Source organism: Lynx canadensis, chromosome E1 (assembly GCF_007474595.2).
Source record: "Lynx canadensis isolate LIC74 chromosome E1, mLynCan4.pri.v2, whole genome shotgun sequence".
Classification (NCBI taxonomy): Eukaryota; Metazoa; Chordata; class Mammalia; order Carnivora; family Felidae; genus Lynx; species Lynx canadensis.
In genome coordinates, this window is record NC_044316.2 from 41,366,741 (window position 1) to 41,499,112 (window position 132,372).

Consider the following 132,372-nt stretch of genomic DNA (forward strand, 5'->3'; position numbering starts at 1 on the left):
AATCAATAAGATGGAAAAAAGGGGCACCTGGGTAGCTCAGTCGGTTAAGCAGCTGACTGGTTTTGGCTCTGGTCATGATCTCACAGTTCGTGAGTTCAAGCCCCATGTCGGGCTCCGTGCTGACAGTACGGAGCCTGCTTGGGATTCTCTCTCTCTCTCCCTCTCTCTCTGCCCCTCTCACTCTGTCTCTCTCTCTCTCAAAAATAAATAAAATTTTTTTAAAAATTTAAAAAATAAGGGGCGCCTGGGTGGCACGGTCGGTTAAGCATCCGACTTCAGCCAGGTCGCGATCTCGCGGTCCGTGAGTTCGAGCCCCGCGTCAGGCTCTGGGCTGATGGCTTGGAGCCTGGAGGCTGTTTCTGATTCTGTGTCTCCCTCTCTCTCTGCCCCTCCCCCGTTCATGCTCTGTCTCTCTCTGTCCCAAAAAAAAAAAAAAAAAAAAAAAAAAAATTAAAAAATAAGATGGAAAAAGGAAAACTGGCTAAAAAAAGTAGTTTGCTACAAAAGAAATAGATACAGTCAATAAACATACAAAAAGATGCACAACTCATAATCACAGAATTCTAAACCAAAATAAAAAGCGATGTCCCTTTTCACCTACTAAGGCAAAAATGCTTAAGTTTGTTGACATCCAATGCGGTCAAGGACCATACATGGAAATAAACAGCTTATACTGGAAGGGGCGTTGGTGCACGCCTTCTGGAAGATGATTTAGCATATTAGTTACTAAAATGTTCATATGTCCCTGTCCTTTAGCCCAGGGGATATTTGGGCCAGCAAGTTGGAAGGAAAAATATGCAGAGAAAGACAGGGATGCTTGGGTGGATGAGAGTCTGGATTGGAGAGCTAGGGAGAGGCCTGCACCCCAGGACAGAGATGACTCAGGGCAGAGTGGGCCAGGATGGCTAGGGGCCCAGGCAGGGCTGGTGTCAAGGGCCAGGTCGGGGATGCTCTGGGCGGGTCAGCTGCACACGGAACGGGAAGAGGAGCTTGGTGGCAGAGAAATGAGTGGCTTGGGCTCCGTCCTTACAGGGAGAGGAGGGTAAAGGAAGCAATTCTGAAAAAGACAGACTGTCAGCGATCCTCAGAGAGGTGACGCAAAGAATCCTTGAGGCTACAGGTCTGCCTCGTTTGGTTTGGCACTTGGCCCAGACACCGAAGGGAACGGGGAATAATTCCAAGAGGAGAAATGGGCTCCCTCCCAGACACACATCAGGAGGGTGAGTCAGAAGGGTCTGAAGAAAGGGCGGGTTCAGCCCATTTACATCTCACTGAGAACAAAGGAAAGTACTTGTAACTACTTTTTTTTCTTTTCTGGTAACATTTCCCATTTGTTGCTATTGTTATCCCATCTCAAAAAAAAAAAAAAAAAAAAAAACACGGTTTAGGGGCTCCTGGGTGGCTCAGTCGGTTAAGCTTCCGACTTCAGCCCAGGTCGTGATCTCACAGTCCGTGGGTTCGAGCCTCCGTGTCAGGCTCTGTGCTGACAGCTTGGAGCCTGCTTTGGATTCTGTGTCTCCCTCTCTCTCTCTGCCCCTCCCCTGCTCATGCTCTCTCTCTGTCTCAAAAATAAATTAAAAACATTAAACAAAAACTAAAAAAAAAAAAAAGGTTTAGATCGTGGATAGAATGCGCACACAGGAAAGGGCACAAAACAAGACAATTTCACAAATCAGTGAAAAGTGAACACCTGTGGAGCCACCGCCTGGGCTGGGGGGAATCAACTGGGGGCCCCAGAAGCCCGGGGGTGCGCCCTCCCTGCAGATTACAAATTCAACCACTACCCTGACACAGAATCCAAAGCAGGCTCCAGGCTCCGAGCTGTCAACACAGAGCATGATGTGGAGTTCGAACCCACGAGAACCGCGAGATCATGACCTGAGCCGAAGTCGGAGGCTTAGATGACTGAGCCACCCAGGCACCTCTGCCCTGACTTCTATAGTCATTATTCCTGCTTTCTGGTTTTACCATCTAAGTGTATGCACGATGTGTCTGGTCTGTTTTTAAACTTTTCTAAATGGAATCCTACAGTATGTCTTTCGTATGCCTGGCTTCCTTCACTCAGCATAATCTTCTTTTATGATTTATCCAATTTATCCGCGTTGACTGAGATGTATGGCCAATGTTTCTCCCCCATGTGGGGACCTAAGTGTCCAAACACTACTTAATGAAAAGACCACGCTTCCCTCACTACTCTGTTGTGCCACCTGTCACCACTGGGTGTCTATACTGTGCCTCCCTGAGACCCAGGCAAGAGGGTCCCCTGCCCCGGGCAGCAGGTGCTAGCACCCCGGTTCTCTATTATCATCTCAACTGTGTCTGATCTGAACCCCGTCCGTTGGATTCTTCATCATAATGATCACACTTTTTTCAGTTCTGGAATTTTATGTCATCCTTTTTCGAGTCTGCTATGTAATTTTTTATAGTTTCCACTTCTCTGCCCAGCATTTCAAATTTGACCTGGATCTCCTCGAACATAGTAAGAATGGTTGTGTTCAGGCTGCGGCTGCTGTTTTCAACATCTGGAGTCTCCACGGGTCTGTTTCTATGCTCAGCTGTCTCTGCACGTTCTCGCTTATGGAGTCTTGTCTCCTCATACAGCTGGTTATCTTTGATGGTTTATTAGATGGTATTTACTTTTTTTTTTATTTTTTTTTAACGTTTATTTATTTTTGAGACAGAGAGACAGAGCATGAACAGGGGAGGAGCAGAGAGAGAGGGAGACACAGAATCTGAAACAGGCTCCAGGCTCTGAGCTGTCAGCACAGAGCCTGACGCCGGGCTCAAACTCACGGACCATGAGGTCATGACCTGAGGCGAAGTCGGACGCTTAACCAACCAAGCCACCCAAGCGCCCCCTAGATAGTATTTTCAAAAACAATTTTTAAAATAACTTGAGACTCAGGCTGATGCTATTTTCCTCCAGAAAGGGTTTTTTCATTGGTATCTTTAAGGTATCTTACCTGGGGGTAAGGGTAGGGTCTGATACCAGACCAGGAACATTTTAAATACAGTTTAAAGCCTGAAATTTCCTTTTTTTTTTTTTTAACTAAAATTTTTAATGTTTATTTTTGAGAGAGAGAGAGAGAGGAGAGAGCAGGGGAGGGGCAGACACACACGCACACACACACACACACACAGACACACACACACGATCCAAAGCAGGCTCAAGGCTCTGAGCTGTCAGCACAGAGCCCTACTCGGGGCTCAAACCCACCACCTGAGAGATCATGACCTGAAGCCAAAGTCAGATGCCCAACTGGCTGAGCCATCCAGGTGCCCCAAAGCTTGAAGATTCCTGAGATAGAAGCTGAGTGAAAGTCCATGGTGGCCTCATTTATTTGCAGTTCACCCTTCTCCCAAAATGCAGCCCTTAGGAGTTCTAGCCTAATGTGATATTATGTATAGCTATGTATGATACCTAAGGGTGGGCAATCTGGTGGATACATATTGAGAGAGAGGGCCACAGACTCCTAGCTCACCTTCTTAGCTGCTTCTTCTAAATCAGTACATACTCTCAAGGACAAAAGCACCTTGAACACTCAGCTCATCTTTCTGGGTTTCGACTTGTAGACCTCGGCATAGTAACCCCTCACACTCTTATTAGCTCTTCCCCGCTTGCTCTAAAACAAAAAACAAACAAACAAACAAAACTTGTATTGTGAAACAATCTTAGATTTACAGAAAAGTTGCAAAGATAGCCCAGAAAGTGCCTGGATATCCCTCACTCCGCTTCCCCTCATGTTAACATCTTACATAACCTGGTACATTTGTCACAACGAAGCAATTAACATGGGTACGTTACTATTAGCGGAACTCTAGACTCTATTAGCATTTCACTAATTTTCTTCCACTAATAGCCTTTCTCTGTTCTGGGATCCAATCCAAGCGACCACACTACTGCATTTAACTTCCAAAGTTTTTTGAGATTTTAAAATCTATGTCTGTTTCATCCAGCTTCTGAGGGAGGATGGCCCTCAGCAGCTCATGTGCTTTGCTGCCCTCCTCCCCAGGATTTCACAGCTACTCCTGGAAGTCAGATGTGTTTCAGAGGTGTTTCAGTGGAAGGGATTGAAAACTTCAGTTTGCGACTGGCTGGGGATGGGGGAGCCACAGGCGGGCTAGAGAATGGGATGTGTGTGAAGGAAGCAGACTTTGTGGTGGTTTAGGCTATGTAGCCTCTCTTTGTTGTAGCAAAAAACAAATTGAAGGGCTCAGTGGCTAAACACATCAAAGCCTGCCTCTTGCTCACACCTAGTCCGCTGCAGGCTTGGAAACTGTGGGGGGGGGGGGGCAGCTTTCTTCCAAGCGGTGACTCAGGGATGCAGACTTTTTCCAGCCTGTGGCTCATCCATCTTAGTTGGGGGACACTTCTTCCCTCTTCCTGATGTTTCTTTCCTTCCAAGAGGAGAGACCCCCAGTGGTGTTAACACCCTTGGTCTCTCTCCACGCCTTTATTTATTTGATTTGAATTTGGAAGGAGAAACAAGGCGTGTATCAGGCAGCCTGCTTTTCTACTCTTTCTCCTGGGAGCTGCCTCGCCTGCGGGAGGGTGTGTTAGGCGCTGCCACTCCCCGGCTAGGGTGTGACAGGGACGGCCCGGCCCTCGGTGGGGGGAGGGCTGCAGTTTTCTAGCACGGTCTAGGACGGTAGAAAGTCGGTCTGATTCTGGGGTTCAGATGAGGAAGCCCACTCTGCTCTACCGAAAGCCTTGTGTGTGCACCTGTGCAAACACAACTTACACAATTTACACTTTTTTTGAAGAATTTCCTCTTTTTTTTAATTTTTAACGTTTTTATTTATTATTTCTGAGAGAGAGAGAGAGAGAGAGAGAAGGGCAAAGAGAGAGGGAGACAGAATCTAAAGCAGGCTCCGGGCTCTGAGCTGTCAGCCTAGAGCCCGACGTGGGGCTCCAACTCATGAACCGTGAGATTGTGACCCAAGCTGAAGTCGGACGATTGACCCACTGAGCCACCCAGGCACCCCACGCTTTTTTTTTTTTTTTCATCGATTCAGTCATCATCCAAGGCGGTGGCTCTCCACCTAGAGTAGTTTTTCCTCCCAGGGGGGCATTTGACAATGTCTAGAGACATTTTTGATTGTCACGACTTGGGGGGCAGGGAGGACACTACTGGCATCTAGTGGGTAGAGGCCAGATATGCTGCTAAACATCCTATAATGGCACAGGACAGCCCCTCATAACATAGAATTCTCTAGTCCAAAATGTCAATAGTTGTGATGTCCAGAAACCCTGATCTAAGAGGAAAAAATCTCTGTCTTAGATCAGCAGAAGCGGCTTATTCCAGCCACGTCCAATCCAGAGGGGCACCAGACCCGGTGACTGTCAAGCTGGGCTCTTTTCTGGCCAGATGTTGTCTGCCCTGCTCACAAGCCTTTCTAAACCCTGCTCCACAGCTGGAACTTCGGTTTCAATGAAGGTTTTCTCAGATGGCTCAGAGTAAACTTGAGAGTATCTGCCCCATTCTCCTTTCTCCCTAAGGTGGTTCTAAGTCCTGGAGGTCATTAATTACCATTAGGAACTAGAAAAGTAGGGGGCAGCCTTGACCATTACCTACCTGTGTCAGCATCCGCTGGGCTCTCCACTTCCTGGGGGGCTGTTCCTTCCTCCCCTGGTCTGCCGCCCACCCCATCACCCCAGCCATGGCACCTCCAGGCTCACGGATGTCATAAGGATGCGATGAGGCTGCCACAGAGCCACAGATCCAGGAGCCCCTTTTCCCCACTGCTCTCCCATCCTGTGATGGCTGGGCACCTCCCAGCACTCTGGTAGGAAGCAGGACACAAGGGCTGCTCTCAGATCTCCAAACCCATCGGGGGCATCTATCTGATGCTCCTCACATCCCCCATGGGATAGGACTAGCCACAGAGCCCACACCAATCTTCACTCTAGGCCCTTCTCCCCAACTCACGCACTACTTTTGGGCCTGAGGATCTATTTCTAATGGAATCCTCAAGCCTAGCTCCTGGCTAGGGGTGGGGCTGGGAGGGCAGAGGGAAGGACTTCACAATACGCATGCCTGGAGCAGGGACGATGCATATTGGACCCAAGACCATTTTCATAAAACATAAATTTTTGTTAATGCCTCCTTACTCTCCATAAATGACACCATAATAGTATGCCTTCTCATACACTTAATTTTTAAAAAATCATAATACCGTATCTGTACCATAACAGGGACGGGGGAAGGAAAACAACTTGTAACCATATAACACATATTTCAAAATGTCAGTGCTCACGCCCCATGACACTGGAAAACATAATAAAGTGTCAGATGCTTGCCTCTGCTTATAATAAGTAAGTTCGGATTTAAGAAAAGTAAGAAGATCAGAATTTACTCTGTATAAGGACAAAACAGGAAAGAGAGAGATAAAGATCAAAGGCTAGAATAAATATTATTTTAACCCGTGTTTTTATTTATTTATTTATTTTGAGAGCGACAGAGAAGAGCAGGGGAGGGGCAGAGATGAGAGAGAGAGAAGGATCCTAAGCAGGCTCCAATGGGGGGGCTTAAACCCAAGAACCGTGAGATCATGACCTGAGCTGAAATCAGGAGTCCAACGCTTAACCGACTGAGCCACCCAGGCGCCCAGCCTGTGTTTTTAAAAACTGCAAAAATTGATTACATTTTGTAGTCTGTACATGTGCTGGGAGTCAGGTTCCCAGGTCCCTGCTCATTCAATGCCAGCCATGCCTCCTGGTCATTGTGAAATTAAGACTGTCTCCCCACATTGCCAGAATCACACGCACATACAGTCGCGGTTCCTTGAACCACTGAGTTAATGCTTCAAATAAATATTAACCCACCAAGTGAGAAAAATTCCAACTGTATATGTGGCAGCATATATCCCAAATGTTAACCGTCGTTTTCCAGAGGGAAGGGGAATTACAGGAAACATGCCCATTCTTTTTTACTTTATTTAACATTTCCCAATAAAATGTTGCTTGCAACCGCTATGAAGTTTTGCGACCAAGAAACCCCCGACAGAGCTATCTTGAAGAACGATGTGCCAGGGCTCCCTCTAGTGGGCATGTTTGTTTTTGCTCCTTTAAAGGCGGATTCAATTCTGTGATGAGACATTGTCAATTCACTTTGTTTTTTAATGTTTATTTTCTTTTTGAGACAGAGAGAGACAGAGCACTGGCGGGGGAGGGGCAGAGAGAGAGGGAGACACAGAATCCGAAGCAGGCTCCAGGCTCCGAGCTGTCAGCACAGAGCCCGACACGGAGCTCAAACTCACGGACCGTGAGATCATGACCTGAGCTGAAGTCGGACGTTTAACCGACTGAGCCACCCAAGCGCCCCATTAACTCACTTTTTTTTTAATGCCAAGATAACGCGGACGGGGAGCCCCGCCTCACAGCGCGGTCTGCAGGTGGTTCCAGGTATCCCCCTCCTCCCAGTCCTTCTGCTTCCCTCAGCCCCATCCGCATCGCCGCCCGGTGGCCAAAAGCAGTACTGCGTCCTCGGGAGGCGACGCAGAGGGAGGGGCAGTGGGCGCTGCCACCAGGACCCCTAACCTCGGTACCGTTGACCACTTAGTCTGGTAAAGCTTATGGACCTCCTCTCAGAAGAACCGTCTTTTAAACATGTAAGATCACATCCATATGCCTAAAAGAAAGCCAATAATATTGAAGTGATTATCAAAGTACTTATAATTGTGTAATACAGTAATAAATGTGTTCCATCAGCGCTTTCAAAAATCAGCTCTGGTGGCAGGCCTAGTAACTCTTTTCCAAGTCCTGAGGGACACATACGGTATTTGGAGCTGTCGGCGACAACTTGATGTGCTCTATCTAGTGTCTGCCTTTTTTTCTTTTCTTTTTTTTTTTTTTTTTTTTTTTTTTTGGTGACAGAGTCACAGGCACTGCTAACACTCACACTAGAAAGAAAAGATAAATCCTTAAAGGTTAGTAAAAGTCAATGTGCAAGTTTTTCCCATCCAAATTCTTGGACTCCCTGAACGCTACGCTCAGACCTTCTGGGGTGCACGGCGGCGGGCATGGTTAAGACCCCTTCCCCCCCCCTCCCCCCCAGGGGCACGGGTTTGGGTGAAGCGCCCCGGGGCGGGGGGGGGGGGGGCTGGGGAGGGAGGGGGACGGTAACCCGCGGGGCTGGCGCTGCACTGAGAGTCAGTAAAGGCAATGGCAGAGGCGCCTCCCCCTGGGCGCGGAGGGGGTGACCGACACGGCCCCTCCCCCCCTTCCGTGTCCTGATCTCGTGCCTCTGGAGGAAGTTAAAGCCCCGCGTGGCCCCGAGAGGAGCTCCCAGTTCCCGCGTGTGCTCCTGCACGTCTAGCGCCCACCATGTGGCCCCTCGTCCTGGTCCTGCTGTGGGGCTGCCTCTTGTTCCCAGGTGAGGGGCGGGGGGCGGGGAGGGAGTATGGTGGAGGGATGCGGGGCTCAGGCCCCAGCTGGCAGAGAGAGGACCCCTTGATCCCACCGTCCCTTTTTGTGACCCGGCCTAGCCGCCTGATCCTTCCAGGTTCAGTCCACCGCACTAGCCCTCAGCCCGCAGAGGTTTGGGGGGGGGGGGGAACGGGGGGGGGTGCTGTTTCTTAGAGCCGGGTTTTCTCCCTGCCCTATCCGTTCCAAACCCTCCCTGGTCAGGTGGCCATAAGGGAGGTTTTACCTCTCTCATCTTTAATTTCCTACTCCACACTCAGCCTGGAGGGAGACTGGATGCCCCCTATGTGGTTGCCATGGTAAACTCTGCAAATATGTCTAGAGCCTCCGCTGGTGAGACATAAAGAAGTATCCGGTCTCATCACTTCACGGCCCGTCTTTTTTTTTTTTTTTTTTAACTTTTTAACATCAAGTTTCAGGATGCATCTTGTCCCCGATGACATCCAGTGACGATGCTTTTTCTTAGTGGTATATAAAATTATGGTGTCTCTTCCATGCGACAGCGTCTTAATTTCAATGAAATAGGACGGTATCATCATCATCATCTGTAGATGAGAAAACCCAGATGGCCAGGGAGGTCAAGCAACTTCCCCCAAGGTCGCACAGCTACTAAATGGCAGTGCCGGGATTCAGACTCTGGGCTGTGTGAATCTAGAACTTCCCCCATCACCATCCTTCAGTACCCCCAGTTTAGGGGACCAGCAACAGCCCTGTCCTAATATCCCTTGGCGGGGAAGGGACTACCAGCTCTTAGAGGGCAGCCGCAGGAGAGAGTGAGAGAGGAGGCGTCTTGTGGTCTTGACCCTGGTACTTGCATCCAAGGGATTCCGACCTCCGTCCCTGCTCTGGTTGCAGGTTGTGGAGCCCTGGTGGGCCCCAAGGAGATCAGCGGATTTGAAGGTGACACCGTGTCCCTGCAGTGCACCTACAGGGAGGAGCTGAGGAAGCACAAGAAATACTGGTGCAAGGAGAGTGGGTTCTTTATCTCCCGCTGCTCCAGCACCGTCTACACGGGGGACGACGGCCAGGAGAGGACGGAGGGTAGGGTGTCCCTCCAAGACAACCCCCAGGAGCTCACACTCAAAGTGACCCTGAGGAACCTCACCCTGCGGGATGCCGGGAAGTACTTCTGTGGGGTCTCAAAACTGGGCCGAGATGAATTTTTCCGGGTCTCTCTGCTTGTCTTTCCAGGTAACAAATGTCTCTCCTTCCCCGGATGGGGCATGGGTGATATGGAGGGGAAGAGGGACAGGTGGGCAGCTGATCGGTGCTGGACCCGGTTCTCCATCACCAAAGGGTGGAGCGCTCACATAACCTCATCAGGGCGGGGCGCGGGCTGGGGGGGGGGGGATGAGGGGGGTCTCAGGGACTCGGTGAGGTGACACCAGGGTGGCGTGAGCCTCAGCGGCTGTTTCACAAGGTCACATCTCGCAGATCCGTCAAACTCTGTGCTTGGTGCCTTTCCTTTTTGCTCATATGTGGGAGAGAGATTGCCATGGGCTGGGGTGGGGGGAAGGTGGGGGACAAGGTGAACGTCCCACAGAATAAAAAAGCCTCCCTCCTCAGAGTCAGAGATATTCCTGAGGATTCCGCAGGCAGGACCCACCATCGTGCATCCCAGACGCACTCCACCTCACTGCCAAGCCATGGCCACACGGGCCTCGCCTGGCTTGTGGCCCCAGCTCTTCCTTCTTGCTTCTCTTCCCCAGATCTTGAAGTCCCAAAGTCAAGTGTGAGGAGGGCCTGGGAACCAGCCTAGGAGGAGGAGCTCGTTGAGCGCAGGGACACTAGGGGACTGAGGCTGGAGTCATGGGGCTCTGGCTGGGGACTGAGCATCTCTCTGGATGCCCAGAATCCTACCTGGCTCTGCAGAGCTGAGAAGAAAGAAGTCAGAGAGGACCCAGGGAGGTGGGCAGCCCCCGTCCACTAGCCAGCGAGGGTGAGGCAGGTCTTTGCATCTTGTTTGACACATCGGGGGGGCCGAGACTGCAGAGATGGAGTGATTTGCCCAAGGTCTCATGGCAGGGAGTGGTGGAACCAGGATTCCAATCCAGATTTTTGCCGGCTTTGGTGTCTCCTCTTGCCCTGTCCTGGCCCCATAGCTGAGCCCCATCCCACCCCCGGCCCCATCCCCACTGCCAGATCCCCGACATCCATGGGTCTTCATTTTCATTCAAGGAAATAGAAATGCGCTCACGAAATAATAACAGCAGCACCAAAACCACATTGAACCTGTTCTCCATGATTTACAAGATTCTCTGATTTCTTCTGATTTTCATCGGTATTCAGACCTCATTCTTACCTAGTGGTGGTCAATTTTATCTGTATTTGGGCTCTCTATTTTCAATTTTTACCTCACTTGTAAATATTCATTTGTGTATGATGTATGCATTATTATGTTACCCAGTGTCAGACGTGGTTAACCTTTCTCTGGTAACATTTGGGATATAGAACATAAAGAAGATTGACGGCCGTGGCATGCTGGTGAATGACAACCGGCTGCAGAAGCTCTGATTTGCAATGTTTGCCAGTTTCTGTGGTTTAAATGCCCCTGCCCTTGCCAATTTCCAGCCACCGATAGTTTAACAACCAGCTCACAAAATTCCTGAAAAGGTGGACAGTCCGCTCTCCCGGGTCAGTGTGAGCTGTCTCCAGTGCACCACCGAGTACGGTAAAAGATTAGAATTTCTAGAAAGGTCAGAACAAGACAAGAACCCGCTCTCATTTCTTTTGTTCACCATTGCCTGGAGGCTCGAGGCAATGAAATGCAACAAGATAAAGAAGTATAAATATTGGAAAGGAAGAGATAAATACTCTCTATTTGCGGAAGGTCGGAGAAAGCTTGACCTTGTGTTAGAATAGAGGATGGTGGGGAAAGGGAGTGAGTGAGTCCGGGATGGCTTTCCAGCACAGAGGTGACTGAGGGGCACTGGGGAGTCAGGGAGCTCGGCGGCTCCCGGGGTATCGGCCACACCACGTTTCTGCCCACTGTGCTGGCAGAAGCTAGGCATTTTGTTCTTGAGGGGTCCTAGCCTCGCAGGGAGTCCCAGGAAACAACGTGTTGCAACATAATTGGGCGCAGGGTACTGTGGCTACGCAGGAAGAAGGGACTTGCTCCTTCTGGGGAAGGCGTGGTGGAGGAGGGGAGGACAGAAAGAAGGTGGTTTAGGCCAAGATGGAGAGGAGAGGCAGGGGACACGCAAGGCATAGAGGCGGGCGGGACACCTTAATTAGGCACAGAGGGCAAATAGTGGTGTGGCTCGTACACCGGATGGCAAAGACGTAAAGCCAACATAGCGAGCGGAGGTCTGAGTTTTAATGCTTATTTATTTTTTTGAGAGAGAGCGCAGGCAGGGGAGGGGCAGAGAGAGAGGGGGACAGAGGATCTGAAAGGGGCTCTGTGCTGACCACAGAGAGCCCCCAGTGGGGCTTGAACTCCTAAACCATGAGGTCATGACCTGAGCCAAAGTCAGCCGATCAGCTGATCAACCCACTGAGCCACCCAGGCGCCCCAGGGTCTGAGTTTCAAAGACTTTGAAAGGCATGTTGCAAAGCGTGAGCTTCCGCTTATAGGCAACGAGGGGGCCATTAACTGCTCTAAAGCAAGAAGTGATGGGATCCGGTATATTTTTAGAGACGAAACCCGTATTGGTGCAAAGCGTGCCTTGGAAAGGGCAGGCTGGTGGGCAGCTGGGGACAAGGGAAGCCGAGGGTCTGAGCTGAGTGGGAGGCCAGCCGTCAGCTAGCATCTACCAACCATGGCTCCCAAGCGGCTGAGGGGAGACTGCGAAGGCTCTGAACAGAGGTGGGGGCGGGAAAGCCACTGGCTGCAACCCAGGCAGGAAATCTGGCCCGGAGCAGTGATCCTGGGCTCCCCTGAGACCAGCCTCTCCCTTTCCCTAGGTCCCTGCTGCCCTCCCTCCCCCACTCCCTCCTTCCAGCCTCTTGCTACAAGGAGCCTCCAGCCCCAGGCAAAAGCTTGGCAAACTCCGCTCCCAGAATTGAGTGAGTGAATGGTTTTTCTGTCTCTCCTCCATTCCTCTCTAAAGAAACACCCCGGGAGTGCCTGACCTGGTGCCAGGCACTGCCCTATATGGGCCCCCAGAGCCTGGGAGCTGTACTGTCCGTGGAGGAATCAGGGACTCAGCGGGGTTAGTTCAGGCGAAAAGCAGTACAGCCTGACCCCTGGACCCGTCCCTGTCGCCCTGCCCTGTGGACCCCGTGGCTGCTGAGGGAGGTCAAGGCCTGCAGAGGCATACGTGGTGAGGGTGGGCCTGTGATGGTGACACGAGGTGAGGGCAGAGGTGATAACTGTCCAGGACCGTAGCGGGGGGTGTGATCACACAGGCACCAAAAGGGGCTGAAAACCACACACACGGGTGTGGGGTGTGCCTGAGATAAGGCCTGCTTGCTCAGATGGCTTCGTCTAGGACACCCGGGGTGTCCTTTAGCTGGGATTGTTCTGAGAAGTTGGTCCTGCGTCCAGGGATCGAGGGTCAGAGGTCTGGGAAACGCTGGGATTCGAGGATCAGAGGAGGTGCTGAGGCATTGCTTTTGGACTTGTAGCTTCTCCTGGTCTCCACCAAATAGTCACCACAGCCACGCGGGGGAAGACAGGGGCCGAGGCCTCTCCGTTCCCAGGGACCACTCCGTCCGGGCCCACAGGAACCACCCCGTACGCAGGAACTTCTCCATATGCAGGCACCTCTCCTCACGAAGCAACCTCTCCTCATGCAGGGACCCTCCGCCCATCCACACAGCCGGAGCCCGCCTCGACGGAGGACACTCGTCTGGCCCCCAGCAGGACCTCCCTGTCCAGGTGAGACCCAGGCGACCAAGGTCACCTTTCAGGCCATCCTCAAAGCATAAGGTGTCTTTGAGCGAGTGAGGTCCTAGCACTTCCCCCAGGCCAACACAGCCTCCTGTCACAGTGCGGAGGGCAGACGCGGTCCCCAGCCCCCTCAAGAGGGCCCTTGAGCAGTGAACGACCTACACGGCCAAACCAGCAGCCCTGGTGCTGTGGACACACAGATCCCCCCCCCCCCCAGGTGAAGGGTCCACCGTGGCCCCAGTCCCCACCTCTCTCCCTGCCCCAGCCTAACAGGCAGCCACCCCAGTTTTGCCTGCATACTTTGCACTGGGCCCTGGGCCAAGCATGAAAATATGGAACCCTACCCCCCCAAATTGGTTTTTTTTCTCACCCAAATGGAGTCCCAGCCTGAAGGATTGGTTCTTGGGGGTTATATATCATCACGTTCAGTGACTGACTGAGGCTTCCTGCCTGACTGTTGCCAAGTCCAGACCTAGCTGAAAGTGTTTCCTGGGGTTGGTAGTGGGGGCGGGGGTCCCTTCCACTGGGACCAGACGCTGCGGTCCCTGGTGCCCTCTGATCTCCTCGGGAAAGTCAAAGGACATGGCTGGGAAGCAGACTAAGAATGCCACGGTGCACGGCATGCCACTGACATCTGGTGACAGCTGCTGGGCTCCTCCCGCCTCACCCACAGGGTCTCCATCCCAATGGTCCGCATCTTGGCCCCTGTCCTGGTGCTGCTGTCCCTTCTTCTGGCTGCGGGCCTGGCTGCCCTCGGCAGCTATCTTCTCCGCTGGAGGAAGGAAGGTGAGCAAAAGTAGGGAGGAGAGGATGGGAGGCCAAGGACCTCACTGAGACCTGCAGTCCCCCCGCCATTGCAGGGACACCTTATGGGTCAGTGTGTCCCTCTGAGATATGGGCATCAGGAGCCCCGCCCTTCCCTTCAGAGGGAGCCCCAGGTCAGTCAACACTAGGAAAAAGCAATTCAGATGTGGGAATGGGAGAATGGGAGCTCTTGGCTTGCTCCCATCTGTCCGAACTCATCAGTCACTTCTGTCCCTACCGATCCCAGCAAACCCACGTCCAGCCTCCGCAGATCTAGCTCCCTGTGTGACTGCTGTGGGAGCGGGGCGGGGCGCAGGAGGGCTAAGAGACTAAGCACTTGACCAGGATGGACCCTGCCTGGGGGGGGGGGGGGTCTTGAGATGTGCTCAGCTCCCGTCAAGGCGTGGCTTCAAATCCCAGCTCTGCTACTTTTTATCTGTGTGACCTTGGGGAAGTCACCTAACTTCCCTGAGCCACAGCTTTTTCAGATCACAGATAGAGAATACAACAGAAATAGAATACAAGCCACACATGAAGTCTAAACTTCTCGAATCGTTAACATGAAAAAAAGTAAAAAGAAACCGGAGCTGTTAATTTTAATCATATACTTTATAAACGTGATATTTTCAAAACGTTACCCTTTCAACGTGGAATCAGTATAAAAAGCTTAGTGATACATATTCCACATTCTACATTTTTTTCATATGGAGTCTTCAAAACTCGGAATAATTCAGAGTAGTCATGCCTGCATGACTGCAGCCGTCGCGGCTCGTGGCTCCTTTGATGAACAGCACAGTGTAAGAGGGTTGGCTGAAATGACGGTCACAGGAGCTGCTATGTGCCTTATGTCGCTTCTGTTGCTTCTGTTGCTTTTATCCCCTTTAATGCTCTCAATACTGTGGCATTAGAAACTTACTACAAGTGCCCCCGTTTTACAGGGGAAGAAACTAACGCCGGGTGGTTACTCAGCTTGCCCTGAGTTTGCACAGCCAGGAAACGGTGGAGCCAGGAAGAAGGGTGCCAGAGCCCTTTGCAAATGAGCAATGTTGTCCTAGTGCAGGTGGCCATGGGGGGGGATCCTGGCCATGGGAGGGGGAGGGGGGGATCCTGGGCCTGCCTCCGACTTCTTCCTGTGTGGCCCCCAGGAAGAAATGTCGGCTTTGCCCATGTCCCCAGGTCACCGCAGAGGAGTCAGGGAGAGCACACAGAGTGGGAGCATTCCTGATCAAGACCTCAGAACTTCTTAGCACCTTGCCTCTCAAATTGTGGTCCCCAGCTAGCAGCAGTGACATCCCCTGAAAGCCTGTTAAAAGATTCTCAGGCCCCGAGGCGCCTGAGTGGCTCAGTCGGTTGAGCGTCCGACTTCGGCTCAGGTCATGATCTCACAGTCTGTGAGTTTGAGCCCCGCGTCGGGCTCAGAGCTTGGAGCCTGCCTCAGATTCTGTGTCTCCCTCTCTCTGCCCCTCCCCTGCTCATGCTCTGTCTCTCTCTGTGTCAAAACATTAAAAAAAACCTTTTTTTTTTTTTTTTAATAAAAAAAGACTCTCAGGCCCCACCTCCAACCTGCTGAATGGGAGTGGGCATTTTTATAAAATGTCCCGGGATCCTGTATGCACACTGAGGTTTAAAAGCAATGACCTTAGCCCATGGAATTACTTCCCCAGCCAGTTTCCGGCCCACACAAGGGGATGTCCATGGACTGATCCCAAAAGGCTGGATCCGTGCTGAGGCACCGAGCTGGAAGGAGCTTCTCTGCACAGCCTGTCTGCCTGTTTCCTGTAGGGAAGGCCCTGCTCTAAAGTACAGGGGGGGTCAGTCCACCTCTGTGGCAGCCGGTGCAGGCTTCAGGGTATTCCTGCTGGTCTCTTTCAGCTCAACTGGCCACAGAGACACAGAGGAACGAGAAGGTCCACCTCTCACACTTGGTAAGGAAGGCAGCTGGCCCAAACTCGGATCCCTGTGGGGCAGGACATCAGGATTCCCGGCCCTGCCTCTGCGTCTCCCTACCTGGTTGCCCATGACCGTCCTCCAGGCAAGGCTTGCCTTCCATCTCTGGGGAGTGTGAGTGAGCCCCAAAACCAGGTGCAAGCCACAGAGTGCCCCTCCTCACCCTGGCTTCCCAGCGGGTACCAGGCAGGGGTCTTTCCCGGGGACCCAGCGCCCTCTTCCCCTCCCCCTCCTAGAACCTGACATTGTCAGCGCAGGATCCAGAGGAGTCTTTGGGAGGGCTGCAGAACCACGGGCTCAGGACACAGAGGCCACACCTGCCTCACCCAGCCCCCCACCCCTCCCTGGGCTGTTTACTGAGATGCCTCCTCTCCATTCTCTTAAACATGGGGGCAGGAAAGGGGGGCCGCCATTGCCTTCTTTCCTGGCGCCAGCAAGGACAAAAGACTCAGGCCTGATCCCCCCGGGGAGGGGCTGGGGCAGGAATGGGGTACTGGGCTTTGGCTTAGGAAGCAGCTGCTGTTGTCTCAGGAAGCTCGACAAGGCCAGAGATGGCAGACAGAAGTGAGAGAAAGGTCACGGACAAGGATGGGAGGGGGGCTGCCAGAGCCCCGCCTCCTGGCTATGCCTCCTGGGGTGCACCTTGCCTTCTAGAAGAGGGGCGGGGCAGGAGGGAGAACTGCTGGGGAGGCCAGAGTGCCTGCACCAGCCCCCTGTGCCCACACTGGGGAAGGGCTGCATGGGACTCTTCCGGCTCAGGTGGGAGGAGACAGGAAAGGGCACAGGGCCGAGAGGCTGGTGGGTGGCTGGGGGACCCTTGTCGAGGGAAGGATGAAACAAGGTCTCCCGAGAGGGTCCGAGGCAAGAACCTGTGAACATGACCAATTGAGAGCTTTTGGTTTTCTTTGGTTTATTTCCCTTTTGGCTTCTTTGCAGTTTTTCTAGCAGAGTCTGCAGGTGGAATTTAAAGGGCTTGGGGTTTTCTTCACCCACATTCAGGTCAAAGAGGGAAGGGGACGCTCTGCCGGCTCTGCCAGAGAGCCCCAGGGGTGTGTAAAACTCAGAGGGAAGTATGAGGGGTCAGACCAGCATTTCCGCTGCCCAGAGAGCTATTGCAAGAAGTTCTCATCCTAGAGGGCAGTGCTGGGCTCCTCAGGACTTGACTCCCACTTCCCAAGGCTTCCCTGATTCCCTGCTATTTTTCTAGCGCCTGGACCAGGAGGCTGTCCTATGTAGCTTGTATGTTCAACCACACAGAAAATGTCTCCACACTTGCTGGAGCGGGCCTGTGGCCCATGGCATGGGCAGAGGGACCAACGAGGGACCCGCCCTGGACGTCAGGTGGTGGTCCTGGCCACTGCCTGCATGCATCCATGAGGCTCTTTCCTCAAATTCAGTCACCCTTGAATAGGTGACACTGACGTGGCTGCTGGTGGTCAGCGGTCAGCAGTGGCTGGGTTTGGGCCAAATCACAAAGCTATAAATATGGGGTTAATGGAGAATGGATATGACAACGGGAGTCCTCTGATCGAGCCCCAGCTATGCCGGGTCCTCACCGTAGGCAGGGCCGGGAGAGACCAGGGCCATGAGTGACAGGATTTGTGACTTCTCCTTCCCCTTCCCCTGTTCCCTTGTCCCCTCGTGTCCCCAGTCCTAGCCTGCCTGAGAAATTGTGCTCTGATTTTCATCTTGTCCTGTGAGCCTGGATGTGTCACCAGAGACGGCTCAGATGTCCGCCTCTGTCTCCATCCCCTGCTGCTAGGGAGGTGATAGCAACCGGGGGAAGGGGGCAGTTAGGAGACAAGGGACATGGAAACAAGAAGTGTGAGTCACGCCCTGCCAGGTCGGCAGGCGGGCAGCGTGGTATAGGAAAAGAACTGGGGTCTGAGGTCACATGGTCGTGAGTACAATTCCCAGCTCAGCTACTCAGCAGCTGTGTGACATCTGGCAAGTTACATCACCTCTCTGAGCCTCAGTGTCATTGGGTTGTGGTGAGGCACAAGTGAAGTGAGACACTCAGAAAATGGGGGTTTCTTTCTTTGTCTTTAGTGCCCACTGGGCCATGGGACTTACTGGCTGGGACACCTAAGGGCAGCTATGCCCTTGGGAGACTTGGCTGGGGGAAATGGGGGAGGGGCTGGCATTCCCGACCTGGGGACCTGTGGGGACCGCCAGGCCTGGTCACAGGATGACTCCTACTCACTCGGCCTTGGTTTCCTTATCTGATCAAGGAGGGGGTGCTCAGACTTAACGATTTGTAAAGAACTTTTCCTTTGCGGTTTGTTAATCGGTGAACCTTTGAGGTATTCACATTTGCTCCCCCCCGCCCCCCCCACCAGGGCCTGCGGAGAACCTTGAGCCTGTACATTCTTTCTGCCTCAAGGATAGAAATAACAATAATAAAAACAAAATCGTTCCAGGAGTTCCCAGGTGTTGAGCTGTAAAACACTACCATGAATAGTCATTACAACCCCGAGGGAAGAAAAATTCTTATCCCCATTTTACAGCTGAGGAAACTGAGCCTCAGAGAGGTTAGGAGGCTTGCCCAAGGTCACTCTGAGATGTAGGAAACAGGACGGAAGGACTCTGACTCCACAGCCTGTGTTCTCCACCACCCCCCCCTTGTTTCCCTCCCCTCGCTGTGGTGGGGGAACATCACCCCTGCCAAGAATGGACTGTTCTGAGTCTCTGTTTCAGTCGCTGGACTACGCCGTGATCAACCTTGCAGGGCCCCCTGGGCCTCGAGCCAGCCCAGAGCCCTCCGTCAACCCCTGCACAGAAATCCGGGGCCTCAGCCAGGTGTGAACAGAGGGCACTGGGGGTCTGGAGCCGCCCAGTCGGGCTCCTCTCTGACAATGCGGGGAAATCGGTGGGTGGAGGGGGGACGCTTTCTTCGGCATCCGCTCCCTGAACACTGCCCCCTGCATCCACCCACCTACCCCATCATAACTCAGGACTTTTCATTCAGAACTCAGGATTCTTGACCTTACATCCTCTTTTCCCCCCTATCCAGAAAGTTCTTGAATAGCTTGTTGGTAGTCACAGTTGCAAGAGCTCTGGGTTGCCAGAGGCTATGAAGATGCTCCCGAGGGGTGGATGTTTGGGAGGAGGTGAGGGGCATGAATCAAAGCCTGAGAGGTCTGGGGAGAACTTGTCGGTCTCTGCCCCTTAGATAGAGGCCCAGAACTGTGGAAAAGGCTAGGGTCGACCCCGCAGGCACCTGGGCCACCCCCCGCCCTGCCCCAGCTGGACTCTGCTTTTCATTGCCTGACCGTTGTCTTTACAGACTTCAGAGGAAGAAGAAGTCTATTTCCAGGACCAGGAGGGGGACCTGATCCCAGGGCCTCCCCTCCACATGTCTGGGGAGGAGCTCGGCTTCTCGAAGTTCATCTCAGTGTAGCGGCGAAAATGCTTACAGGGGATCTGAATGGCTGGCTATGCGCTAACCCGGATAAGTTTCCTGCTACAGCTTTCAGAGTTCACCTGCCAGGCTCTGGGGCTGTCCCCTGACCCTTTCCAGGCTCTCCTCCTTCGTGCCCCAGCCCGACTGGAAGCTTTTGTCAGCCCCGGAGCCTGCAGTGGGGGTCTCACAGTCCCAGCGGGAGCCTGGGACCTGCCCAGTATGTTCACATGCTGGCCTAGTCGTGCAGCCAAGGAACTTATGGCCCGTGGAGCTCGCCAGAGCCGGGCCCAGCTCCGGAGATCTGGTCTGACTTTGTATCTGTTGCAAGAAATCCCCTGGGCCTGGGCACCCAACAACAGCCACCCCCTCCAGACCTCACCATCTTCTCTCTTCCTTCCTGACTCAGCACCACTGTCTCCTGCATAAGTGAGTGAGAAAGAAATCTTGCTGGGGACAGACGGGGTTCTGATTTTCGAAATGTGCCTGTAAACCACCTGCACCGCAGTCCTTCAGGAGGCTGGTGAAACATGTGATTCCCTGGGGGTGCCTGGGTGGCTCAGGCGGTTGAGCATCTGACTCTTGATTTCAGCTCAGGTCATGATCCCAGGGTGGTGGGGGCGTTGAACGTGGAGCCTGCTTGGGATTCTCTCTCTCTCTCTCTCTCTCTCTCCCCCTCTGCCCCCCCAATAAAATTTTTAATTTAATTTAATTTAATTTAATTTAAAAATATGATTCCGGGGACCTACTATGGGCTGGGCTCACAACCCTGCCTTTCTAACAAATGTCTGGTGACTCTAATACTTGAGTTTGAGAACCAGTGGGCCTGTTAAATTTTCGGGTTCATCCAGCTTAGAGCCTACATTCGGTGTCTGGGGACTCCCGCCTGCCCCCCCCCACACACACACACAGAGGCTGCTATGTCCACGAGAGGTGAGTTCAGGGCTGGCAGGGACGGTTGCCTTTCCCAGATCCCCACCCAGACATGCATCCCAGGCTTTGGAAGTAGGATGGAGAAAAGCTTGGCTCCTTCCTTGTCTGGAAAGGGTTAATTGCCTATGGATTGGGGCTGGGGGGGGGGGGGGGGGCGGGTGGAGGTAGGAAACCACAGGGTGCAGGTGGGCTTCTGAAAGGCAGGAAGGAGAGGACTGGACAGGAACCTTAGAGGAACCTGAACGTGACCCTGAGTCTGGATCCCTGGGGAGGGGACAGGGGTGGGGGTAGAATACCAGAACTGCTATATTTTCTTTTTCCACTTTCTTTAAAAAATGAAATGAGGGATTGGGGCACCTGGGTGGCGCAGTCGGTTAAGCGTCCGACTTCAGCCAGGTCACGATCTCGCAGTCCGTGAGTTCGAGCCCCGCGTCGGGCTCTGGGCTGATGGCTCGGAGCCTGGAGCCTGTTTCCGATTCTGTGTCTCCCTCTCTCTCTGCCCCTCCCCCGTTCATGCTCTGTCTCTCTCTGTCCCCAAAAAAAAAATAAATAAAAACGTTGAAAAAAAAAATGAAATGAGGGATTGCTCAGTATAGATAAGTTAGAAAGACAGAAGGGGAGGAGAAAAAAACAGGTCGCCCAGATTCATTACTGCCGGAGACTATCATTGCTGCATTTTGTTGGATTTCCTTCCAGTTTTTTTTTTTTCTCCACATCATTTGCTGTTGTTCTCTTACAGGCTCTTTTGGATATACAACTTTATAGCCTGCTTGTCATGTCCCACTTAATTCTTTTTTTAAAAAGATTTTTATTTTTACATAATCTCGACACCCAACCTGGAGCTCGAACTCACAACCCCGAGATCAAGAGTCGCAGGCTCCAATGACTGAACCGGCCAAGGCACCCCAGGAAAGATTTTTCTAAGTTCCTCCAGGAGGCGGTGGCTCATAGGCTAAGAGAAAACAGAAGCAGAGAAGGTAGAAGGGGTCATGATGAGCTTTCAGGCACCTCCAGAGCAGGAGACACGTGCTCTCCACATGCAGCACTTTGCAGAAGTGACAGGTACCCAGCGCTACAGCAGGGGGAGGCATCATGGGACTCGATCTGAGTGTGAGGCCCCCGAGCCTAGCGCCAGAGCAGGAGGTCTACTCCTCTTGAATGGATCACATGGGTTTATCCCTTTTTTATTAAGTTTATTTATTTATTTATTTTGAGAGAGAGAGAGAGGGGGAGAGAGAGAAACCTAAGCAGGGTCTGCAATGTCAGCGCAGAGCTTGATGAAGGGCTCGAATCCACGAACCGCAAGATCATGACCTGAGCCGAAGTCGGACGCTTAACCGACTGAGCCACCCAGGTGCCCCCCGAAACAAATTTTTTTCATAAAAATAAAAAGAGATGTTGAAAGCAGACATTCTTGCCTTGTCCCTGATCTTAAGGGGAAGGTACTCGGTCTCACCAAAAGTATGATATTGTCTATAGGGTTTTCATCTTTTATCAGGTTGGGAAGGTTCCCTTCTGTTTCTAGTTTACTGAGAATTTTGTTTGCTTTTTTTTTTAATGAAAAATGAATATTAATTTTGTCAATGATTTTTCTGCAGCTATTGAGATGATCATATGTTCTTTTAGTCAAAAAACAGAGTCAAAGACTCTGTTCTTTGACTTTCTAATGTTAAACCAGCATTGTGTCCTTGGTGTTACTTTAGCCATGAAGAATGTTGGCTGGTAGTTTTATTTTGTTGTTAAGCACTCTGTCTGGGTTTGGTATCAGTGTAATCTGGAAAATATTACCTCCTTTTCAAGTCTCTGGCAGAATTTGTGTAAGTAACTAATCGTTCTTCTTTATACACTTGGTAGAATTCAGCAGGAAGGCATGTGAGCCTAGAGTTTTCTTTGTGAAATGGCACAAACTAGACATTGTTGTTGTTGTTTTAAATGTTTATCTATTTTTGAGAGAGAGAGAGAGAGAGAGAGAAGGGATGGGGCAGAGAGAGGGGGACAGAGGATCTGAAGCGGGCTCTCTGCTGTCAGCACAGAGCCCAATTTGGGGCTCAAACCCATGAACTGCAAGATCATGACCTAAGCCAAAGTCGGACACTTAACTGAGCCACTCAGGCGCCCCTAAACATGTTGTTAATTGCTATTTTACATGGGTGACACTGGCTTAGATTCTTGCCTTTCAATTTTTCTTTTTTTTTTTTTTTTATGTTTATTTACTTTTGAGAGAGAGAGACACAGAGCACCAGCGGGAGAGGGACAGAGAGAGAGGGAGACACAGAATCTGAAGCAGGTTCCAGGCTCTGAGCTGTCAGCACAGAGCCCAACGCGGGGCTCGAACCCACCAACCGCGAGATCATAACCTGAGCCGAAGTCAGACGCTCAACCAACTAAGCTACCCAGGCGCCCCTTGAAAATATATTTAAAAAAACAAAACAAACAAACAAACAAACAAACAAAAACCACACTGATGCTTTGTTCACCACTCTGCCTGAACTAGGTTCCAATTCCCATTTTCCAGGCACTGTGTAAGTCCTTTCGATCTTTGTAGGACTCCGGGGAAGGGAGGAGGCCCTCCAAAACAGGAATGAGATTTCATTTCTTTCTACTCTGATGAGCAGAGACTCAGGGAAAAATAAGATTCAAGTTAGAAAGAAAAGGAAGTATTTCTTACGTTGGCACATAAGATAAAATTCACAATCACCGCGTCGGAATAAAATAGAATTCTTAAACTTAGATCTGTTCGGCTTAATCGTAAACTCTCTGCTTTGTTCTGAATTTCCTCGTATTGTCACAGATGAGATGGTCCGCAGACCAGTGCCTGGGCGCCTCTGCCGCACGTTATGAGGGCAGGTTTCTGGGGAGCTACAGAAAGGGGAAGATGTGTTTCTGGAAGGAAGACGAAGCCCCGAAAAAGATGGGTGGGGTGGGGGCTTTAAACGCTTAGGTAATTTGTGAAATTGACCGGCACCGCGCCAACGTGCGCGGAGATGAAAAAAGAGGGAAAGAAATCGAAGCGACCTCCAGATGCTGCCGACACCGCCCTTCCTCCTTCCTGGGCAGGGATGATGGTCAGAGGGGCACATTCACGCCTCACACCTGCCACATCTGGTCCCCACGGTGCACCGTGGCTCCAGCATGGTCTTTCCCAAAGACGTGTGGCTGCTCCCGTGAATGGACTCCCGCCACGAAAGAGATGTCCTTGGGTAAGCAGGTTCAGAGGACTGCTGTAATCATCAGTTTTGTCTTCTGGCAACCCTCCAGAAGGTTGACCCCTCGGGGTCAGCCTCGTTTTCCGACAGCTTTTCTCCCTGGGCCTTAGCATACAATAATTTTCTGATTTACCGGGCCGAGAGTCCTGGAAATGGCTATCCACCTGTGGATTTCATGACTATTACAGTCATTATTGAAATTACTAAGTACTTCGAAACGTCCCTGTAGCGGACGGGGCCCATCCCACGGGTGCAGCTGTAGCTAAGGGTGTCTGTGTTTAAAGTTTCATACTATTTGCCTAATTGGGGCCAAATTTACCTTTATCCTTTTGTATTGTCCCAGAAAGGTCATGCTTCAAGATGCTTCTAGGTCCTTCGTCATGAATGCATGCTGCAGGCTGACTAATGGTGACAAAGAGAATTAAGCTCCTGTTCAGAACTTATACAGGGCGCACCCACCTCCTCCATGTAAAATCGGGAGTCACGCTGTATCTTATAAGGCCCTTTCCTATGCAGAAGTTCAGAGATCACCGCCCAACTCATACATTTTTTAAGTTATTTATGTATTTTGAGAGAGAGAGAAAGTGCGCGCTCGTGAGCGAGTGCATGTGAGTGGGGGAAGGGCGGAGAGGGAGAGACAGAGAGAGAGAGAGAGAGAGAGAGAGAGAGAATCCCAATCCGGCTTCACATTCAGCATGGAGCCTGATGAGGGGCTCCATCTTCCAAACCGGGAGATCATGACCTGAGCCGAAATCATCAGTGCTTAACTGACTGAGCCACCCAGGTGCCCCTACAACGCGTACGTTTTTAACGGAAGAAAATCTCAGCAAGTGTACCTCGGATGGTTGTATTCACTTGTTCAAAAGATGATTTGGGGTTCATTATAATTGTACTAAGATTCGTGCCAAAGTATAGGAAAGCCGTTTTATAAAAAGGAGACCCTTTTGGCCCCTAAGAGTAGGGTAGAGGAGAGAGAATCTTAGGGTCAAGGGCAGTCCTTTCAAAGGAACGAATTTTGTTTTACAAGTCACGGGGTCTCCTTGGTATCAGTCTGCTGCCGACTGGAGAGCACGCCAGTCAGACCAGTGCTGCTTGGAGGGCAGGTTGGTGGGTGTGGCCTGGGCTGGAAGGAGACCTGAGTGAAAGGGAGACAGACCAGGGTCTTGCAGGAAAAGACTGCAGAGTGAAAACCCTTCTCATGAGTGGCCCATTGCATGCAATTCCAATTAGTATCCCCACGGGGAAAAGGGCGTACGCCGACAAAATGATCCTGGAGTTCACTTTCTAGAAAAAATAATTACTGAGAAAAATAACACTGATCAAGAGAGTAGTTGAAACTTTACCTTACTAGATAAGTAAACATAGAAGTTTCTAAATAATTAAAACCTTGATCATAACGACTAGATTAGATACCAGATGAATGGAATAAGCTAGAAGTTCTCCCTGCTCCCTTGCACATCCTGCTCAGTCCCTCCCAGGGCTGTGGGGTCACCACTACACCCAGTTCTGAGGGAGGGGGGGCCGGGGCTGGGCGAGCTTTAGACCGGGCACCCTCAACCACCTGGCATGCCTGGATCTCTTGAAGAGTTGAATCTGGGGATGGCAAGGTAGCCCACACTTATGCTCAATGGTCCCCTTAGTCTTATCCCATGTTCCTCCCTCCACCAAGAGCACCCCACCCTGACTCTGCCAATCTGCCTCAATCTTTGGGAAGCAGCACTGGAAGGAAAGCCCCCAGCCTGAGAACCAGGAATCCAGGGGTCTGCTTCAGCTCCGCCAACGGCTTTCTGTGTGACATTGGACAAAGCTCATCACCTCTCTAGGTCAGTTTCCCAACTATAATATGATAAGAATCCATTCTGCCCTACTAACCATATGCTACTGTGCCAGGAGGGAAAAAGAATTTTTAAAATGGTGGCAGAATTCCTTTTAGAAATTCAACTATCTTGGGGCGCTAAGGGGGTCAGTTGATTGAGCGTCCCGACTTCAGCTCAGGTCACGATCCTCACGGTTGGAGAATTCGAGCCCCTCATCCGGCTCTGTGCTGGCAGCTCAGAGCCTGGAGCCTGCTTCGGATTCTGTGTCTCCCTCTCTCTCTGGCCCCCCCCCCCCCCCCCAAAATAAATAAACATTTAAAAACGAAATTCAACTATCTTTATCGGGAAAATAGCTTGAGGCCAATTCGGGGCTAAAAGGAGATTTCCTCCACCCCCAAAGTTATGGCGAAAATAGGTGAGCGGTGGTTGGCAATCTTGGCTACAGATTAGAATCACTTGGGGAGCTTTTAAAACACAGGGCTTCCCAGACTCCACTCCCAGCCTGGCGGAGACTGCCTAGATCCCAGTTCCTCTTCCTGAGTACCAAGGAAAACTACATTTCCCAGGCTCCTTTGCAACAATCCAGGGCAACATGATGAGATTCTGGCCAATGGATGTGGCAGGCTGACCTAGCCATAAAATCCCGGAGTAATACGCTACACTTTTTTCCCTCTTCCGTGACCTCTGTGGGAGCCTGTTTGTTAAAGACGGTTAAAAATGGAAAGAGGCTGGATCCCTGAGTCACCGCTAGGAGTGACACCCAATTCCTACCAGATGTGATGTGAGCAAGACATTAATGTGAGCGAGAAATTAATGATAAAGCAGTCAGCCTTTGCAGACCTTCCGATTTAAACTGACCTGGAGTATGGTCCAGGCATTGGTTTTTTGTTTTGTGTTGTGTTTTGTTTGTTTGGTGTTTTGTTTTCCACACTTCTGGCGATTCTAATGTGCAGCCGGAATGAGACCACTGGATTAGTACAAAAATACAAGCGTGGGGTTGCTAGGTATGGCAATGAAATATCCCATTTTCCAAGGACGCCCGGAGATGGGGAAGAAGGTTGTTCAACATGAGAGGAAGAGGGTCCAGCAACACGGAGGGAGGCGGGGGAGCCCAAAGGGAAAGGTTGACCAGAAAATATTCTATGTGCTGGGAATGATCAGGGAACATTCAGAGTTGGGGTATTAACATTCAATTCTAAATTCTCATCAGAGCCTTTAGGTAGAAGACGTAAGCCCCTATGGTTGCCTCCAAATCACCGGTAAGTCAGCCCCCACGCTTGTCCTTGTGCGAGTGGATGCTTTGGGGGAAATGGAAGGAAGAAAGCCAGTTCCACATTTGGTTGTTACAGGGAGAAGGGAACAGCTAGAGCCCCCTGCCGAGAATCCCCAGTGAACATTCCAGGCTCCCCTGAAGAATGCAAGGTGGGAAGGAAGGCTGATGCCTTCACCCTGAAGGATCTGACACACACACACACACCCATGGTGACATGTGTGTGACATTTCAACCAGCTCTCTATGGCATGTATGGTTGAGCACCTAGAACCAATCCTAGCATTAGCGCTGGGAGAGTCCATGATACCTTTTACAGAGAACGAACCTAAGAGGTACAGGGGCCTGCTCCACACAGCAAGTTCTGGGTAAAGTGATTAGCCATGGAGTCGCTGGGTCCCCTGGCCCCCATAAATGTTCGCAGACCCCCGGCTCCGAGCATTTTAGAACAAGCATTTTCTGGGGACGGGGCATGTGGAATGGTGGAATGCGAAATCTTAGAAGACATCACAGGACACAAGACGATTCACTCCAACTCCCATTCCAGAATCACTTGTGCTGGGTTCCCCCCTCTCACCCTGTCCAGAAGCCATCCACCGGGCCCCAACCAAAGACAAACAGAGCCCAGAAGCCTTTGTTTTCACATTTAATCAAAGGAAAAGAAAGAAAACTAGTCAGAGCAAAAGCTCAAGAATTGACTGAGGGAGGAGAGAAGAGGGGACAGGGCCACCAGGCTGGCACTGAGTGTGGACAGTGGGGGGCAGAGTCCTCATTATCCTGAGGTGCCTCAAATACAAGCGTCTGGGGCGAGGTGGCGGGGTGGGGGGGGGGAGATGTAACATGGTGAGCACACACCTGTTCCAACCCAGCCCTGGGCCAGGGTGGGGGGGGTGGAGGGGGGTTGGGCAGGGGAGGTAGGATGAAGTTCAGGGAGGGATGAAGACAGGAGAGGAGGGACCCAGCCCAGCCACCCAGGCATCGCTAGAGGTGGCAGAAAAGCGTCAACACAGGAGATCTGCCCTAAAAGGCCAGGTGCCAATGCTCCAGCAAGGTGCCCAGCCTCCTATGCTAACCTCCCTCCACCCCCGTCGGAGGATGGTCTGTCCATCAGGGCACTTTGGAGGTTAACCAAGGGCAGGGGGTTGCACCAGCAGATCCTCGGGTGCCTCTACTCCCAAGTCCTCCAGCGGAGGCGGGAACTGGCAAAGGATACCGCTGATTGCCTCGGCTGTTTGCCTCCCACTCCTGGTCCCCTTGGGCTGTGGGTAAGGGTGATGCAAGGAAGAGCTGACCTGAGGATGAAAAGAACACTGGCCAAAGGGAAAAGGGGAGTGTAAAGGCGACTGCATAGTGGAGGCAGAGCTACGCAAACGAGATGGGAGCAGGCTTGACCTTTACATCTCATTTGTATACCCTCTGCGAATGCAAATGGGATCCCTACTATAATAAATATATTTCTAACTTTGTAATAAATATTCTGTCTCTTCTCCCTCCCCTTCCCTACGAAATGGGCACACAGTGGTTCAGGGGCCAGCTTGGGCTGAACCTGCAGCGAAGACAGATTAGACACTCAGCAGAACTGGGAAGTCACGGGGGGGGGGGGGAACGGGGGGGGGCCGGTGGGGGTGATGGGGTGGTCCCGGCAAGGACAGGCTGACCCCAGGCAGGATCACAAAGAAGGACGAGGGACAGATGCCTGGGGAAGTCTAGGACGGCATTATTTTCTTAAAAGGGATTCTTCTATTTTACACAATTGCCTTCCCCAAGGACTCGGGGGGGTGTCTTTTAGGATAAGGGAACAGCAGGAGAGGGGGAGGAAGACATCTGGGGAGGGCCAAGGCTCTGCAATCTGGGATAAGAGTCTCATAAGAAATGGGGGCTGATGGGGAACCCCCAAAAAGTGACCTCCAAAGCAAAACCACCCTTTGCTTCTTTTCTCCAAAAAACCAACACTGATACACACACACCGATGGCACACACACAGACCGGGTGCCGCAGCATGAGGAACAGAGGCTGCGCTGAAACCGTGTGGATAGCGCCCCCTGGAGTTGCTCGACAAGAAGCTGGCTAGAGCACAAATGTCCTCCGCCCGAGCCCAGGCCCCATGGCCTGCTCACAAGGTCCCCTCTGCGCCCCATCCCCAGCGCCACCCCCCAGCAGATCTGATGCAAGTGGGCCACCTGGACCCCCCCAGAGAGACCACAATGGACAATGGTCATGAACAGGGAGCCCAGATATGCCCCACCGTCGGCCACGATCAGTAGGAGCAGGCTCCCTGTCACTTGGCTCGGTCTTCAGCCCACCCCTACCCCTGTTGAGCCCACTCACCCCTGCTGGCCTTGCCCTGCGGGGGAGCAGAGCTGACCTGTCAAGGGCACGTTGGAGAAGTCTGTGGAAAGACTTCGGCAGTGAAAAGCTGTGGATGAGGGAAGGACAGGGCGGGGTCCGCTTGTGGGACTCCGCCCGATTCCACGGGAGCTGGGACGGCCCTGCTCCCCCCGCCATGGGAGCTGGTTCAAGCTCGGGTTCCTCCAGCCTTCAGGACGGCACCAGGCTGCCACCACCGCCCAGGACTGCCTGGCTGCTGGGACCTGCACTCCCCGGTCTGGAAACAGCCCAAGGCCCACTCCTAGGCCACAGGTGGGAGAGGTGGGAGGAGCCCAGGAATTGGGTGGGCGTGGCTAGCCCAAGGAGAAAAGGTAACTGCAGAGAGGTGCCCTGGGGGCAGTGTACCTACTGACCACAGGGTCCCAAAGCAGCTTTTCTCTTCTCTGGACTGAGCACTATGGAGGTGACTCTGACACTCCTGGGCACAGCCTGGCCCTCAGAGAGGGACATCTGGTGGCCAGTGGGCATGGGGAGTGGGCAGCACCTGGGCACAGAGGTACCCCATGAACACCCCATCTCCTTGGCAGTGCATGCCTCTGTGCTGAAGCCAGATTAGGGCCCCCTAGGAGCCATCACCCAGGGAGAGCCAGACCACCAGGGATGAGAGCTAAGGATCATGGCTGGGGGTCATGGCTGGGGAAGGGGATGGGTCGCAACCCAGAGGGGTGAGGTCCACATGAACAGGCTCAGTACACCCAGCTGACAGGCACCCACTGGGGCTCTGTCCGCAGCTTTTCCATGGCAGCCTGGAGCTCACGAAAGGTCCTCTCCAGGTTGGTGTTGACCAGGCTGAGGTCAAAGTAGTGCCCGTAGCCTCTCTGGATGCGGCTGCTCTCTTCCACTGTCCTCCTCAGGTCTGCCTCCTGCTGGCACAAGGGGACCTCGCGGCCATCAGTGTCCCCCAGTCACCCCCATCATCACGGGGAATCTACAGCCTCCCCCATCTATCCCCCTGCCCAGAGCCCAGCCATATCAGGTACAGACTCCCTGGCTAGGGAGGCAGGAGCCATCGCACGTCTCCGGGCGGCTCTCCTGCAACCAGGGACAGACAGATGGGTGAAAAGAAGGAAGGAAGGAAGGAAATAACCTTTAGTCAGTGCCGAGCATGGCACTAACTGCTTTGCAACCCACGTGATCTTCGCGATAGCTCTGCTAGGCAGGACTAATGATTCCCCATTTCCAGCAGAGAAAATTGAGGTTCAAAGAGGTCACCCAGCCAGCCAGTGGCTGCAGAAGGTCTGTCTGACCCCAAGGTCAGTGCTCCCTCCAGTGTGACCAGGCGCCTGAGATGCACCTCCCAAGCACGCCACTACTAAGGCAATCCACGGGTGCCCCAGGCCACCACTACCCCACGCCTAATCAAAGCTGGCCAGCTGGCTGAGCAGGGGTAGGAAGGACACTTTGAATGCTGACTTAAATGAGCAGAGGTGGAAGCTCTAGGGCTGGCCCAGCTTTGTCCCAGTGGCCCCAGTTGGCTATGTTTGTGGCCAGGGGACTTCAGAGGGGAGCCCAGCCCAGATAGCCTCTGACCAGGGGCCTGAGAACTGCAGTACCAGGCATGGCCAGCAGATGGACCCCTGAGCTCAGAGTTCTGCAAACCCTACATCCCGAGAAGGCGGCTCCAAGGGGTACCTGGGGGGGGGGGGGAGGTAGGCGCCCTGGTGTCCTGTAACCAGTGACTTGAAGCTTCTCCTCCCAGCCTCCCCCCTGATGCTAACTCATCCCTCCAGCCATCCTTCCAGGCTCCAGCCCCCTCCTTCCCTTCAGCTTTTCCCTCCAGCTGTAAATGCCTGGCCCACTTCTGCCCAGAGATCACCCACTGGCCCTCCGGGCTCCCTTAAGCACTCTATCCCCCCACAGTGGACGGAGTGGCAGGCCTTTCAAAACCTCCTGCACCCCAGGCTAGCTGTATCCCTGACTCTATGAGACTCTGGGCACTTTACTTCCTTGCTCAGATCTCCGTTTCCAAAACGATAAAGTGGGAGTCAGGAGTCCAACCTCACTGATACCTTGGGTGGTGCCCTCTCTCCCTTCCCCAATGCCACCTTCTTCTCCTCATCAGCTCCAGCCTACCTTCTCCCCGGGCAGCCATCAGACCCCTCCCACCGCACCTCAGAGTCCTCACCGTAAGCTGCTTGGTGGACAACCCACTCTCCAATGCAGCCCGGTTCATGGCCCGGAGGGTCTCGTAGTCAGGGGCCTCGATGAACACCACATAAGGGACAAACTCAGCTGTTCTCAGCACTTTCACTGCCTGCGGGAGAAGAAGCGGGTGGGGGAGTATATCCCCACGGACATCCTGGAAGGGGGAGGAGGGATAGCTGGGGGCTACCTGGGAGGGTGGGAAAATGGAACCTGGGGATGAATGGGAGAGGAACAGCTGGCAGGTGGCCGGGGACTGGGAAACCGGAAGAGGCTAGAGAAGGAGGGGGCTTGGGAGGGCAAGAAAGAGATTCCAGGTGGGTTGGGTCCCTAGCAGTAGTTGGGGGATATATGAGGGTGCTTGGGAGACCAGTGCCTGGAAGCATATGGGGAGTGCTGGGGGTGGGCCAGCAGAGTACCCAGCGGGGATCTCAGACCGGCTGGGACTTTACCTGGGGGTTGACATCCAGCACGCACACTTTGCCGGCGGCGACCACGCCCCGGATGGAGTCGATGCGCGTGCCATACAGGTTGCCCTCGTACTCGCCATGTTCCAGGTAGCGCCCAGCGCGGATGTCCGCCTCCATCTCCCCACGGGACACAAAGCTGTAGCCCTGACCTTCCCGTTCGGAGTCCTTGGGCCGCCGGGACGTGTCTGGGGGGAAGGAGGGGCTGAGTGAGCACAAGCAGGCTGTACCATCTCAGACGCGCACGGTCGTGCAGCCTGGGAGGGGCGGCCTCCTTCCGCCTTCAAAACGCTGCCGCCTCCCCACACCCAAACCCTCACCCTCACCCCTGCCACACACGCTTTCGAGACTCCCACATTGACAGGACCTTCAGAGTTCACTGCGCCAACCTAGTGCTCACAGATGGGGGGCTGAGGCCCAGAGGGGGCGATGTGCACCCCAAAGCCACACACCAAGGTCAAGGAGATCTGGGGTCAGCACTCAGGTTCCCGCCTCCAGGAACCAGGGGCTCTCACCACCCCAGCTGGTTCTGTCACCAAGAAGCCCCGTCTTCCACAAGGCCACACGCAGCCCTGTTTCACAGGGGTTCCCAGCGGGGCTTCTCGTAAGTGAAACTTGAGAGGAGGAAAGGCGAGGCCTGCCCGCAGCCCACCCAGGCCACCCAGGTTCAAAGGACAGCTTCCCCACCCCTCTCCAGCCTGCAGTTCCCCCTACCACCTACAGAGGGCGCACTCCCCCCCCCCACGCCTCACTCAAAAGTACCCCTTGACTTGGGAGTCCATGCAGATGCCTGCTCAGTGGACCCAGCCCCAGCCCCTGCTCCCAGTCGCCTGCCCACCAAGGCCCGGCTCCCACTCACAGGGCACGGTGGTGCCATAGCGATCTGGATCCCACATGATGAGTTTGTTCTTCAGGCTGCGCCGGCCCACACCCTGGGCTCCGATGAGCACCAGGGTTTTCCGGCGGAAGGGGGGCATGCGGGCCACCTCCTCATAAATGAGCAGCTCATGCCGGTCAAACTCTGAACACAGGAGATGGCGCTCATCAGGCTAAGCGGGAGGCGTGGGTGGGGCCGGGCCTCAGGGAGGCCAAGGATAAGAAGGCTGCGGCGGTGGGTGGGGGGAGGGTAGCAGAGAGAGACTGGGCAGTTCTGGGGATGGGACTGGCAGCGTCAGCACCAACAAGTCACTGGCGGGGGCGGGAGGGCGCATGCCATATCAGAGGAGGACAGGGAAGGGGGCCCCCAACACCCACCTGCATTCTTCGTAGTCAAATACATCATTCGCTTCTTTTTCTTTCCTGAAAGGCTGCCACATAGGGTCCCTGGCCACAGGGAGATGGGCGAGTGAGGCCAGGCAGGCTTGTGTCACATCCCAGATTAGGGGTCATGAGGCGGGGGGGTGGGGGGAACCCTCATACCTGAGGTGGGTGTCAGCTCCAGATCCCGTTTGACAAAGGCTTTCCGCTTCTCCTCCAGCAGCTGGCTGGGGATGAGCCCAGCACTGCCCCCTTCGACGTGGCATGCCTGAAAACGGACAAGGGAGAAAGATCGGCCTGAGTGAGAAGACACCTCCCTGGGCGCTCACCTCCCCCACACACCACGCCTGGAGAGACAGACACCGAGGGCTCACCTGCCACCAGTTAGCATCGTCCTGGTTTACAATCTGCAGTAAGTCCCCAGCACTGAAGCGCAGGCCGGCTTCCTTGCAGGGGATAAGGCTGTCTCTTGCAGGGTCGTAGTCGAAGTGGCATTTCACAAATACCTGGATGGGGGATCAGAGAAGGGTCAAGGGAGGAGGGTAAGGCTGGAGGTCAGAACCCTTCTCAGACCAGCCCCCTACCCCACTTCCCCTCTGAGGGTGGGGGGACCGTCACCGGGTCCACTGTCTTCCCCAGGCCCTCACAAAGGTGAAAGAGGCTAAGGCGTGGCCCCCCTAGTAGGGGCATGGTGCCCCCAGGCCCCCCTGGTAGCGGCCTCCCTTTGCATCTAGAACAAAAGGACTCAGACTGACGGGGCCTGTGGTCAGGCCTGGGGCCTGAGGCGGCCACCCGCTGAGGAGGAGGCAGATCACTGGGTAAGGGACACAATCCTGGCTCTGGATCCCTCAGTCCACCCACAGCCGCCTCTTGGAACAGGGGGCTCTGGCAGATGGCTACAGAGCCAGTAGGAGAAAGTGGACAGAACGGCCAGACCCCCACCTTCCACCAACCAGGAGGCAGCTGTACAGGGCACCTGGCAACTCAGCATGGCGCATGCGCGCACACGGTACACATAGGCCGGGGGCTGCATCGATACAGGTTGCCTACGCGGGTACAGACGCGCGCACGTCCCTTGCACATGCGTACGAGTGCCCAAGACTCAGGCCAATGCACGTGTATGTGGGCCTGTGACCCTGGCGGCTGGGAGTCCCGGCTGCCCCTTGGGCCTTGGGCTGGGTGGGGAGGTAGGTGGAGGGACCCACCTGGCGGGGCAGATGGGGCTCCTGGTAGCTGGGCAGGATCTTGAGGATGACGCTGCCGCTGGCACTGCGCAAGAGCTCCTGCAGCGCGCGGGGGTCGCTGCCCACTGGCTGCCCGTTCACCTCCTTGATGATGTCGCCCACGTGCAGCAGGCCTTGCTGAGCCACCATGCCGCCGTGCAGAATGCGCGCGATCACCAACTCGCCGCCCTCCACACGGAACGTCACTCCCTGGGGGGTGGAGGGCGGGTGTGACAAGGCCCCAGCTGCTCCAAGGCAGACTCTTCAAGTGGGTTTCCTAACGGCCCCTCCGTTCCCACCCTCACCCCTTCCACCCCGGACTCACAGAGTCCCCCTCTTCCATTTTTCTGCCCCAATCCTTCACTTACAGGGCCGCTCATGGAGGGAAGGGGGGCAGAGTGGGGAGGGTCCTGGCACGCGGACGTGTGCAGCTCAGATGCACGGTGTCTGCGGTCTCCTGGGGCTGCATGGGCCTGGCCCGGGGGCAAATCTGGAACCATCTTCCCCTTCAGCCCTCTCCGGGCCAGATCCGGCCTCCACTGCTTACTCTCCACCCCGCCCCCCTCCGGATCCCACCCCCAGCCCTGCCCCGTGGCCTCACCAGATGCTCTCCAGCGGTCTTGCGGATGCCCACCATGCGGACCGCGTCGGGAGGCACCGGCTGGTTGCTGAAGGTGGGGTCCAGGCCAGGGCTGGGCGGGGGAGTCTCATAGGTCTTCGAGGCCACAGAGTCGTGTGTCTCCAGGAGGGACTGGGGAGGTGGTGGAAACAGGAGGGACCGTGGGACAGTGCCCCGTGGCTCTAACTCCCCGCCAGCCTCTCTCCCAGGGGCCGCCCCAGCCACCACCCCAACTCCCCCCCCCCCCCCCCCCCCCCCACCCCTCCGGGCTGGAACCTGGAAGTGAGGCTCTTGGAGGATGCGGGCCAGCTCCGCGGCTGTGCTGCTCTGCTCTGCCAGCTGCGCCAGATCCCGAAGGATCTCCTGCACCAGCTCCAGGTTGTTGTCCCGCACGGCCTCCAGCTTGGTCTCCTCCAGCCGCTCGTGGGCCTGGTGGGTGAGGGCGGGGCAGGTAACACCTGAGGCTCCCCAAGAACCCTGAGCTACCAAACACTTCCCCCCCCCCCCCCCCCGCCCCAGCTCAAATCCTGACTTCAGACCACGCCCTTGGCACCGCTTCTGACATCAGCTTCAGACCCTCACTCACCCAGCAGCGAGCACACTCCCACCTGCGCAGGCACACCTTGCCTTCTCCTTTCACCCCCAAAATGGTGATTAGGACCCAATTCAGGGAAGGGAGAGTACAAAGGATAAACCTTCATCCTGTTGCCACAGAGGGCCATGAAACTTATCACGCTGTCTCCAGCCCCCCGGGGACCCTATAAGCATGTGAGTTCAAGGACAACTTATTCCACCCAACATCATGGTCTTGGACATCCTGTAGCCCAGGATGAAGAAGCCGGGGAGGTGGAGTAACTTGCTCAAGGTCACAGGGACCCAAACTTGGGTCTCCAGGCCTTCAGCCTAGTGCTCCCAGTGAGGGAGGGGACGAGAAACCGGTGCAGTTGACCTTGAACGACACGAGGGTTTGCCACACCAACCCCGGCACAGTCAAAAATCCACATATAACTTTTTACTCCACAAAGACTTAATTACTGATAGGCTACTGGTGACTGGAAGCCTTATGGGTAGCAAAGAGTTGGTTGGGGTGCCTGAGTGGCTCAGTTGGTTGAGTGCCCAACTCTTGATTTCAGCTCAGATCGTGACCTCAAGGTCGTGGGATTGAGCCCCTATGTCAGGCTCCGCACTGGATGTGGGGCCTTCTTGGGATTCTCTCTCTCCCTCTCCCTCTGCCCCTTCCCTTCTCACATGAGTGTTCCCCGCGTCTCTCTCTCTCTCAAAAAAAAAAAAAAACAAAAACAAAAACAAAAACAAAAAGTTGGTTAACACATATTTTCTACTTTATATTATTATATACTGTACTCTACAATAAAGTAAGCTAGGGAAAAGAAAATGTTAAGAGAGTCACAAGGAAGAGAAAACATTTATAGTGCTGTGCTTTATTTATTGAGAAAAGTCCACAGACGAGTGAACTCGCACAGCTCAAACCCATGTTGCTCAAGGGTCAAATGCACATGGCGCCAGGAGAGGACCTTGCACCTGCTTGTTGATTTATGGACTCTGGGCTCCATGTGCTCTGAAAAGGGGGAAGGGAGGTTTTACCAGTGACCAGTCCAGCAAGAAGAGTTATATTAGTTGGGTCAGGAAGTAAGGAGTCTTATTTTAGGGATATAAATGAAGACTTTTTTCTTTCTTTTTTTTTTTTTTTAATTTTTTTTTCAACGTTTATTTATTTTTGGGACAGAGAGAGACAGAGCATGAACGGGGGAGGGGCAGAGAGAGAGGGAGACACAGAATCGGCAACAGGCTCCAGGCTCTGAGCCATCAGCCCAGAGCCCGACGCGGGGCTCGAACTCGCGGACCGCGAGATCATGATCTGGCTGAAGTCGGACGCTTAACCGACTGCGCCACCCAGGCGCCCCAAATGAAGACTTTTTTCTCTCTGAACCATTTGAAAAATAGACCTAAGTCACTTCACCCCAGACCACTTCAGCGTACATCACCTAAGAACAAGTAGGAGACCAGCTACATAAACTATAATACCACCACCACTTGGAAGAAGTTCAACGTTGACACATTGATGTAATATCTAATAGACAGTCTCTATTTAAATACTGGTTAGTGTCCCCAAAGTATCCCTTATAGTTCTGGGGGGTTGTTTTTGTTTTTTTCTGGTCAACAATCTCATCAAGGACCATGTGTTACATTTGGTTACACAAAGGCCACATCTTTTTATTCCCCTTTAGACCAGATCCCAGTAACTTCTGGTCTTTCGGGACATTTTTAAGTTCAGGCAAGTAGTTTGTAAAATGCCCCACAACTGGATTTCTCTGATTGTTTTGCCATGATTAGACTCAGGTTAATCATTTTTGGCCAGAGTTCCACATAAGCAATCTTGTGTCTTTCCCACATCTTGAGACTGTGACTATTCTGTTCCCCAACAATCTTTCATTGATGTATTTAGCATCCATTTATGACCCCTGCCTAAATCAATTCTTTTTTTTTTATATATATGAAATTTATTGACAAATTGGTTTCCATACAACACCCAGTGCTCATCCCAAAAGGTGCCCTCCTCAATACCCATCACCCACCCTCCCCTCCCTCCCACCCCCCATGCCTAAATCAATTCTTTTTTTAAATTTTTTTTCAACGTTTTTTATTTATTTTTGGGACAGAGAGAGACAGAGCATGAACGGGGGAGGGGCAGAGAGAGAGGGAGACACAGAATCGGAAACAGGCTCCAGGCTCTGAGCCATCAGCCCAGAGCCTGAGCCTAAATCAATTCTTAAGTTGGGGGTTGCAAAATAGTGATTTTCTAACTCCATTATTCCTTCTACATTTATTAGTTGGCATTCTCCTGTAAGAAAGAGCTAGTCCTTTTTCCCTCCCACCCCACCTCCCTCTCACCTAAACTCCCCTCTCTGTATGACTATGGATTCTTTTTTATTCTGCGTTATGCTCCACCACCATCGCTATCTTCGTGGTCTCAATTTATCCCAAATTTTGTTCATTGGGAGCTCCAAACACACCCGTGTCCTTTGCACACGGTTCCCATCAGTCCTCGAGCACCTTCTTCCCTCTGCCACAGGCTCATCTCGTACTTTCCCTACCCCACGTCTGGGCTCAGCAATTTCTCCAAGGAACTTGGATTCCTTTTGGCAGGGAATGGTACTTAGAAACCAAGATCTGGGGTACTCAGTGCTCATTACTTCTGGCATGTCACTTCTTTAGTAACCCTTAGTTGACCGTGATAGTTCCAATTAAAATCTAACGCTGCAAAATTTTCCTCCTCTGCTCCCGTTCCGTATTTGTACCTCCCTTCTCCCTCAGTGAGAACTTATTTCCCCAAAATATGAATATATCTGCTTATCTGTTCCATCCTTCAAAATTCAAAAGGATTTCAAAATTGCTAAACTACTGTGGCCACCTATCACAAACTTAAGTAAAAGTCAAGATTTATCTGCAGTCCCTTTTGTCCTCAGAATAGTCTAAAAGCACTTACAGCATTAGGAAGATGCTCTGTATCTGTGCTGTCCAACATGGCAGCCATATGTGGCCATGAAGCAACGGGACTAGTATGACTGAAAAACTGGATTTTTAATTCTACATCAGCAGTGCAGTTTATTTAAGTGTTTTCATTTTAATTTCAGCATTTAAATAAATACTCACATGTGGCTAGTGGCTACTGTATCAAATAGTACAGCCTTAGACTGTATCTCACTTAGGGTATACAGTCAGAATACTGTGAGCAAAAGTACTGGAATTAATTCCCTTTTCTGTATAGTTATGCTAACGATTTAATATGTGGACAGATTCACTTATCTGCACTTAATCTCAGAGTTTGCTTTTTTCATTCTTTTCAAGTCATTTGTATTTTTTGAATATTTACAACACTTACATGGTTCAAATTTTAAATCTAGGGGCACCTGGGTGGCTCATCCGTTGAGCATCCAACTCTTGATTTCGGTTCAGGTCATGATCTCATGGTCCTGGGATGGAACCCCACATCAGGCTCCATGCCAAGTGTGGAGCCTGCTCGGGATTCTCTCTCTCTCTCTCTCTCTCTCTCTCTCTCTCTCTCTCTTTCTCTTTCCCTCTGCCCCTCCCTCCCTCTCTCTCTGCTAAAAAGATAATTTAAATCTATATAAAAAGTAAACCGAGGGACACCTGGGTGACTCGGTTGGTTGAGTGTCCAACTTCAGCTTAGGTCATGGTCAGGGTTCGTGAGTTCGAGCCCTGTATTGGCCTCCCTGCTCTCAGCACAGGGCCTGCTTTGGATCCTCTGTCCTCCTCTCTCTCTGCCCCTCCCTTATTTGCACTCTCTCTCTCTCAAAAAGAGATTTTAGGGGCGTCTGGGTGGCTCAGTTGGTTAAGCGTACGACTTCAGCTCAGGTCATGATCTCCTGGTTCACAGGTTCGAGCCCCTTCTTTCTTTTCACAACAGTAAGTAAATATTTCTCTTTCTTTTTTACATACAACGTAGAACACTATACACACATACTCTTTGCTTCCTTTTTGTTTGTTTGTTTGTTTTTTAATTGGCTTGGTTTTCTGCTTGGCTTTTTACTTAACAGTATGCCCTGGAAATCACTCTATGCTGCTACATGGAGATCTTCCTTTATTATTATTATATCTTTTTTTAATTACTGCGTTTGAGTCACTGCGCGACCGGAGTACCATAATTCATTCGACCATTCTCAGGGGTATTTAGGTTGTTTCTAATCTCTTACTATTGCAAACTAAGCTAGAGTGAATAACCTGGCATAGCTGTTGTCTATCTGTAGAGAAGCCTTCCATGTCAATTCCTGGATCAAGCAGTAGATACACTGTGGTTTTGTTAGATAGTGACAACCCCCCTCTCCATGGGGCTCAGGCCGCTTTGTCCTCTCACCAGCTTTGGATGAGAGACTTCCCTGAAGCCTTGCCACCGGAGCGTGTGATCAGACCTTTGCGTGTCTGCCAATCACGTGGATGAGAAACAATTTCTCAGTGGGTCTTGATTTGCATTTTGCTTCTGGAGTGAAGCTGAGCATCTCCTCATATGTTTAAAGGCCATCTCTTCATCCTTCCCTGCAAATTGCCTGTTCACGTCTTCTGCCAATTTTTCTATCAGGTCTTGGTTTTTTTCTTTGTCCCATTTTTCAAATGTGCTCTGTGTTGGAAAGATAAGCCCTTTATCTGTGCTATCTCTTGCAAATATTTTCCCCCAGTTTGTCATTGTCTTTTGATGCTGCTTACGGTTTTCTGTCAATGCAAAGTTTATTAATACATGCATCTGATTTTTAAGGCATAGTTTAAAAGGGGGGCTTTCCCAACACACAGATCCATGTTTTCATCTAGGATATGTATGGTTTATTTTTCACATTTACATCTCCGATCTGCTTTGAGTTTATTCTGGTGTACGGTGTAAGTACGGATCTGCTTTGATATCTTTCCAAAGGACAACCCAGGTATCCCAATGCCATTTATTAAAAATCTATAGGAAATTTTTTGTTTAATTTTCTACGTGTGACAATGGTAGTGTGAATATATTTTTAAGAATCTTTATCTTTTAGCTATATATGCTGAACTACAGATAAAATTATATCTGAGATTTGCTTCAAAATAATTCAGGAGAGGGGTGCCTGGGTGGCTCAGTCGGTTAAGCGGCCGACTTCAGCTCAGGTCACGATCTCGCGGTCCGTGAGTTCGAGCCCCGCATCGGGCTCTGGGCTGATGGCTCAGAGCCTGGAGCCTGCTTCTGATTCTGTGTCTCCCTCTCTCTCTGCCCCTCCCCCGTTCATGCTCTGTCTCTCTGTCTCAAAAATAAATTAAAAAAAACGTTAAAAAAATAATTCAGGAGAGAGGGATGTAGGTGGAGGTATGGATAAAGCAAGATTATTCATGGGTTGTTACATGTCAATGTGCAGCAATGAATGACGCAGGTTCAGGAGACATGTTTTTCAAGCCCAAGAGAAGAGATTTTAATAACACCTCATAGGGATACCCTGAGGATTCGGGGAGATGCACACAGGGCCTGGCACACAGTAGGTGCTCAGTAAAGGCTAGCTCTTTCTATCTTCTCTTCCCCAAACAGGCCAGGGGAACAGCACCCGCAGGGGGAGGCACGTTAGCCCCACAGTCACTTAAACCAGCCTCTGGCAGGTGAGAAGCATTTCAGACAGACGCCCACAGCCTGGCAGGGCAGAATGTTCCTGCGTGGGAGAAGCAGACAATTGAAGGGGCAAAGGAGTAGCACTCAGAAACCACTTATGCCTTGGGGCACCCAGGTATCCTAGTCGGTTAAGCTATGGACTCTGGATTTCAGCCTCAAGTCATAATCTCACGGTCATGAGTTCAAGCCCCAACATGGGGCTCCTCACTGAGCATGAAGGCTGCTTGGGATTCTCTCCCTCCCTCCCTCTGCCTTCCCTACCTCCCTGTGCATTCTGTCTCCCTCCCCCCCCCAAAATAAATAAACATTTAAAAAAAGAAAGAAAGAAAACAGTTATGCCTTGATGTTCCTTGATGTTCCCCAGGCGCTAACTGAGGCACGTCTCTGAAGGTTCCACCAAAACGTATGTGCTCTTGTCATTTAGCTCAGCACAGCACGCCAAGCTTTCCGGGCCCTGTTACCAGCGACTAGAACAATGCCTGGAGTTCAGGGCCCAGGAACTGTATTTCAAGAATGAACAGTGGCACTGGGGCATGGAACCATCTCACAATGGCCACTTTAGCCGGTCTGTCTCTTCAGCTTAGCAGGGGAGAACAAATTTCCCCAGGAGCCCTCACTAACTGAGCCGGAAGCCAGGGCCCCTCCCAAGCTGCCCACCTCCCATCCCTCCCTTAATGACACCTCCCTGCAGGCTGGTCCATTCGTCCTCCTGTGGCTGCCCTGGGCGTCTCACCCACTGATATAAAAGCACAGCTCTCCAAGCTGGACCTTCACGGCCCAGCTTGGGCTGGGTTGAATCCAACCCAGAATTGGATTCATCCTATCCTTGCTCTGTGATATGTTCTCGTCATTGGTTTGGTTTGTGCATGGCTCCCTTTCAGTTTGGTTGGCATTGAGTTAGACATTTTTATAGTAATATAACAAGGATCGAAGAACCCACCATTCAAACCATAAATGAGGATCTTGACAATATCCTACATCTAACCACATGGCCCAGCCACCCATCCACTCCCAGAAACCGCCATCTTGATTCCCTGTCATCATCCTGCCCCGGCTTCCATTTACGGTTTCATTGTCTCTATGCATTATACATATTTCTAGAATTAATATCATTTTTAATTATTCTTACCTTTTTTAAAAAAGGGCGAATTATGCTATATATAATTCCTGGGGGCCTGATTCTTTTCACTTAACATTATTAAGTGAAAAATTATTTTACCTACTATTTTTTTACCCACCATTATCTTGCTAAAATTTACTCTCACTTTCCATATTAAGAGATAACATTTTACTTTGTTTCACTTATTATTTTTCACTTAACATTATTCTTCTATGATTCATTCGTCCCCCCCCCCCCATATCACAGTTGTTCATTTTAACCATATTATATTCCATTGTGTGAATATGCCACATTTGATTCATGCCCTCTCCTTGGGAAGCACCTGGGTCATTTCAGGATTTGGGCATCGTGAACAGCACTGCTATGAACATTCCAGTCTGTATCTCCTGGTGCACATGCAAGAGTTTCTCCCAGAAACAAAATTGCTGGGCCATGGGGTATACGTACGTTCAATGGTAAAGCAGCACATTTACAAAATATCTCATTTAAATGTCATACCAGATGGGTGCACCTGGGTGGCTCAGTTGGTTAAGCGACTGACTTCGGCCCCGGTCGTGATCTCACGGTTCGTGGGTTCGAACCCTGCGTCAGGGCTCTGTGCTGACAGCTCGGAGCCTGGAGCCTGCTTCGGATTCTGTGTCTCCCTCTCTCTCTCTGCCCCTGGCCCACTCATGCTCTGTCTCTCTCTCTCTCTCTCTCTCTCAAAAATAAATAAAATTAAAAAAAATAATAAATGTCATAATGACCCTGTGAGATCAGTAGTCCCAAGGCCATTATCTGAGACTTGAGTGGGTGAAACGAATTCCTTCGGAGCCCAGAACTCATCTGTGTACATCAGGGACTCCAGTCAGTTTCCTGGGCTCCTCCACGGCTGTGGTGCCACCATCTGGGCACCTGTTTTGAGAATGCATACAGTTGAGAGGCACTAGGCCCCACTACCAGGAAAGTTTTGAGTTTATGTGGTAACCATTTGTTGAATTCTGCTCTGACAATCATCTTCGGCACAGCAGGGGCTCAAGCTTATTACAGACCAGAAGCCTGGGCCAAGTATACAGTTAGCTAATGGCGCAGCTGGTACTTGAACCCTGATCTGTCAGCTGCTGGTCCGGAAGCAGACTGCAAAAGCAGAAACGTCACACAGCCATTTCTCTGTGAGTTTTTCCCTCTCTGCCCTCACACTCCGACATCTCTGATTGTGGCAAGAGACAGGGAATTCTCACTTGACGCCTATGCTCATAATTAAATAGCTCAAAAACTGAAAGAAGTCCCAGAGGGTGGTGTGCTAGAAGGTAAAGTGACTCTTCAATCGTGATTCAATGATGTGATTTGCTTTGGTTGGGGGACATTAGCAAATATGATGCAAAAAGAGGCTTCGAGGCTTGTCCTCCCTTGCTGCTGAGACCGCCATGTGAAGAAACCTGGGCTCTCTCTTAGAAGGTGAGGGACCACACCATCCTAGACACTGCAGCCTTCTCAGCTGAGACACCAGATGTGTGAATGAAAACATCCTAGACCACCCTGCTGAGCAGCCCAGACCAGAAAAACCACCCAAACCATCCAAAAATCATGAGAAATGAATCATGGTTGTTTAAAGCCACTACATTGTGGGATGGTTTGTTACACAGCAGAAACCGACTGATACACTGAGCTCCCCACCACCGTAGCTTCCACTTGTCATGTCCCTTGGTCAGAGTCTCTATTTCAGTGACACACCCCCCCCCCCCCGACTCCTTCATTCTTCTAGGACTCTCTCACCCCAGCCTTATTATAGGAGTGGAGTCTCCCAGTGAACTCTAGTCAATGGACAAGACTGCATTGTAACAACTCTTTATGGTTTGAAATGCACTTCTACATCCATGACTTTCCCCATCCCTACTACAACTCTGAAAGAGAGACATCATCATCCCCACTTTTCCAAAGAAATAACTAAAGCTCAGAGAGGTTGTCAGACATACTAAAATCACACAGCCAACCAAGGACTCTTCTGACTCCAAACCCCATGTTCTGTCTACCTCGTCTCATGTGGATAGGGCACAGGCCCCCCAGCTGGCAGATGTCTCCACTGGTAACAGTTTGCCAGAATTTCTGAATGTCAGCTGACTCGGATTCCTCACCTTCGACTTGCCTGTTGTTGGAACACCTGCTGAGGGATCCAAGTCGGCCCTCCCCTATGTCACCCGCCTGCTAAGGCTGCCACCTGTTGTCTGCAGCCAACCCCCAGGATTTATGACCTGTCGGCCAGATTTGATTTCCCTCCAGAGCCTTTACTCTCTGGGTTTGTCCCCTCAGGCCCGCCCCTCTGTCCTAGATCTACTCAGCCCAGCCCCTCCCAGGCTGTCTGCCACATCCCCAGAGGGGACAGGCAAGCCCCACCCCATAGGGGAAGGGGCGGGGGCTTAATAGCTACCTCCCGAAGTTCCAGCTTGTTTATGGGCCACTTTGCCAAGAGAACCAAGTTTTTACAACTGGATCTTTGATCCGAGCCCTTTTGTCTGGTAAGTTGGAAATGTATCTCTGTATGCAAGGCCATTAAAATTGTGAGAAGGAATAAGAAATAGGTCCTGTTGTCCAAAGCAGGTCATGGGGTCAAGCCCAGACTGAAGAATGGAGAAACTCTGCCACTCGATGAGACAAGTGACAAAGTTCCATTGCAAAGGGTCACACGTACAGGGATGGGAAGGATTCTTACTGAGCTCAGACAGGCCTTTATGGAGATGCACTTCTTGTCTGTCTCACAGCTCAGTGGAGAGAAGTCACAGGGTCCTCTTGGCCCGTCAGCCTCGTACTGGGGGGTCTCAGAGTTGAAGAAAGGTCCACCCTATTCTCTGTTGTGCTTTATGCATCTGGAACCATCCTGGGAATCTCTTGGGAGGAAATTCTGACCAGCTTATCCCCCAAGAACAAGTCTGGAGAAGGGAGTTTATGTTTCCAGTCTGATACGGTTCGTCGGTAACTTCTCAGGTAGGCTGTACCGTGACACCCCAGGGCGACAGACTTGGTTGGACTCCATCCGGAGAACAAACTATCTGACCGCTCACTCCCATAGCCTTAGCACTGTGCCTGGTACTCGGTAAGCACGCAATGGATATTCGCTGTATCAGTGATGGCTGACCGGGTGAGTGATGGGAAATCATACAGCCAGCAATCCCCTCACTGGAGGGCCGTCTCGTGGATCAAAGACACCGAAGAAGGACGCTAGCAAGGGCAATCATGCTTCAGAGGGACCTTCTAACCCCGAGATTCTCCTATCCTAAAAGCTCTCTATTTCATTGGCTGTCTCACTGTAGAAGCAACAGCTAACGTGACCCAGAGGGGACAACGGTCTAAAAAATCCAACTCTGAAATTGGCTTTGGCAGGTTACAGGTGTTGAGGGTCAAAATGTGCATATTCAGCAATGCCACTGCCAAGTGTCCACCCTAGAGAGACTCACACACGTGCAGAAGCAGCTGAACGTGAGGACACTCACCGCAGCGCTGTCCTTAGTAGAAGAAAGTCAACAACATCACACCTTTTCTCAGTAGAACCGATAAACAAATACACCAGGCTCTATCTCATAAACTGGAACACCACACAACAGAGAGGGAGACACAGAATCTGAAGCAGGATCCAGGCTCTCAGCTGTCTGCACAGAGCCCACACGGCAGCGCTTGAACTCACGAGCTGTGAGATCATGACCTGAGTCGGACACTTAACCGACTGAGCCACCCAGGGGCCCCTACGACAACATCTTATTTCTTGCAAAGAAACAAGCACTAAAGAAAACAGGGCCAGCACTCACGACCTGGAGATAGGTACTTAACACAGCTGTTGGGTTTAACTCCTACACCCTTTGTATTCATTCATTCAGCAAATATTTAGTGACCACCTACTGTATGCTAAGGGCTGTCCTGGGCTCTGGGGATGCAAACAGAAGGACACCCCTGCCCTCCGGGACCTCACATTCTCTTTGTTGCAAACATGCGTGATGCCTTGTTTTTATTTTTTTCAATGCTCATTTATTTGTTTATTTATTTAATGGGGGGGGGGGAGGGCAGAGAGAGACGGAGAGAATCCCAAGCAGGCTCTGCGCTGTCAGCACAGAGCCCGACAAGGGCTCAGTCTCACGAACCATGAGATCATGACCTGAGTCGACATCAAGAGTTGGACGCTTCACTGACTGAGCCACCCAGAAGCCCCTTCCTGTTTTTACTTTTAATACACGAATACAGTCCTTGACCATTGAACGAAAAGCAACCGGCCTTTTCTCCAGTTCCCCCCAGTCTGCTCACTTTTCTCCTCCCCAGAACATCCCACTACTGACCATTTCAGCCCTTGCCCCCTCTGTGGTTAGCAACCTCCCCAGGTCTTCATATGGAACGTTCCACATCACCAGGCTCTGTCCCCGGGGCACAGTGTCCCCTGAGTAGCTCTCTCCCTCCAGTGGGGCCTGGTCCCTCCCACACCCCATGCTGGAGCCAGCCACGGCTGTCCTGTGCCAGAGTCCCCATCCCTACCCTGAGGAAAAGCCACCACCTGGCTGTACCGCCCTCTACCGCTGTCTCAACAGCATCATTGCCATACTCCTGGTCACTCCATCGCCATTCCTTGAAACCCTGGGCCTGCCTCGGTCTTCTCCCACCCCAATGCCTCTCGTACCCTAGATTCCCACCCCACCCCCACACAAACCTTTCCTTTCTGAGCCTCTTTAACATCAATGACCTCCCCATCCACCGCAGCCACATCCTAAATTGTCGTGTTACCCCCTGGAGCTGTGCTCCTTGGAAATCTTTCACCTCCCGCCTCCCTCTCTCTAATCTCTGCCTTCTCTTCCAGTTACGCACTCTCTCTCCAAACACTCTATGACCTCAGAGAGCCCCCAGGCCTCCATCTTTTCCCTCCCTCCCCGCTCTCCCAGTCTGGGCCCCAGAAGTGATGCTCTGAGTCCCTCCCTCTCACTGGTCCCCTTCACACTGCCCCCCTGCATCCCAGCCTCCACAGCCCACAAGACCTGGACCAAAGCCACCCCCTTTCCTCCTGGCATCCCGGGACTGAGCCCACCCCCACCCCGAAAGTCCGGCATCCGCCACGGGCAGTCTGGGGCCCTGTCAATCCTGCTCCCTGGCTTTAGTGGGGACCCCTTGCCCTCCCTTCAGCGATTAGCCAAATCTTCATCTCCAAATCCCCCTGCTCCATCCGGATCCCTAATTTCCAGCAGACCACTGCCCCCCGCTTCTCTGAAAACCCTGAGCAATCACACATGATTCTCTGCAACTCCGCTACCTCTTCCCCAGGAGACGGGGCGCCCTTCTACCCCCCCGCACCTCAGCTGAGGGCACCACCAGCCTCTTACTTCCCTTATGCAGAATCCTGGGTGCCTTGCAACCTCCACCCCTCACCTTCCACACCCAAACACCAAACGCTGTCAATTCACTTCCTCAATAATTCTTTCCTCTTTCCCTCCCTCAAGCCCTGTTACTAGAGGTCTAGTTCACGGCCATCTCCAACTCAGGTCTTTCCAGCTCCAGCCTTGACCCTCCAACCATCCTCCACATGGCTGCCAGAGGGATGCTCCTAAAATGACCATGTGCCATCAAAACGCCCTTGCTTAAAACCCACAAAAGGCCCCATGTCACTCACAGGACATCACAGGACGAGGCCCAAGTCCCCAGCACAGCCCCCGGGGCCTGCCACAACCTGTCAGCATCTCGGCAGCTTATCCTCTCTGTCTTGCACCCGAAGCTCAAGCCTCACACCGACACTCACAGTCCCCCGCATACTTCTGGCTTTTTCTCACTTCTGTTTCTGCTCAAGTTCTTCCCTTGTCCCCAAATGCCCTCTCCCTCCTCTTTGTTCTTCCAGACTCAGCTCAAGTGGCCCTTCTTCCAGGAAGCCTTCACTGACTATATCGGGCCAGGTTAGGCATCTGTCCTTATATTCCCCAAACACCTAGTGCATCTGCCTCTATCACGGCCATTACCAACGCGTTTCATGACTTTCTCTCTTAGTGACTTTCTCCCCCGCCTGATGTGTGGCAGGTGGCTTTAAAAAAGACACCTGCACAAAATGCTCGAAGGCAGGGAGAGACAGGCAGGATGAACTCTGGAGATTCCAATGCACAGACGTGCCCACCCCTCGGCAGACGCACCCTCCACAAGCTGGCGGTCACATCTGCCCACATGGGCCTGTCCACGCTCTCACCAGCCAGGCACGACACAGCCCCCTCACCTGCAGTCATGCAGATCCATCACCTGGGCACCATCATCATACAGAGCCCCTCCCAGGGTCTTCTAAGCGCCACATGCCCCATTCCCAGGCACCCTGTGGCCAACACCCCACAACCTCCCCAGACACCGTGCTCTTAGGCCCACCTCCCTGAAGCGCTATACCTTGGCCAGGGATCTTACTATGGGACTTTCCATAATGCCTCGAAGGAAGATCAGGTCCAGCTCCGCGGCCCCCGTGGCATTGGGGAGGGATCCCAGGTTGTCCAGGACTTGCTGCATGGCTGGGAAGAAGGGACGGGCAGTGAGACACAGGTACCAGCTGGGCACAGGAGGCCAAAACACACCACAGCAATCCCACCCTCCTGCTCTGTGCGCCACAGAAGACAGCCCCTCTCCAGTAGCAATTCCCTCAATGCCCAGCACCGACACTCCAGGCCCCTGAATGCCTGGGGAAGGGAGGTGGGGGGACGGGGGCAGTTTGCTTGGCCTGTTCTCTAGGTCCTAGGTAATGCCAGCCGGGGCAGGTGGGAGGCTCCTGGAAGCAGAAAATGGACTCGAGGTGCGTGGGGGGAGAAACGGAAGCAGTTGTCAGGTTCCAGGTTCTGTCCTAAACCAGAGAACCACAGATTCCTCACTCAAGCTCTGGATGGGCTGGTCCCAGGACTCAGCCACCTGCACCTAGAGGGTTCAAGGATAAGACAGACAGTACTTGGGGGTGTCCCTGAGCGCAGGCCCAGAGTCAAGCAGGCAGCCATGCAGGCGGCCAGAGCCTCTACAGTACCCAGTACAAACAGTATCACTAATTCAGTGTGATTTTTCAAAAGTCACGGTCCCTCACCGGCCTCGATCTTTCCCTCCTGCAAAACGGGTGGGTGCAACTGTGTCTACAGGCCCTTCAGTTCTGGCGGAGAGTGATCTATTACCATTGAGAGGTTAACATAGAACACAGAGAGCCAAAGCTGAGGCCCAGAACATTGGCAGGAGCTGGGGAAACGGGCACCCAAGGGCAGAGGTTAGACCAAATCAGCCCAGAGATCAGCAAACCCGCAGCCTGGCATGGGACATAACAAGGACGCGAGAACACCTGACACTGGGCCACCACAGTGGCTGCTGAGATCTGAGGTAGGGGCCGTCTTCACCCACCCACAGAGGTGGGAGCTCCTGGCTGTGGCAGGTTCTAGGGGGAGGACGGGGGAAGCAGAATGTGCCCAGCTGGGGGCAGAGATGGGCAGGGGGTATCATTACTCTGCCACCCAGCCACCCACGCCTGCATCTACGTAACAGCACTCAAGCTATGGAGGAGGGGTGGATACAGTCCCTGCCTCCTCTCACCACTCCCATCAGCGCCCCCTCCTCCAGGCAGGAATGGGGACGAGGAGGAGGGGGCTCTGAACTGGAGAAGCAGTCATGGCTCAAGGACCCCCTCTTTCCCCCCCCCCCCCCCCCACCTTCTCCAGAAACAGCATCCAAGCCAGCCCTCTAGACCCCTCCTACTCAGGCCCGGGCTTGGCATTGATCAGAGACCTGCAAGGCCTTTAGTGGCCTCGGAAAGAAGCCAGGGTAGGGACTCTGCCCGCTCTGCGAGGGCATCCTGGGATCCACCCTCCCCGGCCATCCTCACGTACAGGCTCACAAGCCTGTCAGCCTTGGAGGAGGACAGAGGCAGGGGAGTTAATGCCCTCTGCCCAGGCCAGCTCTCCTGGCAGGCTGTGCCCCCAGACCCTTAGGCTCCTGAGAGCCCGCTCCCAGGACACGCTCTCCAGATGCCCAAACCCCTAGGGAGGAGAGTAGATTAAGGGTCCAGCTTTCCCCCCAGCCTCCCGCCCCGCCTTTCCCTACCTTCCCTCTGGAGATCGGCTTCCTCAGAAGAGCCCAGGGATATACCCTCCAAGGAGGCCCCGCTGCCCGGACTGCCCGCCATGGCTACCCCCCCACCCCCGGCTCCGGGGCTCCTGGAGTAGCCTCCACGCAGCCGTCGCTGCCTTCCCTGCCCAAGGAGGGCAGCGCTGGAGGAGGCGGGACTCGGGGAGCGCCCTCTGCAGGATCAGCCAATAGCTAGGCTCAGACTCCCTGCCCGCCCTGCTGATTGGCCAAAGCCCGACTGGAGCAGCCGGGTGGGGAGGGGGCGGTGATAGGGTGCGAGTGGGGCCGAGGGAAAGGGAGACCTGGTCTTCCTGGTGCCCGATCACCCCCCACCCGTGTTCGCACCAGCGGGGGTGGGGAGGAGGCGGCAGAGAGGAGGTTTGTGGGGCAGGGGGTTCAGCCTGCTGCCCCTTCACAACTGAGGCGGTGCTCAGAGACCCCTCCTCTCACAGTCCAGCTGCAGGAAACCTAAGGCGGGGTGGGGATTTGGCCCCAGCTTGTTCCCGCCCCCCTTTTCTGGAAGTCTCTTCTCCAATCCACCCAGGCCACTTCCTCCTCTGGCCCTCAGACCTCTACTGTATGTTCCTTCTCCAGACCCAGTTTCCTTTACGATGACTCCCTCAGGATCAAAGGAAGCCCCCAAGAATGACTCTCAGTACCAGGGGCACTCTCACTGCCAGGGGCAGTGGCAGTGGCAGTGGCATGGGGCAGATACCCCAAACCCCAAATGCCTCCCCCTACCTGCTAGCCTTGGGGGAGTGGAGGGGGGTGCAGAAGAGGTGGTGGGGGGGAACAGGGAGGAAAAGGAGGGGAAGGGAGCACTATTACTGCGGGCAGGGGAGGGTGCCTCAAGCCCTTCTGACCCCACACCTCAGCCAGCCTCTCCCCTCCCCCATCACGCATTAGCTTCTCCCCTTAGATTAGGGATGACGCCTGGTGGGCAAGTCAGGCATCCGGGAAGGGAAAAGGTGAAGGTGCATTCTCGCAGCAGGGACACAGGTGGGCAGGAGCAAAGGACTTGGCAGTCACCCCAGCCCAGTGCCTCCATTCCTCTGATACCCTGTACCTATGAGGCCACCTCCAGACACTGCTGCTGCCACCAGCCAGCCAGCCAGCCAGCCATTCCCTGAGGAGTGGCACCAGGTCCTAACGCACCCCTGGTTGCCATGGCAGCAGGAGGGATTACACACCAGGACATTAACCCAGGGATGCAAGAGAGATTTAAAGAGACAGCTCCACCTCCAAACAGCCCAGATCCCAGCCTCGATTCAAAGACAAGGGGGAGTCAAGTAAAGAGGGAAGAGAGGGTAGGGCTGCAGGTCTGGAGACTCCAGGGGTAAGTTCTCTAAATACCCAGCCCATGCCATAACCCACATATCTCCCAACCCATCCCCAAGGGGGCCCTCCACTCTACTAGAAGTAGAGTTGGGTCTCTCTGCGAGAATCCCACTCCACAATGACAATGGCCATGTTGACCCGTGGGGAAGGGTAGGAGGACATTGTTAGCTTCACTGTGCAGATCCCCAGGCTGGGATCTCTCGGGGAAGGGAGTGAGGAGAGGGAGGGTGACCCTGAACTCAGAGGCAGGGGCACTGCTATCTGTCTATCAGGCCTGTAGAAAGTGTAACGGCCACAAACGAGAAGAGGCAGATCCATCATTAGATTTTTGAGGCCAGGGGCCAATCCAGCCTGGGGCAGGCAGAGAGGGCTGCCTGCAGGAAGGACCGAGAGGCTCATGGTCTCAGGGTCTCACATCACCTCTTTACAGAAAAGGAAACTCAGGCTCCAAGAGGTTAAGCAGCCTGCTCCTGTCCTCCTTCCTTTGGATGTGGGAAGGCAGAAGTAGCCTATGGCAGAACACCAGGGGATCAGGGTCCCCAGGAGTCCTCAGAGGAAGCAGACTGTACCCATGCCCCTAGACTCCCCTCCCTGCCTGGCCCCCCACTGCACCCCCACCATGCCCCCATCAACTGGCCTGCAACAAAGAAGTCAAATTCCCCTCCCTCTACACCCCTTCCAGGCACTATTAATGGGTTTACTGGGCAGCCCCAGATTGAGAGGCCTTTAATCACGGGCTCAGGGATGGGCTTAATTAACTCCCAAGCAGCTTACAGTGGGGCCCAGGCAGCCTGGAGCAGGGTGGGAGCAGGCTGGACAGGAGGTAGGGGCACTGAGCCCTCCAAGGCTGTCAAAGCTGGGGGACGTTAGTACAGTGCCTCTACTACATGGAGAAAAGGCCTTTCTTGTGGGGACAAGGGTGTCACAGTTTAGGGTCTGGCCTACTCACAGCATCCTTCACTTTCCTGGCTCACTTTCTCAGAGGAGAGGGACAGGGGAGTCATTCTAACCAAATTGGGAGGCCTGGAATGTCTTGCAGAGGCAAGGGAAGGGGCTGCATGGACAGGAGGTCAGATAGATCAGATTACAGTGTGAGGGCCCCTAGCCTCGAGCATAGGGGGGCCCATGAACCCCTGGGGTAGAATGCAGATTTTGTACATAGAAGCATTGGTCTATGATGAGGGCCCACAGCTGTCATCAGATTCTCACAAAGGGATTCAGGACCAAGAAAAGTTAAGAACACTTCTCTCGTCCAATCGCCTCATGTTACAGACGGGAAAACCTAGGTCCTAAACAGCACTCAAGGTCACAGCCTAATTGAGGTAATAACCCAGCAGCACAGCATAACAACTGTGAATAGTCCTATGATGGAAATATCATCAGAGCCTTTGAATTTCACATCAACCTCTTGATAGAAGAGGAGACGCAGGCCCCAAGAGGTTAAGTAATTTGCTCCTGAGGCTTCCGAGCTCATCTGGGCGGCTCACTCCCTTGCCCTAAAACCTCCTACAGAACCAGGTCCAGGCTTCTTGAACTGGCACTCCCCACACACAGGTCCTTATGTCCCAGCACACATAGACGCACATGTCGCTGGCACATGCTGGTTTACTCCACCTGTCTGGTGGGCACCTCACTGTGGACTTCTCAGCCCCAGGCTGTTCTGCTATAGTCCCTCTACTCCCAAGCCATCCTCCAAGGGCCAGCTCCTAAGGGCCACCTCCCCAACCAGCCTGGCCCCGTGCCATTGCCCTCCAGCAATACTGTGGATCGTCTCCGGAGCGCACAAGTCCCTGCCCTCCACGGAGGTGAGCTGTGCCACGTCTCTAGCCCCACCCTGGGGCAGACGCAGCAGGGCCATAGAAGCAGCTGGAAGGAAAGGCTGAGTGGCAGGATGGAGCAGCAGTGGGGGCCAGTTTATCCTTAGAGGTAGCCAGGTAGCCGTGGACGTGCCCGACTGCTGCTCTCCAACCCCAAGCCCCTGCCTGGCACTCTCTGAACCACTGATACAAACTGACATCCTCAGCCCCTTCTTACCAGACTCAGAGTTGGTGGCAGCAACTGGCATGGTGAGGTCTGCAAGGGCTCTGCAGTGTCTCTCCTGGAGGAGGGGAGGAAAACGAATGAGAAGGAACAATGGCACAGCAATGGGGAAGGAACGGCGGTGGTGGTGGTGGTGGGGGGGGGGGAGGGGGGTTCCCCTCAGGATCAGGGCATTACCCAGAGACTGTATGATCCCACAGGAAGGCAGGAAGAGCACATATTACATGCCCATTCCTCCAAGGAGGAGGAAATGAAGGATCAGAGAGGTTCGTTGCTTTGCCTAAGGTCACAGAGCTAATATAGAGAGCTACAATGAAAACCCGGGATCTTAAATGTTTCTGTCTGCCATCTGTCCTTTATTCATTTATTTTTTTTTTTGAGGGGGGAGGGTAAGAGTCCAGAATTTGAGGCAAAAGCAGGAAAGATGGGCATTCCCAGGCTGTAAGCTGCATGAAGTCAAGAACTACACCTGTTTTATTTTGCTTCTGGAACCTAGACGTAGCCAGTGGAGATGCTCTACAATCGTTCGTCTGTCTGGCCGACAGAAATGAAGTCATGCCTTCCCAAGCCCTCTCTGACTTCCTCTTTCTCCCTTTGCCTCTTTTTAGCCCAGAGCTGGGGCAAGGAAAGCAGTGGGCTCCCCAGTCTCCAGTGGGGGGGCGGGGTGTGTGCAAGGGAGCCACCCACTACCTTTTCCTCCCTTCGCCTTCCTGGGCACTTGCTGCTGGTGAAAACCCTAATTCCCAGTTGCCGTGACAACTAGAGGCAGTGAGTGGCTCCCAGCAGGGGTGGGGGAGAGGAGGGAAGCAGCTGGCAGTGCCCACTTTAGGACTGAATGCCTGCTGGGCCCTGGGCGTAGGGAGCCACACCTTCACCTCCCCCTAAAAAAAGGACTCTCCCCAGAGGGACCAATACCAGATTTTAATACAACCCTCCCTGGTCCCATGCCTGCCACCCCCAGGCCAGAGCTGGTCACCTGAGCTCAGGTAGCAGAAATTACAAAGACTCGGGGAAGACTTCGCTTCCTCCTGGATCTGCCCCTTAAAGACATGGAAGAAAGGAGTTTTAGGGGAGAAGAAGGGCACCCCCCCCCCGTGAGGTTAGCACCCAGGCTGGGAGAAATGCCCAGCATCTACTGTGCCAGCCAGTGCCCCCACGCCAACCCCTGCTGTCCGGATTCCTTCCCTCCTCCCCCATCCAAAGTCCTGACCACCTGGAACCTGGGGCATTCTCCTGGCTGGTGCCGTTCTCCCCGCCAGTTATTGGCAGAGGGGACTCCAGACATCTTCCTTCCTTAGAGAGCGGAAGGTGAGAAGAGGCAGGGAGGATCCTGTCCCCTGGAGTCTTGCCCAGCCTGCCTGGGTTTTTCTCTGGGTAATCCGTTCCCACAGCATCGGCTAGCTCTTCCCCACCCCCACCCAGGCCTCTGAGAGGGCGGGGCCTGGCTTGTGCCCACATGAGAACAGCAGTGCCAGGCAAGCCAGGCTGGCTCTGGGCCAAGGTCCGGGGCCCAGGCTTCTGGGAACGCGCTTCTCGGCTTCCAAAACCCTGCGCCTCGGTGTCCTCTCACCCCAACCTCCAGACCATCCACACCACCCAGGGTCAGTAGGTGATGCGGACCCTTCCCTCAATACACATACAAAGAGATGTTGAGGAGAAAGGTCTGACAAAGGAGCTTTGAAGACCGATAGATCGTGGGGAGGGGTAGACAGCCTAAAGGATGGGGGTCTAGGGACGTGCGGACCTGCACGCACCGACAATCAGAGAGCCCCAGCCCCACCGGCTCGGCCCCCAACCCGCCGGGCGCTAGGACCTGGGGGAAGGGGGGCGTGTTGCGAGCCATCAAAGAAGGCTCTTTGCAAGCGCGCCCGCGGGAGTCTAGGGGATGAGGTCACTGACTGGATGCCCCCCGCCTCACTCCCCCCGCCCCTTAGTTGACCTAACTTTCTGACCCCGGCTCCTCGCTCCTGGCACCGATCCCCTCCCAGGTCTCCAGGCCGTAGCCCTGGCCTTCGACCCCGACCCGCCCCCGCTACAGCCTGGGAGGCGAAAGAAGCAGCGCGCCCCCCTTCCCAGGACCCCTTCCCAGGGTAGGTTGAAGTGTTGACCTCCCAAGGGGGTCTGAGGGGCCACGGGGACCCACGCAACCTCTGTCTCGCGCCCCCACCTCCCGGAAGCGCTAACAGCGCGGTTCTTACGTAATGCCCGGCTCCAAAGTCCCCCGAATCCGCACGGCCCCCGAAGAGGCCTCGCGGATACCGGAGCCTCGCTCAGCTCACCAGCTCTGAGCCCGATGTCACTTTACAGCCCTAACCGCGGGGGCAGCATCACGGGACACCGGGCTTTGATTTCTCCCTAGGAGCCCCCCGAGAGAGGAAGGGAGGAGTGAGGTGGAGAGGGAGGGGATGGACCCGAGGGAAGGGACCCGGGGAAAACCGGACCCAGAGAATAGGGCCCCAAGTGCTGTACCTGCACGAAGAGGAAGCGAGGACCTTGGGGTGAGCGCTGGCCCAGGGGTGGGGGGGGCGCCTACCTGCGCCCCGGGGAGCCCGTAGCTCGGTGCGGCTCCAGCGCAACCCGGCTCTCCGCGTTTATTGCTTGTCAATCGTTACCCTGGCTCTTAAAGCGGCAAGGCCTCCTCTGCGCGAGGGGGCGGAGACGGAGAGGGGAGAGGAAGGGAGGGGGATACGGACGTCGCGGGAAAGGCCGGAGAAAGTAGCCTTCCCGAGCGGCTGGAGGGTAGGCGGGGAGGTGGTGGTTTGGGAGACACCGCACAGTCCAAGACCCCCTGCTCTCTTTCCACTCGGGGAAGCACAGGCTGGGACCTGTACCCACCCGTGTCCCTCGGCGCCCAGCGATCCCTTAAAAGGGCGATGGTGAAAGATTGCTCCCTTCTCTCCGCTTAGACCCGCGCTCCAGTTTCAGGCGGGCCTCGCCTCTCCCCGCTATCCTGCTCCCCGCTTCGGAAAAGGGAACAGGAGTTCCCTTTAGGGAGATTCCCCAAGGGGCAAGAGACCCATCCCCAGAGGGTCTCGGGCTCAGGGGCAGCTTCGAAGGACTCGAATGGTGGATAGCTGGATCCCGGCCACTCTGGAAGAATTTGCAAAAATGGGGGAAATGTCTTCCAGGAGTAGTTTGAGATCTTATTTTAAGTCTGGATCGGAGAGCTAGTCCATACCCTTCCTACGGAATAGGGAAAGAAGTAACTTGCTATCCGTCTTCAGAGTTCCATCTCAAGAAGTAAATAAAGTGTTAAACCCAGTTAGTTGCCTGCCTTAGCCCAGCCTCTGGCTCCACCCCAGACCTGCTTGTAAAAGATAGTGTATGGCCTTGAATACTTGGAAGTTCAGCCTGGAGACCATCCTTGGTTCAAAGGGCTGAGCATTTGGGGCCAGCCACGGTACCTTTCTGACTTCAGTGTTCTCCCACCCCCTCCAATTGCCTTCCGGAATATGCAGAGATTATCCCTCTTTCTTGCTAGCTGGGATCCTAATGTCAGAAATGGAACGAAGCTCCTGGCTGTCTCATTGGTGGTGCTTGCGGCTCTTGATCTCTGAGTTGGAAGTTTAAGTCCCACTTTGAGTGTCAAAATTACTTTTTAAAAAATCTTAAAGAAGAAAGAAAGAAAGGGGCGCCTGGGTGCTCAGTCCGTTACGTCTCTGCTTCTTGATTTCAGCTCAAGTCATGATCTCATGTGAGATCAAGCCCCAAGTCAGCTCTGCGCTGACAGCTAGCTTGGGAGTCTTTTTTTTTTTTTTTTTTCTCTCCCCCTCTCTCTCTGCAGGTCCCTGACTTGCACGTGCACGCTCTCGCTCTCAAGATAAACATTTTAAATGAGAGAGAGAGAGAGAGAAATGGTCTACATCCTGGAATCTTGCTTGGAAATCTCAGAAATGGGCTTGACTTGCGATTCCATCCAGGAAGCAGGAGACTGGCCCCAGGGCCCCAAGAGACTCAGTTCACCCCTGATGAGCTCTGGAGGGCTCTTGGTTATATAGGTATAGGGAAAAGGCATAACACCAGGCCAAACTCTGCTGAAAGCCATGAGCATCCATGCTCTCCGCCCTTACTGAGGGAGAAGAAGAAAGGTAGTTAGCGACCCCAGATGGTGAATACTGGAATTGCAGGCTTCAGTTGCCAACCAGAAGCTTGCTGGAGCACGGTTGTCAACCCCCTCCTCAGCCCTCAAACCAGAGGATCCTCCTAATTCAACTCAGAAAAAAAGTCCCCTTCCCATTATGAAGGCTACCCTCCACTGTCACCTGTCCACGTCTGAGCAGAGAATCACTCAGCTCATTGCATTTGGTTGGGAAGTGGAAGGATCTTGAATCCTTCCAAAATATTAATTACTTCTCCATCAGGCAGCTATTATGCCATAGCAACCCATAACAAACCTTCAATTCCATTCAGGATCCCCAGGACAAGGTGGAATCCCAGACTCTGGTCCACGAGGGAGGTGGAGCCCAATTTGTTATTTTTACCAGCTGCTTTCCCCCACATACACACCCCAGTAGTCAGTCAACAAGTATCTTTCTAAAAGGGCCTTACAGAATGCCAGCCCCTCACATCTTTTTAGGACCTTACAACTGATAAGCTGATTCTCACAACAGCCCGGTGAGGTTCTGGTGTGGGGAGAAGAATTTCTTTTTTTTTTTTCAACGTTTTTTTAATTTATTTTTGGGACAGAGAGAGACAGAGCATGAACGGGGGAGGGGCAGAGAGAGAGGGAGACACAGAATCGGAACCAGGCTCCAGGCTCCGAGCCATCAGCCCAGAGCCTGACGCGGGGCTCGAACTCACGGACCGCGAGATCGTGACCTGGCTGAAGTCGGACGCTTAACCGACTGCGCCACCCAGGTGCCCCTGAATTTCTTGATGCAGAGTAGGATGCTCCTATTCTGTTTCAGACAAGGGGCCAGCTTCCATCATACTGAGTCAGATGCCAGCTTGGATGCCAGGTTCAGTGACTCCTGATCTCCTGGAGCTCACAGACTGGGGTGGAGATCGGGGAGGCAGGGGGTGCCTGGTGGTATAGTTGAATGTCATAACAGAGGTGCAGTAAGCGGTCCCCAAGGAATGAGAGGTACTACTGGTGGGAGATAGAGTAGCTGAGAAGGGAAGCCGGTTGGAGAGGTTCACAATGCATCCCATGCCAGTCAGTGGCTGCCCACCGTGCTGGGAAAAGGGGGAAAGGGCGAGGGGGATAGAGTCTTCTCTGTGGTCTGTAATTAGTTCGGTCTTCCAGCCTCCGCAGGTCACAAGGGTGCAGGCAGTGTCTCTGCTTCCCCTAAAATCAAGGCTTTCCTCTGGTGGATGTTCATCCCAGGGCTTTGGGAATCAGGACACAGAGAGAGCGGCTGTTGTGAGTTTCAGGCAGCTCTCGCGCAGTGTAGAGTGATGTTACACTCCCGATAATGGCCAGCAGGGGCCGCCAACAGCTATCCCAAGTCTGTCTACACCCACCCGCTTCAACTTCTCACCCCCCACCGCTGCAACTTGCCAGTCTTGTTCTGGAAATCTTTCCTATTGGCTATATCTCTCAATAAAATAAATAAATAGATAAATAGATAAACAAACAAACAAGTTTGAAACTCTCACTGCATATATATACGTGGGTGATGTGTGTGTCCCAGGCCAGTTACCTCTCTGGGTCTCAATTTTTTTCATGTGTACAATGGGCATAACAGCCTCCACCTTGGGAGAGGACAGATGTAAAGTGGCTGCCACAATGCAAGGCACACAGAAAGTGCTCCGAAAATGTTCCCCTTTGGGTCTGGGTCGAAGAGGCTCTAGCAAGGTGCCCTCTGGGCAGTGGATGTTTAATCTCTGCCTCTGGATATCTGGTGTGCCCATAACTGACCTCAGGTCCTCCAGGGCATGGGACGTCCCAGGGCTTCTGGATCCCCAGGTATTTGGTATGGATTGTGTGTCCTCTTCCCGCTGCCCACACAACCATTGGTGGCACCTTGCCCAGCCCTGTCTGTGCCACCCACTTCTCTTTTCCTCTTCTTCCTCCATTTCCCCCACCAGGGTGCCGAGGGCTTTGCTGTGGACACCATATCAGGGGGCCAGGAATAAGAAGCCCATCACCAGAGTAGGGACGAGCTTGCAAAAGGCAGTGCAGACCTTAAGAGTGGGAGGGAGTCTTGCTAGCCACCCCAGTAGCCCCAAAACCCAATATCCATTGCTGGAGACCTTCGTAAACCGATTATGCCCTGGACTGCTCCTGTAGCCCTGGACAGGCAGGGATGAGGGGCCAAAGGGGGAGAGAGTGGAGGGAGGCTATAGACAGTGGGAATATACGTATGCCCTGTGGGCTGTGTGAGGCACTTGAGTTGTTGTTTAGAGACAGAAAGAAAGGAGAGAGGGGTGTCCCTGCTTGAATCGGTGACCTGGAAGAGGGCTGCGTGTGCGGGCGTGCATGCACGCACCCACACCCTGGGCCAAGGGAGCACTTGCAGAGTGGGGCTGGGGCAGAGACAGAAGGGACGGGGCCGTGGAGATCATTAGGGCGGCTTGCTGGGAGACTTCAGGCAAGACCAGTTTGGCCTGGGCTGGGTAATATCCATCTCACAGGCTCTGTATAGACTGGAGCGGGTGACCCACATAAAAGTGCTTTGTGAACCATGGCAATGTTGCTCAGGGCATGCCCTGGCCATGGCCCCTTCCCGGGAATGCAGGGAGGCCCCAGGCCCCGATCCGTGTTCTGCCCCTCCCCTGACACACACAGCAAAGGCTCTTCGCCCCCAGCCCTGCTTGGCTCCAACTGCTCAGCTCCAAGCCTCCCCACCACCATCTTCTCCTGCCCTCCGCATCGGGGTTTAGCCACACTGGGCCCACGATGTGCACTCTCCTGTCTGAGGTCACCACTTTCGGGGTCACAGCTAACACGCAAAGCCTGCTTTGCCCCGAGCTGTCTCTAGTGCCTGCCGTGAGAATTGAACTCTGACAGCACCGGAGTGCCCCAGCCTCCTACTTCCTGGGCCAGATGGCCAGATGGGCCCTATTCCATGCTTCCTGGGGGAGGAGGAGAGATAGTATGGAATTAGGAGAAGTGGGGTAGCTCTTTCCTTTCCACTGTGTCTGGGGCATTTGCCTAGTCACTTCACCCCCACGGCTGAGATTTGCCTCCTTTTAATTTTCAGAAAGCTTACTCATAATTCAAAGCTTTATCCTGCACTCGTGGGCTGCCGCTCCGTGCTCCAACCACGGTCCGCACCACAGCGGCCGTTTGTGAACCCTCGGCCTGCAACAGTTCCAGTCCCTTCGCCCGTATACATGCCTTTGGTCCTCATAACAACTCGTCGAGAGGCGGACTACTATGACCCCATTTTACAGATGAAGGCACTGGGGGCCACAGAGACTAAGAAATTTGCCCAGAGGCGTTCCACTGCTAGGTGATGGAGCGGCGATTTGGCCCCAGGTCGTGCGGCCTCGGGCTCCACCGTAGATGCTGCGCCTTACTTCATAGGTACTATTTCTGGCTTTCATTTCTTCGTAGACGAAGAAATGAAAGGTTAGACGAGTTCAGTGACTTGTCTGCCCAGGATCGCACAGCAAGCAAGTGGCAGAGCTAAGCTTTAGCAGGTTTTGTTAGTAAAGAAACTTGCTTAGTTTTCTATAAATTGTTCTCCAGTCTACAAAAATATGATAACTCACAGAAACTGCTGCACTTACATAACATTTAAATGCGACTTAATTTAAGACAGTGCATAAAATTATCAGCATTACAAGAAATTAACTTCTACACACAATTTGTAGTCTTTCTAGTTAATCCTTCGCTGTTATCCATCACAGCTTAAAGTAATCCTGAATTTGTCTAGGCTTGATTAAAATACTTTAGCGAGTGGGTCCTAAATCTTTTATTAACTTGGCATCCGACCCTGGGCTTGAGAACAGCTGAGCAGTTCTCAAGAGTGGCTAGCAGTGAAGCCCTAAGGCAAGAACCTTCTGGCTTTTAGAGACCCCCTTCCTCCTCGAGTGCAGAAAACCTGGCTACTTGGCCTTGGCTTTTCTCATCTACAAAATGGGAGGTTTGGGAATTGGAATCCGTTTCCTGAATTCCCTTCCCACTCCATCAAAATACGTATCCAAGCTGACAACTTCCCACTCTGCTCATAAAGGGGCTAATAACCTTCTTTCTTTTTTTTTTTAACTTTTAAAAAATGTTTTTATTTATTTTTTAAGGAGAGAGACAGAGCATGAGCGGGGGAGAGGCAGAGACAGAGGGAGACACAGAATCCGAAGCAGGCTCCAGGCTCTGAGCTGTCAGCACAGAGCCCGACGCGGGGCTCGAACTCACGAACCGTGAGATCGTGACCTGAGCGGAAGTCAGACGCTTAACTGACTGAGCCACCCAGGCGCCCCCCAAAACCCTCAGGCTTCCGGCCCCAAGTCCCCAACAGGGATTTCCAAGAGGTGGTATCTTGGTAGATCGTTCTTGAACTATTAACTAGTCCATTCGAGAAGTACCTACTCCCACTACTGTGAGGTTCTTTGAAGATAGTGACTATATCTCATTGACTACTGTAACTCCAGCACCTAAAGCCCTGCCTGCCATCAGGTGGGTGATCGATTACACAGTGCGGACTCTGGGGGCAGGACCGTATAGTGGTAGTTGGAAAGTCCTCCGGGTCATTCCAGTGTACAGCCAAGGATGGGAATAGGTAAGGGATCATCATCAGACGATGGGCCTGGCGTGCGGACGGGTGAGGACTGCCAGGCTAGTTAGTGGATATCTGCCTCTCGATATCCGGATATCCTCTCTGCAGAGGAGCCAAGGACCCCGGGGTAGGGCAGGGAGGGGACGGGGGAGGCTTCGCAGAAAAGGAACGGCCAGAAGGGAGTCCCACCTGGAACTGTGCCGGGCAGAAGAGTGGAAGACGCTCATTCCAGATAGAAGGGACAAGCAAGGGCTGGGGTACGAAAGTGCAGAGCTGTTCGGGAGGCCACTGGAGTCTTAACAGGCGGAGGGTCGGACAGGTACGTTGAGGGAAGAACCTGCCCATGAGCAGGTGATGTGGCTAAAGAGAGTGGGTGGAAAAGCCAACTTCCAGGACAGGGGAATGATAAACCGATGGTCGGTACACCCTCATCCAGGGACAATTCTACTCAGCAATAAAGAAAAACAACAAATGGCCGATGTGCCTGGCAATACAAGAGAATGTCAAAAACGTTATGCTGAGTGGGAGAAGCCAGACAAAAAGAACAGACTGTTTGATGCCATTTATACGAAGTCGGAAACAGGCAAAACTAATCTATAGAGATCAAATCACTAGTCATTTGGGGCCAGATGAACTGGAAAGAGGCAGGAGCGAACCAGCTCAGGCGATGGAAATGTTCTGTGTCTTGACTGTGGGGGTGGTTACACATTTGTCAAAACTCATCCGCCTGTACACTTCAAATAGGCGAATTTTATTGTGTTTAAATTATACTCCTATAAAATTGTGTTTGAAGGCTTTGTGTGTTTTTTTAAGTGGGCTGTGGTCACATTGTGAGCGACCTCAAACGTCATGCTAAGAAGTTTGGGTTTAATCCAGGAAATAATGGAAGGCTTGTTAGCCAAAGTTTTTTTTTGTTTTTTTTTGTTTTTTTTTTTTTTCCAGTTTGCTTTGGTTTGGCTCCGTAGCAAGTAAAAATCCGATTTAAGACCAGATGAAGCAAAAGAGGGGGGTTCTCTGAAGGGTCCTGGGACAACTCACAAAATTCAAGGAAGACTTGGGGCCGGAAGCCTGAGAATCCTTCTCTCAGCTTCGTCTCCCAATAGCCCCATGACCTAGCCCTGGTGTTTCCCCCATAGCTGAGGACACCATGATCAGAGAAGCAAAGCGACTTGTCTAGGGACACACAGCCAACGAGCGATTATGCCAGGCTTGGAACCCAGGTCCTTCTGATACCAGTGCCTGTGTCTTGACCACCAGACCTGGAGGAACAGGGAAGAGTTTACTCAAAAAGGCGTCTAGGAGAAACAGAGCCAAGCAGATGGAGGGAGAATGGAAAGGGGGGAGGGGGTGCAGAGCATGGCGAGAAACCCCACTCAGAGTCAGGAGTAGCTGACAGGCCAAGGGACTGAGAAGTGATCGAGGGGAACTCCGAACTGCAGATGGCCTGAATCCCGAGGGACAGAGACAGGGTGGCTTTCCAAGAAGCTGGGACCGCTTCTCCAGATCTGAGACAGTCCTGAGCTCGCGTCTCAGCCCCACTAGCCTTGGGTAGTCTCATAACTTCTCTGAGTCCGTTTCCTCAAACGCAAAAGCAGTTGATGATGCCTGCAGGCGTCACTGAAATTAGAGACGCTGCATCAGAGTGCTTCTCCCGGTACCCGGGACTGAGCAACTGCAGTGATTATCAGTTATTAGTAAATAAATAGACAAGATACTCGGCAGGGCTATGAGGACTGTGATAATATTTTGTGATTGTGATAATAATATTCAGTGCTTTCTGCCTCCTTCCCCAGCCTGCTCACCCCATCAAGCATTTTCTCTTCTTCTGCCAGGAAGGAGGGTAGAGGAACACCATCCCTCAGAAACGTGACAGTTCCTGGAATGAGTGAGTGAGTGGAGAAGAGTGAGGGACTGAGAGTGAAAGCCCTGGGGTTTGTAAGGGCAGTTTGGGTCCTCAAAGCCAAGGCTGTACGAGGACACATCATTTGAGCTCTTTCAGGCACGGGGTCATCAACAGTGGGCTTGTGCCTAGATGAAATAAAAGATAGCCTGTTTGTGGGCACCCGGGTGGCCAGCCAGTTAAGCATCCAACTCTTGATTTTGGCTCAGGTCATGATCTCACGGTTCGTGAGTTCGAGCCAGTACTTGGGAGTCTCTCTCTGCTCTGCCCTCGCTTGAGCAAGGGCATGCTATCTCTCTCTCTCTCTCTCTCTCTCTCTCTCTCTCTCTCAAAGTAAACTAACTTAAATATATATATGGCCCATTTGTTGGGATTTGATATCTACATCTGATACCTACATTTGATATCTACACTGATATCTACATCTCTCCTCCCAATCTGCACTATGGAATTTTATCATAGGAACCTCATTTCTTTTTCTTGAGAGTCTTGGCTCTCTGGGAACGCAGTCCCGTCTCACTTGGCTGCTGAAGCATCGTAGAAACTTTGGTGACACTGACATTGAGTTTCTCATCCCTTCCCCCAAGGGAGAAGTGAGGATGGGGGCAGAGGGTGCATCCCTGAGTGGGGGGGCTCACATCATTGTGTGCCAGAAGCTGCCCAAGGGCTTCAGCTACATCATCCTACTCAACTGCTCACAACAACCCCAAGGCTATTGGTGTGGTCAGCTCCATTTCACAGGTGAGGATGCGGAGGCTCAGGGGAGATAATGCCCCTTAATCAGGGTTACACCACCAGGAAGTGGTAAAGTGAGGATTCCTACCCAGAAGCCCCTGCTCTTCCTACTGTGTCCCTTCTGGGGGCGGGGAGCAGGGAGACAGGGACTGGCATGAAAAAGCTTCAGTCCTCTTTTTACAACCCCGCCACAGAAAAGCAGCACCGTTGGGCAGGTAGAGGGGCCCTGACGGGCCGCACGGCCAAAGCTCTGTGACCTGAGGCAGATCAAGGCCTGAGTTCATCACTGAGGCAGCCAAGGCCCACCACACTTTAGAAAGTTCTGCAGGTCTCCCATCAGGGTCTCCAAGGTGGCTACACAGGCCGTGAAAATCTCCAGGATGAGCAGTAGGGCTTGCAGTCCTAAAGGCAGAAACCTTAACTTCACCCATGCCCCTGCCAGCAGCCCTGAAGCCAGGAGTAGGGCTGCTGAGGCCCCGGCTGGGGGTGGGGGGGAAGCGCACCTGGTCTCTCAGCACAGCCCCCTCCCAACCCCAAGAACAGCCCCTGGGCAAAGCTCCGCCCCTTCTCAACCCGAGACTGTCCCTCCCTAGAATCTTTACACTCGAAGCAAAACGTGACCCTCCTCCCCAGTGGGTCCCGCCTCCGCCGCCCACACCTCTGGGCCCCTGGCAGGAACTGTGCCCGGGGTCGGGGCAGCTGGCAGTCCATGTGCTTCCACCCCCGCTTTCTCCCTGTTCCCAACTCCCAGGTTAGGACACAGGGGCGGGAGGAAGCCGAGCTGGGGTGGGGGGACCTTAGCGGGGAAGGGGGCATGGATATAAAGAGCCCGGGGGGATCCTGGACAGATGCCCTTCCGCTGTGCCGCTCTGCGCCTGCCCAGAACCATGGTAATGTCTGATGGCCAAGTCCGGGACCCCTGTCAGCTGTGCTCTCCAGGAGCTTGGGGACGGAGGCTGGCACCAAGGGCCCTTCCCCAGGCACTAAGGGCATGAAGGAGTGAGGCCAGGGCAGCCCCTTCTGCCAATCTGATGGCCAGAACAGCTGCCAGGGTCTCCTGCCCCTGCTTTGGGCAGGGAGGATGAGGGGCGTGCCTGGTCAAGAGAGGGCTGAGGGTCCCAGAGGCCCTGGAGGGTGTGTATTAAGTGAATGGGCATCACAGTCTGTGAGTCACCAGACGGGCGCGTGGGTCGCCAGCACAAAATTCTCCGTGCACGGCTGGGGGCATACGTGGGGATCCCCGGGCGGGCTTTCCAGGATGTGGCCACATTAGGCATTCACGTAACATGTTTTATTGAGCACCTGCGAAACGTCAGGCACTGTTCTAGGTGCTTGTGCTACATCCGTGAGCAAAACAGGCAAAAGGCCCAGGGGTGATGGTGCTTCCACTGGCGGGGGGCGGGGCGTGCCTCTTGGGAGAGATGAAGACAATTTTTAAAAGCACAGAATATAAAGGTTAAAGGTGAAATGGAGGGGGAAAGTAGAACCAGATGAAGGGATGGGCTGCAATTGTAAACAGGGGTGGGACCCATTTAGGAGGTTGATTTTGAGCTGATGCCCGAGGCGAGGAGGAAGTTGGCCCTGCGGGCCCCTGGAAGACGTCTTCCAGGCCCTGGAGAACGGCCCGTCTGGCATTTTTGAGGAACAGCAAGGAGGCGAGAGAGAGACAGAGACAGAGAGAGAGAGAGGTTGGAGGGGGGGAGCTGACCGCTGGCTCCACGCAGTCCTCCCGGTCCATCCGAGGGCGCGCGTCCCGGTTCATGCCCGCCAGCCGCGTTTCCCCGGTGCTTTGCGCGCGCAGACGCATCACTGCGGGTCCAGCTGCGTCCCTCTCGGTCGGGACACCTGGGCACCGGGACGTCCCTGACGGCCTCGCGCGCCTGTGTGCGTCCCAGAGGCAGACGCGCCGCTGAGCGTGAGCGCCGGCGCGGGGCTCGCCCACCCGGCCACGGGGCCCCCGAGTGGGCGTCACGTGACACGCCCCTCCCCCGCGGCTCTGTCTGCCCCCCCGCCCAGACGCCGTCTCTGCGCTGCGCGTGCGCACTGGTCCTGGTGTGCCTGCTGCCGCTGCTGCTGCTGCGGCCCCGGGGCGCCCTGGGCGAGGAACTGCGGCTGCCGCAGCCCCCCGGGCCCAGGGCTGCCGATTGGCTCTCCCAACTTAGCCCACTTCAACAAGTACCTGGAGAAGCTCTTCAACAGCAGGTGGGCGGGGTGGGGGGAGAGCGGGAGGGAGGACGGAGGGGGTGGGGGTGGGGGAGGAAACGGACGCCACCCGCACCCCCACCCACCGCTCCTGGCCGCCCCGTGATCTGTGCAAAGACGTGTGTTCCCCAGCGTGAAGTCTAAGGACCCCAAGAAATCGAAAAACGTTCAAAACCCCAAGAATGCCGCGAACACCACAAAAAGTCCACCAGCAAACACCGTGAAACCGCTACCAGAGAATGCTAGGAAACCTCCCCAACAGAACACCGGGAAACCCTAACCACTGACCTCCTCCCAGGGCCCCAGGTAGGAGAGCCTGGGCAGGCTGGCACCGATCGATCGATCGATCGATCGGGAGCTGCAGAACTGGGGGCAGGTTGGGCTGGAGGGAAAGGAAGCCCCTGGGGTGGGGGTGGGGATACCGGAGCCGCAGGGACTTCCTTCTCCAGGCCGGGCCTTGACCTCTAGATGCCTGGCTCAAGTCTCCTCGCCCGCCCCGCCGAGCCGCTTTATATTCCGCGAGGAGCCTTAACTCCTACCTGCCCACCTCCCCCACCCCCAGTGAGAACAATAAAGAGAAATCTTTTGCTGCTTTGGTGACTTCTGGGGGCCATAGGCTGAAGGGGACCTGTCCTTCAAGGGGGAGAGCTGACCCTGGAGCGCCTACTGCGAGTGAAAAAGACTCCCCTGCGGTTCTTCCCCGCCTTCTCCCTGCAGCCCAGCCACCTGCCCTCACCTTACACACATGCACCATTAGAGGGGGCTCTAACTAGAGGGCGAGCAGAGGTGAGAGGAGCCCGTCCCAGCAACCTCAAAGGAGGGGCTTCAGCCATGACCCCCCCCCCCCCCCCCCCCATACAGAAGCTTTGATGCTAGCCCAGATGTCCGTGTTGGCACAGGAACAAGCCGCAGTGCCTTTGCCTGCCCCTCAGGGTAAAGAATGTGTCCTGCGTTTCCTTGCAGGTCTGCCTCAGCCCCTCTGGCGATGAGCAGAGCAGAGGAAGAGGCAGGAGCCCATCCTGGGGCCTGTCCCTGAGAAACCGGGTGCCAGGGTGCCACTCTCCTCTGGGGGCTGGTGGCCATCAGAAGGCCTGGGCAGGGGCAGGGGCTGTCAGCAGCAGACGCACCTCTCCTGAGCCAATTCTCAACACACAAGTGTGTCCTGAGCAGGATCCTAATTCCTGCCCCGGGGAAGTGTCTACCTCTCTCCCTGTTCAGAGCCTATCCCCTTAGCTGCCAGAGAAAATTCTGGGGCTTTGGCCTCTGTCATCCAAACTCAGACTTTGTTCTGCTGAAACCGGCCCCTTCCCATCCACCCACTTGGGTTTGAGAATCACCTTCAGCCATGCCTTTGCCTCATAGCTGCCACACACACACACACACACACACACACACACACACACACACACACTGTCCCATCCCACCTACTCAAGGTGTCCAAGAAGGGCAAGGGCTGGAGAAGGCCACTGGGGCCCACCGAGACTCGAGACTTATCCTCAGTGCTGGCCTCCCTGGGGCAGAATCCGGGTCCTCAGCCTCATGGAACCAGAGTGTGGAAGCCGAAGACTGGACTCCTGGGGGTGGCTGGAACTCTCGGCTAACCCAACCTCCTCCCAGAAGGCCGACTCCCCCTGCGGCCTCCCCTCCTGCAGCTGCGTGAGCAGCTCCTACACCAGGATTTCACTACTTCTGAGGACAAGTTCTCTCTAAGTTTCTGGTCCTCCCAAGACGCTTCCTTCTCATCACGGAAAGCCTGCCCTCCAGAGCCCCATCCAGGAGCCACGCGGAGTTCACCGTCACCCTCTTCCAGAAAGTGCAGCTTTGCGTGTTTGAAACACGTTTCCTCTCTGCTCATCTTTCTACATGCTTCGTGGATGCAGCTGGTTGGCCGGGAGCTGTAAACCAGTCTGCCCCTCAAAGGCTCCCATTTACTAAGCATTTACCTGGGTCGAGGACCACGCTAAGTGTTTTATATGTGTTAGTTCACATCACGCTCACGACAACCCTGTCATCCTTCCCACTCAGATGAGGAATCTGAGGCTCAGAGAGGTTATAGCCCTGCCCCAAAGCACACAGACAGAAAGTGGCAGATCCTAGAATCAGACCCAAGTTCATCTGATTCTATAGCCAATGCCGTAGCCCTGTATTACTAGCTTGCTGTCTGCGCAGGACCTTGGATAAGCGGCTGCACCTCTCTGAGCCTCGGTTTCGTCCTCCGTAGAGTGAGGCTAACAGTATCTCCCTCACAGCGTTGTTGAATGCGCCTGGCACACGGTAAGCTCCTTTTCCCAACAGTCTGCACATGACCCCATCTCCAGATCCTTCCCTGTCACAGTCCCCCTCCACCGGCCACGCTTCTGCCGGGCCCCGCGCCCCCTGATGAGCCGTGTTCCTACTGAATGTGCACAGTGACACATCTCTGACCTGTCCAGGGAAGGGTGGCTCTTAATGCCGCTGATGCAGCACCAGTCATGACTTAGCACCAGTCATTCCTCAGGGCTGGGCCGTTGCCCCTGCCCACCCCCCACCCCCCCACCCCCCACCCCCCCACCCCCGTGTCAAGGACACTTTAGTATAAATTAGTACTTCACCTATTGCCTGGGTGTAGGAAAGAATTGGTGGAGGAGAGGGTACGTTTAGGGGCAGGGCTGTCATCCGACTGTTGACCAGGAAAGTCTAAAGTGCTGAAATGGGAAAATTCAAGCCTCACTGACTTGCTGAATGGCCTTGAAGGAGTCCCCGCCTCCCCTGGGCCTGCCCCTCTGTGAAGTGGGGAGGAGGAGCTGAAGGGCTCTGAAGACCCCAGAGACACACAAGAAGCTGTGACTTTGATTTGCTTTATTTAGTCTGCGGAGGAGCAGCGGGGAGCAAGCTTTGGCCATTGCCAAGGGCGCAGAGGGGAGAGCTGGGCCGGCACTGCCCTTGGAGCCAGAGGAAGCAGGCGGTGGCGTTACACGTCCATCGGGCTGAGCTCCCTGTGAGGAGAGGGCAGGACATGGCAGTGGGGGTGGACAGTCCTTGCGCCCTCGAGACATCAGGCCAACTCTGGGCCTGTGTTCTCCCCTCCCCCCACCCCCATTACAGCCCCCGGGGACCTGGGCACACACAGCAGGGAAGCAAACCTACCTGGGGGCAGCTGCGAGGGGAGAGCCCCACTCCAAGATGTCCAGCGTTTCTCCTCTGTCTCTTTTCCCATACCTGGGGGGGGAGGGGGGCGTGGAGAGGCAGAAGGCGGGAAGACCTGTGCCCAGGGGCCAGCCCACCCGCCTCAGGCCCACCCTTGGGCACCATCCCACCCAGGGCCCAGGGCTCCAGGCCTGGTCAGTAGACATGCTCTGCTTTCCCAAGAGCATGGCTGGGCTCATGGGTCAGGGCCACGGGGACGGGGATTTCTCTCCCTCCCTCTCGCGCACACCTGGGCCTGGTCAGCATGTTGATGTATCTGCGGAGCTCGGCCGCATACTGGGCCATCTGCTCCGGCGTGGCATTGTCCCCCGGGTACACCGGCTCCAGCGGGGCCCCCCGGGCACCCAGCGGTGGCTGCAGCAACAGAGCCACACAGGCGGACAGGAGCAGCAGGGAGAGACAGCGGCGGGCGACAGGCATCTGAGGAACGAGGAGCAGGAGGATAGAGGCAGAGCTGAGTCCACCTGCCCGACCCTTTGACCCATCACTCATTTGTCCAAGCCTGGGGACAAACGGGCAGAGTGAAGGGCTATTCGGCCCCCACCACCCCACCTGCTAGACCCTGCCCCGGGGGAGCACGGACAGCCAGGTCACGACCTGCCCAGCAGCCGGAGCTCAGCCAGGCCCTCGGCACAGTCGAGGGGGACGTGGGGCAGGGGAGCCAGGACTCACGACATCCAGAACCTTGTGGCTCTGAGGAAGCAGACGCGGGGTGGGATGTAGGGGTGCTCCAGCTCACCGACCGAGTGGGAGCACACAGAATGAACTTGGGAACCCAAGGACCGAAATCCCCAGCCCGTGGGTCTGCTGCCCCCCTCCGCCGCCAGGGTTGACATCCAGGTACAGCTCCTGGAGAGGACGCTGTCGCCCGTGTCACCCTCAGCCGATAGGCACGGTTGCACGTTCAGACCCCCCCCCCCCCCCCCCCGAGGTCATGGTCACGCACATTTGTGTGCGTGGCCACCACCCACTCCCCGCACACGTTTTCTGCCTTCTGGTCAGCAGACTGCTCTTCCAGGGTGGCAGATTCGTCCAGGTGTAGAGTCCACTCCAAGCAGGACCTCAGAACCCCCGACACCCACCCCTGCTCTGCAAGGCATCAAGTCCTTCCCCCATCCCAGGCCCGAGGCCCAAGGAGTCTGCAGAGGCTGGCCCCCACCCCGGCTGAGACCGCTTACCCTGAGTCCTGAGTGCGCGCGCACGCCCGCCTCAAGCCGAAGGGTGCCCGGGCCCCTCAGCCGTACCCTTTTATAGCCCTCAGCCCCCCAGAGTCCCCGCCTCCTGTCAGCCTCTCTCACTCCCCTGCCCTCACCCCTCCTCCCACCGTCTCCCTGGTACCCACAACGCCAGGGCCGGGAGGGGGCCAGGGCAGTGTTGTGGGTGCCAGGCCAGCCGCATAACAGGTAAAAGTGAACCACGGTAAGTCTCCCGTGGGCCCCCGCCCAGGCACCATCACAGGCTTGGTTCCAGGAGGACGTGGGTTCTAGGACCTCAGGATGACTGAAAGGCTCTGGTCCTAGGCCTTGGGACAGCCCCTCAGGCCTCCTGGGGATTAACTGGGATCCTCAGATGAGATCCCTCGGGGGCCTAAGATTGAGGCTCTGGGTAGGAGACTCCAGGACCGAGTCTGGACTTCCTTTCCAGGTCGTGAGGAGAACAGAGGGGGAAAAGGGCGGTTGCCTGAGGTAACTAGACAGTGTGGGAAGGAGTGGGGACCCAGGCAGGGCGGAACCTTCTCCCCGCTGGTGTGTAGGGTGAACCTGAGAACCGATATGACTGGGGTCGGGGGAACTGGCGTGGGGGGTATCGGGTGCCAGACCCATTTCCCAGAGCTCCTTTCCAAGCCACTGATGAAACCAGCATCATCTGCAAAGCCTTGAATTTTCCAGCGTGCTCCAAGCCCCATCAACTCACCGAGTCCTTGCGACAACTCCTGGGCACGGACTCAGAAACCAACTCAGAGATACTAAGTAACTAGCCTCAGGCCACGTAACTTGTCCTTGGCAAATCCAGAGTTTAACAACGCCTGACTCCAAAATCTGGACTCCTTTTTCCTAAGTGGGGCTGTCAAAGTATCCTTATAATTGGCCACTTTTTGGCCAAGAAGTGTGAGGCTCACAGAGGTGAAGACACCTGCCCGAGACCACACAGCTGCGTAAGACTCAAGTTCTGGCTTAGAATCCCCACCCCACGATCCCAGCAGTGCCGCCTCACCTGCACCCCCCAGGAGCCGCTGGGTCTGCCCTACTAAGCGCCCCTCCCTCAACCCCAGCCCCCTCCCCAGCTCAGGCCCAGGAGCAGTAACTGGCTGGGTTACCGGGACGTCCACATCCTGGCTCTGCCATTGGCTTGGTGTGAGTCTGGGCAAGAGTCCTTTTTCCGCCTGAGTTTTGATTTTCCGTAAGACAGGATAAAAAAGCAAGTCTCAGTAAATGTCAATGTTCTGCCTTGTTTCTCTCAATTCTTTTGTTTGTTTATTTTTAAGTTTTTATTTATTCCGAGAGGGAGAGAGAGCGCGCTAGCGAGCTAGTGGGGGAGGGGCAGAGAGAGAGAATCCCAAGTAGGCTCCACACTGGCAGCGCGGAGCCCCAAGTGGGGCTCGAATTCACCACCCACCCTGGGATCATGACCCGAGCTGAAACCAAGAGTCTGACGCTTAACTGACCGAGCCATCCAGGCGCCCCTTGTTTTTCTCAATTCTGATTTCTGGTAACAAGAAGAACAATAATGCTTCACCGGACGACAGCTTACATCCCAAAAGCAAATTGGGAGGTGCGTCTGTTTGGGCAAGCCCTGGCCCTGGGGCCCACTTTGCAAAACGAGGGTGGCGAGGCGGCAGAGGCTGCGTTGTGCCACCAGGGGGCGCCAGGCTCCAACCCTAGTTCGGAGGGCCTGGCCTGAGTGGGATCACAGCCTGGTGGGACTGGGACCAGATCACAGCCTGGTGGGACCTGTTTGCCATTACCCCCGTCAGGACGGAGCCCCTTCGGACAGAGGGTAGATCTGGGGATTGACCTGAGTGCCAGAGCCATGTAGAGCTGTGTCTTGTGCCTACGAAATGACGTGTATTCCACCACGTCAACCGAACCTATAGCTTTCATTTTTCTCCTTTGCGAACAACAGATTCCCCTTCTGGGTCCTCTCCGGGGTGTTGGGGCAAAGAGAAAGAGGCTGTGGATGTGCTTTCTGAGCTGTCTGGCCACTTCCAGAACTGAGCTACGCTTCTCACTCGTCTTCATAGGCCCAAAGGCTGCTGTGGAGCCCTGCCTAGAGGAGGCCCCGAGTACTTCCCGGCAGGCAGACTGAAGGAAGATGAAAACCCCCCTCTCCGCCTGCCCACCCCCATGCCCTCTAGGACAGGGAGGATGGCCACTGGGCAGCGTTGGGGGTGGGGTGAGGGCTCAGCTGAAACTAGGCGAGGAACACCCCAGGAACACGTGGGGTCCCAGGGTGAGGCCGAGGGCACGGTGGCAAGCGGGATGGGGGGTCCCCACATAGGCGACAGGACCGCAAGGGCAGGAATTTGACAAGCCTCGCACCCTCCATGACCACCTGTCCCAAGGCTGCCTCCAAAGCGGCCTGGCCCAGCTCTTAGGCCAATGCCTCTTTCCCGCACTGGGTGGTCGCAGCAAAGTTGCGGAAAGGCGGCTGCCCCCAGATGCCAGGAACCCAGGAGGTCCCCTCTTCCCTGGAGAAACCCTTAGGCTGAAGATAGCTGTCACACACACACACACGCACACGCCTTGAGCCCGCTTCCATGCCCTCGAAATCAACTCAGGCCCGACTAGGGGCTCAGGTCACCCATTTGGAGCTTGGACTCTGCCCCCTACTTTTCTCCCCCCGGGAGACTCCAACTGCACCCAGGGCCCTGCAGCACAGAATTCAGTATTTTCCCCTCCCTGCCCACAGCACCTGCAAATATAAATCCTATCCTCGTCAGCCTAGATTTTTCCGAAAGCGGGGGCTGGATGGGGAAGGAGGGGGATTTTCCCTTAGGGTAGTTGGAAGGGAGAGTTGTCACAGCAGTTTGGAGAAGGGTTGGAAGTGGAGGAGAAGAGTGAAGGATAACAGAGGGTGTTAATAAGCCTGTGCCAGGCTGTGCCCAGCTGACCTGGGCTGTAGTTACTCCTCACGAGCTCCACCACCCACCAGCTGTGTGACCTTTGGCAAAGTACATAACCTCTCTGAGTCCCCTTAAAGTAGCGAACTGTCACTATTATCGTTCAAGGTGTAAGTCTCCCCGAATGACCGGTGAAGAAATGTGTGCAGGGAAATGAGATGACGAGGCCGAGGTCACACGGCTGCTAATGGCAGACGGGACGCGAATCCAGATCTTTCGTCTCTGAGGCCCCTGCACCAGCCGTGGGCTCCCTGCCGTTGAAGGAGTCGTGGGGGAGAGCCCCGTGTGACAGCTCAGATTCAGACTCTCAGGATTCCCACCTGCTTGATGAAGAGATGGACCCAGATGATTTCCAGACGGTGTTCAAAGGAGATCGTGTTTGTAACAGATAACACGAGTTGCCCCAATACTCACTCTCTCCTCTTTCCATCACAGAAGAGCTTGGGGGCGTTGGTGGTATAGTGACCAGGACAGCTGCCTTCCATAAAAGAGCCTGAGGGGCGCCTGGGTGGCTCAGTGGGTTGAGCGCCTGACTTCCGCTCAGGTCGTGATCTCATGAGTTGGTGAGTTCAAGCCCCACATCGGGCCCTGCCCTGACGGGGTAGAGCCTGCTTCGGATTCTCTGCACCCCCGCCCCCCGCCCCTAAAATAAACGCTAAACAAAAAAAAAAAATTTTAATAAAGATAATAATAAAAGAGCTTGAGCTGGGCACAGGGCCACCCAGCTAAAGACCTCTCTTGGGTTGCTCTCCCAGTGAGGTGGGGCCACGTGACTGTGTTAACCAAATGAGATGCGCGTTTACGTGTCTCTTGCTGCTCTGTTTCTAGGAGTGGGCGTGGGGTCCCAAGGCAGATTGTAGCAAAAATGACCACAGAAATACCTCCTATCCCGTGTGTAGTTCTACAATGGGGTCCGTATCCCCTCTTCTCGAATGCGGGCGGGCCTGTGACCGCTTTGACCAACAGAGTTGGAAAGGTGATATGTGGCTTGTGAGGCCAGGTCATAAAAGACGGTCGTTTATGGGTTGAATGGTGTCCCCACCCCCAAATTCATGTGTCAAAATCCTAACTCCCGGTACCTCGGGATGCAACCTTATTTGGAAATAGGGTCATTGCAGATGTAACTAATTAAGGTGAGGTCAGACCGGAGCAGGGTGGACCCCTATTCTGTTGTGACTGCTGTGTTGTTGTTTTCTTCTAAATTTTTTTTAACATTTATTTATTTTTGAGAGACAGAGAAACAGAGTGTGAGTGGGGGAGGGGCCGGGAGAGAGGGAGACAGAGAATCCGAAGCAGGCTCCAGGCTCTGAGCTGTCAGCACAGAGCCCGACGCGGGGCTCAAACCCACGAACAGTGAGATCGTGACCTGAGCCAAAGTCAGACGCCCCACCGACTAAGCCACCGAGGCGCCCCAGCTGCTGTGTTTAAATAAAAGGGCGATTTGGACACAGAAACAGACGTGCAGAGAGGGAAGACGAGGTGAAGAAATAGAGAAACTGTCTACAAGCCACGGAGAGAGGCCGGGAACAGACCCTTCCTTCACAGCCCTGCCAAAGCCTTGGTTCCAGACTTCCCAGCTCCAGAACTGCTGGGAAACCACCAGGTTTGTGGTCTTTTGTCACAGCAGCCCCAGGAATCCCCAGTCACTGGATCCTCCTCGATCCTCCTGGAGCACTCACCCTGGGGGAGCCAGCTACCGTGTAGGTCCCACTCCCCCATCAATATCGTGCAGGTGCAGGGTCAGCAGACCCAGCCGAGCCCCCAGCCAGCAGCCAGCAGTGGCCACGCGAGGAAGCCTTCTTGGGCGTCAGCCACGGGGGTGCCCTCACCCGACCGCAGCCCCAGCCAGCCTCTGACTGTCACTGCGTGAAACATTCCAAGTGGCAGGTGCCGAGCGGAGCCCTTTCCAAGCCTGACCCACAAAAGCATGAGTGAAATGAAAAGGTTGAGACTGCTTAGTCTGAGGGTCACTGTGACACAGCATAGAGACAGCACGCCTGCACTTCCCCTTTCCCTCCCTTCCCACTGACTGGAACACAGAGGGGGTGAGGGGCCATCTTCAGTCATGTAGAGGAGGGCATTGGGATGCCACAAAATAGGACCCTGGGCTTCGGGATGTCCTCGGGGAAGGGAGCTGCTGACTCCCCAGATGCCACTTAAATTTTATATAAAAGAGAAAGAAACTTCTGGGGCGCCCGGGTGGCTCAGTTAGTTAAGCGGCCAACTTCAGCTCGGGTCATGATCTCACGGTTCGTGAGTTCGAGCCCCGCGTCGGGCTCTGGGCTAACAGCTCGGAGCCTGGAGCCTGCGTCGGATTCTGTGTCTCCCTCCCTCTCTGCCCACCCCCCCCGCCCCTGTTCATACTTTCTCTCTCTCTCTCTCTCTCTCTCTCAAAAATTAATAAAACAGTAAAATTTTTTTTAAAAAAAGAGGAAAGAAAATTCTGTCTTGTTCAAGCCACTGCTGATTCTCCCTCTATTTAAAAAGCCAAATCAATATTCTAGCAATACGGTGTGCGTAAGACAAATAGCTCGGTGCTAGAGCACATAAGTGCTTCCTTCATAAGGTAGCTATTATTGTCACCATTCATATCACATCTAAGGCCCCTCCGGCTGCCACATGGGTGGGGTCTGGTTAATCCACCGGCTCAATACTCCAAGGGAACAGGTGCACCCCTGTCACTGGCGGTCAACCAGACGTGTCAGACTGAAACGGTCTGTGGTCGCACATAATTCACAGCAGGGGTCTCTTCCCTCAGCCTCAAACTGACCGCCAGGCAGGCCGCCAGCCAGGCGACCATGGACACCGATGCAGGCACGCACCGTCCCACTCCTCTGACAACACAGAATGAACCAAAGCTCATGGCAGCCATTCTGTGTTCCCACCCCTCCTCTCCTGGTGCGGAGGGAGTGGGATGGGAGGAGAGAAGAGGGGGGCAAAATGACACGGGAAGCGGCTAGCGGCTAGTGACAGGGCAGTAGGGAGACGGAACCAGAGACGCTAACTCTACCCCCGAGAAATCAGGAGAGGCTTCTGGGAGGAGGTGAATACTACCCTGAAGCTGATTTCCAGACCTTTCCTTGCAGGCAGGACAGTGGCCTGGACAAAGGCTTGGAGCATCTGAGTCCGCATCGCTTGCGATGTGCACCAGGCCCCGGGCCTGCCTTCACTTCACCCTTCCGGCTCCACTCGAGGTAGCAGCACGGAAGAGGAGAGAGTCAGAGCCCCGGCCCCCTAGGATCTTCTCTCCTCCCATAGCCACCTAAGTGCAAATAGTCCTGCGAGACCCCTACCTCCGAAGTGACGCACGCAGCCTTCCCGACCTTCTGACCCTCTCTGGGTCTGGGGTTTGGGCTTCAATCCAATGCTCCGCCACACCCCCACCCCCAGCTCCCTGCCTTGGGCTTGTCCGTGTCCTGCTGCCCCAGAGGCCCAGGTGAGAACCCACAGATGGAGGAGGCTGTGTTTGAGCGGGCAGACATAGGCCTGTCCTTCAGGGGTTCCTCAGACTTAGCAGGGAGACCGGGCACAGCAACATGGACAGAACAGAGCAGCGGCCATGAGAGCTGGGCTGCCTCAGAGGGAAGTGTGCAGATCAGGGACAATCAGGAAGGCTTCCTGGACGAAAGGGGCTGGGAAGGAAGGGTATCAGGGAAGATCAGCCTGCAGGCAAGCTCTGGGATTCTTCTGTCATCCGTACAGAGTGGTCAGGGACTTGGGTCAGACTCCAGTTCAGACGTCCCAAGCGCCTTCAGCCTTCAGTGTCCAGTCTAGAGAAGGGCGGGGTGGGGGGCAGCACTGGAGGGTGTCCCCATAGCCTTGTCACTAGGAAAGCAGTTAGTGACTTAGCCATGGAGTGGGAATTCAGCAACGTGGGGGAGGGCACTGCTAAGGGAAGGGCACCCTCCACACTCCCACTGCCCCTTGTGCCCAGGGAATGGGAGATGTGAGAAATGACCCCTCCCCCTAGCACACATACACCCACCTCAACCCCGCCCCCTGCCCCATGACTTCCTCCACAGTCCCATCTTGGATCCCATCTCTGCTCCCAGCCACTCTCCTAGGCTGCCTCGCCGGCTCCCTTCCACCCCAGCCCCCATCCTGTCCCAGCTCTCCTTCCGGCTCCTCCCTGCCCCTTGTCAGGAACTTTCAACCTGCCCCACTTCCAACCCAACAGGAGAGTGGCACCGAGGCCCCTCGCTTGGGCCACAGTGTCTTCTCTTAGCTCAGAGCCCAGGGGAGCTCCCAGCCCTGTCCTGGGAAGTCTTTTGTCTGGGGCGCCCAGTCTTCTCCGATCCTTCCACCCTCCCCTCCCCCCCACCCCGGATGCCACCTCCACGAAGGAGAAGGGAAAGGAAATACGCACACATTCCGTTTCAGTGAAATTTGCTCTTTATTTGGGGACCAGGGAAAGACCACACACAGCCCTCCAGCCCAGGGGCCGGGGGCACGGAGAAATGGGATGAAGACCCCATCCAGCACCCCCACCCCCTCCCAGGCACAGTAGGCAGCGAGAGGAACCCAGGTTCCGGGGTCGGGAGCACACATGCAAACGAGGTCGGTGCAGTCGGCGTGTCTCCCAGGAGGCCTTGGGGTCGTCACCACATGTACGCGCCTTCTGGCCTGTAGGACGGAAAGGAAAGGAATCGCCCAGAGCCGGCCTCGGATCCAGGCGTGAAAACGCCAGGTGGTGGGGCCAGGGTGGGGGCTCCGTGGGGCCGCACATCCCAGACCGAGCACTAGGGGACAAGACGGGTGGCCGGGGGGGGGGGGAGGAGGGGGGGCTTTTACCGTGACTTGACCTGGCGGTCCTCGCCGTCGGGGAAGAGCAGTTTCGAGAGGACCGCTTCCGGGCTGTCGCGTTTCCCGTACCTGGGGGCGGGGTCGGAGGGGGCGGGGTCAGGCGCGGGCACGCCCCCGGGCGAAGGGGGAGGAGGGGGCGGGAGCCCCAGGGACCCGGCTCGGAGGCCGGCGCACGCGCTCACCGCTGCCGAGTGACCAGGTTGAGGTAGTGGCGCAGCGACGCGTAGTAGCGGCTCAGCTCCTCCGGCGACGCGTCTTCGCCGGGAGCCTCGGGTTTGGCGGGGTAGGCGTGGACCAGCGCCCCCAGGCAGGCGAGCAGGGCCAGCAGCACTGTGGCCACGGCGGGCCACGGCCGGCGCACGGTCACCATCTGGAGAGGGGGCAGTGGGTCGTGGGCCATCCCCCGCCTCGACACCCGACGGCGGGAGGCGGCCTGCCGTCGGGGCCCACGTTTCCCGGCCTGTGCAGGACCGCCGACGGACCGAGGCTCAGCTGCTGACTCGCCGTGTGTTCTGCGGCACTGCCCCATCTGTGCCTCAGTTTCCCTGTCAGGGAGGCATAAGCCCTGCCGGCCTCCCCAACCCCCGCCCGTGCTAGAGATAAAGGGCTATGCTGGCCACTCAGCCCCAGTTTCCACCATCCCAGCCTCAGTTTCCCCACAAAATAGCCCGGGTTCCCCGGCAACAGGCCATTCCTGGTCCCGGGCCACTCACGGCGACAGTTCTGGAAGCGGAGATGAGCAGGTGGAAGGCGAGAGGAGTCCCAAGGGCTGGACTGCTGCAGGTCGGGCTGTGGCCTCCTCCTCTGCTCAGCGCTTTCCCTGCGGGGCTTATATCCCCGGCCTGGGAAGGGAGGGGGAGTCCGAGGAGGGGGGGGGGAGCTCGAGGCGTGGGGAGGGCCCTTCCTCCTCCTTGCCTCCACCCCTGCCAGACCGCTGAGCTTCCACCCAGACAGTGCGTGATGTCTCCACCTTGTAGGAGATGAGGGGGCAGGCACCAGGCTCAAACTCAGACTCTGGACAGAGCCTGAGCCCCATCTTCACCCCACAGCCCCCCAACAGCAGGTGTAGCCTCCTGAGGAGGTGAAGCGTTTGTATCTAGACTCCTGGGGCAGCCCCTAAGGCCAGGGATGAGATTGTATCTTCCCTAGCCTGCCCATGGGTGGGAATAAGGGACACAGACTGGACCCTTGACCTCCAGCCAGTGGGACCTGTGACCATTCCGTGGAAAAGGCAACCTCGCTCAGCAATACCTTGGAGAGGGGCTGAGGAGTGGCAGGATCTGTGGGGAAAGCCTCTTTCTACTGGAGGTGGGGTAGGAGCCATGACCATGACTCTTGACCTTTATGATCCTGGAGGAGAGGCCTCTCTGGACACCCCACCATGTCCCTTCTCTGTGAAAGAGTTGGGAAGAGTTGAGAGGAGGCAGAGGCCAGTCCCCCCCAGAAGCAGCTGAGTCTGACACCTGCACATCCAGCCTGACACACACAGACACCCCCCCCCCGCCCCGGCCCAAGCAGGCCTGGCACAGAGATCCCCTCCAAAGCAGTTCACCCCTTCCCCATCCAGGTGTTACCCAGGCTCTGCTGTCTTCTCAGGTTGAGTGATGCCCATGCACGTGCCACTCTCCCCAGCCCGTTGCCGTCTCCACCGGGGTCTGAGGCCGAGATCCTCACCCAGGGCCTTTGAAAGAAAGAGGAAGGGCCCACTGTTTATCAGGCACCTACTGTGCACTGGGCAGAACAGGATTTCAGCGCGACGACACAATGAGCTGAGTTTATCCCCGTTTTTACAGATGAGGAAACTGAAGCTCTGAGAGAGGAGGGAACCCAGGATGCAAACAAGAGGAAAGGGCTGGGGCAGGGCCCTCTCGGCCGAGGGGCGGAAAGGCTCACTACCTGGAATGATCAACCACAGGGCTCAGAAGGTGGGCATGGGGGAAGGGGAGGGGAGGCTAATTTGGGGGCCTGCTCCCCTTTCGGAGAGGCCAGCCGCATCGGACCTACGTGCCCCCATTGGAAAAAGGGGGTTGTTGGGGAGTCTCTCCATAAAGCCCTTCCCAGGTCTCCCCTCCCCCATCTGGCCAGAGCCCCCAGAGCTTCCCTCTGTCCCATCGGCCCCTGAGGGCAGGAGGGGCCATCTTGGTTGTGGGCCAGCCCCTCCGCCCTCTAGGACAGATGGCCGTGGGTGTTATTTTTAGAGCTCTCTCAAGGTGGAGAGTCTAAGGCTCCCTCAATCATCTTTTTACAGGTTCAATCACCTGCACTCTCCGGAAATGGCTCCTTATCAACTAGTCAGGCCCCATGGGCCCCCGCACACCCTAAGAAAGGCCAGGGCAGCACGCTGAGTGTGGAGGCGGAAGAGGGCATAGACCCCATACTCAGAGGGAGGAGAAAAATCATTCACCCCAAGGGCAGGTCTTGGCCCTGTTCTCCAGGAACCCCAGTCTCAGAGGAGAGTCATAGCCATACCCTTGGGGATCCCCAGTCCGAGGGGAGGGGAGCAGCAGTATCACTGGGGAGCCCCAAACCAAGGGAGGAGGCACTCCACGATCCACGTAGAGCCCCAGTCCGGAGAGTTCCCAGGACACAGGGACAGGGAGGAAAACAGAGGGATAAGCCTGGGTCCAGTTGGGGGAGCGGACAGCAAAAATAAAAGAACACTCTTCCAGATGGCCATGGAAAGAAAGAGGCAGGTGCTCACCCTTGGGATGGAAAGGACAGCCAGGGGGGCTGGTTATGGCAGCTGTAACCCAGGGGTCAGAGCCTGGACAAGACCCTACGGGCTAAAGGGGACAAGATATCTGAGAGTATGGGGGTTGGGGACACAGCGGCACCAGCTGGGGTGGTGACAGGGGTTTTCTAGTGTACTGATCCCAGGCAGAGAGAGATGATAGGGATTGTGAAATGCCCAAAGGGAAATGGTGGCCTTCCTGGAACCTTCTCACGCCTTCAGGAATATGGAGTCTGAGAATAGGTGGGAGCGGAGGAGAAACAGAGGAGCCAGAAGGCACTGGGGAAGGCCCGGATTCAGGGTACCACCCCTAAAGAAGTCGCTTCCCTCTTTACGTTTAGAGTGAAAGAGAGAGGGACCTGAGAAGGTCCCTCAGGGCGCACCGGGAGCCAGCCTCCCACACCACACAAACCTCCCTCCGTCTCGCCCCGCCCTCTGATTCCACTTCCCAATTACAGGGCAAGCCGATTGGTTCATTAATCACCACCTCCTCATTGAAGAGTTTATTAACTTGTTCATTAGTGGGGAGGATGTCTCAGCCCTCGATCAATAGGCTCAGTTACCCCCCCACCCACCCACACACCCGCCACCATCATTGACCCATGACTCAGTTGCTATTAGACATGTCTGAGAGGTGGGGGGACTGATATTCATAAAAGGAGAAACTACAAATAATGGTTATTGTAGACTTGTGGCCAGCATCTGCCTCCAACCTCTCCTCAAAGGGTAGCGGGGGCAGAATCACTGGGGTTGCCTTGATCCCCGTTCCCAGAATACCTAGCAAGGCCACTCCAGGGATCAGGGAGGCCAGGAACTTGGACCCCAGCTGAGCAGTCCCCTTACCCAGTGGGCTCAAGGGTCACTCATCAAGATAAGATGACCCGTGCCATGCATCCCCAGAGGCTTAGCATTCTGTACCCCACCGCACCACGCACCCACCGTCCCCCACTTTCCCCCACACAAAGGCTCTCTGTGATATACCATGTCCTGGGCAGTGCTAGACCACTGCCTTCCACCCTCAGCAAGACCTCAGGCCCAAGGTCCTAGGGACAGCAAGTTGCCACGCAGTAAGAGAGAGTCAATCCTCATTCAACAAGCCCTTATTAAGCCCCTCCTCAGTGGCAGGCACCATGAAGAGCACAGAGGACAGAGCAGTGAACCAAAAGGCAAAATCCTTGCCCTAATGGAACTTACTTACATTCTAGAGGCGGGAAATACAAAATCAGTAAATAAACAAGAAAGCATGGAGCATGTCTGATTATGAGAGGTGCTATAGGAAGAAGTCAGGGTAAGGGGGATAAAGAGTCCTGGGGTGTACAGGGCTTACTTTATGTTGGGGGGTTAGGGAAGGCCTCACCTATAAGATGGCATTTGAAGGAATGCCTACCTTCTTTCTACCTTGGGAAGAATGTTCCAGGTGGGGGAAAGAGCAAGTGCAAAGGCCCTGAGGTAGGAGTGTTCTTGGCAGTTTGAGGAGGGCAAGGAGGCCCATGTGGCTGGAGTGCAGTGAGCAGTGGGGCTGTTAGAAGGAGAGATCAGGGACGCAGGAGGGGACTGGATTATGTAGGGCCTTGTTGCCTGCTATGAGGACTCTGGCTTTTGCTCAGAATGACATGAGAGCTTCAGTCCAAGGAGTGACATGGTGCGACTTAGGTGCTTTTTTTTTTTTAAGATTTTATTTTACCTTTTAAGTAATCCCTGCACCCAATGTGGGTCTCCGACCCACAACCCTGAGACCAAGAGTCACACACTCCACCCACTGAGCCAGCCAGGCACCCCCTGACTTGGGTTTTGAAGAAGCATCCTGGCTGCTGTATTGAGAATAGACTGGAGGGCAAGGTCAGAAGCAGAAAGGCCTTGGGGCTCCTGGGTGGCTCAGTTGGTTAAGCGTCTGAGTCTTGGTTTGGGCTCAGGTCATGATCTCGAGGTTCGTGAATTTGAGCCCCACATTGGGCTCTGCGCTGACAGTGCAGAACCTGCTTGGAATTCTCTCTTCCCCTCTCTCTCTCTGTCCCTCCTCTGCTTGCTCTCTCTCTCAAAATAAATAAATAAACTTTAAACAGGGGCGGGGGCGCATTGCCTGGGTAGCTCAGTCGGTTAAGCATCTAACTTCAGCTCAGGTCATGATCTCACGGATTGGGAGTTCAAGCCCACGTCAGGCTCTGTGCTGACAGCTCAGAGCCTGGAGCCTGCTTCGGATTCTGTGTCTCCCTCTCTCTCTGCCCCTCCCCCGCTCGCACTCTGTCTCTCAAAAAAAAAAATTAAAACATTTTAAAGAAGAAGAAGAAAGAAAAGAAGAAGGAGGAGGGGGGGGAGGGGGGAGGGGGGGGAGGAGGAGAGAAAACAGGGAAGCCAGTCAAGAACCTGCTGCAATAATCCAGCTATGACTCAATGGTGTCACGGATGCACACACACACACACACACACACACATACACTCCCCATAGGTGTACATTCCCCATGACTTGCAATTATGTCCGGACAGTGCTGACAACCTTTCATCTAGCCAAGAAAGTCCCCTGGAGGAGACAGCAGAAAATCAATGGGTGCCAACAGTAGCTAGGCAGTGGACCTGTCCGCTCTCTGATTTTTAAGGCTCCTCATTTATTAGTCCATGTGAAACTCTCCGTGTCACCTTGATGACTAGCCGTAGCCCAGGAAAACATTGGCTACCATGATGGTGCTTATCGAAATGCAAGCTTGTTCGTTTTGTCACAAGTGTAAATGTCCTGTTGCCTAAAAACACTCTGGCTCTCGGCCAGAGTCAAGGCGTGAAGCTGTCACATCTTGGATTCTGGTTATATCTAGGGGGTGGGTTGGGGAGGTAGTAAAGGCAAGAAAGAAAGGATTTTCACTTCTTACGACAGGAGTGCTCCTAGGAGACCTTCCCTTACCCAGAGTTGTTGGTCCTTCTATAAAACGCAGCGACAGATGCCTGTGGCATGGTGGATTCCCAAGACCCAGGCTTCTCTCTGGAACAGGTATCAGCAAAGTCTCTCTGTAAAGGATCAAACAGTAAATATTTTAGTCTCTGTTCAGCGGTTCAACTTGGCTACTGTAGCACAAAGGCGGCCATAAAACTATGCAAAAGAAACGAGCGGGCGTGGCTGTGCTCCAATGACACTTTATGTGTGGATATTAAAGATTGAATTTCACGTCATTTTCACGTCATGAAATATTCTTCGATTGTTTTTTCCAACCGTCTAAAATGTAAAAGCATCCATTGTGAGACCATTTGTACTCAGGACGTAACCGAAACAGACCCGCGGGACCACGGTTTGCCGACCCCGTGGTCTCAAAAAGCAGGTACTTCAGTTGCCCCCACCCCGGGGTTGAGTTGCTTGTTTACCAAGACTCGGCTGGATCTCGAGCCTCTTTCAGCCAGGTATACTTGTCACTGTAATCCTATAATCACATAATCCTATTACCGTGTAATTCAATTAAATATTACACAAACTAATGAAATGTGATGCGCTCACTTGAAAGAGTCGCTTCCTTGAAAACTAAGTTGGGGGCTTTGAAAAGGCTGAACGGAGAATTGCTGAAATGTTGAATTAGGCTCCGGCCGCTGCCCAGAAGGCCTGTGCACACCCCCCCTCCCACCGCATAAATGCTCCTGTTCCTGGGGAGGAGCCCCCGGCCTGAGTCCGGAACGTCTCGGGGACCTACAGTCACAGGAGGCCTGTGCTGCTGGTACAGAAACGCGGGTCCTGAAAGTGACGTGATTCTGGGAAGAAGCAATTCTAACCCAGGCTGTTTGAGACTTTGTGACTCTGGATGTCTCACGTGGTGCCACCCAGGAAATGGCTGTTGAATCAGTGAACGAGTGGGAATATTAAGTTAAAATATTGGTGCAGCTGCCTGAACAGAGACCAAATAATGGGAGCTTAAATACCATGGAGGTTTATTTCCCTCTCATAAAAGGGTCTGAGCTGGTGGATGGTCCAGAGGTAGGGCTCTGGTCCTGGCTCTGACCCACAAGGAGCCCAGGCACCTTTTGTCTTGTTACCCCAAGATTGTTGCATTCATCTGTATGCTGGGAGGATGCTCATTCCCCACATCCCCCCCCCCCCATCCACACTCCAGCTCATGGGAATGACAAGAGGAAGTAGAGAGCGAGGACTTTCCTTTTAAAAAGACAATGGTGGGGGCACCTGGGTGGTTCAGTTCGTTGAGGGGCCGACTCTTGAATTCAGCTCAGGTCATGATCCCAGGGTCATGGGATCGAGCCTAGCATGGGGTTCCGCACAGACAGCATGGAACCTTCTTGGGATTCTCTCTCTCCCTCTGCCCTTCTACCCCCGCTCTCTCTCTCTCTCTCTCTCTCTCATAATTAATTAAGCGAGGAAGCTGCACATGTCACTTCGGCTCCTACGCCAGTGGCCAGAATTTGGTCACGTGGTCATTCTTCACCAGGAAGGAGGCCAGGATATGAGGTCCTCACCATGAGGATGTCATCTTTCCCCCCTCACCCCCCGGTTTTAACCCCCCTCTGTGGTGTTCTCCAACCTCCACAGCCAATGCTCTGATTCTCCTGACACCAGGTGGGTGCTGGACAAGTTGACTCAATTCTGATGCGAACCACGTCAGGTTGGCAGGGCTCCCACAGCTGACGGGTCCAGTCTCACAGAACTGCCCCCTACTTCAGACGCCACCAAAAGTCCTGAGCCTCCTGGACTGCTTTTTTTTTTTTTTTTTTTTGGTAATGTTTATTTATTTCTGAGACAATGCGAGCGACAGAGTGCAAGCAGCGGAGGGGCAGACGGAGGGAGACACAGAATCTGAAGCGGGCCCCAGTCTGAGCGGTCAGCCCAGAGCCCGACGCGGGGCTCGAACTCACGAACCGTGAGATCGTGACCTGAGCCGAAGTCGGACGCTTCACTGACTGAGCCACTCAGGCGCCCCGAGCCTCCTGGACTTCTGATTATAAATCTGGGACCCCCACGGCCCTCTCCTCAGGTTTGACAATTTGCTAGAACATCTCAAAGAACTCAGGAACCCACTTGATTGACATTTCCTGGTTTATTATAAAGGAAGTTCTAAAGGATACAAAAGAGCAGCCAAAGAAGGACGTAGAGGAAGGTGTGAAAGGGTCCTGAGTGCAGGAGCCACTGCCCTCTTTGGGGATGGGGGTGGGGCCGGAAGTTCCAGGCTTCCCGGCAAGGCTTGGCGTCTCTGTCGACCAGCCCCCCCCCCCCCGAAGCTATCTAGAGGCCCACTCACCAAGAGGCACCTCATTAAAACAAAAGATACTCCTTTCACCCGGGAAATGCCAAGAGACTTAGGAGCTCTGTCTCAGGAGCTCGGGACGAAGACCAAATATATATTTCTTATTATGCCACAGCCCCCTGTGCTAAGAATCCCCAAATCTTTGTCACCTGCTCCTGTGCTGAGCGCCTGACCCATATGACCCTCTGTCCCAGACGTATCCGTTTGGTTGTCTCCCAGTCATCTAGAACTCCATGTCACCTAGAGAGCAAAAATAATGATTCAGGGGCCCCCGGGGGGCTCAGTCGGTTAAGCGCCTGACTTCCACGCAGGTCATGATCCCGTGGTTCACGGGTTCGAGCCCCGCATCGGGCTCTGAGCTGACAGCTTGGAGCCTGCAGCCTGCTTCGGATTCTCTCTCTCTCTCTCTCTCTCTCTCTGCCCGTCCCCAACCTGCTCTCTCTCTGTCTCTCAAATAAATAAATAAACATTGAAAACAAATAAATAAATAATGAATCAACATTTCTCAAGTGCTGCCATACATGAGCTCAGTCTCCACTGCAGACATAATTAGCCCCATTTGGGGGGAAGATGGAGTTGAAGCACAGAGAGGTCAAATCGGTAGCTGGCCCCTGCCTTAACCCCCAAATCTCCCGGGATCCCCATCGCTTCAGGCAGCGGCCCCGGAAACCACAAATGGCTTGAATGACTCTTCGGAAGTCTGGAGACAGAGCCGTGCAAATCAAAGAATGAGCAGCAGGTCTCGGAACTGGGCGGGGCGGGGGGGGGGGGGAGCCACAGAGGAATTCTTCATAAAGGATTTAACTTTATTCTGTGATATTCCCCTGGAATACGAAGAAGCCAGTTGAAATCACAGCTGATTGAGGGGGCGCCCCCCCCCCCCCCGCTTAATGTTTGTAGAACACATTTTATCCATCTATATAAAGGGTGACATGCCGGATATGCTGGGTTTTGGCCTACGTTTGTCGTTCAACAATATTTTGCAGACCTCCTTCTGGGCCAATAAATATACACCCAACCCTCCTCGCAGCCCCCCCATCCTCCTCACCTGCCCGATTGTTTTCCACAGCACTTACCACTTTCTATCACACTATATAATAACTTATTTATTATGTTTATCGTCTGCCTAGTTGCAACGGGCTGAATGTCTGTGACTCTTCAAGATTCGTATGGGGACAGGCGCCTGGGCGAGGTCATGATCCGAGACTCACGAGATCCGTGAGTTCGAGCACCGCGGCGGGCTCTGTGCTGACAGCTCGGAGCCTGGAGCCTGCTTCGGATTCGGTGTCTCCCTCTCTCTCCGCCCCTCCCCTGCTCGCATGCTGTATCTCTCTCTCTCTCTCTTTCTCAGAAATAAAGAAACTTAAAAATAAATAAATGACATTTTTTAAAAAAGAGAAACAAATATTCGTATGTTGAAATCCTAACCCCCAAGGTGATGCTCTTAGGACGTGGGGCCTTTTGTGGGGGATTAGGTTATGAGGACTCATGAAGGAGAGACCAGAGAGGTCCCTCAGCCCTTCCGCCACATGAGTAACATAACAAGAACAGTCTTCATGAACCAGGAGGGGGTTCTCATTAGACCCTGCACCTACCAGTGTCTTAATCTTGAATTTCCCGGGAACGCCTGGGTGGCTCAGTCAGTTAAGCCAAATTGAGGAAGCCTGGACACGAGACAGCCGGGAATCCAGAACGGGCACTGCGGTGACGAGAGAGATCGCCCGCAGAAACGCTCTGGTTCTGCCTCGAGGGGCGAAAGGGGGGGTCTAACACTCAGAGTAGTGCAGCCCCTGGTTTTCTCTTCTGCCTCTCTCCTGCCCCAGCCCCCACCCCCACCCCTCGCGACAGTTCCATGGCAGTGGCAGTGGTGACAGTGAGCCCACTGACACCTTAACCCCTGAGGGAGGAAAACTTCTCCCTCTGATCAAACAGCTACGGTCCCAAGGGGATAGGGGTGAGCCTGAACCCGGGCACAGTCCCAGGAAGTGTGCAGCAGAGACGGTGACTCAAGCACCCCCCCCCCCCCGTTTTCTCCCTGGAGAACGAAGAAGGGAAGTCCCGGGAAGTGAGAAGCACGAAAGAAATCACACACAGGGCCGAGCAACCTGGCCAAGTTGTTCACGAGCTGAGCTCACCCCCTCAGCTGTACTCCATGGGTCGGGCCCTGAGCAGTAAACCTACGGTTCTTCCAGAAGGCAGGGAGAAACTGTGCTACCAAAAAAAAAAAAAGAAAAGTTTGAAGAAATAATGGCTGAAAACTTCACTTCCCAGATTTGGCAAAAGACCTAAATTTACAGGTCCAAGAACCTCGGCAAACCCAAACAGGACAAATTAAGATCACACTCATACCCCTGAAAGCCAAAGCCAAAAAACTCTTGGAAGCGGCCAAGGAAAAAAAGTTGTTCATCAGGAAACAACTATGCAAACGACCTCGTATGTTTCACCGGAAACTGTGAGACCAGAAGGAAGTGGAATAACATTCTTCCAGTGCTGAGAGAAGCTGTCAACCCAGAATTCCATATCCAGTGAAAATATCTTCCATAATGAAAGTGAGGTTAGGAAAACCTCAGCGAGGGGCGCCTGGCTGGCTCCGTCAGCGGAGTCTGCAACTCTTGATCTTGGGGTTGTGAGTTCGAGCCCCACGTTGGGTGCGGAGGTTACTTAAAAATAAAATCTTTAAGGGGCGCCTGGGTGGCTGTCGGTTGAGCTTCCGACTTCGGCTCAGGTCAAGATCTCGCGGTCCGTGGGTTCAAGCCCCACGTCGGGCTCTGTGCTGACAGCTCGGAGCCTGGAGTCTGCTTCGGATTCTGTGTCTCCCTCTCTCCCGGCCCTGCCCCCTGCTTGCACTCTGTCTCTCTCTCTCTCAAAAATAAACATTAAAAAAAATTTAATTATAAAATAAAATAAAATCTTTATAAAAAAAGAAATTTTCAGTGAAAAAAAGAGCTAAGAGCATTTGCGGCTGGCATATCTACGCTAAAAGAGTTGCTGAAGGAAACTCTTCAGACAGATGTCAAAGACATGGGCATTTTCTCCTAAAGTTAAACTTTAGAACCTTTAGACCCTGTATGACCCAGAAATCCCACTGCAAGGCATTTATCCTAGAGAATACACGTGTCCACACAGAAACCTGTACACGAATGTTTACAGCAGCTCTATTCATAATTGCCCTAAGCTGGAAACAATCCGGATGTCCTTCAACGGGTGACTGAATGAACAAGTCACATTACATTCGTATATTGGGATATTTACTACTTAGCAATTAAGAGGGATGAATTCTTGAGATGCAGGATAAATTCGATTAATGCCAATGGCATTAGGCTGAGTGCACAGGCTGTCTCAAAAGGTCACATACCGTGTAATTCCAGTTATAGGACATTCTCAAAACTATGGTGATAAAGAACAGATCAGGGGCTCCTGGGTGGATCAATCAGTTAAGCCTCCGACTTCGGGTCAGGTCATGATTTCATGGTTCATGAGGTCGAGCCCTGCGTCAGGCTCTGTGCTGACAGCTCGGAGCCTGGAGCCTGCTTCGGATTCTCTGTCTCTGTCTCTCTCTCTCTCTCTGCCCTCCCCTGCTCACTTTCTCTCTCTCTCCCCAAAATAAATAAACATCAAAAAAAAACTTTAAGGGGCGACTGGGTGGCTCAGTCGGTCAAGCGTCCAACTCAATCTCGGCTCAGGTCATGATCTCCTGGTTCATGAGTTCAAGCCCCGCATCAGGCTCTGTGCTGACAGCTCGGAGCCTGGAGCCTGCTTCGGATTCTGCGCCTCCCTCTCTCTCTGCCCCTTCCCCACTCATGCTCTGTCTCTATCTGTCTCTCAAAAATAAATAAATGTTTAAAAAAATTTTTGAAGTCAATTTTACCGTACGTTAATTTTTTAACCACTTTCTTAAAGTTACTATCTCTAAAGAGCTCAACACAGTGCGTGGTAAATAGTAAGCTTTCAAAAAGCATTCAAATAAATTCCTGTCTTTTCGAAGCCGAGGCATCTGCCCGTATAAGGAACACAGGAGAAATGCCGGCTGGGGGCGACTTAAAGACCAGGAGAATATCCCGCTTCACTGGGGTCTGTGCCTTCGTGAGGTCACCCCCTAGGTGGTGTCCCCAGATGATTTTGTGCAGAAGAGAAGCGGCATGAAGATTTATGATCATCAGGTGCAAACAGCTCCCAGGAGGAGGTGAAGTGAGAAGGCACAGACTGTGGGGAGAGGGTCCAGGTGCATTTAGAGAGTGTGGGGTCTTCTAGAAGCTCGGAGTTCAGCTCCAGAGCCAGGCAAATCCTGGTTCAGACTGTGCTCCTTCCGGTCCTACCTCCGTGGCCAAGCTGCCTCATCTCTGAGCCTCGGCTTTGTCATCTGTGAAAAGTAGATCGTAAAACTAGCCATAAAGTGTTATGATGATTTAATATGGTGTCTGTAAGATGTTCGGCACCGTTGCCAGCTCGTTGTAAATGCCCGATAAAATGCTACGTTTTATGGCTATTATTTGCAATAAAGAGATTGGCAGGATACACCCTAAATGTGAACAGAGAGTTATGTTTTGTGGAGGGATTTTTTTTTTTAAGATTTTATTTTTCAGAAAGCTCTACACCCAATGTGGGGCTTGGACGCACAACCCCGAGATCCAAAGTCACATGTTCGTCCGACTGAGCCAGCTGGGGGCCCCTTATTAGGAATTTTTTTTTTATCCTCAACATTTCATTACAAAAAAACTTCAAAGTGGGGCGCTTGAGTGGCTCAGTCGGGTTGGGCGTCCGACTTCGGCTCAGGTCATGATCTCACGGTTTGTGAGTTCGGGCCCCACGTCGGGCCCTGGGCTGACAGCTCGGAGCCTGGAGCCCGCTTCGAATTCTGTGTCTCCCTCCGTCTGCCCCTCCCCTGCTTGCACTCTGTCTCTCGCATTGTCTCAGGGATAAGTAAACATTAAAAAAAATTTTTTTTTTTAAAGAACAAAAAACAAAAGTAAAACAAAAAAATGTCAAAGTTACGGCAAGTTGAAAAGACCGTTCAGGGAATGTTCTTAGTGAGATCCAGGATGCTTTTTCTTTCTTTTTGCTTATCCATAGTTTGTAATTTTCTACAATAGACATATATTGCCTGGATAGTGAAACATAAATACAAGGGAGGGGAAAAGGAAAAAAACAAAAAAACGACAACTGTGAGGGAGAACAGGACCAAAGACAGAGTCCCATGGTTCAAAGTCACTCTCTCCCACCGACAGCCTCTGCTGGGCCATCAACTGTCTTTAGAAACGGCCCCACATCTAATTAGCAATTCTTTCAGCCATTGGGCCATTTCACCCATACATCACCCTCGTGTCCACGGGATGTCAGGAGAAATTTTGGCCAAGCGCCTTGCTGAAGTCCAGACACAAGGAGTCTATAGCACCTCCCCCACCTCCGTCCAAGTAATTCCATTAATGAGGCAAATCAGATCAACCCAGAGTAATCTGTCCTTAGTGGTTTCTGATCATGTCTTCCCCTCCACACACTTGCACACCAAGGGTGGTGGAAAAGGCACGGATTCTGGGGTCAGACCGGTCTAGGTTTGAATCTCGCTTGCATCTCAGCTGGGTGACTTTGGGAAAGTTGCTTGACCTCTCTGAACCTCGATGCACAAAGGCAATAACAAAGCCCGTGTCACAGGCTTCTTTTGATACATAAAAAAATTGGATACACCTGTCTCCCTCCCCATCCAAACTGTGGTCTCAAGGCCAAGGCCTGGGCTTCCTATCTCTGCACCCCTCCCCCAGTGCCCAGCAGAGAGGGGGACCCTCACCCCAGCCCCTGACACCCAATACCCCCTCCACTCCTCTCTCTACATCTCTGCCCCCTGAGTCTCCCCCTCCCTCTCCAGAGCTCTCGCCAATTCCCTTTCCACGCACCGTCCTCTCCTCCCTCACCCAGAACCTCTGGCATCTCCCTGTCTCCCCCTTACCTCCCTCGCCCAGCCCAGTGACAGGCTTCACCCCTACTCCATTCCACGTCCCCTGTGCAGCCCGTGGCCTGCTCCGTGGCCCTCGGTGGAGTGGTAAAGTGCTGTCGACTCATTTGCTCAATCACTTGTTAGCAGCTTCATTAGTTCTGAGGGCTCCGTGGAAAGCCATTAGTGTGACTCAGTCTGTGTCATCCATGAGGGGAGCGGGGAGGAGACAGCAGAGCCAGGGGAAAACAGAAAACAACGCACCATCCGCCCTCCTGGCGCCTCTCGGGGAGACCGAGGCCCAGGCCAGCTGCACGGAAACTAGGGTTCCGGGGGCCTCTCCTTGACACCCCCTTGCACCTTATGAGACGCAGGGGCTGCTGTCCCCAGCCGGGAGGACCCTGGCCTGAAGCCCGTTCTAGGCCAGCTGCCCCGGCCACAGGCACCACAGACCCGCCCAAACTTCGTATGAAGGGACATCTTTCTGGGGAAGAGCAACCACGGCTCCCATCAATATTTAAAGCCCCCCACCCTCCCCGAGGTCACCCCCACTCCTGCTCTGTGGCTGGGCGCCCCCCCAAAAGCATAGCCCTCAACACCCTGCATTGAAAGGGCAGAGGTGTTTGCCCATCTGACGCCTGGATTGTGGGCACCTCGCCTACAGTGCCCTTGACTTACTTCTCTCCATCGTGGCGTCCAGCCCAGTGCCAGGCTGGGAAGAGCCTCAGTAAATGTGTGTTGGACAGAGACATGAATGAGTCTCCATTTCATAGACAAAGATATGGGACACAAAGAGGTAAAGTGACTTGCCTTCCCTGACGTCACCCAATCTTAACCAGCTGGGCCTGATCAAGGGCTTGATGAGGAGATCACCACATGCTCATATACACTACTCTATGTCTACGGTGTGAACGGTGCCCGAGATCCGATGCTCTTGTGCAGTGCACAACCTGTATGCTAGTACTTGGTGGCTTTGCTCTCAGGCAGGAGTCGGGCAAAAACAGAAGCTTTAGCCAAGGTTCTGGCCAAAGCAGGAGTACTAAGGGAACAAAACAGATTTGGGCATGTGGCAGAAACACGTGGACAGTCTTTCAAGCTAATGAGATGTCAGTAAGGCGTATGCCTGAGGCTGGGCCAAGCTAGATTCTGTGCTCAACTGGGCATCTGGGCTCAACACCTAGGACCAGTCTGTTCAGTAGGCTTCCCTGGTCTGGGGGCAGCTGCTCATTTTGACCTAGATAAGACGGTTTGTCCCTCAGACAACCTTGGGCACAGGGTGAACTAAGAAGGAGAAGAATGGTGGTGGCACCGAGTGTGGCTTCCAGCATCCTGCTGAGGTCCTGAAAGCAGCTGAGAGTGGAAAACAGGGAGCCAAGGAGGGTTTAGGGGGCAGAGCTACAGCCCTGGGATGAAGGAGGCAGAGAGAGGGCGTGGTCACCTTCCAGGGGCTCTCCCAGGGAGGCCCCTCCCCAACTTAGCCCCCAGCTCTGGAGGCTGATCAGTGTAGCACAGACCCAGCCCTGCCAGGACACATACAGCCAGAGGCCACTGGCTTTTGGGACCCCACGGGTCTGGGTGCCTGGCCCCCAAGGAGACGAAGGTGAGACCTGATAGCGAGGGGTGGATTAATCCCAGGGGCCTGGCTGGAGGCGACACTGCTGGGTGTGAGGGTTGTTACTCCGCGAGGGGTGGGGGGTGTTCATACATCAGGGGAAGAGTCCTTCAGATGCCCATCTGCACCCACTGCCCACCCTCCCATGCAAGCACGCACCCAGTTCTAGCCCTCGGGGACCTAGATGCTGCAGAGGGACACCCGCGTGCCGGTCCACCCACTCCACACCCTTCCCACCCCTCACCCCACACCCCACACCCTGCCGGCCGCTGGCTGACCTCCTCGACGGTCGCACGCGCGCCCCACCCTCCCCGGGGGTCCTGCGCAGGCTGCCAGCCCGAGGCGAGCGGCAGGTGTTTGCACAGCTAAGTGGCGTCTGTGTACAGAGCCGGAAAGCTGCCGCGCAGCGCTTATCTCCCGCAAACACATTATCTCCCGCAACAACATCAGCGCGCCGTGCCGTGCCGGAACCCCTCGCCCCGCCGCGCTCATCCGGCCAGCGCTGATAAGGACCGGAGGGAGCAGAGGGCACCCCCCACTTCCCGGCACCCCGCCGCCTCCAATCGGCCCGCGGATCCGGAAAGATGATGGGGTCACAGGAGGGCCCCGACCCGGGGAGGCTGGAGCCTCCCCAGCGCCCTGCGTCGCTGCTGCCCTGCTCCCACCCATCAGCCCTCGTCCCTCCTCTCCCAGGGCCTCGGCTACCAGCCCTGTCTGCCCTGAGCCACTTTCCCCTTGTGGCAGCGACGACACAGCCAGGGACCCATGTCTTGACCTGGATTCCCAATGGGTGGGAGCAGGAGACTCGTCAGGAATTACAGTAGTAGGAGGAGGTATGTAATTTGATCGAGGCTTAACTGGGCCGCAGGGCTGCCTGAGAAGCATTACAAGCATCAGATTTCATTTCCCCAACAATTCAGGGAAGTAGGTACTGTTATTATTCCCATTTTGCAGAGGTGGCAACTTACTTAGGTTCGAAACCTTAGCATATGGATTTGAACCTGGCACCCTCTGAACCCAGAGCCTACCCTGGCCTCCTCCTCCTAAGAGACCAGCGAGTTAGTCCGGCCTCCGTGGTTAACTGAGTTCACCGAGGAAGACGCCGAGGCACATCGGGGGAGGCAGCTGGCATCTGGATGTCAGGCACACAGTCGGGGCGCTGAGGTCACTGAAATTGATCGCCTAAGTCTAGACCGGCGACCTGGCCAGATCGTTAAATCTCGATTTTGCTCTTAATTAAATCCAGTCTGGTTGCATGAGGCGGTGGTTCTGGGCATGACTTTGTTACTCTTCCAAACTTGTACGAAAGTGCTTATATGACTTTCATAGTGAAAAAGGAAAAAGCCCTCCTAAATACAAAACAAATAAAATAAATATTTTAAAAACTGTGTACGTGGGACTACGTTAATATGGAACACTTTTCTATCTAATAAAAAAACGAAGTGAAAAGGCAGGCTTTGAAATTAAGAGAATGTATTTACAACATATAAAACTAAAGAAGCATTAATTAAGATCTGGAATATATGAAGAGTACCTACAAATCAATAACAAAATGACCGAGACCCCCGTTTTAAAAAGCGAGCAAAGGTGGGGCACCTGGGTGGCTCAGTCAGTTGAGTGTCTGACTCTGGGTTTCCGTTCAGGTTATGATCTGACGGTTTGAGGGATGGAGACCCGCATCGGGCTCTGGGCTGACAGTGCAGAGCCTGCTTGGGATTCTCTCTCTCTCTCTCTCTCTCTCTCTCTGCCCATCCTCTGCTCAGGTGCTTGCACGCTTTCTCTCTCTCTCTCAAAATAAATAAATAAACTTCAAAAATAGTGAGCAAGGACAATAACCAAGTCACCAAAAAATGTGAAAAATATTGATTCTATTTCACTATTAATCAAAGGAGTACATATTAAAAGAAAGAGATACTTTTTTTCCTATTAAAAAATTGGGGGCAAAGATTTTTTTTCAATGATAATACCCAGTGCTGCCCAGGCTATGACCAGCCCCTTTGCAAACACTAGAGATGAGACCTGCAGGAGAATTTTCAGAATGCTGGCTTAGGGTAATGGGTGGCTACCTTTTATCCAGGTTTCCATTTCTGTGAAGGTAACAGTAGATATATCCAGAGGTTAAGTACAAGGATACTCAGCACAGCGGTAATTAACAAAACACACACAAAAAGGGAAACACAAAATTCCCAAATGTCCAACAATGGGTAAACTATGACACGTATGAAAGATGTACTATGTTAATGGAGCCGTTAAAAATCACAGTTTTGAAAATTGTTGAACGACATGGAAATATTTAGGACATATGCTTACAGGTGAAAAAAGCTGAGTACAAAAAAAAAAAAAAATTGTAGCGGCACCTGGGTGGCTCAGGCAGTTGAACATCCGACTCTTGCTTTTGGTTCAGGTCATGATCCCAGGGTCATGGGATCGAGCCCCTGGCTGGCTCCAAGCTGAACATGGAGACTGCTTGGGATTCTCTTCCTGTCTCCTTCTCTCCCTCTACCCCACTCACACACACACACACACACACTCTCTCTCTCTCTCTCAAAATAAAAACTTTAAAAAATTGTATAGGGGTGCATGGCTGGCTCAGTCAGAAGAGCATCCGACTCTTGATCTTGGGGATTGTGAGTTCCAGCCCCATGTTGTGTGTAGAGATTATTTAAATCAATTTTTTTTTTTTAATTTAAAAAAAATTTTTTTTTTCAACGTTTATTTATTTTTGGGACAGAGAGAGACAGAGAATGAACGGGGGAGGGGCAGAGAGAGAGGGAGACACAGAATCGGAAACAGGCTCCAGGCTCTGAGCCATCAGCCCAGAGCCCGACGCGGGGCTCGAACTCACGGACCGCGAGATCGTGACCTGGCTGAAGTCGGACGCTTAACCGACTGCGCCACCCAGGCGCCCCTTAAATCAATTTTTTAAAAAAATTAAAAAAAATAGTACATACAGAAAGGCTCCAAGTCCCTCTCTCTCTCTTTCTCATATATATATATACATATATATGTATATATATATACACACACATACATATATATACATATATACACATATGTGTATACATACATATACGTGTACACGTATATGTGTATATACATATACGTGTATATATACACGTATATGTGTATACACATATACACATACACATATACGTGTATATACATATATACACGTATATGTGTATATACATATATACACAAACACATATACGTGCATATATACATATATGTATATATACATGTATGTGGGTGTATATATATATATATATATATATATATATATATATGCCTATACATGGAAGGAAATCCCTCAGAGATATTCTATACATAAAAATGTCAAGGATAGTTGTCTCTTGGGATGGAACTACAGGTGATTTTTTCTTTATATTTTTACGGAATTTTTATAGTTTGCAATGGATATTACTTTCATAATCAGAAAAGTTGTAACTGAGAAAATTACAAACAAAAGAAATAAGAACACACAAAATGTATAATCCATCAAACATTGTTCTCTTTGTTTTCTCGGCACCCTAGCCCGGGGCCAGGGAATCGTACTTTTGAAGTTTACTCTGGGGGAGGAAGACCCCACTTCCTCCTCCCAGGGCCCCAGACTTCCTGAAAGCTGCCCCAGGCTGGTCACCTCCCCGCCCCCCCCCCCCCCCCCCCCCCGCAGGGACTTCTACCCTGGCCCACGGGTGTCTCACCCGAACCCCACCTGCTGCCATCCCCTTCTTTCCTGCCTGCCTTCTGCATGGCGGGAATTTGTCCTGTCCCCCAGCTCCCTGTCCCCTCTCCCTCCATCTTGTCAGCCCAGGACTATAACTTAATGTCTTCCACTGACACCTTCCTACCCTAGTCCCAAAGCCCGGCCCCCTCCCCCTCCCCCCTGCAGCCTCTAGCCAGGAATGAGACGGGAGGAAGGACCAGAGCCCAGAAGGGCTGTGGTCTCAGCAAGGAAAGCGCCTGCGCCAGGCTCAGTGCCTGGGAGGAGCAGAGACTCAAGATTGGCCAGGATTGGGCAACACGGTGGGCCCTTGGCCCATAAAGGGAGGTGAGCGCCCAGGTCTTTTTCTCCTGAAGACATATGCCCAAGTGTCTGTCCCAGAGGGATGGCATTTGGGGTGTCTGAGGAGGAGGCTAGGTGCCCCCATTGCTCCCGTGGTTCTCCCCGGGTTTCTTGCAGTCCAAAGGGAAGAGTCATTTGAGGACTGTGGCCCCAGACAGGCCTAAAGTGGAATCTCAAGTCTATAGCCCACTGATTTTGCCTCTCTGAGCCTCAGTTTTCTCACCTGTAAATGGGAATAAGAATAATACCCTTGCAAGGTCATTGTAAGGAGCACAGAAAATGGAGCAGAAACACAGAGGAGGTGGCCATGAACCCGACCCACGGCTGTTACGCCTGCCCCAGCACTCGGAACCGTGTGCCACTGTCAAGGGAGCCTGCGCGCCCCTGCCCCTCCATCCGGTGCCCCGCTCGCAGGTGGATGCACTGTCGTGCCCAGCCACCACAAACTGGCTTTCGAATCCCAGCTCCGCGTGTCTGCTGCAAGCTAGGCACACTGCTAAGCATTTTACATTTACTCCCCATGGCCATCCCATAAGGTCTGCGTTGTCAGCTCCCTGTTACTGATAAGGAAACTGAAGCTCAGAGAGGTTAAGCAACTTGCCCCAGGTCCCACAGCAGGTAAACGGATACCAGGGCGGAAGCTCAGGCCAGTCTGGCCCCAGGCCCAAGCTCTTTCCTCTGTCTCAGGCCGTCCTCCTGGAGCCAGATGCCCGCACATTCCTCGAGCCTCTGTGTCCACGCCTGTGGGGGTCAGCACAGATGTAGGTGACTGTGGTCCTGAAGCCATGTCTCTATTACCAATATGCCCAGACCGTGCAGAGCTCTCCCCGCCTCCACCCTTATTAATTGCACCAGGAGCCACCCCAGGAAATCAGGCCTCCCTCCCTGCAACCCCTGCTGCTCTGTGGCTTAATTACTTCTCCTCCTGGCTGTAATGAACGTCTCTGAGCCCCTGAGACAGGAAACTTCATCAGGAACAGCCGCCTCCATGATTCAGCCCTGCCTCCCCCAGCCCTGTCCCTTTGGACCCAGACAGCGGCCCAGCCTCTGCCCCATCTCCGACCTAGTCCCAGCTTCAGCTACAGAGGGCATCTGGGGGTGGGAGGCTCCTTCCGGCCTTCAGCCTCCCTGCCCCCGCCCATGGAATGCAGGCCCTAAAACCAGACCACAAGGGGTCTGCCCCAGACTGGGGGCGGGGGTCCAGATCCTCAGTCCCTCATCCAGCAATCTGCCCAGAGGCATTGGAGCAGACAGCTCAGAATGGCAGCTCCTCCTGGTTTTCTGCACACCCACACCCACGGGGGGCAGCACAGAGAGGTCATTCTTTCCTCTTATTCATTCACCCCACATTCCAGGAGCACCTATTCTGTGCCAGTCCCTGCCCCAGGCACCGGGAACACGACAGGGAGCAAGGCAGACAAGATGTGTGCCTTCTAGGAACCTATGGTCCAGCCAGAACAAAGCCCAAAACAAGGGAACAAGCAGATAAATAAAACTACTCTTGGGGCGCCTGGGTGGCGCAGTCGGTTAAGCGTCCGACTTCAGCCAGGTCACGATCTCGCGGTCCGTGAGTTCGAGCCCCGCGTCGGGCTCTGGGCTGATGGCTCGGAGCCTGGAGCCTGTTTCCGATTCTGTGTCTCCCTCTCTCTCTGCCCCTCCCCCGTTCATGCTCTGTCTCTCTCTGTCCCAAAAATAAATAAACGTTGAAAAAAAAAATTAAAAAAAAAAAAAAAACTACTCTTGACTCTTGAACGACATGGGTTTGAACTATACGATCCACTTACTTGCGGGCCTTTTCAATAAATACAGTACAGCATTGTAAATGTATTTTACATTTCTTCTTTATGATTTTCTTTTTTTAATAATTTTTCTTCTTTATGTATTTACATCTCTTCTTTATGATTTTCTTTTTTTAATAATTTTTTTCATTTTTTAAAGTTGCTTTATTTTGAAAGAGAGAGAGAGAGAGAGGGAGAAAGAGAATGAGTGAGGGAAGGGCAGAGAGAGGAGAGAGAGAATCCCAAGCAGGCTCTGCGCTGTCCGTGCAGAGCCCCTTGTGGGGCTCGATCCCATGAACAGTGAGATCATAACCTGAGGCAGAATCAGGTCTCAGACGTTTAACCAACTGAGCCACTCTGGCGTCCCAATAACATTTTCTTTTCTCCAGCTTACTTTATTGTAAGAACACAATATAGTGTGATTATAACACACAAAATATGTGTAATCGACTGTTTATGTTATCCATAAGGCTTCCGGTCAACAGTGGGCTATTAGTAGTTAAGTTTTGGGGGAGTCAAAAATCATACATAGATTTTTGACTGTGCAGGGGGTTGACATCCCTAACACCCGCGTCGTTCCAGAGTCAACTGTATTTTTTTTAAGTGACTTTTTAAAACATTTTTTTTAAGTTTATTTTGAGAGAGACAGAGACAGTGCAAGTGGGGGATGGGCAGAGAGAGAGAGGGAGGGAGAGAATCCCCAGCAGGCTTCACGTTGTCAGCGCAGATCCCGACTCGGGGCTCCAACTCACAAACCATGAGATCGTGACCTGAGCTGAAACCAAGAGTCAGACCCGGAAGCAACTGAGCCACCCACATATCCCAGGGGTCAACTGTATTTATAGGGAGGGGAGAAAAGTGGGAGCTGAGATGGAGTGATAGCTTGAGTAGCAGGGATGGGCAGAGAGAGAGATGCCACATTCACTTCCAGCCCATCCTGTTCAATCCCTACATCAGAAGTCCTCCAGCCGTCTTCCCTACATCCTTCGTACTTCAAGGCCAACCCGTGGTCTTACTGGATTATCACCTCCAATCCCCCAGGGCTTCGGCTACATACCCACCCTACCTATCCCCTCAAACAACCAGAGGGAAAAGAGACCGTCCTCGGTGTGGGAGCCTGAGCCACCATGTCAGGAAAGAGGACAGCAGAATGAACACAGTATTCCCTGCAGCCACCCAACATCCCCTTTCGGTCTCTCCACCCTCCCACTGGGGTCCCCAATCCCCCCACCCCCTGCCCATTACTGAAGTAATTTCCAGGCAGACTCAAGAGTTACACGTAAAAGTAAATTGAACCATAGAAAATCGGGAAGAAAGAACAACCAGACCTCTCGAGGGAAGAGAGCTTTGTGAGTATAAAGAAAGCACCGGACGAAGTCACAGAGAAAGGTCACCAACCTTGCCCACAGAAGCGTTAAACGCATGTGTGTGTCATAAACACGTGACTGAAATTACGCACGAACCGCGTCTCTTTGCCGAGCTCACTTCTCACCCGTCCTAGATCCAGCCGGCAGGGAACTTTCCCTCACCTGGCCCCCACCCTTCACCTTACCCAGTGTGGATTGGCTGTTGCCCCCGAATGTTCCCGGCCCCCCGCTGCTCCATGTTCTATCAAAGCACAGATGAAACTGTGTTGTGAGTGTTGGTTTCTATTTCGATCCTCGTGGTCCGTGGGCACCTGGACATCTTATTGATTTTATAATCTCCATGCCCAGCACACAGAAATACTTTACAGAGTAGAACTAAGTTTTTTACTGAATATCTGTTATATTTTCTCCTTCCCTAGGTTTTTTTTTTTTTTTTTTGTAGCAAAAGACACATAACAGACATCAGAAAAATACACATAATGCAAAATTTACCACCTTAATTTTTGGAGGAAACGCCGGCCTGTTTCCATAGCAGCTACACCGCTTCACATTCCCGCCAACAGCGCACAGGGATTCCAATTTGTCCGCATCCTCACGACACTTGTTATTTTCTGGTGTTTTTGTCAGTAGCCATCCTAACATGTGTGAGGTGGCGCCTTGCTGTCGTTTTGATGTGCATTTCCCAACCAGTCGTTTTTATTTTTATTTATTTTCAAATATGAAATTTATTGTCAAATTGGTTTCCATACAACACCCAGTGCTCTTCCCAACAGGTGCCCTCCTCGATACCCATCACCCACCCTCTCCTCCCTCCCACCCCCCATCAACCCTCAGTTTGTTCTGAGTTTTTAAGAGTCTCTTATGTTTTGGCTCCCTCCCTCTCTAACCTCTTCCCCGCCCCGCCCCCCCCATGATCTTCTGGTAAGTTTCTCAGGATCTACATAAGAATGAAAACACATGGTATCCGTCTTTCTCTGTATGACTTATTTCACTTAGCATAATGCTCTCCAGTTCCATCCACGTTGCCCAACCAGTCGTTTTTAAATGAAAGAGCCAACATACTAAAAAAAAAAAAAAAAAAAAAAAAATCCATATGGCAGATATGAGGAGTTGATATCTTTTTTTAAGTTTATTTATTTATTTTTGAGAGAGAGCATGAGCAAGGGAGGGGCAGAGAGAGAGAAAGGGAGAGAGAGAGAATCCCAAGCAGGCTCCACGCTCTGTGCGGAGCCCGACTCAGGGCTTGATCCCACGACCGTGAGATCATGACCTGAGGCAGAATCAGGACTCAGACATTTAACCAACTGAGCCACCCAGGCGCCCCAGAAAAGGCTAATGCTTTATATGTTAAGTGACTATACAGATCTCGAAGGAAAACATTAGGGTCCCCAAAAGATAAATGGATATGAACAGACAAAGGTAACATTGAACAAATGGCATCCCTGGTAACCCGAAAAGACAAAACGGAATAGCGTGCTTTACCTGGTAAGATTTCAAGACTTAAAAATAAATAAAATTGGGGCACCTGGGTGGCTCAGTCGGTTGGGTGTCTGACTCTTGCTCATTCATGCTCACGCACAATGAGTGGGCATTGGTATGACCCCTTTTGAAAAGCAACTTCCAAAAATTCAAGAGCATTCAAAGTACATGGGGGCGCCTGGGTGGTTCAGTCGGTTGAGCGTCCGACTTCAGCTCAGGTCATGTTCTCACGGTTCGTGAGTTTGAGCCCCACATGGGGCTCACTGCTATCAGCCCAGAGCCCGCTTTGGATCCTCTGTCCCCCTCTCTTTCGGCCCCTCCTCGGCTCACTCTCTCTAAAAAATGAAGACACGTTTAAAAAAAAGAAAAAGTATTTACACACTTTAACCTAGGAATTCAGTTTCTGGCCACTTACTGAAAGAGACTTCTTTCAGCAATAGAAGCACAAAAATGTGTACCTCAGTTTATCACAGGGAAAACTTGGAAGCATCGTAAATATCTAACAACAGCACGTTCAATATTAAATTTTAATAGATTCCTATAGTGTTAACATCACGCAGTTGCCCAAAAGATGATTATGAATTATATGAGATGAGAGGCTGTCTTGGATTCTAAGTGGGAAAAGCAGGATACAAAATGTTACCTGCAAAATAAGCTCTCGGCCCGGAAAAAAAATAAATAAGGCTAGTAAGCGTATGTACAAATATACAGCAGAGCATGCAACTCTTGATCTTGGTGTTGTGAGGTGGCCCTGTGGACGCCTCCCTCTAGGACTTCCAGTCTCCCCACCTGTGAGACCATACATTTCTGCTATTTCAAGTCACCCGGGCTGTGGTTCTTCGTGAGGGCAAGCCTCAGAAACTAATACAGGACCTACTATGAAAAATGTGTCTGGGGGCGACTGGGTGGCTCAGTCGGTTGAGCGTCCGACTTCGGCTCAGGTCATGATCTCGCGGTCCGTGAGTTCGAGCCCCGCGTTGGGCTCTGTGCTGACCGCTCAGAGCCTGGAGCCTGTTTCGGATTCTGTGTCTCCCTCTCTCTCTGACCCTCCCCCGTTCATGCTCAAACCCACAAACCGAGAGATCATGACCTGAGCCAAAGTAGGCTGCTTAACCGACTGAGCTACCCAGGCGCCCCCTAAATTACTTTTATGATGAAAAAAAAAGAAGTGTTTGGTTTGTTTGTTTGTTTGCTCTTAAGTATACCCTAAACACGTAACCACCAGCTCCTCTTCCAGCCCCACCCTCAGGCCTCGGGTCTCTGCCTGGGGTCCCCCACCTCCGCCCCACCCCTGAACTTGCAGGAGCCCAACTGAGGTCGGGCCACTCTGCTCCTCCAAGCCCTGGTCGCCTCAAGCCGCACCCACACCACTGGCCTCCCTTCCCTGGGCTTTTCCCTTCCGTGCCCTGGCCTGGCCCTGCCACGCTAGCGGGCTCAGGAACGCTGGTACTTTCCCTGGGGTTTCTCAGTCCCACAGGCAAAGACCAGCGAGTCACCGGTGAATGGAAGGGAAGCCAGCTTTCTCCCCACAGAGAACAGGAAACAAAAGATCCCTGCAGTGGGAGGGACCGTCTTGCTCTAAGCAAGCCCGAGGCCACTCTGTGAGGCTGGGACTCCAACGCATGGGGTCTGACCCCAGATGAAGGCAAGGGGGCCCGAGCCCTGCCCCCGGATTCACTCGCCCAGCACCCTGCCCGGTCCATACTGGGAGAGCCCTTCATGTGTCCCGACTGAGGACGGCTGAGCCCCTTCTTCCCACCTTTGCTCCCAGTGAAACCTCCCACTCCTCTCAATGCCTTTACCCCTGACTCTCCCTTTGGCTGCACCCTCAATCGCCCACCCTCCCCTACCCTCCCCACCTCCCCTACCCTCCCTACCCTCCCCACCTCCCTTGCCCTCCCGGGCAAGTGCCCACCCCGGGCTGGTGGTCTTCAAGCAGGAGGGTTGGGGTTTCCAGATGCGATGCGAGAGCGACGCGTGAAGATGGGGTGGCTCTGGAAGGGTGTTGGCTGGGATGGGGGCAGCCAGAACCCGGAGGGAGGGGCGGCAAGCCTGGGCACCAGGGGACCAAAAGTCAACACCCCCCCCTTCCCCCCGCCCAACCCGCTGCCCAGGGCGGGTTTTCACTCGCCCCCTCGAGCAGAGCGAATCGCTGTAACTTCAGAAGGAGCGCACCTCGTGCCTCCAGGCCGGGCCGACACTGCCCTCTCGTGGCAAGAGTGTGTAATTACAATCTGCGGGCGCACGACGGAACCCGCGTCCTTATCCGCTGAGGACAGGTGGGGTACCGCCCAGAGTTCCCTGAGTCCAGGAGGCTGGCTGTTCAACTCCAGGACAGTTTCCTAAGCCCTGATACCCCACAATCGCTGCCTACACGTTAACTTCACCTTGGGACATGCGTATATTAAGATGAGCCATATGAAACGTCCATTTGCTGACTTCTGGCATATAAAAACACAAAAATATACAAAAGTCACACATGAACTCTGCCCCACACCTCACCCTTCACACATGCTAAACCCTCAAACACACACACACACACACACACACACACACACACACACACACACGAGCGCCTCTACACATTCCTCTTTCCTCTGGGGGAGACACACATGGGTATCCCTCCAGAGCTCTCATCCGCGGGCCAGAAAGTACCACCCAGGACTACTGCCTCACCCACGAGCCCCACACAACACCCAACCCCCACAAAGCCGTAACCACGTCACCCCTGAGTCTAGCTCCTCCCCAGCGTCTTCAACTCTTCCTTGGCCTCAAACTCACCAGGGACATCCCCATATTGAATGCCACCTCTCTTGACCTCTAGGGGCCAGCCCACATCTCTGCTCCAATACTTTTCAGATTTTAATGCCCAAAGAATCCCCTGGGGATCTCATTAAAATGCAGATGCTAATTCAGTAAGCCCAGAGAGGGCCCCAGATTCCTCATTTCCAACCAGCTCCCAGGTGATGCCGTGAACCATACTTTGAATAACGAGGTTCTGTTTCTTTCTCCAGCCACAATTCCCCCAGGATTTCCTATGGGCTCAGCCCAGGCCCCTCTCCAACCACTTGCTCCCTGGCTTTCCCACCCTATGTCCCCTTCCCATCCCACTGAAATGGAAAAGTCACGCGTGAGTGAAGCCAATAGCCTTTTCTCAGGGTTTGAAGCATCTGTGCCCCTTCCTTCTTGAAACATCTCCCCCTGTGGATTCTGGGTGATTTCTGGCGGGCCCCCGTCTACCTCTCCATGTGTTCTCCCCTTTCTACAGCCCCTCTCTGGCAGCTCCTGGCCACACTCAGGGCTTCATTCATCACCTGCTCCAGGGCCTCACCAGCCCTGACCTCTCTCCTGAGCTCCAAGATCCTTTTCCACTCGTCTGCTAGGAAGCTCCACTTGTGCCCTGAAAGCACTTGACCTCCACTTGTCTAAAATCCACTCCTAGGATCTCTGTAATAATGGTAACACCTACTTCATGGTGTTAGTGTGGGAATTAAATTACGTGAATATGTATCATGGGCTTAGAATAGCACCTGAGGAAGGGTTTGCCATTATTACCTTCAAGACAGTAGCCTTTTCTAAATACCCCCAACCCCCAGAGATGCTAAATTGTAGGAAGACTTCCTATCATAGGGTTATCATAGGGTATGGACAAATTCTCCCCCCGCCCCTGCTTTGTGTGTGTGTGTGTGCGTGTGTGTGTGTGTGTGTGTGTGCGTGTGTGTGTTCTGTCACCTCAGAGGTCTCGACGCTAACGGGTCTGCAGGTCTGCAATAACTCCCTCACACTGCTGATGGTTTCCTCCTTTTAGCAACCCCCCAGAGCAGCAGCCAGAAAGAGAGGCAGAGAATAGGGAGTCCCCTGCTGGACAAGAGGCTCACGGCACACTTGGAATTGAAACACTCATAAATTATGTATTTGTGGAGTATTTACCATTTCACACATTTGTGCCTTGAAGGCAAACTACTCATGGAAGAAGCAAACTAGCTTTTACTGAGTGTTTACGTGTCAGGCTGGTAACTTGCGCATATGGGAATTCACCGAACTTTTTTTTTTCATCCGTCTCATCATACATAGGAGTCAAGAGATAGTATAATGAATCCCCTGTGCCCGCTGTCCAGTTTCAACAGATATCAACTTCTGACTCATAGCCAGCCCCGTTGTACCTGTTCCCCTACCCTGCCTTCTCCCCTCCAAGGGTATTTTCAAGCAAATGCGAGACATGTTACCATTTCATCTATAAATATTCAGTATGCACGCTAAAATCCTTGGAGTAGTTTAAAAAAAACATAACACACAATCATAGCACACCTAAAAATTAATAGCTCAAATATCCTATGTGCAAAAAATTTTTCCAATTGTCGAATTTTTTACAGCTTGTTTCAGTCAGAATCCAAACATGGATTAAAAGAGACTTTTTTTTTTTAAGTTATTTATTTTGAGAGAGAGAGAGAGAGCCGATGTGCATGAGCAGAGGAGGGGCAGAGAGAGAGGGAGAAAGAGAAAATCCCAAGCAGGCCCTGCACTGTCAATGCAGAGCCCCAATGCGGGGCTCAAACCCACACACCATGAGATCATGACCTGAGCCCAAATCAAGAGTCAGATGCTTATGGGGCGCCTGGGTGGCGCAGTCGGTTAAGCGTCCGACTTCAGCCAGGTCACGATCTCGCGGTCCGGGAGTTCGAGCCCCGCGTCAGGCTCTGGGCTGATGGCTCAGAGCCTGGAGCCTGTTTCCGATTCTGTGTCTCCCTCTCTCTCTGCCCCTCCCCCGTTCATGCTCTGTCTCTCTCTGTCCCAAAAATAAATAAACATTGAAAAAAAAAAAATTAAAAAAAAAAAAAAAAAAAAAAAGAGTCAGATGCTTATCCAAATGAGCAACCCGGGTGCCCGGAGACTTTCAAAAACATCTTTTTGGGGCACCCAGCTGGCTCAGTCTGTAGAGCATACAACCCTCCATCTCAGAGTCGTGAGTTCAAGCCCCACGTTGGGTTTAGAAATTACTTCATTGAAAAAAACACATCTTTTCATCCAATTCCACCTTTCCTACTCTTATAATTTACTGGTTGAAGAAACCAGGGCGTTTGTGTCCCACAGGGGGGGATTTTGCTGACTGTATGCCCACAGAGAACTTTTCGTCTTCACTACTACGTGAAGAGACTAAGCTTTGTTCTCTTCCCCCCTTTTACAGGTGACAAAAGGGAGGCTCAGAGAAGTCAAATGCCTTGCCCAAACCTTTGCAGCCAAGGAAGTGGCAGATTCCAGCCTCCTGAGCCAGGGCAAAGTGGGACTACATCTTCAGAGCGCCCCGTTCACTACCTGACGCATAGCGCATGCTCACAAGACTGCGGCTGGTGCAGAAGGCCTTCATACATTCCCACTGGGCTCGGCCCCCTCACAGATGGAGAGCCACCTTGGGGCCACCTGGGCAGTCCTGGGGCCAGTCCCATGACACAGACTCCACAGAGCCAGGTCTCCCTTTCCACAGGCCCCCACCTCTTTTTTTCTGCCTTCTGCTCATTCATTCATTCGTTCGTTCGTTCCATAAACGTCTACTGGACAGTTCTCCCGCGCCAGGCACCATTGAGGCCCGTGAACGAATACGGCTCTGTGCCTCTGCACGTGGGTGGATGGATGTGCTCTCAGGAAGGGTGTCTGTTTCTACCTCTGTATGGTGTGTGTGTGTGTGTGTGTGTGTGTACAAAAGTCTGTACATTCATGTCCCAGATCTGAGTGTCCCTGTAGCTGTCCATGACGACAGCTGGGTGTTGTGCTCAAGGCTGAGTGCCCCCCGCTGAGGGGAAGTATCCGGAGGGGTCGGAAGATTGTGTCTGTTCCCCAGCATCTCCAGGACCCAGGGCCTGGTGAGGGAAGACCGGAGCCCAATTCCGGGCATGGTGACAACATTTTTTGCCTTGAAAAACGAAACAAGGGCCTGCTTCAGAGGGGAACAAAGAAAATTTGAGCTGCGGGGAGCACCTGGATGGCTCAGTCGGTTGAGCGTCTGACTTTGGCTTGGGTCATGATCTCACGGTCTGTGAGTTCGAGCCCCGTGTCCGGCTCTGTGCTGATGGCTCGGAGCCTGGAGCCTGCTTCGGATTCTGTGGCTCCCTCTCTCTCTGCCCCTCCCCTGCTCATGCTCTGTCTCTCTCTCTCTCTCTGTCAAAAATAAATAAACATTAAAAAAAAAAAAAACGTAAAGAAAATTCGAGCTGGAACCCCAGACCGACAGTGATCCTGCAGGCCTTCTATTCAGAGCGGTAGGGTCAGGTAGGGGTGTTGACTTCATACACCCACATTCATCCCCCCCACAAAGCAGGGTCAGTTTTCCAACCAGAGGCTGGCCTTACCCCAGGGAGAGGCAGTGGGGACACAGTGGCCCCAGGGTCATTGGGCCTGGAGTTAATCATCTACCCAGGGTATCCCTAGGCCCATTGGCTGCCTGGGGACACGGCCCTCTGGGCTAACACCCAAAGCAGTGGGAAGCAGCTCCCCAGCCAGGGTCTGCCCCACTAGCCCAGGGGCAATGGGGTTGATGCTGTTGGCTACTGAAATGAGTGATCCCCAGTCTGAGGAGGGAGACAATCATCCCTGCCCTCAGGGGAGCCCCAGTCTGAAGGGAGAAACTCATCCTTGCCCTCACATAGGCCCTGAGTTGGCAGGAGGCAGGCCTCAGCTGCAGCGCGGCAGGGAGGGGGGGACCTGGAAGGGGAGTACATTTGGGAGCAGAGGAATGAAGAGAGGCCAGGGCTCAGGCGGAGAGACCCAGCCAGCGTAGCAGAGGTGGGAGAAACAGAGAAGGAGGAATCCTGTGCGGGATGGGGCCAGGGAGGGTGGGAGCTCAGATGAGGGGCTTGGAAAATGATTAGGTCCCCTGGAGCTAGGACCACCTCTTCTGATGGATTCTGGGAAGTGTAGGAAAGTAGGGAGTGGGCAGCAGTAAAGTGGGAAGAGAAAGAAGGCCCCAGAGGTGACCCCACAGTAGGGGGTACAGACTCTCCATGCTTCACTGTCTAATGAAACCCGGAATTTCCAAGTAGAAAAATGGAAAAGTCAGTGGAAGAGGTCACAAGTTCAACTCTGACCCCTCTGCCAGGAGTCTCCTGCCTGGGACAGTGCATGCATGTGCTGGCCGTGCACACGTGTTGGTGCGTGCATGAGGGTGTTGGCAGGAGATCCCGGGAAGGGTGTGCTCACCCAGCATCCTCCGGGATACTCAGGAGAGAAGCAGCTCAGGCCACAACTCGCCATTCAGGCAGCGCCCCGAGAGTCCTGACTCCCGGCACCGGGAGCGTAGAGCTGAGTAGAAGGAAGGGAAGAGCAGTGGTGAGAACTCAGGATGACTAGCCTCTGGCCATGACACTAACAGCTGGGTGACCTTGGTCAAGTCACTGCTCCTCTACAGTTGGTGTCCTACTCTACAACAGCAGAGAGTGGGACTCCAGTGTACCTGAATGCAGGATGTGTCCAACTGATAGCGTACCCCGAGCTTTCTCGGGCAGCGGTGGATACAATATCAAGTAACATGAATCATACTCTGTGAAAGTTTTCGCTGTCCTTTTCAATTCTTAAGAGCATGGATCTGGAGCAGACCTGCTTTGTTTGAAAGAGCAGCTCCACTGCTAATGAGCTGAATGACCTTGACCCTCACATATTTCTGTGCCTTGGATTTCCTCATCTATAAAATGGGCATTATAATACCCATCCTGGAGTCACTGTGAGGACTACATATGAAGCGCTTTGCCCAGTGCCTACCATTCTACATGTGTTGGCTGTTTTTTGACCCAGGAGAAAGTCTCTCAGGGGCCCAGGGGACCTCGGGCACCTGCCAGCCTTCTGTGTTACCAGCAGAGCAGGAAACACTATCCAGCTAGAATTTAATAATATTTTATTCTGGCTTTATTCTTTTTTTTTTTAACGTTTTATTTATTTTTGAGACAGGGAGAGACAGAGCATGAACAGGGGAGGGTCAGAGAGAGGGAGACACAGAATCCGAAACAGGCTCCAGGCTCTGAGCTGTCAGCACAGAGCCCGACGCGGGGCTCGAACCCACGGACTGCGAGATCATGACCTGAGCCGAAGTTGGCCGCCCTACCGACTGAGCCACCCAGGCGCCCCAATTCTGGCTTTATTCTTAAGGCTTTCTTCTGTTTAGAGCAAGTGATACTGGCCTTCTAGTTACAATTTCGATAGGGATAAATTTTAAACTTGAAAACTTTAATACTAAGGGTGCCTGGGTGGCTCAGTTAAGCATTGGACTCTTGGTTTGGGCTCAGGTCATGATCTCGTGGGTTCAGGGGTTCCAGCCCCAAGTAGAGCTCCACGCTGGCAATGTGGAGCCTGCTTAGGATTCTCTCTCTCTCCAACACCCCCTTTCAAAATAAATAAATAAACTTTTAGATAGATAGATAGATAGATAGATAGATAAAAACTATATTACTAATAAGGATGATTTACCCTCCGGTTCCCTTTCCCATCAAATCTGAACACTGGTTTTGGTGGTCATAAGAGGAGGAAGAGAAACACTGAAGCTGGCCTCACAGTGCTTATGGTCTGGTATATAACCCATGGGCTAGTTTCAAACAAGGTAAAAAAAAAAAAAAAATAGGGCTGGCTGAGTCGGTTGAGCCTGGGACTTTGGGTGGGAGGGGGCACTTCGGGTCCTCTGTCCCCCTCTCTCTGCCCCTTCCCTGCTCCCTCTCTCAAAAATAAACGTTTTTTTTTTTTTTTAATTTAAAAAAATAAGGGGTGATCTGAGGATATGACAAAATTCTTCAAAGTGGTACCCACCGTCTGGAGCTTGGCATACCCTGGTAATCCCATAATTCCTGATCTTCTTTGAACTCAGAGGACAGGACAGAGGCACACCCGACCTCCAACAGAGAGCTGGCACTCCCCCACTCTCCTTCCACTCTTCCCCACCTCTCCTTCAGGTCTCCTTCCTCAGTCCCACGGTAACTGCCACTTTGCTCTCCCCTCCTGCCCTCATCGGACTCCCCTTTAATCATCCAGAACCCCGCAGACTGCCAAAGCCACTCAGGGTCCCCCGAGCCCTTCCTGGAACCGGCCTTGGCAACAGATTAAAGACGCCCCACCACGGTTTATCTCTGCCTCGTGACCTGCACTAGTGGGTTCCGTCCCCCGCGGGGGCGGGGGTTTCTGTTGGCCCCGCCCCCTGACCCATGGCCTGACCCTCTTCAAAGGCACCCAGAGACTACTCTGCGCCCCCAGTCTGCGCCCCGCCCCGGCTGGTCCAGCCCCTCCTTGTAGCAGGTTAAGAGCCCCCCAGAGCCGGGAGCTGCGGACAGAAGCGCACTCGTTGGGGTGTGGGGGTGGGGGGCCAGTCGTTCTCGTTGTCATGGCGACGGCGCGGGTGGCCTGGGCCCTGCGAGCCACCTCTGTGGGCGGAAGGCTGCGCGGTCCCCGAGGCACCGGGGGCGCCCGGAGGCTGAGTGGCAGCGCGCGACGGCGGGCGGCCAGGGGCACCAGCCCGGGGCGCCGGCTCAGCACCGCCTGGGCGCCCGCCCAGCCCGCGCGAGAAGCGGCCGGGGACGACACCCACTCGCCTGCCGCGGAGGAGCCTGAGTGGACACCGCCCCCCCGCGCCCCCGCTGCCCCCCGAGCCCCCCGGGCGCGCGGCCGGCCGCTCGCTGGTGCAGCGGGACATCCAGGCCTTCCTGAACCAGTGCGGGGCCAGCCCCGGGGAGGCGCGCCACTGGCTCACGCAGTTCCAGACCTGCTACCACTCCGCGGACAGGCCCTTCGCGGTCATCGAGGTGAGCGGAGCCCGGCGCCGGCCGTGTCACAGCGAGGGGATCGGGGTTGTGCGGCAACGTGTCACCAGGCAGGGCGGGACCGACCGCAGACTCTGCGCAGCGGAAGCGGGAAGGGGCGCGACGGAGCCGGGACAAGTGCCCCGCGGACTGGGTGAGGCTGCGCGCTCCTCCAGCAGTCTCACGCCCGGCCCCGGGTGAGGAGCCTGAGGCCCCTGATCCGCCAAGTGTGATGCGCTGGAGAACTCCCCTTTGCCGCGGGCGCAGTTAGGGGTTCAGGTGGCAAATGGGGAACCTGGACGGGAGCCGCCTGGGTTACCCCTCCCCCCAAGGAGTCCTAGAGTCCAAGGTCGCAGGGAGGCACAGAGGGAGGAACACCAGTGTGAGATAAGAGGATGGCAAGACCCAACAGGGCAAAGGGCGGAGCAGGTGCTCGCCGTTGGCCAGAAATGGGACCTGACTGCTCCTGGGCAGGGAAGGGGCACCACGGGCCCCCTGCTGCTGGAGTGAGCAGGTTCGGCAGGAGTCGGGGCCAATGTCGCGGCTCCTGAACGCTCACTCCTCCTCAGGTGGACGAGGAGGTCCTCAAGTGCCGGAGGGCGGTAACCAGTCTGGCCTTCGCCCTGGCATTCCTGCAGCGCATGGACATGAAGCCGCTAGTCGTCCTCGGGCTGCCGGCTCCCACGGCGCCCTCTGGCTGCCTCTCCTTCTGGGAGGCCAAGGCACAGCTTGCCCAGAACTGCAAGGTGCTGGTGGATGAGCTGCGGCACAACGCTGCCACTGCCGTGCCTTTTTTTGGTGGCGGGTCGGTGCTGAGCGCGGCTGAGCCAGCCCCACATGCCAGGTTAGTGCGGGTCTTCCCGGCCCGGCGTCTTTAGACCTCGCTACCCCCCCCCCCCCCTGCCAGCCCGGCAGGCCTGGTGGGAGCCTTCTTGAGCACCACGTCTGGCCCACAGCTATGGCGGCATCGTCTCGGTGGAGACCGACCTGCTACAGTGGTGCCTGGAATCGGGCAGCATCCCCATCCTGTGCCCCATCGGGGAGACGACCGCACGCCGCTCCGTGCTCCTCGACTCGCTGGAGGTGACCGCGGCTCTAGCCAAGGCGCTCCAGCCCACCAAAATCATCTTCCTCAATACCACAGGCGGCCTGCGCGACAGCAGTCAAAAGGTGCGTCCTCTCTTTACCGGCCCCATTCTCGCGATTCTGGGCCTGGCCGAACCCCTCTCGTGCTCCCTGCCCGCCTCCCAGACGGGCCCCAGAGTCATTCTCCAGCCGGGTGGGTCGGGAGTGGAGTGGTGCTCAAATCTGAGCCCTCCCCGGCCTAGGACTCCGAGAGGAAGGGAGGGTAAAGGGGTCAGTGAGGAAGGGTCTGCGGGGCAGCAGCACAGTCGTGGCCGGCTACCGGCCAGAGGCTCACCCCCTGGCCCCGGACGCAGGTCCTGAGTAACGTGAACCTGCCCGCCGATCTGGACCTGGTGACCAACGCTGAGTGGGTGAGCACCAAAGAACGGCAGCAGATGCGGCTCATCGTGGACGTGCTCAGCCGCCTGCCGCACCACTCCTCTGCCGTCATCACCGCCGCCAGCACACTACTCACCGAGCTCTTCAGCAACAAGGGTGAGGGCCTCGCCTCGGCGGGGGGGGGGGGGGGGAGGGGGGCGGGGTCCCAGGAGTGAGCAGGGGAGGTGGCTTTCTGCCAGTCAGGAAGCCGCAGGGGGCCGCCACCCCACAAGCTCTCCGCTCTGGCTGCACCTGGGGGAGGTGAGTGCGGAGCAGGTGGGCAGGGTGGATAGACACCGGCGCCAAGTGGGACCGACCAGGCTAGGAACCTGGGGCGGGAACTGGAGGAGGGGTGGGGAGACCAGGGGCTGGAGACAGGGTTTCCTCGAGGTAGGCGGGTCTAGGGGAAGTAAGTGGGACCACAGACGATGGACGGACGTTGAGGGACAAAATGCCAGGGAAAAGCATCTCCAAGTGTGAAAATCACCGACGTATCTATGCAGTCCGCAGAACGCATTTCACTGTGGAGGTCTTCCAAAGAGGGTCACTGTCCCACGAGCCCCCGAGCCCCTGTCCTATCTGGAACCCCCGCCAGGACGCGCAAATGCAAGAGCGGATGGGACCTGGCTCTTGGGCGAAACTAACACCTCCTCCTCCATCCCACCCCCAGGGTCCGGGACCCTGTTCAAGAACGCCGAGCGGATGCTGCGAGTGCGCAGCCTGGACAGCCTGGACCAGGGCCGCCTAGTGAACCTGGTCAACGCCAGCTTCGGCAAGAAGCTCCGGGACGACTACTTGGCCTCGTTGCGCCCGCGGCTGCACTGTGTCTACGTCTCTGAGGGGTGAGCCTGCGAGCCCCAGAGGGCGAGGGACAGAGCTGGGCAGCTTGGGGCCGAAGGGAGGTCCCAGCCTGCCTCTCCCCCGCTGCGCCAGGTACAACGCGGCCGCCATTCTGACCACGGAGCCCGTACTGGGGGGCACCCCCTATCTAGACAAGTTTGTGGTGAGCTCCAGCCGCCAGGGCCAAGGCTCCGGGCAGATGTTGTGGGAGTGCCTGCGGCGGGACCTGCAGACGCTTTTCTGGCGCTCCCGGGTCACCAACCCCATCAATCCCTGGTAGGTCCCGCCCCTCCCGCCTCCGGGCAGCCCCACCCCCCGCCCTCCACAGCCACGCCCCAGAAGGCCGGGCTTCCCCCAAGGAAAAGGCCCCATTCTGTGAGGCCCAACATTCCCCAAGGGAGCAGACCACACACTGAGCCTGAGATTTCCCCCTCGAGCAGAGCACACTTAACCCCGCTCTGCCCGCTGCAGTGGATTCCTTGAAGACACTCCCCGACTCTCCCGGAGTCTTGAGAAATCCTGACCCTCCAGGCTTCATTCTAGGTCCAGTTGCCAAGCTCTGACCCCAGGCCCACTGCATCTCCAGTGGAGCATTTTCTCCTCTCTCTTTTTCCTTTTGCAACTATCCCTTCACCGGGGTCTGTGGGCACCAAGAGGTGAACAAGAACCCCACCCCTGGGGGGCGCCTGGGGGCTCAGTCAGTTGAGGTTGAGCATCTGACTCTTGGTTTTGGCTCAGTCATGATCGTGGATAGAGCCCCGCCCTCATAGGCTCCATAATAGCAGGGTGTCTAGCATGTAGTAGGTCCTCCAAAATAACCAGTGAGTAGTGAGCACTGGCCTTGCCCTAAAAGATCCTTCCTCCCCCCCCCCAATCAGGTACTTCAAACACAGTGATGGCAGCTTCTCCAACAAGCAGTGGATCTTCTTCTGGTTTGGCCTGGCTGACATCCGGGACTCTTATGAGCTGGTCAACCATGCCAAGGGGCTGCCCGACTCCTTCTGCAAGCCGGCTTCTGACCCAGGCAGCTGACCCTCACCACCAGCCCCGCAGGCCCTGGGATAACCAGGGTGAACCAAAAGCCATGCCTGCTGGAGGTGACCCCAGGCAGCCGCAGGCTGGACCAAGCTTGTTGGCTAAGGATCTGCAGAGGAGGAAGCAGCCCCTACTCTACTCTGCCCAGAGGGGGGCACCCAAGTGGGGACAAGCACAGGAAGAAGGGTGTGCCCAAGACACCCCCCCCCCCACTGGCTCCAAAGCTAGAACCAGACAACCTTCAATTTTCAGTCTAGAGATCTTGGGGGGGGGAGTGGGGGCCTTGCCTTCCAGGGCTCCACTCAGGGCTAATCTTATAGGTGGGCCAGTCTTCTGGCCGCTGTGCTGTCTTGAGGCTCCCTTGCCCACAATATTACCCTCATTTGCTTGATATTCCACCACTTATTTTAATTCTTTTGGGTCTTACAACTTTCCAGGAGGCCTCAATTAAAACACAAACACTTGTCTTGAGAGTGAAGTAAAACACACTTGAAAAGAAATGAGCAGTGACCCTCTGAGAGCAAGATCCCGAGGGCCGGGGAACCAGGGGACTCCCAGGGGGAAGAGGAGAGCTCAATGAGACGGAGTGCCCCCAAGATCAATGCTGCCACCGTCTCCCTCAGCTGGGTGTCAGCAGCCCCCCGAGGGGCTCCCTTACTCTGGAGTTAGGAAGCGTCCTCCACCCCACAGACCAGACCGACAGCAGCCGCAGCTGTCTCTCCAAGCCAGGCTCTGAGCCAAGTGCAGACTTGCATGTTTTCCCCAAGCCCCACTGGAGGCTGTCTGCATCTGTGGGAGGGGAACACCTCAGCCTCCCGGAGCCCAAAGTCAGAGGTTTCATTCCGCATTTTTGGCCCCCACGATGCACCAGGCCCCAGGCTGGCCGCCAGGCTACTTTCAATCAGGAAGTGCATGGACAAGTAGGGGAAAGACCACCACGGCACAGCAGGGGCCACGACAGAACCAAACCCCCAGAGCAGCCTCTGACTTCCCTCGGGAGAGGGGTGGCGTGGGGGGCACGGCTGTGCACGGACAGGCATCAGACAGGCCTGACCTAGAATCCAGCTCTGCGGTTGGAGGCAAGCTGCTTGCCTTCTTGGTGCTTCCATTTCCTCATCTGTAAGATGTCAAACCCTCATAGGGGAACCTTAACATTAGCTCTCCCCCTCTCGTTGCCCTCCAAGAATTCTTCAAAAGAAAGCAGGAGGACCGAAAAGGGGAGGACAAGACAACCTACAACACAGGGACCGAGGGTATGGGTCGAAAACAGACCACAGGGAGGGTCTTGACCAGACAGCCAAGGATTGTGGGAACTCTCAGAACAGGGCGGAGATCAGGGAGGACTAAAGTGGGGCTTAACCAGATGTGGTCTTTCAAGAAACCCAAGATCAATCCCAGCCAATGGCAAAGTGCCCTGTGGGGAGAGCGGAGAAGCAAAGCCAAACATCTATATAAAATGTTTATTTTTGGAGGACTGTGTGGTCTGGTGTTTGGGAGGGCACTCACCCCAACCAGGCCAACCATACGGCTGGAAACAGAAGGCAGGAGGCAGGAAGTTGGCCGATGCCCGCCCTACCCCTGCACACCCCAGACTGGGGCCTGCTCTGCTTTCAAGGTGGGGCAACAGCTAGTGCGGATTCTGCCCCTGGCATACCCTGAGAACTCACGTGACTCCTGTGGTGCCCCACCCCTCAGCATCTCCCGGCCCGATCCACACATCCACACACATATATGCACTCTCAGTCTCCAAAAAAGCACTGTAGAGCCCAGCTGCTCTTGCCAGGTTCAAAAAGGAATTTTTCACATTTGCTCACTTCCGGTTCGTGAGCAGTCTTCTTCCTCTGTCTCCCACTCTCAGTACCCCCACCTGAGCCCTGCCTTACTCCCTTCTCTGGGACAGCAGACCCAGGGAGCAGTCGGCCTCAGCTCTCCTCCTAACGAACAGGAAAAACAACCCCGTAAGGCATCATCCTCAGGGTTCCCACCCCCAAGGGCTGAGCCCAGGCACTGGGGAAGAGACCTGCGTCTTACCGACACATACACACATAGCAAAGAACCAAACCAACAGAGCAGAAAGCATAAAGAAACAACTGGGCCAGCAAGGAGGAAGGCAGGGTGGCCCTCAGTGGCTCCCTGCACCCGTCTCAGCCTCTTGTCGTGCAACTCAGCCATCAGTGGCCAGGATGACAGCGGCCCCAAAGATGCCCACGCTCTCTCCAAGGAGCTTCATCTGGTTCCAGAACTCAACGCGCCGTGTGTTGTGCCAGTAGGCAACGTTGCCGTCAATGAGCAGCATGACTGGGGGTAGCAGGACAGCCAGGATCTGGGCAGCCAGCGTCACGTAGTAGCCCGACAGGAAGGCCAGCGCCAGGACGCCGTAGAGCACAAAGAACAGCTGGATCATCAGCTCCCCTCCCGGAGATGGTTCAGATACGCCAGCCGGTCCTCCTTGCTGTGCTGCAGTGAGTAGGCCTAGGGACACATTCTGCTAAGTCTCCAACGGGCGGGGGGCCTGTCTGGGGAGCGCTGCCCTGAGATGGCACCTGAAAGTCAGCCTCTGCAAGCTGGGCTTCTGGCTCCCATCTCGGACTTGGGGCTCTCTGAAAAGTAGGACCTGCGTCTCCCTCACAGACTCGGGAGCTCACGAGATTAGGGCCTGTCTCTCCTCACCCTGGGGGGGGGGGCCGCTCAGAAGGACGGAAGTGTGTCTCCACAGCCAGACTGGGGCTCTCACCTCTGAATACACAGCGCTGCGTGTGGAATATGGTGCCCAGTAACTGAGATGGGGCCAAGCAACCCGGAGCCTGTCCAGGTCCCCACCCACACTGGCCCACCCCTAGGTCCTCCACTAGTACCATAACTGGCTACCCTAGTCAACCTCCATCAACTCTGAGTGGTAGAGCCCCATCTGGGGCCTGGGCCCCACCAAACCTCTCCTTGGCCCCCCCTCCCAGCCCTCTGGGGCTGAATCCACGAGAGGACCGGTCCATCATTCTCCTCACTCTCGGGCTTGGGACTGACAGGTCAAGCCAATGTCTTCTCTCCCCAGTGCAACGATGTTGGAAGAAGGACTCTCAGCCAGGTCTCAGGCCCTGGAAACCCGAGGCCCAGAAGCTGACTGAGGCAATTCCCAGGAGGCAGACCATCAGGAACTACATGCCCACGTCCCTGGGCTCTGCCAGGCATGGGCTCAAACCTCACGCCCAGGCAAGCGCTTCCAGCCAGCAGTCCCCCAACCTACCACGCAGATGAGGTAGATGCCCAGGAACACCTGGCCGGTGGACTGGAGGGAGCGGCTGCGGGGCTTCCGGCGGTACAGCTCCCCAGCGCCGCTGGCCAGCACGAGAAAGCCGCCGATGATAGCAACCGTCCGCGAGTACATACGGACCTAGGCCGAGGTGAGGGGACCCAGTCAGAAACTGCAGCCACCACATTTCTCCCGGCTGTCCAGAGCACTGAACTGCCCACCTCTATACACCCCATTCCATCTGATAAACCCTTTCACCAATTCCAAGTGTGGTGGGCAGGTGCAGCAGACAAGGATAACTCTTTTAATCAGAGTGGAAACTGAGGCCTGGCAGGGTTCATAAAATTGGCCAAGGTCCTACAGAAAGTGGCAGAATCCAGATGCCAAGTGTTGCCCCATCCATCTCTACTTGCAGGTGTGCAGACTCGAATCCCAATGTTCCTTCTCCTATATAGTACAGAGTCTGTGCCATTAAGAAAACCATTGGTCTCACTATCCTGTTCACACTTCTGCCTCCTCTACTGGATTAACAGTGCATTCCTTGAGGGTGGGTAGTGCTTTTGTCCAGGCTTATCTCCAAGGCTGCATTCTGGCGTTTTAAGGTTTAAATGCTGCACGAAGATTAATTAAATTTCATAAAAATCAGATGGTTGCAACCGGTTACTCTCCAAGGTCCCTTTTGCCCTATAGTCTGAAATTACTAAACTAATGCTTTAAAGGGTTCTGGGAACTAGGTGACCTGGGTTCTGGTCTCACCTGCAATGCTATCTGTGATGTGACCCTGGGAAAATCTGTTTCTCATCTTCCCACCTCGGTTTTCACACTCTGAAAGGCAGTCCTGTGTGGTCCCTAAGTTCCTTTCATTCTTCCAGTCTGTAATAATGTCCACAAGCCCGGGGTTCTGCCTTCCCAGGCTTCACACTGTGCACCTAGCTGGCACCATGCATTACCCAACTGCCCCGGGGGCACTGGCCTCTGGCTCCCCATCCCCATCTCCCCTTAGGCCGAGGTGCTCACCTTCAGCCAGTCCCCGTAGTGGACGTAGCCCCCGATGTAGGCGGCGTAGGTGCTAATGGCCAGCTGGAGTGCGGCCCCCAGCGCGAACCAACGCCGCTTCACTCCAAAGGACATGAAGCTGGCGCACAGTACGGCCGCCCCCAAGTCGAAGTACAAGTAGGGCACTGGGATGTCGGGCTTCCTGCGAGCCGGAGAGGAAAAGAAGCAACGGGGACAGGATGAAGCGGGAGAAGAGCCTTGCGACCACTTGAGTTCCCACAAGCTCCAAGCTCCCCCAAACCGGAGACCCTTCTCACGGCCAGGACCCCGGCACTACGCCCGATGCCCACCTTGCCCCAGACCAGAGCCCTTAACAAGTCTAAGGTCCCAATCCCTCCCCAGCCCAAGGGTCCCAACTTCTTCCCCACCTCACCGCACCCCCGTTCCTGGGGCGGGCCGTACCGCCCCCCACCGCGTTCGGCGGCCGCGTGGGCCCGCTCACCGGCGCGCCTCGGCCCTTTCAGCGTACAGCATGAGCTGGCTGAAGCAGCCCCAGAAGGGGCAGCGTGTGAGCAACACCGAACCCAGCTGCATGATCAGCTGCAGCATCCACCGTCGCGAACCCATCTTCGACGCCATCTTGGAGAAGGGCAGTCCGCTGCGGCGTCACTCCCGACGGGGAGGCCGGCGCCGGGATGCGACACGCAGCTTCCGGGTCCCGAGGAGCGGAGGAGGGCGAGGGGGCAGCATCTTTCCCTTCCGACGGGAAACAACGCTCTCGCTTTCTAGTTCCGGACCGAAGGAGGTGTTCCAACTGGGAGTTCGGCCTTAATCGCCGCTCATGGAGACTAAAGGATCCCTTGTGTGGCTGCAAAATTGAAAACTAGACTAGAGGAAGGTTCCTTATCAGAACCATGGGCAATAACTTGACGTAATGAAGCGAACTAGTCTTTGACTGATGCTAGACCTGGGCTCAATCCTAACTCCCAACTCTGTGACTTTGAGTATATCACCTACACTTTCCAAGACCCACCTCTCAAATGGAGAGGACATCTACCTCAGGTTGTTCTGATGTGTACATGTGGCAGTGTGGGTACTAGCTCATAGTAGGGTGCAACACACACACACAAAATCTCTCTACTTTTGTTTAATTTCAGAGTAAGGTGTTCCCTTGGCTAGGTCACTTGTAGACAAGTCTGGCTTTCCCTCTGTCCCCTGAGAGGAATAAAATCTGATGTGGATATATGGGACATCTTAAATCAGTGTATTCTCTCTAGCTCCAATGCTCCTGCTCTAGCCAAACTACCATCTTTTGTTGGTTTGACTGCAGCAGGCTTCCAACTGGCCTCTGGCTTCTCCTTTGGCCTCCTTGTGTATTCTCAGCTCCTCTATGTTTTCATAACTATCAGGTACCCTTCTGTTGAATCCCTGAGCACATTGTTAATTATATATTTGGGATTCTTTGCTAACGACCAGATTAACAATAGATTGTGAGTTTCATTAGGGCAAGGTTTCTGCTCACAGCCTAGTGTAAGATGCATTCAGGAAACATGTGCTAAATAGATACAAGAACAAAGGATGTCGCCACTATGTCTCATTCATAGTACTCAGTGAGTATTAGTTGAATAAGTGGGCAAAAGTTCCGGGCCCTCCAGGATTGCCACCACAAAGCCACCCCACTCATCTCTCTGCACCCTCCTACCACCCTGCAACACAAATTCATCTTCCCATATTGAAGTTAAGACTCTACAAGCACTCCCACTAGACTGTTTAATTCAGGTCTGATTGTTTCCAGTTCCCTGGAGTCGGGAGAGGGGCCTCGTGTCCAAACCGTATTTCTGACAATGTGAATTAAACATTCCCAATCAGCCAGTGAAAGCTGAACAAAACACCTCTCACATTTTTTACAAAGTCACTGGGATAAACGTGGGTATAACAGAAATGTGATGGAGGGATAGATATATTCATGCAAAAAAACAAAAACAAAACAAAACAAAACAAAAACTAGGGAACAGGATTGTGTATGGCATGCTGGGATTGGGGGTGGGGGAAAGGAATCTCCAGGCAAAGGGAATGAGAAAAGGCCTGGATTAAAGGCCATTTTGTCTATCTCTGCCCACGTGCCAGTGACAAACACATGACGTTAAGTTTTCCACAGGCACATAGCGTAGAATCAAGTTTTCAATTGTTTTTGTTTTGTTTTGTTTTTCCCAGGCTCCATCCTTGAGTTAAATGTGACAAGATGCACAGCCCTTGGAAAGGAGCTAAGGTGTTGAGGACAACTGGAACGGACTGGGGTGTGCCCACGGGAGCAGTACCCCTACCCCATCCCACATCCTCATGACTTTAGCAACAACAGAGGCCAAGGACATGTGTGGGGAGGGGCAGGAGACCAGGATTAACCAAGCTTCCCTTGGTTCCCAGCCCACCCCCAGTTCCCTCTGGTCTTGCTCCACCTTTTACTGCCCTAGTCCCCAGAGGGTTGTTGAGAAGCACTAAGGGCCAAATCCTTCTTTCTCAGGTTGAGAAAGATGCTGACATTGTGCTAGGTCAGAGAATAGATGAATGGGCGGGTCAGAGGCTCTGGGAGAGGAACACAGCCATTTGTCCCCCTGCCCCCCACTCCTCCCACTCCTGCCTGGGGTGACAACTGAGCTGTAAAAGACTTCTGAAGAACAGCCCTTCCCCATCTCTATCCGCTCTCCCTCCTCCAGCTGCCGCCACTTCTCTCTGCAGCGCCCCTCCCCCACCTCTCCAGAGGGCTCTCCCACCCCCCAGCTCCTCTGAAGCCTGCCTGCACTTGCGCTCTCCACGACCAGAGCCACAGTGGCCAGCATGGTGCCCCAGGATACCCAGCGTGGTAGTCGTCTCAGCCAGGCAGAGCCGGGCCTCCACGCTGCTCAGCACCACCCCTGACTGCCAAGGGCCAGCATGTGTCAGGTTGCCCACGTCGGCCACCCATAAAAGTGCCACAGGTGGACCAAGCTTCCCAAAGGCCCACTGCAGGTCACAGTCGTGCAACCTGGTTTTTGGCCAGCAGCAGCTGTGTGCCCACCATCCAGATGTCCGCTGTCACCTTGAAACCAAAGTGCTACAGCCAGTCACCTATGAGAGGGGACGCCCAGCACCAACAAGGCCACAAAGGCCTCAGCCTCTAGCTCACTGATGTTATCCCCAGTCAGAGAGAGGACCTCCAGGCCTGGCATGGTGGCCAGGCCCCAGATAGTGGTTCCCAGCCTGCAAGAGTCAGTGTAGACAGAAGAGGCCCCCGAGCCTGGCTGTGCCCAGCTTGGTCAGCCAGTCGTGACTCAGGTCCAACTGCTCTAGGTGCCCCAGGCCCCACAGGCTGCTGGGGTCCCGGGTGACAAGCAGGTGTGAGAGCAGTCCAGGCGGCGGTACAAAGCCCAGGCTGGCAAAGAAGTCCAGGGGCAGGCAGGCCAGCTGGTTGTGGCTGAGGCGCAGCCGCTCCAGGAAACCCAGGCGTCCCAGGGCTCCAGCAGCTGGATCCCACAGGACACCGTGAGAAACAGCAGCACCCGGTCACCACAGGCTCTGGAAGGAGCCTCCTGGCAGGTGACTCGGATTATCGTGGCGCAGCTATGACAGCCACTCTGCCAGGGAGCCTGGGAGGGAGCCTCAGAGGATAGAGGCCCCCGCAGTCCACAACACTGCCGGCAGCTGGACGGGTGCGTGGTGCTGGGCATGCCTGCCGCGGATACCCAAGGAAGGCCGATGCCACCACCGTGGCCATGGCCACTGTGAGGAAGCGGCCACACCAGCCCCAGGCACTCGTGGATGCATCGATCTTCGTGCCTGACTCCTTCAACCAGGGACTCTGGGGAAGCGTGGGCATGCTAGGGGGAGAAAAATAAAGGCACCATGCAGGGTCTCACCGTTTGCCACGTGCCCCAACATGGTCTTAAGGACACCTGCCTCCATCTCCCACAATTTACGTGCTACCGAGGCTTCTGGCAAGAGCCGTCACAGCCCTGAGACCCCAGCACCCTGATCCCCCACCCCAGCCACTTCTCATTCCCTTCTTCCTACTAGAATGAAAAGCAATCAGGGAAGATGGCCTTTTTAATCCCCGGCGCCCCTTCTTTACTCCCTCTCCATACCCACCCTCACCCCCACTTATTTCCCACACAGCCCAGGAGCTACTCTGCCTTCTCCTGCCCCTAAACATGCCCTTGGTCACTCAACCAGCTAACATTCGCAGAGTCGTCGTTCTGCAAGAGGACACAGCCTCGCCGAGATCCTGGCCCTATCTGACCACCTAGATGCTGGCCTAATCTGACCACCGAGGTCAGGGCCTCAGGCCATGGAAGTTCAACACACTCACCAGTGTTCCTGGCACCACCACCTGCCGAGTGCAGCCCCAGCCCAGGAATGACAGTGGAGAGATTTCAGCTCTAGTTACCTGCCCTCCTGCCCTCACCCCAGCCCCAAGCAGTAAAGAGAGAAGCTCTCAGGGTAGCCACAACGCTGAGCGAGGATTGGGGGGTGAAGGGGGGGGCAGGTTGAGGAAATCTCCAAGGCCTTGTGGCTTTATATGCAGGGGAACAGGGCTTGCCCTGCTTTTCTAAGAACGCCACTCTCATCCCACCGTATAGCCTTCTCCCCGAGCCCCACACCCTGCTCTATCTCTTGTCCAGATGGCAGCTTGGAGGACCTTGGAGGCCTCAGGTCACCACATCACAGATCCACAAGTCAGGAAGGAGCCAGGCATCTCCTCTTTCATTCTATATATACTATACTGTCTGCCTAAGACATCTGCCACCATCTATAATTCAGCTAGGTCTTGTCTAGACACAAAGGAAGACGTTCTCTCTTGTTCTCACTAGGCCGAAGGTTGAGATACCCCGTTCTGGTCTTCGAGAAGTGTCCAGCATCACCTTCTGAAATACAGAGGGATCTGGGGCCAGGTTGTCTGTACCCAGCTCTTCTGCCTTGCCCTAGGAGGCCAACCAAACAAGTTACTTTCTAGGTTTCCTAGTGTGTGTGCTCACCAGCCCCACCCAGCAAACTCTTAAGAGAATCATAATGGCCATATGGAAGAGCTGGTTACCAAGGGCCTGGCGTCTCATTAAAGGCTTCATTTAATCCTCAACTGAGACATTCATTTTACGAAGGAAACTAATGCTTGGCAAGGATACAGAAGTTGCCAAGTCATACCGCTAATTAGTGGCTGAGGTGCAATCTTCTACAACCTCGACCTGTCTGAATCCAGCCATGCTCCTGACCACTGAACTACAGTGCTCCAAAGACTGGGCCGCTGTCCCGCATGCCAGCCAAACACCCCTCGAAGAAGTTAAGGTCTACAGGTGAATAACACAGACGATCTTCAGAAAGGGAAGAAGAGCTGAGCCACCATCAACTTAGGATATGAATCTGACCCATCGGTTGATCAGATCTGAGCCCCTTTGAATTAATTCAAGGGATCTGGCTCAGAGAAATTATGGTGAAAATTTTGAAAACTGTCAATAATCTTTGAGGGATGCCTGGCTGGCTCAGTTGATAGAGTTTGAGCCCCACATTTGGGTAGAGATTACATAAATCCTTTTTAAAAAAAATTAAAAGGGGATTCTCTCTGTCACTCTTTCGCACTCCCCCACCCCTGCTGCATGTGCTCTCTCAATATAATTTTTTAATGTTTAATATTTTTTAAATCTTTTAACATTTATTCATTTTTGAGAGACAGAGAGAGACAGAGTACAAGCAGGGGAAGGACAGAGAGAGAGGGAGACCATTCCAAGGCAGGATCAGGCTTTGAGTTGTCAGCACAGAGACCGACATGGGGCTCGAACTCACGAACTGTGAGATCATGACCTGAGCCAAAGTCAGACCACTTAACCAACTGAGCCACCCAGGCGCCCCTCAATATAATAAACATTAAAAATTTTTATAATAAGGGTGCCTGGGTGGCTCAGTTGGTTAAGCACCTGATTTCAGTTCAGGTCACGATCTCATGGTCTGTGAGTTCGGGCCCCGCATCAGGCTCTATGCTGACTGCTCAGAACCTGGAGCCTGCTTTGGATTCTGTGTCTCCCTCGTTCTCTGCCCATCCCCCACTCCTGCTCTCTTTCTCTCTCAAAAATAAACATGAAAAAAATTTTTAAATAAATTACAATAATCTCTGAGAAAATATTACAGACAGTTGCCAGAGACAAGCTCAGCAAAAGTTACAATTTTCACAAGTCAGACAAGTGTTAACAACAGTTAAAATTCAGAGCGTGTTGTGTGACCGGTCACCTAAAACATGATGACACTAGGTGCCCACATGAGTGCACGCAAAATAAGTTCCACTCAGACAACTTTAATTCCTTTTTTGATAGGGTTAACCAGATGACTATTGCAGACAAACATCTGGATCTTATTAAAGTCTCTCATCATATCCCTCGGGATAATGAAAACACAGAAGACAGTTTATACAAATTGAAACTAATACAACACTGTGATGGATAACTGCTATATTACAGAGTTAAGATTTTTTAAAAACTCTTAACAGGTTGGAAAAGCTGGCTGAAAAAAAAAAAAGCCATTCACTGGAGAAAGCAAGACAGCTCCCAGTCACATCTGTGTGCCCCTTACCAGGGGCTGCGAGGAAAAGGAAACATCCTGAAGAGCAAGGGCCAGCATGCAGGAGACCTAAGCTCCAGCCACAGTTCTAGAAATGAGCTGCTGCTTAGGACAAAAGGGCAGAGTACCATGTGTTGCTTCTCAAAGCAACTAAGCTCCCCCATCAAGGAAAGTGTTCAAGTAGAAGGGTGCCTGGGGGGCTCAGTCGGTTGAGCGTCCGACTCTTGATTTTGGCTCAGGTCATGATCTCACGGTTTGGGAGTTCGAGCCCCGCGTCGGGCTCTACGCTAACAGTGCGGAGCCTGCCTGGGATTCTCCCTCCCTCCCTCTCTCTCTCCCCGCCCCTCCCCACTTGCGTGCACACATCTCTCAAAATAAACTTTAAAAAAACGTTAAAGGGGCGCCTGGGTGGCGCAGTCGGTTAAGCGTCCGACTTCAGCCAGGTCACGATCTCGCAGTCCGTGAGTTCGAGCCCCGCGTCGGGCTCTGTGCTGACGGCTCAGAGCCTGGAGCCTGTTTCCGATTCTGTGTCTCCCTCTCTCTCTGCCCCTCCCCCGTTCATGCTCTGTCTCTCTCTGTCCCAAAAATAAATAAACGTTGAAAAAAATTAAAAAAAAAAAAACGTTAAAAAAAAAAAGTGTTCAAGTAGAGACAAGCTGTCAAGGATGCTATGGAGGAGGATAGTTCAACTGGAAGGCTGGACTATTCCATATGAACTCTAACATCCCTGGTGTCTGTAAGTGCTGAGCTTCTGATACTGCCTGGGCCATCCCTGGCACTGGAAGCATCCTCTATTTGCACAATATTCACACACTGACTTCTGGATTTACATGGGTGCATATCCTTCCTATAGCCAGGACCTGAGGATGACAGCAGGACGCTTTCGGAAAGCCTAATCTGAACAAAAACCAAAGTGTATCTGATGACAGCCTCCATCCGTAGGGGTGAAGGGTCCCATTACTATAACCACTCCCTTGCAGATATCCTCAGCGGAACTCCCGTCTCCCTCCATCGTACAGACCCGAAGAACACCCTTGGTTGTACCCAGCTACCCACCTTCTGTGTCTGCACCTAAGTCACTTGACGTGACGAACATGAAGTCACACAATGGGCATCTGGTTAAACCCTAAATGCACGAGTACGGACCTGAGCAATCATGGCATTACCCGTGTTTACTGAACTACTGGACACGTGCTCCTTCACCCTCACCTCCCTGCCAAATCTACGAACCCACCAGCAACTGTATTGTCTTCTCCTGCCTTCTTCATGGTGGGAGAAAGGCACCCTCCTGTCAGAGACCAAAACATCTTCTGTGGCCACGGTTCTCACCTCCCATCTTCGCGGAGTTTGCAATAAGACAGTAACTCCTAAACACCTGGCTCCAGCCCAGTCCTCCCCACTGGACGCCAGGCTTGTCATTCAGCTGCCCATCTGCCAGCTGCTCATTAGTTTCATGGGCAAGACAAAAATGACAAAATAAGGCTTGATTTTTCCACGAACCTCTTCCTCTCCCACCATTCACCATCCACACACAAGCCACTCTCCGTTCCTCTCCCCCTCACCACCTTGGCCTCAAACCATATCCATCAGCAAGCCCTGTCAGTCGTGAAGTCATCTGTCACCACCGCGTCTTACCTGGGTTTCTGCAACAGGATCTTACTGCAGCGGTCTTTCTGCTTCCCTTTGCCACCTGACACCAGACTAAAGCCTTCAGCAGCTTAAAACCCCCTTACAGCTCCCCATTGTGCCCAGGACAGACTCCAATACCTACAATGGCAAGAAGGCCTTGCATGATCGAGCTCCTGCCAATTCCTCCTTCTGGCTCACTAGGCTTTAGCCAACCTATCTTCTAGCATTTCCTAAACACCCCAAGTTCTTATCACCTTCAACTTAACACTAGCTCTTCCCTCTCTCCAAGTACTCTTGGCTGGCACCTCATTCAGATTTCTACTTAAATGGCAGCTCAGAGACCATCCCAGAATATTCTCTTCAGAGCAGTACACGTACACCCCTATACTAGGCATGAGCAGCTGCTCGAAACTCCGATAGAGACCAGAAAAAAAGGGGCCGGATTAGAAAAAGTAGGGGCCGGCCACTATAGCCCCTCTGCTAAAACTAACTGCTAGAAGGGCACCTGGGTGGCTCAGTCAGTCGGGTGACCCTTGGTTTCAGCTCAGGTCATGGTCCCAGGGTGGTGGGATTGAGCCCTATGTTGGGCTCTGCGCTGAGCATAGAACCTGCTTAACATTCTCTCCCTCTCTCCCTCTCCTCAACTGACATTTGTGCTCTCTAAAATTAAAAAAAAAAAAAAAAAAAAAAAAAAAAATTTTTTTTAATTAGGGGCGCCTGGGTGGCTCAGTCAGTTAAGCAACCAACTCTTAATTTCGGCTCCGGTCATGATATCCTGGTTGGTGAGATCAAGCCCCGTGTCAAGCTCTGCACTGACAGTATGGAGCCTGCTTGGGATTCTCTCTCTTCCTCTCTGCCCCTTCCCCACTGGTGCTCCCTGGGTCTCTCTCAAAATAAACTTAAAAAAAACAAAAAACAAAAAAACAAAACTGTTGAAGTCAGCATCAGAAGGGTTAATTGGGAGAAAGGGAAGAGAAGTTAGTTGAGAGAGAAGTCACTAGAAATCTACTTCCCCCTCACTTCTCTTTGCCTGTTTAGGAAGAGATTTAGTTCCACTTTAGACTTTTCAACAAAACTGAGAGTTGCAGGGAAAATGGGACAGGAAGGCCACAACCTGACCAGGGTTGGTCCCAGCTGCCAAAGTTTGCTCTCCATAAACCTGAGGGACAGCCCTGCTGCTTCCACCTCGCTCATCTCCCACGTCCTTTACTGGTCCCTTGTCCTCTTGCCATGCTTGACTTCAGGCGTTCCTCAAATCACGGTCAGTCCTGGATCACTTGTCAACGTGACTCAGGCAACTCATCTAGTTATTGAACTGGTAACTTTCAAAGGTCTACCTTCAGTCATACAATGGCTGGGTGCTGGGGAATAATACAAAAATGAGTTAGTCACTATTTCTGCCTTGGAGCCTCAAAATCCCCCCATTAGACCACTCAAGAGAAACCTGAACAAGTTACTATAAGTAAGTCATACATGCCACAGGAGTGCTACAAAACAATTCTAGGAATAACTTTCTACTAATTAAAAAGTCAAGGATGACTTCACAGGTGGCTTTGAAGCAAGGCATTGTAGGGTAAGACAGATGAGATAAGATAGGCTGGGAGTCATCTGAGAGATCACCTAGCCCCATACCTTTCCTAGAGAACAATTCCTGAGATGCTAATATTACAGAGCAAGGCAACCAACTGGCAAGTTTCTTCTGACATTGTGAACCACTCCGCACTGTCAGAAACGCAAGGGGCAGGGAGAAAGAAGTGTCTTAGAATCCGGAGGGCATGAAAGATGTTAACAATGGGGGGGAGGGGGCTGCTGGAGGGAAAATGTTTGCCTCATCTTCTAGTGTCCGTATTATGAGCCACGTAAGGCTTTTAGAATATAAAAGAACAAACTCGTTTTGAAACTTGATTACCTAGCGGCAGTCTACGACCAGTGGATCAGCCCAAACTGTTAGGCTGTTTTCACCTGTTAAGTACTTGGGGCTGTTATGTCAAACCCCTTAAGTTTAAGCAGTACATGGCGGTGACTTCGAGGTTCTCAAAGGGGAATTCTCTGGCACGAGCAGACTCCAGCAGCGATGAGAAAGCAAATCCATCACGCAGAGCAGACAATGGCCAATCCCAGTTCCCAAACTTGCCCCTGCCACTCTCCCCACTGCTTACCCTGCAACGTGGCAGGTCCTGGCCTTATACATTCTTACCACAGTATCCTATCAACGGACAGCTGAGTCTATCCAGGTGTAGGACTGAAAGCTCTCTACATCTTTTACTAACTAGTAGGTCTTGTGGAAGAACAGATTGCGACACACACATTCTTAGCTTCAAAAACGTCAAGGAGCCTTTACCCTGAATCACTGGCTCCGGGCTGAAGCCCCTGACCTAATACTGAAGTGCCTGAGCAATTTTCAAAGCAGCCAAGAAGCTGCTCAGACTCTTAACAGCACAGACTCAGTATCAACTCACCACAGGAAGGCTATGTATGCCCTACAGACAGTTCTACGCAGCAGTAAACTCAAAGGCATGTGGCAGTGGGAGGTCATCAGGTGCTGGGGAGGAGAGGTCCGTGTGCACTGGGGTGGGGGTGGGGGTGGGGGAGAATGCCACAAAACCAAGGAGACATTGCAAAACCTGTACATGTGTCATCAGAGACGCGAGCCCCCCGCACTATACTCTTCAACAGTTCAGGGTGCTTCCAACCTAGCAGGCAACCTCACCCAGTCCTGTGTTCCATCCTACACCTGGCAAACAAGTGAGCGACGCACAAGCCGTCAGTTTGGAAAGTCACAGAGCAGTGACAGGAGTCCATGAGTGGATAAAAGGCTGGGGTTTTGCTCCAGCTCCACCACGACAGGCAGCAGTCATTTAACCCTGCGGAACCCACTCTCCTTTTGTAAAATGAGGGCTTTTCAAAATACAATCAAAGGAATTCCTGGGACTCCAGAGCAGCGATACAGTAAGATCTGTGAGAGACAGAGGGCAGAGCTCTGAGACCCCTTCCCCACTTGCCTGACTGCTTTATGTATTAGCTTCACTTAAAACGCCATCTAAGAAAGACCTCAGGGGAACCTAGGTGGCTCAGTAGGTTAAGTGTCCGAAATCTTGATTTCGGCTGAGATCATGATCTCACGGTTCATGAGTTCAAGCCCCGTGTTAGACTCTGTGCTGTCAGTGCAGAGCCTGCTTGAGATGCTCTCTCCCTCTCTGGCCCTCCCTCCTTACTCTCTCTCAAAATAAATAAACTTAAAAAAAAATTTTTTTTAATAAAAATCAAGACTTCGACAGCAAAGCTGGAGCCTCTGACAATCACCTAGTCCAAACTCAACCCCAGACTCAACCATCCCAGGATCCAGCTAACATTTCTATTAACATTTACAGAGCACCTTCTAGGTATCAAGCAGTTGAAGTATCTTTAACTTCCACACCAATCCTAGGAAATGGGTAGGTGTTCCATGCGTACAGTTGGGGAAGCTAAGGCTCAGACTCATGAACTGACTTACCCACAGCCTCAAAGTGAAGAATGGGAGGTGTGGGGAT

The 132,372-nt window shown here is 53.6% G+C and overlaps 6 protein-coding genes and 1 non-coding gene across 17 annotated transcripts; 3 read left to right on the forward strand and 4 right to left on the reverse strand.

Annotated features, from left to right (window-relative positions):
- The first annotated feature begins 8,220 nt into the window (after window positions 1-8,220).
- Window positions 8,221-19,995, forward strand: CD300LG (CD300 molecule like family member g). 6 transcript variants are annotated; one of them, XM_030296714.1, is made up of 8 exons: window positions 8,221-8,375; window positions 9,281-9,616; window positions 12,329-12,430; window positions 12,992-13,244; window positions 13,930-14,042; window positions 15,933-16,024; window positions 18,705-18,806; window positions 19,294-19,995. In XM_030296714.1, exons 1-8 carry the CDS (start codon window positions 8,327-8,329, stop codon window positions 19,405-19,407), a joined length of 1,161 nt encoding a protein of 386 aa, XP_030152574.1. In that variant the 5' UTR covers window positions 8,221-8,326; the 3' UTR covers window positions 19,408-19,995. The 6 variants fall into 6 exon arrangements, with proteins under 6 accessions (XP_030152574.1, XP_030152571.1, XP_030152569.1 ...); XM_030296709.1 differs by having other exon boundaries at window positions 8,222-8,375; window positions 15,933-15,985; XM_030296712.1 differs by having other exon boundaries at window positions 8,225-8,375; window positions 13,163-13,244; window positions 15,933-15,985.
- Window positions 19,996-27,264: 7,269 nt separating this feature from the next.
- MPP2 (membrane palmitoylated protein 2) lies at window positions 27,265-56,689 on the reverse strand. Of its 6 annotated transcripts, none has more exons than XM_030296386.1 (14): window positions 55,984-56,441; window positions 54,427-54,490; window positions 53,445-53,508; window positions 48,372-48,490; window positions 35,005-35,157; window positions 34,711-34,860; window positions 34,092-34,319; window positions 33,261-33,392; window positions 33,049-33,154; window positions 32,884-32,952; window positions 32,489-32,650; window positions 31,615-31,817; window positions 31,146-31,274; window positions 27,265-29,883 (listed from the first exon to the last, which is right to left on the reverse strand). In XM_030296386.1, the coding sequence occupies exons 3-14, from the start codon at window positions 53,473-53,475 to the stop codon at window positions 29,707-29,709; spliced, it is 1,659 nt and encodes a 552-aa protein (XP_030152246.1). In that variant the 5' UTR covers window positions 53,476-53,508; window positions 54,427-54,490; window positions 55,984-56,441; the 3' UTR covers window positions 27,265-29,706. The 6 variants fall into 6 exon arrangements, with proteins under 6 accessions (XP_030152246.1, XP_030152251.1, XP_030152245.1 ...); XM_030296391.1 differs by having other exon boundaries at window positions 48,390-48,490; window positions 55,920-55,987; XM_030296385.1 differs by having other exon boundaries at window positions 55,920-55,987.
- Window positions 56,690-69,770: 13,081 nt separating this feature from the next.
- PPY (pancreatic polypeptide) lies at window positions 69,771-71,364 on the reverse strand. The gene is made up of 4 exons (XM_030296671.1): window positions 71,315-71,364; window positions 70,366-70,556; window positions 70,077-70,148; window positions 69,771-69,925 (listed from the first exon to the last, which is right to left on the reverse strand). The coding sequence occupies exons 2-4, from the start codon at window positions 70,554-70,556 to the stop codon at window positions 69,901-69,903; spliced, it is 288 nt and encodes a 95-aa protein (XP_030152531.1). The 5' UTR covers window positions 71,315-71,364; the 3' UTR covers window positions 69,771-69,900.
- Window positions 71,365-78,630: 7,266 nt separating this feature from the next.
- On the reverse strand, window positions 78,631-79,874 carry PYY (peptide YY). Its single transcript, XM_030296000.1, has 4 exons — window positions 79,773-79,874; window positions 79,242-79,429; window positions 79,048-79,128; window positions 78,631-78,879 (listed from the first exon to the last, which is right to left on the reverse strand). Exons 2-4 carry the CDS (start codon window positions 79,427-79,429, stop codon window positions 78,855-78,857), a joined length of 294 nt encoding a protein of 97 aa, XP_030151860.1. The 5' UTR covers window positions 79,773-79,874; the 3' UTR covers window positions 78,631-78,854.
- A 31,821-nt stretch (window positions 79,875-111,695) lies between these two features.
- On the forward strand, window positions 111,696-111,828 carry LOC115501904. Its single transcript, XR_003964955.1, has one exon. It is a non-coding gene; the product is annotated as a small nucleolar RNA SNORA61 (small nucleolar RNA).
- A 770-nt stretch (window positions 111,829-112,598) lies between these two features.
- Window positions 112,599-116,705, forward strand: NAGS (N-acetylglutamate synthase). The gene is given in 8 exon segments (XM_030296277.2): window positions 112,599-112,835; window positions 112,837-113,016; window positions 113,583-113,857; window positions 113,970-114,183; window positions 114,453-114,633; window positions 115,187-115,358; window positions 115,450-115,632; window positions 116,235-116,705. Coding segments are annotated over 8 exon segments (1,596 nt in total). The 3' UTR covers window positions 116,389-116,705.
- Window positions 116,706-117,837: 1,132 nt separating this feature from the next.
- On the reverse strand, window positions 117,838-121,296 carry TMEM101 (transmembrane protein 101). The gene is given in 5 exon segments (XM_030296278.1): window positions 117,838-118,812; window positions 118,815-118,863; window positions 119,633-119,779; window positions 120,656-120,836; window positions 121,137-121,296. Coding segments are annotated over 5 exon segments (771 nt in total). The 5' UTR covers window positions 121,274-121,296; the 3' UTR covers window positions 117,838-118,555.
- Window positions 121,297-132,372: the final 11,076 nt, after the last annotated feature.

Excerpts from the sequence above, each read along its gene's own strand:
- PYY (XM_030296000.1), bottom strand. The coding sequence starts at position 79,429 with ATGGTGACCGTGCGCCGGCCGTGGCCCGCCGTGGCCACAGTGCTGCTG. Across the intron at positions 79,129-79,241 it reads AACCTGGTCACTCGGCAGCG|GTACGGGAAACGCGACAGCC; the intron begins GTGAGCGCGTGC and ends CCCCGCCCCCAG. Across the intron at positions 78,880-79,047 it reads GACCGCCAGGTCAAGTCACG|GCCAGAAGGCGCGTACATGT; the intron begins GTAAAAGCCCCC and ends TCCGTCCTACAG.
- MPP2 (XM_030296390.1), bottom strand. The coding sequence starts at position 53,475 with ATGCCAGTTGCTGCCACCAACTCTGAGTCTG. Across the intron at positions 35,158-48,371 it reads TAGTAAGATCCCTGGCCAAG|GCCCACGAGCGGCTGGAGGA; the intron begins GTATAGCGCTTC and ends CTCACCCACCAG. Across the intron at positions 33,155-33,260 it reads ACGATGCTAACTGGTGGCAG|GCATGCCACGTCGAAGGGGG; the intron begins GTGAGCCCTCGG and ends GTCCGTTTTCAG.
- PPY (XM_030296671.1), bottom strand. The coding sequence starts at position 70,556 with ATGCCTGTCGCCCGCCGCTGTCTCTCCCTGCTGCTCCTGTCCGCCTGT. Across the intron at positions 70,149-70,365 it reads AACATGCTGACCAGGCCCAG|GTATGGGAAAAGAGACAGAG; the intron begins GTGTGCGCGAGA and ends CTCCCCCCCCAG. Across the intron at positions 69,926-70,076 it reads CCCCTCGCAGCTGCCCCCAG|GGAGCTCAGCCCGATGGACG; the intron begins GTAGGTTTGCTT and ends CTCTCCTCACAG.
- CD300LG (XM_030296714.1), top strand. The coding sequence starts at position 8,327 with ATGTGGCCCCTCGTCCTGGTCCTGCTGTGGGGCTGCCTCTTGTTCCCA. Across the intron at positions 12,431-12,991 it reads AACTCCGCTCCCAGAATTGA|CTTCTCCTGGTCTCCACCAA; the intron begins GTGAGTGAATGG and ends TTGGACTTGTAG. Across the intron at positions 14,043-15,932 it reads TCTCCGCTGGAGGAAGGAAG|CTCAACTGGCCACAGAGACA; the intron begins GTGAGCAAAAGT and ends GGTCTCTTTCAG.